At 44.1% G+C, this 116199-nt stretch overlaps 1 protein-coding gene and 1 pseudogene across 7 annotated transcripts; both read left to right on the top strand.

Moving 5' to 3' along the window:
• The first annotated feature begins 26750 nt into the window (after positions 1 to 26750).
• USP28 (ubiquitin specific peptidase 28) lies at positions 26751 to 100886 on the top strand. Of its 7 annotated transcripts, none has more exons than XM_062197033.1 (26): positions 26751 to 26845; positions 51155 to 51232; positions 53611 to 53743; positions 58135 to 58240; positions 59376 to 59535; positions 64969 to 65055; positions 65683 to 65820; positions 66870 to 66943; positions 67925 to 68001; positions 69810 to 69958; positions 71690 to 71817; positions 75228 to 75323; positions 82167 to 82346; positions 84318 to 84532; positions 85590 to 85660; positions 87148 to 87376; positions 91142 to 91336; positions 91907 to 92046; positions 92205 to 92390; positions 93760 to 93855; positions 94459 to 94637; positions 94750 to 94828; positions 95607 to 95686; positions 96208 to 96331; positions 98636 to 98831; positions 99672 to 100886. In XM_062197033.1, exons 1-26 carry the CDS (start codon positions 26789 to 26791, stop codon positions 99845 to 99847), a joined length of 3429 nt encoding a protein of 1142 aa, XP_062053017.1. In that variant the 5' UTR covers positions 26751 to 26788; the 3' UTR covers positions 99848 to 100886. The 7 variants fall into 7 exon arrangements, with proteins under 7 accessions (XP_062053017.1, XP_062053019.1, XP_062053016.1 ...); XM_062197035.1 differs by having other exon boundaries at positions 67922 to 68001; positions 92205 to 92318; XM_062197032.1 differs by having other exon boundaries at positions 67922 to 68001.
• On the top strand, positions 44369 to 44421 carry LOC133764987 (small nucleolar RNA SNORD77; annotated as a pseudogene).
• Positions 100887 to 116199: the final 15313 nt, after the last annotated feature.

Genomic DNA, 116199 nt, shown 5'->3' with positions numbered 1-116199 from the left:
GGTTAAGCCGCCACACGTGATGCCAGCATCCCATGTGAGTTCCAATTTGGGTCCCAGCTGCTCCACTTCTGACCTAGCTCCTGTTAATGAACCTGGGAAAGCAGTGGATGATGGCCCAAATTCTTGGCCCCTGCCACCGATGTGGGAGAGCCAGATGGAGTTCTCGTCTCCTGGCTATAGCCTGATTGCAGGCGTTTGAGGAGTGAACCAATAGATGGAAGATCGCTCTGTGTGTGTGTCTGTCTGTCTGTCTCTCTCTCTGCCTCTCTCTGTGTGTGTCTTTCAAGTAAATAAATCTTTCAAAAAATATGATGACTATTGAAGTTAAACATTATTCACTTTTAAATACCCACTATTAAGGAAAAGGATACATAATTCTACATAATAACTCTATCATTGGTAGATTTCCCCTAAAATGTCTAGAAACAAAGCCATGTTTTATACCATTTCCAACATCTGCACTCTTTTATTATAAATGATATTGTAGAGACACAGGTTTGAGATAAATTTTCACAGAGCAAAATCAGGGAGAAGTACCTGTTTATTTCCTGTTCTAATTTTTCTGTCTCTTTGTTTAGAATCCATGAACTTATTCACCTGATTTTCATCTACCAATAAAATGTAGCCTGATTTGCTTCTGCTGTAGGCGAAGGGCTATACAAATGTGGAAGGGAAAGCTAGGATGAACCCTGTGGTGTTGAGTTGGTTTGGGAGGTATAGTTGTGAACTCATGGTTCTCAGTACATACAGCTAAGTATAGAAATAAATACAAATGTGGGGCCAGTGCTATGGCAGAGTGGGTAAAGCCGCCGCCTGCCGTGCCAGCATCCCATATAGGTGCCGGTTTGAGACCTGGCTGCTCCACTTCCAATTCAGCTCTCTGCTGTGTCCTAGGAAAGCAGTAGAAGATGGCCCAAATGCTTGGGCCCCTGCACCCACATGGGAAGCTCCTGGCTCCTGGCTTTGGATCAGCCCAGCTCTGGCTGTTTTGGCCATGTGGGGCATGAACCAGCAGACAGAAGACCTCTCTCTCTTTCTCTCTCTCTCTCTCTCTGCCTCTGCCTCTCTGTTAACTTTGCCTTTCAAATAATAAATAGCTAAATCTTTTTTTAAAAGAAATAAATATAAATGTAAACTTGTGTGTACACATATTTATGTACTTATATTCCCTAGCTCTAGCTATTAGAGGACCTGGTAGCAGTGACACCCCAAAAGTAATGAGCACACATGGCATCCAGATCTTAGTTTCTAAATATGATGCTCACCTAAAAGGAAGAAATGGAGAAAAGATTGATGCCATAGCTGAGGCAGGGAAAGTATAAGAAGAGCCTAGAATATCTTGTACTAGAAAGCAAAGAAGTACTAAAAATAAAAATAATGAAGACATGATAAAAGGACATAGGAATCAGCTTGAAGACGCTGTTACTGACCAAATCTGGGACAGTTCGAGATCAAAATCAATAATGATGTAACAAATTATAACCCACTAAATAAAATAAGCCATAAGTTCATACTGATTTAAATAAGTAAATAGGAAGAAGAAAGAGCTTTTCCTCCAATTAGAATGTCAACTAATAAATGTAGAAGGAATAGGGGAATCTTCATAATGATCATTAATTCATCCAAGAAACATCCATGGATACTAAAACTAGTTTGTGAAAGTTTGATGAGGATCAGGGCATTTATGTAAAACACTTGCTAATTACAAAGATTAAAAAAAAACTTTTCAGTGGAGAAAGCTGGCAGACAGCATCTTAATCAAATGATGAAAATTAGCATCACCAGCAATGGGAGCTGCATGCCACGAGATGGGCTCAATTGAGAAGACTCAGGGGCTCATCTGTTATAGTCCTGCCAAAACAGCTAACATGAATCTATTCAGAAGGAAATACCAGACAACTCTTTTACTGTGGGGTATTCTACAAAAAATTAAGCATGTCATCTTCAAAAGGTCAAGGTTCTGAAAGTTAAAGGCTAACAAGCTGTACCAATCTGAACAAGACAGAAGAGACGTCACAACGGGAGAGCACTGTGATTCTGAACTGGATCTTCTGTCATTAGTAACATTTCAGTGAGAACTGGGAAACCCGAGTAGGGTATGTGGATTAGATGGGAGTGATGTAGCAATGGGATTTATTGGTTTTGTTGTCTTGAGATCACGTGAAAGAACGTCATTTTCTGTGAGAATAACATTGTAAGTATGTGGGTAACTTGCTCTCAAATGGTTGTGTGGGGAGGTACTAGTTTCCCAGGTTTGCTATACATTTGAGAATATTTCAGAAGAAAAAGACATGTAAGTGTAACCTGGTTGAGGAAAGTTTATGTGAGGAATATTCTTTGGGGGAGACGGGCAGCTGAATGGGGCTTCATCAAGAGATGAGCTCTCAAAGGATTGGTCTGGTCTCCAAGGCCCGGCACTTTGCATCAGTTCTCAGAATCACCAGCTTCTGCTTATGAGATGAACTGTGACAAGAGAAGAGCAAGCTACAGGCAGCATGGCTACACAGGTTTCCTGGGAAGGGAACACAGAAGCCTCCCTTTATGTAAAGACTTAATTGAGATGATGATTGACATTGTGTATTGGCCACACAACTTAGTAAACCATGACTCTAAGTCAGACCTTCTGGGACATGCCTCCCTTCCCCCACCCTCTCTCATATGCCCATCTGTTCCTGGAAGGCCATTGCTAATGATGTGTAATGCAGGTACATTATGACCTTCATTAGCTAATTTAACAACAGTCTGGTGATCCTGCCCATTATAGCTCCTTACTGGCTGATGACTCCTGCCAAGATGAGAACGGCTTTGTGTGAGCAACTCATCTTCCGAGTCATTTGTGGAACAGGTGCTTCCTGCTCTCTCCTCGATGGCCCTGCTCTGTCCTGTGGGCTGGCTCTGGTCTTTCTTTTTCTCAATTCACCATCCTGTCTGGGTTTAATTTATTCACTCAGTACCTCTAGATTTGGTATCACTTGTTACTCAAATTTTTTTTTTGACAGGCAGAGTGGACAGTGAGAGAGAGAGACAGAGAGAAAGGTCTTCCTTTTCCGTTGGTTCACCCCCCAAGTGGCTGTTACGGCCGGCGCGCTGCGGCCAGCTCTGCGCCGATCCGAAGCCAGGAGCCAGGTGCTTCTCCTGGTCTGCCATGCGGGTGCAGGGCCCAAGGACCTGGCCATCCTCCATTGCACTCCTGGGCCACAGCAAAGAGCTGGACTGGAAGAGGAGCAACTGGGACAGAATCCGGTGCCCCAACCAGAACTCGGGGTGCTGGCGCCGCAGGTGGAGGATTAGCCTAGTGAGCCACAGCGCTGGCCTCGTTACTCAAATTTTAATTTTTTGTTTAAAGAAAAAAAAAAAAAAGCTCTTCTCACTCTCCTTAAATACAGCCCTTTGCAGCCAGGGAAAGCTTTTTTAGTTACAATTTCTGATGACCTCCCTTAGCTTCTTACAAAGGCTAAGAAGAGACATGGATGTCTTTCAGGCCTTTCAAGCAGGTCAGTATACTTAAGTCAAAAACTTGGGAGTCACGAGAGGCCAGGCATTCAGGTTCCTTCAGTATCATCACTTGGGTAAAAGAAACAAAGACTTCATCTGAATTTGCCATTCTTGATATCGGTTGAGGTCAGGACTGTCATTAAGACAGTAGCTAGAAATATATTTCCTTGAGAAGCCCCTCTCCACATCCCCCCGAGCCTTGCACAACATTTCCCCATTATTTCCCAGGAAGAAGTGGCACCTCTCAGATGGACCAGTATCTTTTGGAAGAAGCAGGGGGAGAGGGTTTATTATGCAAACATAATAAGAAAGTGTTTATTATGCAAACAGCAACTGAGTTATGTGTCCTTTAAGACTACTAAATAGTTTTTAATTACTGCTATATCAGTAAATCCCATAAATATGCAAATGCAATTAGTTCACAAAATAGGCCTTAAATATCTTTATTCCTCTCCAACAAAGTTCTTTGAAGTTAATCGCTAACTCTCTTTGTTCACTCCCTTGGCAGTCGTGCTGAAATTGACAGGAATTTTGACAGATGTACATATTCTGGGGGAACCGAATTTCCGAGCACATCTGGTCAGGCTGGAGGAGAAAAGCAGAACTGGACACTCCAGCCAAACACAAGCGTTTAATGAGTAGTCCCGGACGGAATTTGTTACTCTACAGAGTTGTCTACTGAAATGAATATCAAGGTAACCACTGAGGCGGCACTTCCAAGCCCAAATCCACACTCAACATTTGATTTCTCTCTAGTTTGGAATTGTGTTTTAATAATAATGCACATTTTCTGGTGCCCAGAGAAAGAAACAGAATCCCTCTTGGTTCTGATCCTTCACAGTTCATAGGTCATGGTTTTCTATGGGAAGATACAGAGCACAGTTGCGAGGGTATCAGGCCTTGGAGTCAATCACACCTCTTTGCCTGCCAGCTCCACCACTTGCTAGATGCCCCTAGCCTTGCCAAAACTGTTTTTCCTGAGCCTTAGCTTTCACATCTGTTAAAAGGGTTTAATCTGCACTGGGTTACTTTTCTATGGTTACATAGCATATTCCCACACACGTGGCAGCTTCAAACACATCTCATGTATTAGCTCATGGTTCTGCAGATCAGAAGTCCACACACAAGCCAGGACGGATTCTCTGCTCGGGGTTTTACAAGGCCAAAATCGTGGTGGTGTGCAGAAGCTGGCTCTTCCAGTGTCCAAAGAGCCAATCATGTGTGTTCCTTCCCAATTCTGTATTCACTGACTTCAAGTTGGGGTCTTGAGTCAGCCATGATGGGAGAATTTGCTGGATGGAAATCAGCAAACAGTACAAGCCAGGATGCTCCCCACCAACTGGTTACTGAATGTCCAGAAACACACCATGGCCACTCCCCAAGAGGCCCTCATGTATATATGTCTGTTACTGACTTTTGCAAATGTATTATGAGTATTTCTTCATTCTTTTATATCTTCCAGAATTCTGTGGATTCCTTGAAGGAAGAACACTGTTGTCTTACTTATCTCAGTATCCCCATCACAGAGGTTGGCACACAGTGAGTGCTCATTAAATGTTTCAGAAAGCTAGAAGGAAAAGAGGGTAGGAAGAACTAACACATGGACAGAATAGAATTTTGTCTATTGCAAAGAAATATGACACCAAAAGGGGAGCAACTTTCTCACAACCATAACCGATGTGGTATCCTTTCACCACCCACCTCACAAAGGGTGGGTCAGAAGCATCTTGGTTCCAAGCAAGCTTTGCTTTTGTTTGCTTTGCTCCAGAACCAGCATGCAAGCATTGTCAAGGATAAAAACGAGACACCTGTGTAGGCAGATCGTGCCTCCACGTCATTCTCTCAGAGTGTCCCAAGTTCAGGAGCTTGCAGTCCCTGGGAGTCCCTCCAAAGCCGGAGGAAGACAGAACACAGAAGGAACTTGGAGGAACACAGAGGCTTCTTGCTTCTGCGTTTATGCTCCCAATCACTTCAGTTTCAAGAAACTGCTTAGACTGTGATGTACAGCAGAAAATCTTAGTAACATTACTCAGTAAGCCGTGTTGCACAGGCCTTCCACACAGATGTGGGTCTTGAAGTCTTGCTCTTCCTGCATCAATCTGTGGCTCGTGACAGGGCTCCAGACTTCATCATTTAGGCCTATTTGGGAGTTTTCTGTGGGGAAGTCTAGATATGGTCAAACACAGCAACCAGTAAGATACTTATTTGGATTTCAATTTCTCGATATTTTCATCTCTTCTTTGAACTCAAGATGCTGCAAAGCCTTTGATCATTTAGCGCTTGTTTTATTCATGCATGTATCCATGCACTATGTAGGGAACTGTGGTAGACACTGGGTCTATAATATAGATAACAAAACTCAAGGGATTTGGGTTGGGGGTGACAGAAAAGAAGCACTAAGAAAGCAACGAGAGGGGGCCTGCACTGTGGCGTAGTGGGCTAAGCTTCCACCTGCAGCACTGGCATCCCACATGAGCACTCATTCACGCCCCAGTTGCTCCTCTTCCAATCCAGCTCTCTGCCTAAGGTCTGGGTAAGCAATAGACGATGGTCCAAGTGCTTGGGCCCCTGAACCAGTGTGGGAGATCCAGAAAAACCTCCTGGTTCCTGGTTCCTGAGATCAGCCCAGCTCCAGCCTTTGCAGCCCTTTGGGGAATCTCCCTGTCTTTGTTTGTAACTCTACCTCTCAAATAAATAAATGAAATCTTAAAAAAAAAAAAAAAATAAGAAAGCAACGAGAAATGCTAAGTATGCGCAGACTAGATGAGATGGAGGTGAGTAAAGGAGCCCAGACTTGGGGGCAGGGTCGGGGTCACTCTTCACAAATGTCATTCTTGGTGACTGCAGAGTCAGCTGGGGAAGGAGGAGGGGAATGGAGCTCCCAGCAGGAGGGTTAGCAGGATGGTGAGATGAAAAGAGCCTGCTGCCTTCGTGGGGGCCATCAGCCACACTTTGTAAAATCTGGGTGGGTGGGGGGAATTCCAAACTCGAGCAAGTTGAATGGATTCACAAGTTCAGGAGACAGAGTGCTGAGGGGGGTTAAAAATAGGAGAGTGAAATATTGTCTGCGTCTGTAAGAGTGCTGTTATTACAAAGCTGTCTCCAAATGGCCTGGAGCAATTATTCTGAAATGCACAACAGCTGCATTTGTCCCCTTTCTGCTGTCGCTGAAATTTACACTGTCATTGCTCCAGGAGGAAGGCTTGGCACTAATAACAGGCTGGCTGACTATGGCTGGAGTGTGACAGACCTCTAGTTAGAGCCCTTGAAGACCAGGCGCTGAGGAGCCGGGAACTGCAACGCTCCCAGACAGCCGGTTGTGGCCGTGAGTGCACAGCACCACCTTGTGGCGGCCGGCACCCCTGCCTCAACCAATTCTTCAATGCCCCAGAAAACTACACACAACGGATTTTTAGACATCATGCAGCACACTTTCAGGTGATTTGACAGTCGAGTCACACCTCTATTCATGTCACCACTCTTTTTTTTTTTTTTGCTCTTATTTTCCTCTTTGGGTTCCCCAATACCAACCCGCACCAACCGGTCCAATCTATTTCCATTCAGCTTACAACTGCTGATAGGTTCCTGTCTATTCATCTCCTCACTCTTCCTTATTTTCCTGCTCCTTAGGAGCTCCCAAGTTTCTAAGGAAATTGAGCCAGTGACTTCTTAAAGGGTAAGTTCCTGCTCTTCTTGAAGTCTTGGTTCTCCACCTCTGAAAAATTGTAAATAGTATTATTAAAAGCCATATCCAATTTTAATATTGGTAGAAGGGATAAAATTCCATAAAACTGAATGCCTTAGACTGTGTTTCCCTGAAGTGTTTCTGAGATAAGAATTTGTATACAAGTGATTTAGAAGTTCTCCCGATAGCAATCAGAAAGCGAAAGGGCTGGTTTTACCCTAACCCCACAGGGACACTGACAGTGAAAGCTACACAAGGGAGCCCGGCTTGCTCACACTCTCATTCAACCTGTCAGTCCTGGACTGAGGGCTGGGGCGAGGAGAGGGAGCACAGAGCCTGATCTCCCTGGTATTTCCTGCTCTTTTCCTAGGCAGGCAACACTTTAGTAGCCCAGGAGGAGTCTCCAATGAAAGTCCTAGTTGTGGGCCTTGGAGGCTAAGGCAAAGAGAAGCTAAGAGAGGGGAGCACAGCAACAGTGCTGGGGATCTGCAAAGCTCTGTGGCAACAGCTAAACGTTTCCATTCCAGAGACAGCGAGGGTGCGTGGGAGATGATAAATGTCTTATTCCTCCAGAAGACAAGTAAATTCCAAAGATCCTGATGATCAATGTCTTCAGAGCCCAAACATGCATAAGTAGTTTAACTATTTCCAAATAATACTAACACTCTTGGAAGAAACTCCCCTCTTTGCAAAATACTTGACATTATTCTGCCATAAATTTTAGCAGAGGTACGTGGTCTCTAACTGGATCACGTTTTTATTTTTAAGAAAAAAGTTGAAATCATGATATCCGAAGTCTAAGTTATGCCAGAGTGGCAGCTACACAAGTAATTTGCAACCCTGGAAGTACATTAGGATCATTTGAAAACTTTTAGAAAATGACCTCAACAGATTCTGTTTTGAGGTGGGGACCAGGCCCTGGCATCTATTAGAAATTCTAAAGGTGATGACTGAAAGCCACAAATTTAAACCAAAACAAATAGACTCACTTGTATATGGGCAGAGTAAATATCCCTTCATTCTATTAGTATGCAATTCCATCTTCATGCATGTAAAAGGAAACTATTTGGGGCAAGCATTTGGCCTTTGATTAAAGTGGCAGTTGAGATGCTCGTATCCTATAGCAGAGTGCCTGAATTCAAGTCCTGGTTCCATTCCTGATTTTAGCTCCCTGTTATTACAGGCAGCAGTGATGAAGTAATTGGTGTTCATTTTAGGATTTTAAGGTTTGAAGAAGGCGGCAAGGAGGAAGCCAGTTAAAGCAGAAAAGACATTCACTGAAGACAGGAGAGCATGGTAGGAAGAAAGTAAAGTTGAAGCCTGCCCAGACAGCCGGTAGAGGGTCTGAGAAGATATTCAGCCCACCAGCAGTGGTCGACTGCCTATTTATGCTGTTTGCTGGGAAGGGGGCATGCATGTAGAGACCCAATTCCACTGTGATAAGGTCCATTTGAATGGGCAGAAGCCCCCCACAGGTATTTGTCAAAGACAGCAACTTAACAATGTATGCTATTATCAGCTTGGGATGTCCTGGGCAAGCTGCAGTTGTAAGAGCCAGAGCAGCAGAATCTTAGGCCATAAAATTCCATCATGACAGCCTCATGTTCAGTTTGCCAGGTGTGAAGTTAACTATATATGTCCCAACAGCCTTGTACAGCCAACAACTGGGTCCCTGTCAACCATGTAGGAGACCTGACTCCCAGCTTTGGCCTGACCCTGCTCCGGCCATTGTAGGCATTTGGAGAGTGAACCATTTATGCATGTTTGGGCTCTGAAGACATTGATCATCAGGAACTCTCTGTAACGTGGTATAGTGAATGTTCAGGAAATAACTGCTGGCCTCAACTCTTGGGCTTATGTAGTGGAATATGTACCTATTGGTTTGTTAAGACTGCCATGACAAAATGCCACAGACTAGGTGGCTTCAACAGAAGTCATAGTTCTGGAGGTTGGAAATTCAAGATCACTGTTAGCAGAGGAAGTTTCTCCTGTGGCCTCTCTCTCTCCCTGGCTTGCAGATGGCTGTCCTCTCACTGTGTCCTTGTCCTTCAGTCTGTGTCTTGATCTCTTCTGAAGGCACCAGTTGTGTTGGGTTAGGACCACCCCCCCCCCCCCATAGCCCCATTTTAACTTAACTACTTCCTTAATTGTCCCTATCTCCAAATGAATCACATTCTGAGGTCCAGGCTTTGACTATGAGTTGTGGAGAGACAAAATTCAGCCCTTAGAAATGTGTGAATGCAGTGATGACAGAGGACACGGCCTCTGAAGACCCAGAGGAAGTGCCACTTGAGCTGAGTTGAGAAAGATGGCGAAAGCTGAGAGGAAGACAAGGGAATCTCGGCACTCAGTCAGAAGGCTGGTTACCATCTGGTAAGCTCAGATCCCAGTTTGCCTGGGCAAACCCTGTGTATCTCTACTTTCCCATCAACTCTTCCTTCCTTAAACTTCCAAGTTTGGATGATTTAACAGTTTCATCTTAAATGTGAGCAGTGATCCTAGAAAATTATCATAGTGTTTCCCAAAGCTTTACAAGTGCAGCTGAAATATGAATCTGGAGCCAAGTCTGATGTTTGCCTGGTTAACAAGCACTGGTTGATCTGTTTTCAAAGAACACAGCAGAGGGGAATGAGAGGGCAACCCACTGAGAATGGTGGAGGTATTTCTGGTAGTCTCATTCTCCTAAGAGACTGAAGCCTTTTCACTATTGTGAAGGAATGGGGCCTGTTGACCATTTGTATGTCTTCCTTTGAGAAATGTCTGATTAGGTAAATTGCCCATTTTAAAATGATTATTTGTTATTGAGTTGTTTGAGTTCCTTATATATTCTTTTTATTAATCCCTTGCCATCTGTTTAACTTGCAAATATTCCTTTCATTCTGGGGATAATGTCTTTACTAAGTTGACTTGACTTTTTGTGCAAAAGCTCTTTATTTGATGAAGTCCCATTTGTCTATTTTCGCTTTTGTTTCCTGTACTTTGGGTTTTGATTAAAAAAACTTCATGCCCATTCCAATGTCCTGACATATTTCCCCTATGTTTTCTTCTAGTAGTTGCAAAGTTTCAGGTCATATATAGTTCTAATCCATTCTGGGTTGATTTTTGTTCCTGGGTGAGAGATGGAGGTCTAATTTCATTCTTCTGCATTGGATTGCCAGTTTCCCCAGCACCATTCATTGAAAAGTCCCTTTTCCAATGCATGTTCTTTGCACCTTTGACAAAGATCAGTTGGTTGTAGATGCATGGATTTATGTTTAGGGTCTCTTATTCTGTCCCATTAGTCTAATACTAATGGAACAGTATTTCCATTACTAACACAATTATAATCATACAATTCTTTATTTATTGTAACTTTGTGATAATATTGCAAAATCAGCTAGTGTAGTGCCTTCTGCTTTGTTCTTTTTGCTCAAGATTGCTTTGCCTACGCAAGATGTTTTGTGGCTTCATACTTATATTAATGTTCTTTTTCTAGTTCTGTGAAAAATGTCATTGGCATTTTCATAAGGATTGCATTGATTCAGCAAACTGTTTATGGTAGTATTGATTCTTTTTATCTACCAACATGTTATGTCTTTCTCTTTCTTTGTATCCTTTCAATGTCTTTCATCAATGATTTATAGTTTTCTTTGGAGACATGCATTTCGTGCAGAGGTTAAGACACTGCATGGGATGCCTGCATCCCATATTAGAGTGCCTGGGTTTAAGTTTTTTTTGTTTGTTTGTTTTTTGTTTTTTTGACAGGCAGAGTGGACAGTGAGAGAGAGAGAGACAGAGAGAAAGGTCATCCTTTTGCTGTTGGTTCACCCTCCAATGGCCGCTGCGGCCGGTGCACCGCGCTGATCCGAAGCCAGGAGCCAGGTGTTTATCTTGGTCTCCCATAGGGTGCAGGGCCCAAGCACTTGGGCCATCCTCCACTGCACTCCCGGGCCACAGCAGAGAGCTGGCCTGGAAGAGGGGCAACCGGGACAGAATCCAGTGCCCGACCAGGACTAGAACCCTGTGTGCCGGCGCCGCAAAGCGGAGGATTAGCCTGTTGAGCTGCAGCACCGGCCTGGGTTTAAGTTCTAACTCCACTTCTGATTCCAGCTTCCTGCTAATGTACATCCTGGAAAGCACTAGGTGACAGCTCAAGCAGTTGGGCTCCTCCCATCCGCATGGGAGTTCTGGGCTCCTGGTTTCAGCCTGACACAACCTCAGCTGTTGTGAGCTTTTGGGGAGTGAACCAGTGAATGAAAGATCTCTGTTTCTCTTTCAAATAAAAACACGTTTTTATTGAAGAGATCTGTCACTTCTTTGATTAAATACTTTTCTTGGCCTGTGGGTGTTTTTTGTTGTTGTTGTTGTTGTTTTTTGTAGCTATTGTAAATGGAACTGCTTTCTTGATTTCTTTTTTAGATAACTCGCTATTGGGATATAACAAAATACTGATTTTTGCACATTGACTTTCTGTCCTGCAGCTCTGCTCAATTTGTTTATTAGCTCTACCAGTTTTTGGTGGAGTCTTTGGGAAGTATTTCTATAACAAGAACATGTCATCTGTACATAGTGACAGTCTGACTTTCTCCTTTCCAGTTTGGATGCATTTCTCTCTCCTAATTGTTCTAGCTAGGACTTCCAGAACTATGTTGAACATACATAGTGAAAGTGAGCATACTTGTCTTGTTCAAACAGAGCCAAAGTCTTCAACTTTTCCCTATTAAGTATGATGTTAGTGGTTGGTTTATTATATGGCCTTTATTATGTTGAAGTACGTTGCTTCATTGCTTCTATACTTGATTTTTAAATTTTGTTCATTTTTATTTGCTTGAAAGGCAGTGAGAGAGAGATCTTCCATCCATCATCCACTGGTTCACTCTCCAAGACCCCACAATAGCCAGAACTGGGCCAGAATGAAAGCAGGGGACAGGAACTCCATCTAGCTATCCTATGTGGGTGGCAGGACTCAGTAGTTGGGCCATAATCTGCTGCTTACCAGACATATTAGCAGGGAATTGGATTGGAAGAGAGGTGGGGGTGAGACTCCATCCCAAGCACACTGCTGTGGGATGCACACATGCCAAGTACCACCTTAAGCTGCTTCACCACCTCACCCATATCTGTTCATAGTTTTTAACATAAAAGGATGCTGAATTTTACCAAATGCAGTTTCTGTATCATGTGATTATTGTTATACATTCTGATAATGGGATGTGCCACATTTATTGATTTATGTATATCCAACCATTCTTGCATCCATGAGATGAATCCCACTTGGTTATGATTAGATAGTCACTAGTTGTGATATCTAATATCTAGTTGTGATAGTTGTGATATCTAGGCTGGCACCGTGGCTTAACAGGCTAATCCTCTGCCTTGCGGTGCCAGCACACCGGGTTCTAGTCCAGGTTGGGGCGCCGGATTCTATCCCGGTTGCCCCTCTTCCAGGCCAGCTCTCTGCTATGGCCCGGGAAGGCAGTGGAGGATGGCCCAAGTCCTTGGGCCCTGCACCCTATGGGAGACCAGGAGAAGCACCTGGCTCCTGGCTTCGGATCAGCACGGTGCACAGGCCGCAGCGGCCATTGGAGGGTGAACCAACGGCAAAAAGGAAGACCTTTCTCTCTGTCTCTCTCTCTCACTATCCACTCTGCCTGTCAAAAAAAAAAAAAAAGATAGTTGTGATATCTAATATCTAGTTGTGATAGTCACTAGTTGTGACTATCTAATCTTTTTTTTAAAGATTTTTTTTAAGATTTATTTCATTTATTTAAAAGACAGAGCTACAGAGAGAGGGAGGGAGAGGGAAGGAGGGAGGGAGAGAGGGAGAGAGGTCTTCCATCCATTGGTTCACTCCCCAAATGGCTACAATGGCTGGAACTGAGCCAATCCAAAATCAGGAGCCAAGTGCTTCTTCCAGGTCTCCCATATGGGTGCAGGGGCCCGAGGACTTGGGTTATCCTCTGCTGCTTTCTGAGGCACATCAGCAGGGAGCTGGATTGGACATGGAGCACCCAGGACTCAAACCAGCACCCATATGGGATGCTGGTGCTGCAGGCCAGGGCTTTAACCTGTTGTACCACAGCACTGGTCCCAATGAATAGTATTTTTAATGTGCTGATGTGTTGGCTTTGCTAGTATTTTGTTGAGGATTTTTGCATCTATGTTCATCAAGCATATTGACCTGTAGCTTTATTTATGTTGTTTTTTTGTGTGTTGTTTTTGTTTTTTTTTGTTTGTTTTTTGCTGTTGTGTCCTTGTCTGGTTTGGGAATCAAGACAATGCTGGCCTCGTAGAATGAGTTTGCAAGAATCCCCTCCTTTCCTATTTTTTTTTGAAATAATATAAGGACTAGTGCTAAGTTTACCTTAAATGTTGGGCAGAATTAAGCTGTGGAGCCATCTGGTCCTGGATTTTCTTTTATGGGAGACCTTTTATACTTAAAAAAAAGTTTATATTTATTTTTTGAAAGGCAGAGAGAGAGAGAATGAATGAATCCTTCAGTCTCTGGTTCATTTCCCAGATGGGCACGGAGCTAGGGCTAGGCCAAGCTGAATCCAGGAGCCTAGAACTCATTTTGGGTCTCCCATGTGGGTGACAGGGACCCAAATACTTGAGCCTACTGCCTAAGAGGGTGCACATGATGAGGAAGCTAGATCAGAAGCAGAGCTGGGACTTGAACCTAGGGACTCTGATATGGGATCCAGGAGTTCCAAGTGGCATCTTAACCATTGTACCAAAAGGTCACCTTTTTTTATTGCATCAATCTCACTACTCATTATTGTCTGTTCAATTATTCTATTTCTTTATGATTCAATCTTTGTAGAGTTTATGTGTCCAGGAATCTGTCCATTTCTTCCAGGCTATCAAATCTGTTGCCATAGTGATCTCTAACAATCCTTTGTCCTTCTGTGTTGTCAGTTGTGAAGTCTCTGTCTTTGTCTCTAATTTTACGTATTTGAATCTTCTTTGTTCCTTAGTCTAGCTAATGGTTTGCTAATTTCGTGATTTCAAAGAACCAGCTCTTCGTTTGATTTTTATATTCCTTTTTTTTTTGTTTCTACATAACTTATTTGTGTTCTAAATTTTATTCTTTCCTTCTAATAATTTTGGACTTGATTTTGTTTCCTGTTTATCTAGTTCCTTGAGGTTCAGCAATAAGTCCTTTATATGAAACCTGCCTTTTTGATGCAGGCAGTGATTGCTATTACTTTCCTCTCAGCACTGATTTTGCTGTATCCCATAGGTTTTGGTGTGTTACGTTTCCATTTTCCTTCATTTCAATAAATTTTAAAATTTGCTTCTAATTTCTTCCGTGATTCATTGATTGTTCAGGAGTAAATCAATTTCCATGTATTTATGTGTTTCTTGTTATTGTCAAAGTGTTTCTTGTTATTGATTTCTGGCTTTATTGCATTATGGTCAGAAAAGATTTTTATTTTTTAAAATTTGTTAACACTTGTTTTGTGACCCACCATATGGTCTGTCCTGGAGAATGTTCCATGTGTTGTTGAGAAGAATGTGTATTCTGCAGCTGTTGGATGGAATGTTCTGTAAATGTCTGTCAGATCCAACTGATTGAGGGTGTGATATAACTCTAGTGCTTCTTCGGTGATTTTCTGTCTGGATGATCTGTCCATTTCTGAAAGTGGGTGTTAACCACTACTATTATTATATTGGACTCTCTCTACCTCTTTAATACTATTAGTATTTGCTTTATGTGTTTAGGTGCTCTCATATTGGGTGCATATGAAGGAAATTAGACAGGTTTAAAGAAAGAAATTAGGCAGCCTGGGTTTAAAATGGAGTCGCTTGGCTAACTGCATATTGTTCTGCTTTTGTACAAAATAGCTGGGCTTGCAAAATGCCTTCATGTGCTAGTTGAACTTTAGTTAAATTTGTAGCATGTGATGATTGTGCTAATGCTTTTATGAGATAATTGAGCATATGATTATTATTTTAGGAGCTATGTTAAGTTTTTGGTCATGATGACCCCGTGTTTATGCTTGCTTAAGGTCTTTTGTACCCTCACCCTGGATCTTATGATGGTTTGTCATGCTGCGGTTTATCTTGTGATTCTTTGTGTCATGCTATGGAGATATGCTAATGTTGTGGTTTTCAATCTTAAATACGCTGTGCGGTTGATGATCAGTGCCTCTCTTCTTGCACAGAGATGGCCCATCTGCGCAGATGTAATAAACTTCCTCATGCACTTGCAGCGATTGGATTGGAATCGTGTTTCTGGGGTCGGTAAAAGTGTGAGACACCTGTCGGGGGTCTTACATTCTTGGAGGTCCCACCGAGACTCGAGACCCCAGACCCACGCTCCATTTTCCAATCGGAGGTAAGTTTTTGCTGTTTTAAGTGTTTTTTTGTGTTCTGTTGATTTTGTTGATTTTTTATTTTTTTCCCGGGGCGCTTGACGTACCGGAGGTTCATGTTTTACTGAGATTGTGCCTGCAGGACCTGTATCTGTATTGAGCCAGTAGTAGGAAGGACAGACGTGTCAAGACCCCTGGCTCAGGCCCTTGGAGGACGCTCCATTGGCGGTATTCTGGGGGGGCCTGGCGGGTGGCAGCCGCTTCGCTCCCATCACTAAGCTTACCTGGGGGGCGTGGCGGGTGGCAGCCGCTTCGCTCTCATCGGAAGCTCTGGTTAGGATTCAGTAGGGTTTTTTCCCCGGGAGAAGAGCTGGTGGCAGCAGCCACTCCCGTTTTGGTTTCAGTTTTGTTGCGCGCAGGTCTCGTCTCATTAGGGCGCGCAGGTCTCGTTCCAGTGTTGTGCGCAGTGTCTTTGTAAAGTCTTGTGATTTGTGAGTCTTGTGGTTGTTTTCTGCGTTTTAATATACTTTCCTTATTTGCCTTTCCCCTTCAATATGGGACAGGAATTAACTATATCTTTGAGTCTTACTTTATGAGTCTTAATTGGGAAAACTGCAACGCGAAGTTGTTTATGTTGTTTATCTGTTTTCAGTGTTTGAGTGATTACCCAATTGATTAGAAGTGTACTAATTGTTGGCCAAACTGCTTGACTCTGACAGCTTAAATTCTAAACTGAGTCTTCCAACTTTGGGCTTCCAGTCGGATCCCTGGAACTCTCAAAGGATGAGACTCTAAAATTTGTTAAAGTAACCGCTGCTTGAGTCAATTTAGATTATGTAAAATATATTAAAATGTTATAAATGGTGTCAGACCTATGCTGTCTTTTCAAAGTTGTGCCCATGTTTGCTGTTCAGGAGGAGTTATTCTTATGTTACTTAAAAGCATGGAAATGTAATTTTGACTTTTAATTCAGAACTCAGTGTCTTAAGCCATCTAGGCATCAATGCTAAGCAAAATGTAAAAAAAAAAAAAATGTATTGTACTTTTCACATCTTAAATTCGATAGGAGAGACTGTTTGAGTTTGTTAACATGTATTTTCATAGATTGTCTATACATAACAATTTAAGACTATGTAAAAGTAACTACAGGTATAAAGTTTCAGAAAATGTAAGCAAGTCATAAAAAGTTTTAAAGGGTTTGCAACTTTGGAATTGTTTACAGAGTTTTCTTTGGGTTAAGTGCTAATGCCAAAATTACATTGACCTAAAGTTAAAGTCTAATCTTCTGTTACAACAAAATACCTAAAAATGGTTTAAGTTTTAAAATCTGTTTTTGCAAAAATTGTAATGTCTATTTTAACAGTGTCTGCTGAATCAGTTACTTTGCCATTTTTAGAGTTAGGTCCTATGAGCTCTTTTTGGCTCTGTTAAGTAGTTCTAAATTATGTAAACCCTTATGTTCAAGGTTTTTATTTCTGGTTTACTTAACAACAGACATAAAATTCATGTTTTACCAAGGTGATCTATTGTGTACTCTACTGTTTCTGTTAAGTTTAAATTAATAAGAAGCATTGTTAAGTATTATGATCAAATCTGGTTTAAAAGTGTAAAAATTACCCTGACTAATAAATGGCTACTATTTCAGGATGTTAAGGAATTCTGTTTTGACCAGATACTCTAAGTTCTCTTGGCACCTTTAACAGACTTTCTAAAAATCCAAGTTCTAAATTATCCGAACTTTTGGCACCCCCAGAGGGCCCCTGGAGATGTCAAAAAGAGATCTCTCATCCTGATCGGCTGTTTAAATTAAAAGTGGTGCCAAGATGTAAAATGATGCTAAACTTCAGCTATAGACATGTTTCTTTCTAGCTGCTCCAGTCTCTGGCTCAGAAGCCAGATCCTTTAAAAGGGACCGATGAAGTCTCCGTCCAGCTAACGCTAAACAACCAGGCGTTGCTAGTTTAAATGTATTGCTAGTTCAAATGTGGATCAAACGGGAGGTCTAGCCAAAAGGGAAACAAATAGTTAAGATTGTACAAACCTACAAAAATGTAACAGTTAGAATGAAGCAGAGGAGGGAGGACCCCCGGCCCGTTCTAACTGGCCGTCCTCCTCCTCCACATAACTGGGAAGACAAGCCCTGACAGGACTTGCAGGGCCTGTTTTATTAACATTAATTTTACTACACTTAAATGGAATTTTGTAAAAGATTCAGTCTCTACTGCCAGACTCCCCTGAGGAGTTTAGCTGAAGGGGTTAAAGTTTTTTAGTTAAAAAAGGGGAAGTTTAAAATGGGCTAAGAAAAAGGAACTAACTAGGATCCTGACCACCACAGTTAACAGGAAGCAGAGTAAGGGAGAATCAGGGTAAGCAGGGACCCCCGGAGACTGGCAAAAGCACAGAAAAGTGCCCAAAAGGACAAGTCTGCCTAAGGTCCGGCTAACAACGGGAATCCAGTGGTGCACGTCTGCCACACGGGACTGAACTGACCGAAAACGGCCCCTGCAAGACGACAAGAGAAAAGATGACAGCAGCGGAGTGGTGAGACTGGGCGACAGCGGCCCCTCGTCCCCTCCCTCATTGGGACACGTCTGGGTTTCCACCTTCAACCCCCCGAGGACTCTGCTCGGCAGGCAGGGCTGATCGCTATGGACCATGCACTCCGTGCAGCTAAGAAAAAGGAGCGGGTGGCAATGCACAAGAACAGCAGGTACGCTCTCGCCACTACCTACGGGGAACTCAAAATGGACAGAGGCTTTATCAACCAGGAAGAAGAATTGCGCCAATGTTTCCCTGATTTGGACTACCAAAGGTACTGGGGTCAGACACCGGGCCGGCTTTCGTCTCCAGGGTAAGTCAGATGGTGGCACAGGTGTTGGAAATAGAAAGTTACATTGTGTTTATAGGGTAAGTCAGATGGTGGTAGCGGTGGCCAGGGTACTGGGGACATAGTTAGGTAAAACGTATAATTAATGGTGGAGGCTGGCACTGGAGACTGGGTCAAATTGCTGCTACACATTTTTATAATGCTACATATTTTTTATATGCTGCTACACTTTTGCAACTTCCCTATTTTGCCAGGCTTTGCTTAAATGTTTGCCTTTTAGGGCTTTCTTTAAAGGCTTCCTGAAGAAGCAGTCCTTGGCTCTGCTCTCCGAGCAGCGGAAGATGAGCGACTGCGAGTTTGCCTATGTACATATGCTGGCTTAGGACTATTTGCTGTATATCCTGAAGATGCCGCAGCCTGGACAGGGATTGAGCAAGACGTCCAGGGTGCTGCAGAACGTCACCTTTTCCATCCAGCAAGAAGTGGAAGAGGCTCTGCTTTATATATAATTCTGGTTAAAAGATTTTTCTGGAAGTTACCAAATAGATCTGTGTGATACTGTTATTGCTAAAGAAGAAGTATTGCTGACCCTGCATAATAAATAGGCTTCTTTAGTTTATTAAAAGTAGAAGTGTTTATCACCCATACCTTGGTCCTGACCCAGCAGTGCCAAAGTTTAAAAATGAAGGACATAAAAGAAAAGAGTATTGTTGGTGAAAAGGGCTAAAGAAAAAAAAGAGCTTTTTATATAAGAAAAGGACATGGTTTGTAAAAATGATCCGGATGGCTAGTTTACTCTAGACTGAAATGGAAATGGTAAAATGTTTAAAGTAAGTCGAAGAGGGTGTGTGAAAGTCACAGAAAGTATTTGGGTCAATTCAGCTGAACAGGCACCAGGTATTAATCCAAATTTGTATGACTTCTTTGGGAATGTGTTTTCTGTTTTTTTGTCTCTGTTGTATTTTCTGTTTTTGAATTTTGATGCCTTTTTGTAACTTTGTATTCTGCGGGGCCTACTTCCCCTACCCTGCAGACTTGCTTCTGTGCTTATAAGATTGGCTGTATTGTTTTACCCCGGTGATGGGCAGCCCACATATCCCAATAAAGATCACGTGGGAGGTAATATCTGGTACCGCTGAGGTTGTGTGGCCCGCGTGGCCCCTTCTGGGATATGGTGGCCCTCCTTGCACCTGTTTTCTGATCAGGCTCCCCTATGAAACAAAGGAATTGTTACCAATGTGGGACAAAATTTAAAGAAGTAATCCCTTAAATTTTAAGATTAAAATTTGACGAAAAGAAAAGGGGGGAATGAAGGAAATTAGACAGGTTTAAAGAAAGAAATTAGGCAGCCTGGGTTTAAAATGGAGTCGCTTGGCTAACTGCATATTGTTCTGCTTTTGTACAAAATAGCTGGGCTTGCAAAATGCCTTCATGTGCTAGTTGAACTTTAGTTAAATTTGTAGCATGTGATGATTGTGCTAATGCTTTTATGAGATAATTGAGCATATGATTATTATTTTAGGAGCTATGTTAAGTTTTTGGTCATGATGACCCCGTGTTTATGCTTGCTTAAGGTCTTTTGTACCCTCACCCTGGATCTTATGATGGTTTGTCATGCTGCGGTTTATCTTGTGATTCTTTGTGTCATGCTATGGAGATATGCTAATGTTGTGGTTTTCAATCTTAAATACGCTGTGCGGTTGATGATCAGTGCCTCTCTTCTTGCACAGAGATGGCCCATCTGCGCAGATGTAATAAACTTCCTCATGCACTTGCAGCGATTGGATTGGAATCGTGTTTCTGGGGTCGGTAAAAGTGTGAGACACCTGTCGGGGGTCTTACACATATATATTTACAATTGTCACTTCCTTTGCGGGATTGAATGCCTTATCATTATATAATAACCTACCTTGTCTCTTTTTACTACTTATGACTTAAAATTTATTTTATCCAATATAAGTATGCCTATTCTGCTTTCTTTTGGGTTCTATTTATGTGGAGTACCTTATTCCATCCTTTCATTTTCAGTCTGCATGTGTCCTTAGAAATGACGTGAGTTCCTTGTATGCAGCATATACGTGGGCCTTTTATTTTCTCCCATCCAAGTACTAACCAGGCCCGACCCTGCTTAGCTTCCGAGATCAGACGAGATCGGGCGCGTTCAGGGTGGTATGGCCGTAGACGGGCCTTTTATTTTCTAACCACTCTTAATCTTTTAATTGGAGAATTTAATAAGTTGACATTTAGGGGTCAGTATGGCATAGTGGGTAAAGCCACTGCCTGCAGTGCCAACATCCCATATGGGCACCGATTTGAGTTCCAACTGCTCCACTTCCAATCCAGCTCTCTGCTATGGCCTGGGAAAGCAGTAGAAGATGGCCCAAGTCCTTGGGCCCCTGTATCCATGTGGGAGACCCAGAAGAAGCTCCTGGCTTCTGGCTTCGGATCGGCACAGCTCCAGCCATTGCATCCATCTGGGGAGTGAACCAGCAGATAGAAGACCTCTCTCTGTCTCCATCTTTCTCTCTCTCTGCCTCTCTGTAACTCTCTTTCAAATAAATCTTTAAAAAAAGAAAAAAAAAAAAAAAGCAGACAGACTGTAAGCTCTTTGAGGGCAGAAACCAGTTATGTTTGTTTAAAAAAAAAGTTGACATTTAAGGTTACTATCATACGTAAGGCCCTACCACTGCCACTTAATACTTGTTTTCTAGTTTTATTACAGTTACTATCTTTCTCCCACTCTTATAATCTTCACTTGTGATTAAGTGATTTTCTCTAGTAGTATACTTTGACTCGTTGCTTGTTGTTTTTGGTAAGGCTGTTATAGATCTTTTGTTTAGTGATTACTGTGAGGCATACAAGTTATTTTGCAATGATAGCAACTTAACATTGATTATAAAGATAGAGAAACAAATAAAAAGAGTTAAGAAATATTAATGGAGAACTCTGCTTGCATGGCTTTCATTCCTCTCCATATTTTGAATTTTTTTTTTTAAGATTTCTTTAATTGAATACAGAATTACAGAGAGAGGGACAAACACACACACAGAGGCATGAAATGGTATGTTTTTGTGTTTTACGTCCAATGAGTTTGCTATCTGGTTACGAATGAGCTGAGCATCTTCATATGATTGGGCTTCCTCTTCTGTAGAGTGCTGCTGAAACTCTTGGCCTTTTTTTATTTCGTTTCCTTTGAATTTGTTTTTCCCATACTTTCAATCAGTAGTTCTCAATGGAAGAATCTGCATCTTAAAAAACACTTGGCAATGTCTCAAGCCATTTTAAATGGTCACAACTAGTGACTATCTAATCTAGTAGGTAGATGCTAGGGACACTACACAACAGACAACTCCCAACAACAAAGAATCACCTGATCCAATACGTTTATAGTGCAAAAGCAGGGAAACTTTTTCTTCTAGATAATACCATCAGTTTTATGCATTACAAATAGTTTCAGGGCCAGAGCTGTGGTGCAGCAGGTTAACGCCCTGGCCTAAAGCGCTGACATCCATATGGGCGCCAGTTTGAGTCCCAGCTGCTCCACTTCTGATTCAGCTCTCTGCTGTGGCCTGGGAAAGCAGTAGAAGATGGCCCAAGTCCATGGGCCCCTGTCCCCGTGTGGGAGACCTGGAAGAAGCTCCTGGCTCCTGGCTTCGGATTGGTGCAGCTCTGGCCATTGTGGCCAACTGGGGAGTGAACCATCAGATGGAAGACCTCTTTCTCTCTCTGCCTCTCCTCTCTCTGTGTAACTCTATAAAATAAATAAATAAATAAATCTTTTAAAAAATATTTTCTTCTATTTTGTGGATATTTTCATTTTCTTCATGGTACTTTGGAAAATTCTTAATTTCAGTATAATCAAATGTATTCATCATTCTTGGATGGTGCTTTTTGTGTCTAATTTAAGAAACCCTCTCTATCCCCCAAATATATTCTTTTTTAAAAAATATTTTTAATTTATTTTCCTTCAAAGTCAGAGTTACACACAGAGAAGGAGGGGCAGAGAGAGAGAGAGAGAGAGAGAGAGAGGTCTTCCATCCAATGGTTCACTCCCCAGATGGCCGCAATGGCCAGAGCTGTGCCGATCCGCAGCCAGGAGCCAGGAGCTTCTTCCAGGTCTCCCATGTGGGTGCAGGGGTCCAAAGACTTCAGCCATCTTTTACTGCTTTCCCAGGCCATAGCAGAGAGCTGGATTGGAAATGGAGCAGCCGGGACATGAACCTGCACCCATAAGGGATGCCGGCACTGCAGGCGTTGGCTTTACCCGCTACACCACAGCGTTGACCTCATAAATTTTGTTTTTACATTTGTCTATAATCCACCTAAAATTGGTATGATATGAAGTAGGAGTCTAAAATCAATTTTATATGAATAATTAACTCCCTGAGCATCATTTATTAAAAGCTTATCATATCTCTCCTTGTCTTCAATTCTGGCCTGTCATAATTCAAATTTGTAGAAATCTATGTCCTCATTTATAGTCCCCTATTTTATCATCTCTTTTGAAGCTATTGTTCATTGCCTTCTTATAAAAGAAAAATTGGGGGCCAGCACTGTGGCATAGTGGGTAAAGCCACTGCCTATAGTGCTGGCATCCCATATGGGCAAGAGTTCATGTCCTAGCTGCTCTACTTCCAATCCAGCTCTCTGCTAATGACCATGGGAAAGCACTGGAAGATGGCCCAGGTCCTTGGAACCCTGCCACCCACATGGGAGATCTGGATGAATCTCCTGTCTCCTGGCTTTGGCCTGGCCCAGCCCCAGCCGTAGTGGTCATTTGGAGAGTGAACCAGAGGATGTAAGATCTTGCTCTCTGCCTCTGCCTCTCCTGCTCTGTAACTGCCTTTGAAATACATAAACACATCTTTTAAAAAATTTTTTATGGCTAGCACCATGGCTCAATAGGTTAATCCTCCGCCTTGCGGCGCCGGCACACCAGATTCTAGTCCTGGTCGGGGCGCCAGATTCTGATCCCGTTGCCCCTCTTCCAGGCCAGCTCTCTGCTGTGGCCAGGGAGTGCAGTGGAGGATGGCCCAAGTGCTCGGGCCCTGCACCCACATGGGAGACCAGGTGAAGCACCTGGCTCCTGGTTTCGGATCAGTGCGATGCGCCAGCCGCAGTGTGCTGGCCACGGTGGCCATTGGAGGGTGAACCAACGGCAAAGGAAGACCTTTCTCTCTGTCTCTCTCTCTCTCTCACTGTCTGCCTGTCAAAAAAAAAATTTTTTTTTTAAATAGGAAAATTAGATTCCAAGAATTTCATGAAAATAGTGGCAGATATTTGATGCAGTGGTTTTAAGACACTTGCTTGGGACACCTGAATCCTTTATCAGGATGCCTTGGTTCAAGTCCACATTCTGCTTCCAACCCAACTTCCTGCTGGAGTGCAACCTGGAAGAAAGCAGATGATGGCTCAAGTATGTGGTTTCCTGCCACACACATGGGAGACCTGGATGGAGTTCTGGGCCCCTGGCTTTAGCCAGGCCCAGCCTAGCTGCTGCAAGCATTTGGGGAGTAAACCAGCAGATCAAAGATATCTATGTCTCTCATTCTCATTGCCTTTTAAATAAACAAAAAAGGTTTAAAAAGAATGAAACAGATTTTAAGAACTTTTAATGTTTCTCTGCTTTTTTAAAAGAAATATAAAGAGGATATCAAGTTATTTTGAATACCAAAGCAAAATACTTCTAAAATGAACTCATTAACCTTACTAGAAATTAGTTCAGTTCTCCACAAATTACCCTGTCTGTAATACATGTTTCAGCAAGGTTGGAAATTCACCATTTTCCTAGCTGTTGAGGAAACTGTACCTAAGGACGTTTCTGACTAGATCATTCCTAGAAAGGAATCCATAGGTCAAAGACCAGTCACACCTGTCAATCAGCTGCAGCCTTTAGCTTTAAAATCCAGTTGCTCAGAGGCAAAAACGTTTTACAAAATAAAGTGCAGACCAAACCTAAGTACACATTTCTTTTTTTTTTTTAAAGATTTATTTATTTACTTAAAAGTCAGAGAGTTACACAGAGAGAGAGGGAGAGGCAGAGAGGTCTTCCATCTGCTGGTTCACTCCTCAGTTAGCTGCAATGGCCGGAGCTGCACCTATCTGAATCCAGGAGCCAGCAACTTCTTCTGGGTCTCCCATGTGGGTGCAGGGGCCCAAGGACTTGGGCCATCTTCCACTGCTTTCTCAAGCCACAGCAGAGAGCTGGATTGGAAGTGGAGCAGCCAGGACTCGAACCGGCACCCATATGGGATGCCAGCACTGCAGGTGGCGGCTTTACCCACTAGGCCACAGCACTTACCCCTCTAAGTATATGTTTCTTGCTTTTTCCTAATGTTTTCTCAAGTTATCCTCTTACGCCACAAAAGCATTCAGTAACAATGAAATGCGATCATTTTATTATAATGCAAACTATGGGGTTTGAGATAAATCTGTAGGAGAGAAATTCAGTGACCCTGAAAAACCACTTAGTATTGGGACAAAAATTTCTTCAGGAAAGGGGAAAATAATTTCTCTGGGAACACTCTGGAAATGATTCCTTTTTAAAAACATGCCTATTATTTACTATTGCTCCTTATTGATATTTCATTTTCCCCAGAATACTATCAAAATGATTATTGACTAACAACTAATTACTCTGGCACTGTCATATATGGGCCCTTACGAGGACTGAGAAAGGCTCTTCTGTGGTGACAGCACATGTTCCATGATACTCACTTTTGATATTTGATCACTGTGCAGCTTGCCAGCTGGTGGCTAAGCAGTTATGTGGACTCTCTCACCAAATACTATGGTTGAACAGAGTGTCTCTTGCTCAGCACTACGTTAAAAGAGGCGAAGAGGATTTATCAGATCCACAGCCCTAGAATCAATTACATCGATTTTTTTTTTTTTTTTTTGCTCTGAACCCTGTTTAGAAACACACCTCAGAAAAGGGGCTTAATTAAACCTCAGCGTCTCTACTTACCAAATGGTCTGTTCCTATCGCTACCTGTACATACCTCTTTCAGAAATGTGTACAGAAGGTTTCTGGCAGTCTTTTAAGCTTTCATGAATACAGAGTTAATAGGTTTTGAAACACTAACACACATTAAAAAAGCAACTTCCTAAAATAAATGTGCGACCGCAAACAAGGGTTGCTCCTGAGACACACAAAAATAGAGCTTTCTAGTAGTACGGAAATAGGCAATGCTGCAAATAAGCAAGACTCAGAAATCAACTTGTTCTGCAAGGACACCCAGGTTGAAGCCAAGAACACAACTTCCGATTACACATGAGAAAAGAGAACAGCCACAACATAAAGTCCTATCACCATCAGGCATACACCAGAGTCCGCCTGCTGAGTGTGAAGATTCTAGGGCAGTATCCCTGCAACAATGGGAAAAGGGGACCCAGGCATCCCCCCAGGGGATGGAAGTGGCCCCAGCCCTAGCCTAGGTCCCTGACAGTAATCAGACCTCGCACGGCCACTGCACCTGCTCCTTACGCCACACACGCTGTGTCCACCATTATCCCAAGAGCACAGGACACGTCCACATAAAGAGCCTCCCGAGGGCCAGGGCGGGGCTATGGCACATGCAGTACTGTCAACCCCGTGTCCTGGAACGCTCGGCAGACAGGAGACAACCACGGGCGCCAAGTGCACTGTCTCTGTGACACACTTCCATCTGAAAGCAGAATATGGTTTAGAAGTCGGAGTTTCCACCAAGCGGCTGAAAAGTCAATTGCAGCACCTGGGCTTTTAACACATCAGAAACACCTAGCTCAAACCTAGTAACCCAAACAGGACAGCACTGAGGCTTGAAAACCGGAAACGGGAAAACTCGGGGTCACCGCGCCTGGCACCCGTTTGTTAGCAGTGGACAAACCGCCCCCTGAGCCTCCGCCTCTCCTTTTCCTAAACACGGCGACAACTTTTCGTGCCCCTAGATTTGGAAATGGCTCCCTGGCCGGGAGGTAAAGACTATTATTCGTTCCTAGGCAGTTTCCCACAGCCGGAAGCAGCTTTAACTCGTCAGTGGGAAAACTGGAGCTGGGGGGGGGGGGGTCGGTCCCAAGAAATGAGGGGGGTTTGAGGGCAGAGGGCGGAGACGGAGACTCCGGAACGCAGCGTTCGCCCTCCTCAAACCTACTTCCTGGGCACCAACCGTCAGGACCGAAGCCGCCCGGGGCGGTGCCGCTGACCGTTAGCCGGGGGCGGGGCCGAGATCACGTGGCCGGCGCCGGGTCAGAGCACGGCGTGCGCGGGAGCACGCAGAGCGCTCGAGTCTCGGCCGCGCGCGTTGCGTGCGCGCGCGCAGGCCGGGGGCGGGACGTGTGGGCTGGGCCTTCGGCGCGCGCTGCAGGCGGGGGCGGGACCGGGCCGAGCCGAGTGGAGGGCGGGGGCGAGGGCGGAGCCTAGTCCCGAGGGCTGGACGGCTGTGGTGGCGGCGGCGGCGGCGGCGGCGGCGGGAGGCCGGTGACCCGCGGAGGGGTTCCTCGGCCATGACTGCTGAGCTGCAGCAGGACGAAGCGGCCGGAGCAGCGGACGGCCACGGCTCGGTGGGCGCGGGGCGCAGGCGGGAGCGGAGGGGGCGGGCTCCAGGGCCCGGGGGGGCCGGGTGTGGGGCCCGGGCGCGGGGCGCGGGGCGCGGGCCTGCGGGGCTGTGGGCTCCGGGAGGCTGGGGGCTGCGCAGGGAGGGCGCGGGCGGGGCCGGGGGAGGATGGGGGCCGCGGGAGGAGGCTGAAGTCCTCCCTGGGCGCGGGGCGGCGTCGTGAGGACTTTATCTGTGGGTCGGGGGGGCCGGGCTGAAGTTGGAGGGGGATTGGGGATCCCAGATATAAAGGGCTGCACGTGGGGTTGTGGGATCCGGGAACACCGAGGAGAGAGCTCCTGGGCTCCGACCCGGGGAGAGAAACTTCCTTTAGGGGCACAGCTTTGTCTGTTTTTGTTTTGCTTTGGCTTTTAAATCCGTTTTATGGCGGTGTTGTTTTAAAGCGTCTGAAGCAGACCAGGGTGATCTGCCTCAAAAACCGGGGTTTAGCACCAAATTGCGAGAGTCCGGGAGCCCTGGTTGTCTCCTTTTTTTTTTTTTTTTTTAACACCCCCCCCCTCCCCGCCTCCTCAGAGAGTGCGTTCATCACTCGCGCTGGCTCCTCAGGAAGGAGGAACCGCGTGATGCCTCGCAGGTACCCTGATAGTGCCCTCCTGTTCCTCGTAGCCCAAAATCCGTACGAGGATTTCTGGGCTGAGCGCTGGTTTGTGGGGGAGAGGAGGAATCCCAAGGCTGAAGTCCGTGTGCCGACGCCAGGGAAGCGAGCTAGGCGAGCACTTCTTCTAAAGTTACTTTGGAATGTTAGAACTTAACACCACCTCCTCGCCCCCTCGGCTGCTGAAGAGAACGGGAAACCTCGGCCCAGCGTTCCAAAACGCGATGGGTCACGAGCGATTTCACATTCAGAACACGAAGCTGTCAGCTCCCTGTGAGAATGCTTCCCTGCTTCTTCTTTTGATGTACTCGGGAGACCAGCGGTGTGCAGCATGGACACACTTAAAACTCGTGTACTAAAAGGGACCTCCGGGTCCAGGCCCCAAAATGGAACTCTGTGGATGGTGTTTCTTGGGCGGATTTCCGACCGACGGGAAGGGGTGCTGTGAGGTGCTCACAAGTGCCTTTTGGAATGTGAGTCAGGGTTTTTGTCTGTCTCTTTTGAGAGATCATTTGTTTTTAGCCCAGTGAGTTAAAACAGGTGGGAAAATTTTAGGTTGGAGGCCATCTTACTGATTTAGAGAAGTGACTGTCTGAAGGGCAGCAGGTCATATTTAAATTTGCTGGGGTGCTGTCACTTTAGACCACATGCTTATTAATCAGAGACATCTTCCTTCACCCCTGCCACAGGTTGAGGAGTGACCCCCTTTTCAGCACGCCAGTGGAGTTTGCATGGGAGGTGTTTGATGGGCATTTGTATATAAGTCATAGCTATTTTGGGAAGGCTTGGCACTGCAATGGCCCAGCTGGCTGGAGTCCCCTGATTCCTGGCCACCTGCAGAGTGATGACATTTACTGTTCTTCCCAGTGATTTGCCCTGCACTGACAGATGATAAGCTTGGAATGCTGGATAATGTTTGCCCTTTTTAGTTTTGCTAATGTAAAATGCTTCAAGTTAGCAGGCCAGGTGGAAGGAACTTATATGGGGAAAGGACCTTGGCCATCTTAGCAGAGAGATTTTAATAACTTCTTTGGTCATCTTTATATGGCTCATGTTAGAATGCACTCTTCTATTTTGAATTCTCTGAGGTGTTCCACCTTCCCTTTAGAAGAAAATTAATTGCCCTTGTTGAAAGAACTGTCTACTCCCCCATCACACACACACACACACACACGCACAGAACCTATTTAAAACCTAGAATACATCCTTTCCCTTATTGGTCAGTTGTATACAGAGCACACCCTTTATAGCCTTACAAGAATTTTAGTGAGAGAAAAATATAGTACTCAGGAAACATGCTGTCAGGATGTGCTGGTATCTAAAAGTGGATACTTTGTGATATCACTAAATCCTCCAGACTGTAGACTGATATTTGCATATTTAAAGCAATTACCTAGTGACAGGTTCCTGTTTTCTTTTATTTATTTATTTATTTGACAGGCAGAGTTAGACAGTGAGAGAGAGAGAGAGAGAAAGGTCTTCCTTCTGTTGGTTCACCCCCCAAATGTCCGCTACGGCCGGAGCTATGCCGATCTGAAGCCAGGAGCCAGATGCTTCCTCCTGGTCTCCTATGCAGGTATAGGGGCCCAAGCACTTGGACCATCCTCCACTGCCTTCCCGGGCCACAGCAGAAAGCTGGACTGGAAGAGGAGCAACCGGGACTAGAACCTGGCACCCATATGGGATGCCAGCGCCGCAGGCAGAGGATTAACAAAGTGAGCCATGGTGCTGGCCCAGGTTCCTGTTTTCTGATCAACTTTTGACTTAGATAAAAACCAGGAGCAAAGTTTACTGTTACTGCTAGATAAACAACTTGAAGTCAGTTTACTTCTTGTACACCTAAGATTCTTGACTAAGGATTAGCATCATAATTTTTTTTTTAAGATTTACTTATTTATTTATTTATTTGAAAGGCAGTGTTAGAGAGAGAGAGAGAGGGAGAGACAGAGAGAGACATCATCTGTCTGCTGATTCCCTCTCCAGATGGCTGACATGGTAGGAGCTGGGCCAATACAAAGCCAGGAGCCAGGAGTTTCTTCTGGGTCTCCCATGTGGGTGTAGGGGCCCAAGGACTTGGGCCATCCTTTACTGCTTTCCCAGGCACATTAGCAGAGAGCTGGATCAGAAGTGGAGCAGTCAGGATATGAACTGTTGCCCATATGGGATGCTGGTGCTGTGGGTGGCCTGTAGCAGCTTTATCTACTACGCCACAGCAGTGGTCCCAGTAATTTTTTAAAAATGTATTTCTTTCATTCATTTGAAAGGCAGAAAGACACAGAGAGCTCTTTCATCCACTAATTCACTCCCCAGTTGTCCACAACAACCAAGGTTGGGCCAGGCCCGAACCAGGAACTCGGAACCCAATCTAGTCTACCCATGTAGGCAGCAGGGACCCAAGTGCTTGAGCTGCATCCACGGTATATATTAGCAGGAAACCAGAATTGGGAGTGGAGGTGGGCCTTGAACCCAGGGACTCCATATATGGGATGCAAGTGTCCTACACTGTGGATGGCATCTTGCACTGTGCATTCTTTATGCCAGTCCTATGAAGCTTGCCAGTAGCCGTGAAAATTTAATGCCCTTTTTGCTTTCTCTTGATGTATTGACTCTTACTTCCTTGTACCTTGTCTCATTAATTGTAAGCCTGCAAACGTAAATCAGTGGTTGGCTTCTGCAACTCTCCCACTTCTGAGCTGTAAACAGTTGTACTCACACAGCGAGTACAAAGACCTCAGTAGACAAATAGCATCTCACCAGGCAAGATCCTTCCACGTGTTCTGTTTCACCAAAGAAAGTTAAGCCAATAGCACAGTGAAGCAAATACTTCACAAGGAAGGCAATGGTGCTGATAATAATTACAGGCAACACTGACAAAGCAGGCGCTGTACACCAGACCATGTGCTCAGAACTTAGCACATTTCGTCCCAGTAGTCTATGACAGCTCCGTGAAGTGTCTGTGAGAAGGATTATGCCTGTTAACTAATTTGTCCAGCGTCACTCAGCTGGGGAATGGTACAGCCAGAACTGAACATAGGCAATTCTGACTTGGGGAACCCAAGGCATTGCTGGTCCTGTGCTTCACTGCTGGGCTAGTGTCCCAGCTCAGACCCTTCCTGTTACTTTCCTAATGCCTTCTGTAGAACTCTTGTCCTGGTGGTTTTTTGTTTTGTTTTGTTTTGTTTTTTTTAAGATTTGTTTTATTTATTTGAAAAAGAGAGAGAGGTCTTCCATCTGCTCCCCAAATGGCTGCAATGGTCAGAGCTGAGCTGATCTGAAGCCGGGAGCCAGGAGCTTCTTCCTGGTCTCCCATGTGGGTGCAGGGGCCCAAGCACTTGGGACATCTTTTAGTGCTTCTCCAGGCACATCAGCAGGGAGCTGGATTGGAAGTGGAACAGCTGGAACTCAAAACTGGCACCCATACGGGATGCCGGCGCCACAGGCGGAGGCGTCACCTGCTGTACCACAGTGCTGGCCCCTCATCCCCGGAGTTTTAACTTGTAAAGCTCCTACACTTTTTCTAAGGAGACAACCTTTTCAACAACCCCACCCCCTTTTTAAAAAAAGATATATTTTATTTATTTGAAAGGCAGAGTTAGAGAGAGAGAGAGAGCTTCCTTCCGCCAGGTCTTCCATGTGGCTGCAGGGGCCCAAGCTCTTGGACCGTCCTCTGTTGCTTTTCCAGGTACAATTAACAGGGAGCTGGATTGGAAGTGAAGCAGCCAGGACTCAAACCAGTGCTCATACAGGATGCTGGTGCTCGCTCATGTGGGATACTACCTAACCTGCTATACTGTGATGCCAGCCTCTTTTTCACCTTTCTTAACTGAGCTCATTGATGTCTAAAGAAAACTTCCTGTCTCATGTTTTATCCTCACTCCAGCATCTCATCTCTTTTATTTTAGTGGAAGATAGGCTTCTCCTCTTCCCCCTTTATTTCTTAGAGATAACTCTAAATGAGGGCCATGGGTGGCCTATAGCAGCTTTATTTACTATGTCACAGCATTGGTCCCAGTCAGTTTTTAAAAATTTATTTCTTTTCATTCATTTGAAAGGCAGAAAGATACAGAGAGCTCTTTCATCCACTAATTCACTCCCCAATTGCCTTACTGGGGAGAGACTGAAAATCTCTGGAGGTTTTTTTTTTTTTTTTTTTTTTTAATGATGTGTTAATTTATGTGAAAAGAGTTACAAAGAGAGGGAGAGAGACGTATCAGTCTACTGGTTCACTCCCCAAATGGCTGCAACAGCCATAGCTAGGCCAAATCAGAGTCAGGAGCCAGGAACACTAGGGCTGTCTTCTGCTGCCTTCCCAAGCCCATTAGCAGAGAGCTGGACTGGAAGTGGGACAACTGGGACTTGAACTGGCGCTGAAACGGGATGCTGGTGTTGCAGGCAGGGTTTAATCCACTGCACCACAATGCTGGCCCTGGTCCCATCTGGAGGCCTTTTTGAATGACTGTTGTGGGAGGATGTCACTATCCTCTAGTAGGTACAAGTCAGGAATGCTGCTAAACACCGTACTGTGTCCTGGATGATCCTCCAAAACCCAAATTATGTGGACCAGAGTGTAACTTGTGCTGGGCCTGAGAAACTCTGATCCAGATGATGTCTCTCTTCACTCTTATGTCACTGCCCCTTTATCAGCTAGCCTAATCCTCAGACTCCTTCACTGTCTTTTTCTCTCTCTGTGTGTGTATGTGTGTTTTGTTTAAGATCTGTATGATTTATTTATTTGAAGGGCAGAGTGATGGGGGGGGAGGGAGAGACAGAGAGGAGGAGAGAGAGAGAGATCTTGTGTCTGCTGGTTCCCTCAAATGGTGCAGGAGCCAAAGCTGGGCCTGGCCAAAGCCACATGGGTGACAGGGACATAAGCACCTGCATCACTGGCTGCTTTCCCAGGCACATTAGCAGGAAGCTGGATTGGAAGCAGAGCAACCAGGACTCATACCAGCAGTCTGATATGAGAGACTGGCCCCATCTTCACTGTCTTCTAGTCCCTTGCTACTCAAACTGGTTCATGGACAAGCAGCAGCCATATCACCTAGGATTAGAAATGCAGAAACTGAGTTTGCTGGAGCCACTTTGTACTGCTGTCCAAGAAACTATGTACATCTCTTCCAGCTCTGTCTTCTGTGACCCCATGTTGGTAGGCTGAATTCGCCAAGGTAGGAGGCAAAGCAAGGAAAAACACACCTACTACAAATCAGCCCACCACTGCTCGGACCTCCACCCAGTGCTGTTGCTTCCAATTCTGCCTTTTGACAAGATTTCTTGGGTGATTCATTTACACATTAAACTTTGAGAAACTTATAGTTAGGATTCCCATTTTCCATTCTGCTGAGCCCATGTGTCCTCAGTCCCTAGACAGAGCAACAGGAAAATCCTCTGCTACCCTGTCCAGCTGTTGTCTTGTCCACCACCTTCCTTTCATGTTGTTTGCTTTTGGAACAAAAGTTTTTACTACACTTGATCTTAGCCAAAAGGCTGAGAAGCGATGGAACAAAGTTTTTAAAGCTCCTGTTTCTTTTCCAAAACATTTTTCCAATGACAGTATAATTCAAACTCAATGTAAAATACAGACCTGAGCAAGATAACTCCCAGCTGATTGGAGTGTGAGACAGGTTGGTTCCCAGATCTCAGCACAAAGCTTCAGGTGACAGCAGCAGCATCTGCAACAGTCCAGTTATGAGATGGCCATGGGTGCTGTGTGGTTCTGTCTGGGCTCCAGTAGGGAGGGGACTGGTTGCCCAGAGGCCTGTGGAGAGGCCAACCAGGCAGCGGCAGGCTAGGTTATAGTACAGAAAGTAAGTGGTTTTATGTCATCAGCATCTGCCAGGCTGCCTACCTGTGAACCTTGCCAGAGTGTGCCTTTAAAAAAAATGCAAAAGATTTATTTATTTAAAAGGCAAAGTTAGAGAGAGAGAGAATCTCTTCCAACTGCTAGTTCACTCCCTCAGATGGCCACAACCACTGGGTTTGGTTTAGTTTGAAGCAAGGATCCAGGAACTCCATCTGGGTCTTCCATGTGGGTAGCAGGGACCCAAACACTCGAAGCTTTCTTAGGCACATTAGCAGGGCACTGGATCAGAAGTGAAGCAGGGGCCAGCACTGTGGTGTAGCAGGTAGGGCTGCTGCTTGCAGTATGGGCGCTGGTTCAAGACTCAGCTGCTCCACTTCAGATCCAGCTCTGTCCTATGGCCTGGGAAAGCAGTAGAAGATGACCCAAGTACTTGGGCCCCTGCACCCACGTGGGAGACCTGGAAGAAGCTCCTGGCTTTGGATTGGCATAGCTCCAGCCATTGCAGCCAGTTGGGGGAGTGAACCAGCCGATGGAAGACCGACCCCCTCCACCCTTCCCCCCGCCCCCCGCCTTTCCTTTTCTCTCTGTATAACTTTGACTTACAAATACATAAATAACTCTTTAAAAAAAAAAAAACGGAGCAGCCAGGACTTGACTCACTGTTGCTGGTTTGCGCCACAGTGACAGCTGAGAGTGGGCTTTTAGTAAGTCTTTATTACTATAGACTGAAACAGATATGATGGAAGTGACTAGTGACTGATCACCATTCAGTCAAATCAGTGCCCTGTCAGTAGTAATTTTTTTCCTTTCACTGTATTCCCTTTATTGTTGCACCTTCTCAACTCATATTCGCATGCTTTTATTATTACTAAGGCATTTATGATCCTTCAGTATTACTTTTTTATTGATATTTATTTTGGAGTTTGATTTTATTGTTATTTCTTACTAACTACTATGCTTTTTCCTAAAAACATCAGGGTATATTTTTTAATCATTGGCTATAGTATCATCACAGAAGTGTCACAGTATACCCTCAGTTCTTAATGAGCTATATCTTTTTTTTTAATATTTTGTTGTTGTTGTTTATTTGAAAGGCAGAGTTACAGAGAGAAGGGAAGAGAGAGAGGTCTTCCATCCACTGGTTCACTACCCAAATGGCCACAACGGCCAAAGGTGGGCCAACCCAAAGCCAGGAGCTTCTTGGGCTTCCACATGGGCGCAGGAGTCCAAGCACTTGGACCATCTTCTGCTGCTTTCCAGGGCCATTAGTAGAGAGCCGGATCAGAAGCGGAGCAGCTAGGACTTGAACTAGTTCCCGTATGGTCAATTCATATGCCAATGCCACAAGGCTGGCCCCGGCTATATCATTGTATAGTGTTCTTATGACTCTAAGCCCTGGTACATAGCCATTTAAGGAGTGTGTGTGTGTGTGTGTGTGTGTATATATATATATATATATATTTTTTTTTTTTTTTTTTGGGCAGAGTTAGTGAGAGAGACAGAGAGAAAGGTCTTCCTTCCATTGGTTTACCCTCCAGATGGCCACTATGGCCGGCGCACTGTGTCGATCCAAAGCCGGGAGCCAGGTGCTTCCTCCTGGTCTCCCATGCGGGTGCAGGGCCCAAGCACTTGAGCCATCCTCCACTGCCCTCCCGGGCCACAGCAGAGAGCTGGACTGGAAGAGGAGCAACCAGGACAGAATCTGGCGCCCCAGTCAGGACTAGAACCCAGTGTGCCGCCTCCGCAGGTGGAGGATTAGCCTGGTGAGCCGCAGTGCCAGCTAAGAAGAGTGTGTATTCTTAATCACATCTCTGCCTACAGCTCAGTGTCCTGTTGGTGCCTGCACTGCCGCAGCTCACTTCCTGGCTTCTGTTCCCTTGTATTTTTGGGTCCTGCATTACTCTTGTTCTTCTATTTTTGTTTTTCTTCCATCCTACAGATTAACCATTTGCATTCTTGGCTTCCGAAGCCTTTTTTTTTTTTTTTTAAGCTATATTTATTTATTTTGAAAGTCAGAGATACAGAGAGGGGAAAGTGAGATCTTCCACCTGTTGGTTGACTCCCCAAAAGACCGCAATAGCTGGCACTGGGCCAGGCTGAATCCAGGCGCTTCGTCTGGGTCTTCCATGTGGGTGGCAGAGGCCTAGACACTTGGGCCATCTTCTTTGCTTTCCCAGGCACATTAGCAGGGAGCTGGATCAGAAGTGGAGCAGCTGAGACATGAACCGGCACCCATATGGGATGCCAGTGTTGCAGGCAGTGGCTTAACCTGCTGAGTCACACTTCTTGTCCCTCGTTACTTTTTTATTAACTGCTTCCAAATCTGCATTTCTCATCCTGAGTTGTAGATGACTTCCACCCTTTGTTCCGAAATGCTTTTTTAGCAGTCCTATTTGAATAGCAACCTCATAAAACATGTGCTGCGTGCTGATTGTCCAAGGAATGTTGTATTACCTTGCTACTGGAGAGGAAGCTGAGATGCAGCTAGTATCATAGCTTATAAGGGTCTGCTTTGAGATTTTAAACTGAAGTCTTTTTACTTCCATATTGCAGATGAAAAATGGGTCTACCTAAAATGAAATCCTAAACAGTAAGTTGCATCTTCAAGGCACTCTGACTTGAAACGTAACAGTTTACATACTGTAGTACAAGCCTTTCTGAAAACGAACTTTTTGAGTAACACTTGAGTGTGAAGCACTTTAACTTATATTTTCATTGAACCCTCACAGCATCCCAATGAAGTAAACTTAGGATAGCCAGTAAGTAGAATTTGCAAAGTTACACAGCCAATAAATGATAAAACTGAAACTATTAAGATAGCTATTTTTCTCCAGTGATGCCAACTTTTGCTACAAACTCCAGATGGTTTAGTTGGATAGGCAGGTCATACTTTGTTACATTTATTTATTTATCAATCAATCAACCAATCACTCTAATGACAATTCCTACATGCATTGCTTCATTTCAACATCACCAGTGCTGTCAAAGCTTATGAGATACTTATTTTCCAAATGTAGAAACTATTGCCAGGAAGCTAATGTGTGCTGGAATGTAGCTGCATTGTGTTATTTCCATATACGAAGGGTCCCATATCAAAAGGGAGGCAAAATACAGATGCCCAGGGTCGTGAGGAGGGGCCTACAGCATGCTGTGTGATACCTGGTGGCCACTGCCAACCTGCATCCTAATCACATGTCCTTTTTCCAATTTTTCAGCCCAAGTTAGTACTTTTTTTTTCCTGCCCCGCCTCTCTGCTTCCTTCCTTCCTTTTTGAAGTAGAATTTTATGTATACATCTTTCTACTGATTTTTTTAAATTAAGGTACTATCCAAAGGTAACTGCTTTAGAATATACAAAATCAGTGGCTTTTAATATAGTCACAATTTTGTGTAGTTATCACCTCTGCTTAATTCTAAAAATGTTTCCATAACCACAAAAGAAAACTCCATATCCATAAAGTAATCACTCCTATTCTGTTCTGTCCTCAGCCCCTGGCAATACTGATTTACTTTCTCTTTATAGGTTTACCTATTTTCATATGAATGGAATCAAACAATATGTGGCTTTTGTTATATGGTGAATTACTCAGTGTAACAGTTTTAAGGTTCATCCAAGTTGGTGTGGTCCAGCTGATTTAAACAACTCAGTTTTAATGACTGAGTAATATTCTACTGTGTGTTTATGCAGTTGGCCCTCTATCTGAAGGTTCTACACTTGCAGATTCAGCCAACCAGGAATCGAAAATATTCTGAAAGGAGAAATTGTATTTGTTGAATGTGTCAGCCCCCTCCTCTTTTTTTAAGCATTAAATTGTTTATTGAAAGGCAGTGTGATAGGGTGGGGGTGGGGCAGGAAAGGAGCTAGGTCTTCCATCTCCTGGTTTTCTTTCCAAATGCCCACAACAGCCAGGGTTGAGCCAGGCCAAAGCCAGGGGGAGCCAGGAACTTCATTTAATCTCCCGTGTGGGTGGCAGGAACCCAAGCACTTGGGTGATCCCCTGCTGCCTCCCATGCATTAGCAGGAGACTAGGTTGGAAGCATAGCTGCTGGGACTGACATGGGATGCGGGCGTCCCAAGAGGTGGCTTAACATGCTGCAGCACAGTGCCCTCTGCAGGCACACTGTATTAGATATTCTCAGTAAGAGGTGATTGAAAGTATATAGGAGGGTATACATAGGCTAAGTGTAAATACCGTGCCGTTTTATGTAAGGGGCTTGAGCACCTGAGGATTTTGGCATCCTTGGGAGTTTTGGAACTAACCCCCTATGGATGTGGAGGGACAGCTGTACCAGTGATGGACATTTGAATTACTTCCATCTTTTGGCTGTTGTAGATAGTTCTGCTATGAACGTTTGTGTACAACCTTTTGAATACCTGTTTTCCATTCCATTGGGATGTACCTAGGAATGGAATTGCTGAGTCACATAGTAATTCTGTGTTTAATTTTTGAGAAACTGCCAGCTGTTTTTCATAGCAGATGTACCTGTGTGCAATGTAGTTTCTCTACATCTTCACCAAACACTTAGTATTTTCCTGCTGTGTTTGATGATTACCAGTGCTCTTACTTGATTTGCATTTCCCTCATTGGCTAATGATATTAAGCATCTTTTCATAATATATCTTCTTTGGTCAAGTTCTTTGCCCATTTTTGAATTGGGTTACTTTGCTTGGTTGTTGAGAGCTCTTTATGTAATCTGGATGCTAGATCCTTCTCAGCTAGGTGATTTGAAAATATTTTCTCCCATTCTGTAGATTGTCATTTCATTTTTTTAATGATATTCTTGATGCACAAAGATGTTTAATTTTGATGATATCCAATTTATTATTTTTTTTCTTTTATTTGTTGCTTGTACTTTTGGTATCTTATATAAAAATTCATTGCCAAATCCAGGATCATGAAGATTTTCCTTTGTGTCTTTTAAGAATTTTCTAGTTTTAGCTCTTAGATTTAGGTTGTGGATCCATTTTGGGTTAATTTTTGTATAATGTGTAGGTTGGAGCTCAGTGTCATTGTTTTTTTGTTTGTGGTGTACAGTGTGCCAACTTTGTATAAGAGACTACACAGTATATCAGTTCATTTCCATTACTATAACAAAGTTCCCAAGGCTGGGTACTTAATATGAAAAGAGGTTTATTTAACTCACAGTTTTGAAGGCTGAAAGTCCAAGGTCAGGTGGCCCCCTCCATTTGACCTCTGGTGAGGGCTCCCTTGGCTGAGACACAGCGTGGCAGATGGCATCACTGCAGGAGCAGGTGCAAGAAGGCCAGATCACACGGAGAGTGGGGGAGGGTCCAGTCTTGCTCTTTTGTAGCTCCTCTCTCATGAGAACTAACCAGGGTCCCATGAGAACTACATTAATTCCTTCTGAGTGCGACACTAAATGACCTGATCATTTCCCACTAGTTTGTCCCACCACAGAGGTTCATGCATCTCCCAACACTGCGCCCTTAGGAACAGGCTCCCAACACATGGACCTATGGGGAACGCAGTCAGATCACGTCCAAAGCATAACAGATGGCATCCTTGCTGAAAGTTAATTGAACATAGAGTATGAGTTTATTTCTAGGCTCTCAGTTCTGTTCCATTGGTCTGCATATCTGTTTATGCCAGTTCTACAGTGTCATTATTACAGGAGCTTTGCAGTAAGTTTTGTAATTGGGAAGTGTGGGTCCTTTACCTTTGTTCTTTTCAATATTGTTTTGGCTTGTCAGGATCCCTTGAAATTCTGTACGAATTTGAGGATCAACTTTTCCATTTTTTGCAGAAATGGCCTTTGGAATTCTGATAGGGTTTTCATTGAATTTGTAGACCACTTTGAGTAGGATTGTCCTCTTAATCTTAAGTCTTTTTGATTAAATTTATACGCCAGGTTTTTGTTTTTGTTTTTTGAGAGATCTGTTTATTTATTTGAAAGAGCTACAGGCTGGGGGGGGGGGGGGGATGTCTTCCATCCCCTGGTTCACTACCCAGATGGCTGCAATAGCTAGGGCTGGGCCAGGCCAAAGCCAGGAGCCAGGAACTTCTTCCAGATCTCTCATGTGAGTGCAGGGGCCCAGGCACTTGGACCATCTTCTGCTGCTTTTCCCGGGCCATTAACAAGAAGCTGGATTAGAAGTGGAGCAGGTGAGAGAACCTGGCGCCCACATGAGATTCTGGCATCATAGGCGGCAGCTTTACCTGCTACCTCACAATGCTTGCCCCTTATGTGCCAGTTTGATTGGGCCACAGGATGTCAAGACATTTGGTCAACTACTATTCCAGGTGTGTCTGTGAGGATCTTCCTTCCTTCCTTCCTTCCTTCCTTCCTTCCTTCCTTCCTTCCTTCCTTCCTTCCTTTCTTTCTCTCTTTCTTTCTTTCTTTCTCTTTCTTTCTTTCTCTTTCTTTCTTTCTTTCTTTCTTTCTTTCTTTCTTTCTTTCTTTCTTTCTTTCTTTCTTCTTCCTGTTCTTTCTTTTTTCTTCCTTTTCTTTCTTTCTTTCTTTTTTATTTAAGATTGATTTATTTATTTGCAAGTCAGAGTTACACAGAGAGAAGAGGGGGGTGGGGAGAGGGAGGAGGGGGGTCTTGCATCCAGTGGTTCACTCCCCAATTGGCTGCAATGGCTGGAGCTGTGCCGATCTGAAGCCAGGAGCCAGGAGCTTCTTCCAGGTCTCCCACATGGGCGTAGGGGTCCAAAGACTTGGGCCATCTTCTACTGCTTTCCCAGGCCGAAGCAGAGAGCTGAATTGGAAGTGGAGCAGCCAGGACTCGAACCAGCACCTGTATGGGATGCTGGCACTTCAGGCCAGGGCGTTTACCCGCTGCACCACGGGGCCGGCCTTGAGGATGTTTCTGAATGAGGTTAATGTTGAAACAGTACACTGAGGCTGGCGCCGCCGCTCAATAGGCTAATCCTCCGCCTACGGCACCAACGCCCCTAGTGCCAGTTGGGGTGCCAGATTCTGTCCCGATTGCTCCTCTTCCAGGTCAGCTCTGTGCTGTGGCCCGGGAGGGCAGTGGAGGATGGCCCAAGTCCTTGGGCCCGGCATCCGCATGGGAGACTAGGAGAAGCACCTGGCTCCTGGCTTCAGATCAACGCGGTGTGCCGGCCACAGCGGCCACTTAGGGGGTGAACCAATGGGAAAGGAAGACCTTTTTCTCTCTCTCTCTCTCTCGCTGCCTGTCAAAAAATAAATAAATAAATAAATAAAAAGAAAAAGAAAGAAACAGTACACTGAGTAAAGCAAACTGGCCTTCCTAATGTGGGGAGCCTCATTCAGTCAGTTGTAGATTTGAATAGAACAGAAAGGCCAAGGAAGAGGGAATTTCACCTGCCTAACTACCTGAGCTGGGACAACAGTCTTTGCCTGCCCTTATACTGGAATTTATATCAAGGACTTTCCTGGTTTTGGGGCCTTAGACTTGGACTAGAACTCCACCACTTGGGCCAGTGTTGTGGCATAGCTGGCAAAGCCACTGCCTGCAATGCCTGTATCCAATATGGGTGCTGGTTCAAATGTTGGCTATTCCATTTCCAATCCAGCTCCCTGCTAATGTTCTTGAGAGACCAGCAGGAAGGGGCCCAGGTCTGTACCCATGTTTGAGACCTGGAAGCAGCTCATATCTTTGGCATGGAGCCTGGCCTGGCTTAATCTTAACTGTTGTGGCCATTTGGAGAGTGAACCAGCAGGTGGAAGATCTACCTCCTTCCCTCCCTCCTTTCTCGCTTGTTACAGAGAGGCAGAGGCAGAGAGAGAGAGGTCCTCCATCTGCTGGTTCACTTCCCAGATGGCCGCAACAGCCGGAGCTGTGCTGATTTGAAGCCAGGAGCCAGGAGCTTCTTCTGGGTCTCCCACACGGGTGCTAGGGCCCAAAGACTTGGGCCATCTTCCCCTGGAAGACCTCTCTTTCTGTCTCTCCCTCTTGCTCTCTGTAACTCTGCCTTTCAAATAAAGAAAATAAATCTTAAAAATCAAAACTCCACCACTCGTTTCCTGCATCTCCAGTTTGCTGACTGCAGATCTTGAGACTTCTCAACCTCCGTTGCTATGTGATCCAATTCTTTATTATAAATCCTTGTAATAAATCTCTGTTTATAAGTGGAGCATCCCTAATCCGAAACTCTGGAATCCAAAATGTTCTGAGGTCTGAAGCTTTCTGAGTGCCAGCATGATTTGGCTTATGGATTTGGGTTTTCAGATTAGGGATGCTTAACCAGTAGTCTGTGGGAACTATTCTGAACTCTGGGGAAAAAATCCAAAATCTGAAACACTTCTGGTCCCAGCATTGTGGATAAGGATGCTTAACGTCTATGTGACTGTACCTTGCATTGGTCTGTTTCTCTGAAGAACCATAACGCAGTCTTCTAATCCATGAACCTGAATGTCCTTCAGTTGTCAGATCTTCTCTCAAGTTAAAGAAGTTAAAGAAGCAACTATTTTGTAGCTGTCAGTATACAAATATTTCACCTCCCTGATTAAATTTATTCCCAGGCATTTTATTCTTTTGGGTGAAGTGTACATGGAATTTTCTTAATTTCCTGTTTGGGTTATTGCTGTATGGAAGCAACTGAATTTTGCATGTTCCTTGTACTTTAAAACTTTGCTAAGTTTGTTTATTAGCCCTAATAATGTCTCTGTAGATTCTTTGTGGTTTTGTGTATGTAGGATTATTATGTCATGTGTGAATAGTAATAATTTTACTTTTTCATTTCTAATTTGTATACATTTATTTCTTTCTCTTTCCTTCTTGCTTTGGCTAGAGTCTCCAGTACCTAACATGGCAATGGTGAAAGTGGGCATCTTTGTCACATCCTTAATTTTATTTGGGAAGTTTTCAGTCTTTCGGCATTTAACTCTCAGAGAATATTATCTGTGGTTTTTTTTCTAATAACAGCCCTTTCTCATGCTGAAGACGTTTCCTTTCTATTTCTAGTTTTTTGCTTGTTTTTATCATGTATGCAAGTTTTTCTGCATCAACCAAAGTGATCGTTCTCAGTGTGGTGTACTACAAGGTTTAGTTGTCAAGCTGCTTTTCTTTTTATGTTGTGGGCAGTAACATTCTCCTAGGCAGCCAGTTGCAAATATTTGACTAAGCTTTATCTCTTCAATCTTGGAGCTGCTTAGAGTATATCCTGCTTCCCATTTTTCCCTGCCAGCATCCTGCCTCTCATCATAACTGGTTTACTCAGTAGGCTTGTAACTCATAGTTAAGCTCTCCTCTCTTTCCCTTTGAACCAGTTGTTTACATGTGCTGGCTTCATCCTCTGAAGTCCCTTTTTCACCCTGAGGTATCTTCCCTACTGAGGCACCTGTAATGCAGATCCACTCATTGTTCATCAGATAAAGTCTGAACTCTTGGAACCCTTCAGCAGGGCTGGAATTTGGCCTTGCAGCTAAGAGACTGGTCACGTGGGATGCCTGTGTCTCACATCTTAGTGCCTAGATTCGAGCCCTAGCTCTGGCTTCTGATTGCAGCTTCCTGCTAATGCACACCCTGGGTGGCAGCAATGAGATGACTCAAGGAGTTGGATCCCTGCCACCCATGAGTAAAACCTGGATTGAATTCCTGGCTCTTTGCTTTGATTTTGGCTAGCCCAGGCCCAGCCATTGTGGGTATTTGGAGAATGAACAAGCAGATGGGGGTTCACATGCTCTGTCTGTCTGTATTTTTGTGCACCTTTCAAATAAGAATAAAAAAAAAGAGACATTCATAATCCAATCCCACTTTATCTTTCTGATCTCTGTTATTTATTAGAAATGGGAACTGCACACTGAGATCTGTGTAACAGTAACTTAAGATTTTACTATTGTTAGGATCCTAAAACTATAGGCTTATGAATTTAATTCTCATGTTTTCCCCAGTATTTTCCAAGCTTCTCAATTCACCTTTGCAATATATTGTTAAAAATGATATTTTCCTGGGGCAGGCACGATGGCACAGTGGTTTAAGCTGCTGTTTGGGAGGCTTGCATCCCACATCTGAGTGCCAGTTTGAGTCCCAGCTGCTGCAAATCCAGCTGCCTGTGTATGCAACTGGGAGGCAGTGGAAGATGGCTTAGGTGCTTGGATCCCTGCCACCCATGTGGGAGACCTTGTTGGAGTTCCTGATTCCTGGCTCAGCCTAGCCCAGCCCAGGCAGTTGCAGCCTTTTGGAGGTGTGTACCAGTAGATGTCATTCTTTTAAATAAATAAAATAATTCTTTGTGGCCGGCGCCGTGGCTTAACAGGCTAATCCTCTGCCTTGCGGCACCGGCACACTGGGTTCTAGTCCTGGTAGGGGCGCTGGATTCTGTCCCGGTTGCCCCTCTTCCAGGCCAGCTGTCTGCTATGGCCCGGGAAGGCAGTGGAGGATGGCCCAAGTGCTCGGGCCCTGCACCCGCATGGGAGACCAGGAGAAGCACCTGGCTCCTGGCTTCAGATCAGCGTGATGCGCCGGCCGCAGCGGCCATTGCAGGGTGAACCAACGGCAGAAGGGAAGACCTTTCTCTTTGTCTCTCTCTCTCACTATCCACTCTGCCTGTCAAAAAATAAATAAATAAAAATTAAAAAATAAAATTTATTAAAAAATAACTTTGAAAAAATTATATTTTCCCTAATTTTTGGAGATTCATTCTGTTGTATCTGTGGACAGATTCTTTGAGCCTTAGACAATGAATTGAATGAGACTCACACAGCAAGTGCAGGCAACAGATATTTATGATAGCGAGTAAAGTATACTTCACAAGGAGAGTAGAAGTGGGCCTCTGAGAAGAACTCAGCCAAGTCGAAGACAGCTCAGAACGTCCGCCCATGGCCACAAAGCAAAAGTACACACCATTAGACTGCAGGAGTGGGCCTCAGAGAGAGTTTAAGGCCCTGAATTTCATTTGCCTCGTTAATTTATAGCCAGATTTTTAAAGGGTAGAGAGAGTTGTTGCCAGGAATACTCTGGCCAAAAGCCCTGGATGGAGGGTTGCTGCCATCTCAAGCTGAAAGAGGGTTGTGGGGACTCAGGCCAGGTGTTCTGTGAAGCAGAGCTCATATTCCTCTCAAGATTAGCTTTAGGGGCTCTCTTCCTGGACTGGCGACTGGCCTGGGTTGTGTCTTTTTTTTAAGATAATATGATAGTTGCATAGTTCAGCAGATTGAATTTTTTTTTATATTTATTTATTTATTTGAAAGGCAGAGTTGCGGATAGGGAAAGACGGAGAGAGAGAGAGAAAGATCTTCTATCCACTGGTTTACTTGACAAATGGCCGCAATGGCCAGAGCTGGGCCAATCCAAAAGCAATAGACAGGAGCTTCTTCCAGTCTCCCATGTAGGTACAGAGACCCAAGCACTTGGGCTGTCTTGTGCTACTTTCCTAGGCACACTAGCAGAGAGCTGGATCAGAAGTGGAGCAGTTGGGACTTGAACCGCAGCCATATGGGAATGCCAGCTCTGCAGGTGGTGTTTTTACCTACTATTGCCATGGTGCTGGCCTTGGCCTGGGTTGCTCTTTATCTCTTGCACATGGGTAGACTGGCTTTGAGCTTTCTAAATTCGCACTTAGCATTTTAAAGCACATAAGACAGCTTTAACTTTCTCTGAAATTTTTTTGAACTCTTCTCCTTGCCCCTCTCTCTGGGCCCTAGCTATCTCCTGCCCGAGTACCATACAACAGTATAGAGGCTTCCCAGTCTTACTTCTCATATTTAGCTAAGCCATGCATTCAAAGAAATGAAAGAAAGTGTTATAAACTGATAAAAGCAAGATGCTAGATATTAGGTACAGGATGAAAAAATACTGTATATGACAGTTTCTAGAAAGGTATCTTAGAAACTATTAATAGTAGTCATCCTTGGGAAATGGAATGGTCGCAGGAAGAAGAGATTTCCTTTCTACTTAATATCCTTTTATGCTGTTGGAATTTCTTACTCAGTGCATATGAAAAATCTGAAAAAGTACATGATTTGTTCTTTTTCTTTCTTGATTTTAAGTTTCAGTTCAAACCTGTACACCATATAAGAGCATCTAAATTTTAAAAGTTTTTAATGCCTTTTAAAAAATTTAAGCCAGTTTATAAACTAAAACAGACATACTCATGTACCAAACTTTTCCATCATTCACGTAGATTCACATGTAACCCTTTACTGGGGGATTTAGTTGTATCCACAAAAAACTACTATTTATTGCTTTTAGAGTTATATCCTTGTGGCTCTTTAAGTTTCTACTCCATGAATAAATTGGACCAACATGAAGTTACTGCTGGAAGAAGCACTGAAAAAAAATACCAGGTCTTTTGTGGATCCTTCCTTGTTTTGTGGAGGTTGACAAGGTTAGCAATGGTATCAGAGTGTAATTATTAAGACACTGTTAGCCAGACTGTTTCTGGAATGATGCCATATATTTCCTTTAACTCTTCCTAAGATTTTGTTTGTTTCCCTTGAGTACTTAAGTTGTTTTTCAAATGGGAAAGCCAGATCTTTAGCTTTGGAGGGGATTGTCGTAGGCACACATTAGTAGTTTTTTTGTATAAAGGAACATTTCATAGTTGTTTAATGTTAAATACAGAAATGTCTCTGAAAGACCAGACAGTTTAGATCAGAAAAATGTTCATCGGAATGATGAAAATAGCATTCCTGTTTGAAGAGATGAAATAATTTAGGAAGTTGAACACAATGCTTAGTTAGATGCTCTAAAAATTAGTAATTAGTAGTTTTGCTTTATTTGATCAGAGAGTTTTAACTTAGTTGCTGTAGGATTAGGCCAGTTGTTGTTTGTTACAAAAACTTGATAGCTTAATATTTTTATTGCCTGAGTAATCCTTTTCATTGCATATTGTGAGGTAAGTTTCTGTCTTTGCTTAAAGAAGGTATCAGCTGTGAGAGTTGGCCTGGACTGCACCTAAGCCACGGAGTAGCTGAGGCTGAGGCTGGAGAGCTTGAGCTCTCTCCTTCAGAGTTGTGTGTGCGCCTGTCTTTCTTCACTGCCTCTGGGTAGGAAAAGAGAGTACTTTTTGTTTCATGAAAACGCTATGAATTTAGCTGCGGAAGTACAAACCTGCTAGCTCTTGCTAGTTATTTGACTTCCGTGGGACAGGAGCACAGCCTTTGTCTTGTCTCTAGTTGGGCTGTGTACTTTATACACAGCGGTGTCGTTGACAGTGGAGCTAATAATTAAATCCACTTTCTGTGATGTTCAGGAAAAACAGTGAATTAATCATGTAGTAGGATTCTGATTGCTTAGTTTGTTACTATAAAATTGTTGTTTAATACCTAGTACTTATTAGGATTTTGAATATGGGTACTGCTGAGAACATAGGTTTAACTAAATATTTATAAAACTGAGGCATGTCATAGAATTTGTATCTGTACATCCATAGTATAGCTTAATACTTGTGAACTTTGCTACCCAAATTCTTTTTTTTTTTCTTTTTTTTTTTTTTTTGACAGGCAGAGTTGGACAGTGAGAAAGAGACAGAGAGAAAGGTCTTCCTTTGCCGTTGGTTCACCCTCCAATGGCTACTGCGGCCGCGCATCACGCTGATCCGAAGCCAGGAGCCAGGTGCTTCTCCTGGTCTCCCATGGGGTGCAGGGCCCAAGCACTTGGGTTATCCTCCACTGCACTCCCGGGCCACAGCAGAGAGCTGGCCTGGAAGAGGGGCAACCGGGACAGAATCCAGCGCCCCTACCGGGACTAGAACCCGGTGTGCTGGCGCCGCTAGGCGGAGGATTTGCCTATTGAGCCGCAGCGCCAGCCTACCCAAATTCTTAGTAACTGCCTTTGATTTATCTTTTAAGATATTAGATGATAAATGGGTTTTGTAAACCTTAACTTCCTGATTTGCCTGATGGCTGCCTATAAAAGGTTGTCATAAGGACCACAGGTACTTGCATATAAGACACGTGTTTACTGACATGAGGTGAGTGTTCAATCAATGCCAGTTAGAATTTTTACCAGTACTGTCCTATGAATGAGTCAAGTTAGACTGTTACTGTATGACTGTTGCATTAAAGGAGGCAAAGAAAATCATATTTAAAACAATTAAGAGAGCCACATGTTGAGAAGTACCAGGTAAAGATACAAGTTCATTCATTCACAGGCTCTTTTCATTCCTTCAACATGGGAAGTTAGAAAGGGAGACACTAGTGTGGACCAACATTCTTGGACACACTGTGTGGAGGAGGTAAGATGAATGTATCCCTTGCCTGGAGGTTGGCATTCGTAGTTTAACAAGGTAGGAGGTGATTCTAGCATAACAGGGGCAACACTCCCAGGCGTGAGAGAAGGTGGCAGGAGTTGAGCTGGCTAATGTTGGAATCAAGGAATGGTCTTTGAATGCCAAGATGAGGTGATTTGGATTTAAATGATCATGTAGAACATTGTTCTTGGAGCTGTAAAAATAGTTTTATATAGTATTTTTGAACATCTCTTCCCAATAGCTTTCTTTTTTTAAAGATTTATTTATTTATTTAAAAGTCAGAGTTACACAGAGAGATGCAGAGTGAGAGAGAGAGAGAGAGAGAGAGAGGGATCTTCCATCTGCTGGTTCACTCCCCAACTGGCTGCAACGACTGGAGCCAGGAGCCAGGAGCTTCCTCCAGGTCTCCCATGCGGGTGCAGGGGTCGAAGGACCTGGGCCATCTTCTACTACTTTCCCAGGCCGTAGCAGAGAGCTGGATCGGAAGTGGAGCAGCTGGGACTTGAACCGGTGCCCATATGAGATGGTGGCACTGCAGGCAGCAGCTATACCCGTTATGCCACAGCGCCAGTCCCCCCCCCCATAGGTTTTAAAAATGGAAAACTGAAGAATTTTTTTGCTTTCCTGAGTATATTATCGTAGATAATATACTGTTACTGTCAACTGCTACCTATTACAGAGTGGACAAAGAGAGTGAGAGTATTAGAGTGTAACTGACTTTCAGTAAAATAGTTAATATCTGAAAACCAGTTTTCATTGATTCACATTTATTTGAATCTCAAGTTCTCTGAAATTGGAATGTTACTTTACATGTACTGTCCTCCAAGTAGTAGATATAATTGTCATCGTCTGCACATGTCTGCTCTTGTTCATAGCTGATCCTGCTGTTGTGATGACAGTCAAGTTATCAGCACTGTTAGTACCACCCAGTTTACTTGTCATTTAAAGTGTCTTTTATGGGGCTGGCGCGGTGGTGCACTTAGTTAATCCTCCTCCTGCAGCGCCAGCATCCCATATGGGTGCTGGGTTCTAGCCCCAGATGCTCCTCTTCCAGTCCAGCTCTCTGCTGTGGCCTGGGAAGGCAGTGAAAAACAGCCCAAGTGCTAGGGTGCCTGCACCTGCGTGGGAGGCCAGGAAAGAAGCTCCTGGCCCCTGGCTTCGGATCGGTGTAGCTCTGGCTGTGGTGGCCATGTGGGGAGTGAACCAATGGAAGGAAGGCCTTTCTCTCTGTCTCTCTGTCTCTCTCTCTTACTGTCTGTAACTCCACCTATCAAATAAATAAATAAATAAATAAAAAATTTTAAAATGTCTTTTAGAAAATTTCTCTGCGCTTCAGCATCGAAATGGAAAAAAAAAAAAAAACAAAACAAACAAAAAAAAACTGTCCATGAAGAAAAGCTTGGAAACCGAAGGATATAAGTTGATTTTATATGAAGCAAAATACTTATCATTGGAGAAATGAATACAGTTTTCTATTTTCTTGCAAAGCTACAATCAAATGTTTTCCTAGAAAAGAAGATTCCATAGGTATATTGAGCTGTGTTAAGTTTTGTTGCTGAGAAACACGCAAAAGAATTGCTAATCACATACTGGGCAGTGCACCTGGAAGCAGGGGAAATTGCTGTAGTCCTCAGTATGGATGAGAGAATTCAGAGCTACAAGAAGCAGGTGTGACTGATTCATGTGTCAAGAATGTCAGTAGGGCACTGTGTCATAGTTTTTCTTTCTTAGTTTATAACCAGTGACACTTCCAATTTAGTCAAATGTGGTATTTATCTCTCTGCTTCCTCATGATAGCTTGTTTGGAACAGATTATGCTACTAAGTAATCAAACTTGTGATTATAAAAATGCAAGCAAAATTTTAAAAAGGAGGGGGGAACTTTTTAAGATGCAAAGATCAAGGTCAAAATATAAGACTAAAATACTTGCATTGTTTTCTGTTAGCTGGGTCTTGCCTGTGTCCTTGTCTTCAGATCCAGCCTGGCATATTGGTTAGGGTGCAGACTCTGGAGTCATGCAGCCTGGATGCAAACTCCAGCCCACTCTGTACTGGCAGTAACCTGTGTAAATTACCTAACATCTCTGTGTCAGTGTTCTGTCAAATGAGCATAATACCTATAATACCTATCTCATACATTTGTTAGAAGAGTCAAATGAGGTAAATTAGTTACTACATGCAAAGTGTTTAGAATAGCAGCTGGCTAAAAGTAAACAGTGCATGTTACCTGTTGTTTTTTACTGGGATTGTTTCTTGTGAATCGGAAGTGTTAATTACTATACGGAGTGATTCCAAATGGAGATGTGATTATCCATCTCATCGCCATCTTCTTGGTCCCAGTTTGGGGTATATTGATTTTGTTTGCGTGTTTAGAAAATTGCAGTGTGTGATTGAACTATAGAGATCCACTCATTTTCTCAGAGTAAGATCAAGTGGGACTAGAATTAGTTTGGAAAAGTTTTTAATACTTTTTCTCCAAGTCATATGCCATGTTTTCAGCTTTTGCCAAGACTAAATCCCAACACCTCTTAGTCTAGTGTTCAGTCTCCCAGTGCAAAGGCAGGGATTGGCTTTGACAAGGCTCTGAGCCTCCGGGGCTGCTGGTCTCAGCAGAGCAGGGCTCCATTTCTGGCCTGTGACTCCAGCTTGTGCCTAGAACAGCAGGCCACTGGTGCTTTTCTGATGGCTCTGGAGGGCTGTTTCAGCTAGTTATTTCTAGTCGTATGATGTTGTGTTGCCTTGGGCCCTCAGCTGTTGAAGAACGCAGGATACTGTTTCTGTCACAGGTGGCCGAGAACGTGGACTCCTCTCTGAGACGTAGTATGAACTGGAGGATAGTTAATGGTGAAACATCGGGTACTGAATCGGAACCTAACTCTGGCATAGCCCTAGGAGTGATATAAATTCAATTTTTTTCTCACTATGTTTTTAGTGTTCATCTAAAAAAATTCCTAGGTTTCAGGTTGGGCCAGCCAGTTGTTTAAAATGGAACTGCACTTGTAAAGAAATGTTTCGTGTTAACTCGGTGCAGGATAGAAGGAAATAGTAGGGTGACAGCTTCAGGCTGAAAAAGGGTTGTAAACTCATCTTGTGCTAGTTGGAAGTTAACCAATTGAGTTTTTCCTTGATGAAGAGGAAATATTCCATAGTTCATTCCCCAGAGAAATATTGCATAGTTCATTTTATTTAATAGCTCAGAAATTCTACCTTTGATTATATTTCCCTTTCAGCCATCAAATCTAAAGTTTTAAATATGACGGTGGTACTGATCATTTGTTATTTATACGATTGGGAACTTACTGTCAGTGAAAAATGACACACAAAGGGCATGTGCAGTGAAGCTTAAAATAGTATGTCTTCACATCCATGCGAACTCCCTGGCCTGCCTCTGGCCTGCATATGCACTGCTCACAGAAAGAAGACCCTGAGGCGCTATAATCAGTCAGTGAGGCAAGACTGGTAGGTTGAAATGTTTCTGTATTTGTAGTTGTACTATTTACTCATATTTCTTTCATGTGTGCCAAAGTATTTTCTGTGATGAAACTTCTGAATGAGTAACGAATTTGGCATTTCAGAATGTGTCCGACCATCAGTGTCTTGTTGCTCGGAGGGTGTCAGTTCTTCAGAGGAGAAAATACAACTCTCATGCCTGTTGATCCAAGATGCTTTTCTTCTTCTCTGACATATGTCTATGATTTTATTTTGTTTCTCAAATGTAGAGCTGCCAAATGCTGCTAAATCAACTGAGAGAAATCACAGGCATTCAGGACCCTTCCTTTCTTCATGAAGCACTAAAGGTTGGTTTCCAGACTCCTGTTAGCCAAAGCCTTTAAAACAGTAGCCCATATCGTAGTTGTGGCAGTTTAAGATGCTTTTAGACCCAAAGGAAAGCAACATAGGGACAGAAGATCCACAGGTCAGATGACCCTGTACCTTCAACCTATAAATTATCAGGGCGTAGGAGAGTCTTGAACAGATGTATTAGTCAGCTCTTTATTACTCTTTAAACATTTTTAAAATTTGATTTATTTATTTACAAGCACAGAGACGGAGAGATCTTCCATTTGTTGGATTATTGCCCAAATGCCTGCAAGAGCCAAGAGGAGCCCAGAACTCAGTCTGAGTCTCCCACATGGGTAGCAGGGATCCAAGTACTTGCACCATCACCTGCTGTCTACCAGGGTGGCCATTAGCAGGAAGCTGCATCACAAGCGGAGCTGGGACTTGAACCCAGGTACTCCAAATGTGGCATGCAGGCATCCCAAGTGGCATCTTAACCATTGCACCAAACCCACCAGAGCTCATCATTGACTATAGTATGTGAGATGCGCTTCTTGGGAAGGAAAAGTTTTGTTTTGGCTTACACTTTGAGATTCACCATTCAAGATTGGGTGACCCCATTAGCCTAGCGTCTGGTGAAGGCTGGCAGTGGCAGAACATGTGCTGAGGACAATTGCATGGTGAGCCAGGAAGCAGAGAGTGATGTTAGGCCAAACTTGGCTTAACTAATTAGCCCTTTTGCTAGAGCTACCACCCAAGGGCAAGCCTCCAGTGACTTAAGGACCACCCGCTGGCCCTACCTTCCAGGGGCCATAATTAGGTCAAGTCTCCACCCTCATCCAGACTCATCAGCGTTTAGCATTAATCCATTTTACCATTAACATAAGACTTAGGGGTTTAAACATCTGCATGAGTTTGGGGACCGAAGTCCACTTCAGTCCATAACAGGTGGGAGACCCCATAGAGCAAAGATTTGTGTTATATAGAGACCTTAGATGCATCCTGATCCAGACCAACAAACTGGGAACTGTTTGAGTCACAGAAGTCTGAAGTGGTTATTTGATCCTGAAAAGCTGCTGTTACCTTTGAAGTATGACAGTAGTAAAGGCTATATTTTTAAAAAGGTATATTCTGAAATATTGACCAGTTGAAATGAGATGTTTAGCATTTGCTTCAAACTCTGAGAAGATAGGCAGTAGAGGTGAAACAAGATTAACTGTGACTTGATAATTGTTGAAACTAAGTGATGGCTACATGGGGTTTAATTATTCACTGTGCTTTTGTAAATGTTAGAAATTACTCCCAATGAGAGGTTAAAAACAAATATGGTCACCTCTACAAAATATGATAACTATTGTCACTTTTATTATAGAGGCTGACTTCATTTAGAATTTGTTATGTTGGGGCTGGCGCTGTAGCATAGCAGGTAAGGCTGCCACCTGCTGCACTGTCATCCCATATGGGCAGCTATTAGAGTCCCAGCTGCTTCACTTCCAGTCCAGATCCCTGTAATGTTCCTGGAAAAGCAGCTGAAGATGGCCCAAGTCCTTGGACCCTTGTACCCGCATGAGAGACCCAGAAGAAGCTCCTGGCTTCAAATTGGCCCAGCTCCAACTGTTAGCAGCCCTTTGGAGAGTGAACCACTGGACAGAAGATCTCATTCTCTCTTTCTTTCTTTCTTTCTTTCTTTCTTTCTTTCTTTCTTTCTTTCTTTCTTTCACTGGACAGAAGATCTCATTCTCTCTTTCTTTCTTTCTTTCTTTCTTTCTTTCTCTCTCTTTCTCTTTCTCTTTCTCTTTCTCTTTCTCTTCTTTGTAATTGTGCCTTTCAAATAAATAAATATATTTTTTAAAAAATTGATTTATTTGAAAGGCAGAACTACAGAGAGGTGGGGGGGGGGAGGGAGAGAGAGAAAAAAGAGAGAGAGAGAAAGTGAGAAAGTGAGAGAAAGAAAGTCCTCCATCTGCTGGTTCACTTCCCAAATGGCTGCAACAGTCAGACCACATCTCTGTCTGAGTCTCCCATATTGGGGACAGGGACCCAAGTGCTTGAGCCATCATCTGCCTCCCAGTTTGCACATTAGCTGGAAGCTGGATCAGAAGCAGAGCCAGGACTTGATCACAGATGCTCCAGTACGGATGCAGGCATCCAAAGCAGCGCCCTAACCACTATACCAAACGTTTGCCTGAATTAGATGTTTAGTATATGCTTTAAGCATATTAGACCTGTTCTTGACTGTTACTGTCATTTTCTGCCTTCTACCCTAGAATTATGCCTGGACTCACTTAGCGTGTTACCATGGCAGACAGGAGCTATAACCAGAAAACGGATTTGCTATTTTAGATTCTGTGATGCATTCCTTTTGAAATTTCTATTGTTTTTTTCCTCCCTTTAGGCCAGTAATGGTGACATCACGCAGGCAGTCAGCCTTCTCACTGATGAAAGAGTGAAGGAGCCCAGTCAAGACACTGTTGCCACAGAGCCATCTGAGGTGGAGGGGAGTGCTGCCAACAAAGAAGTGCTAGCAAGTGAGTATATCCTGTGCTGCTCATTCTCTGAGTTGGCAGAATAAGAAATCAGTTCTGTGTGTTTCCTGTTCATCACGTCACCTCTTTGGAAGTAACAGTAGAGATAGTGACTTGTCAAGCCCTTATACTCTGCCAGCCACAGCTCCAAGCACTTAAATGCTTTCATTCATTCATTCATTATTTAGCATGTGTTTTATTTATTTTTTTTCTTTTTCCTTTTTTTTAAAAATTTTTTTATTTTTTATTTTTTTTTATCTTTTATTTAATGAATATAAATTTCCAAAATACAGCTTATGGATTACAATGGCTTTCCCCCCCATAACTTCCCTCCCACCTGCAATCCTCCCCTTTCCCGCTTGCTCTCCCCTTCCATTCACATCAAGATTCATTTTCAATTCTCTTTATATACAGAAAATCAGTTTAGTATATATAAAGATTTCAACAGTTTGCCCTCACATAGCAACACAAAGTGAAAAAATACTGTTGGAGTACTAGTTATAGCATTAAATAATAGTGTACAGCACATTAATGACAGAGATCCTACATAATATTTTTTTTAAAAATTGATTAATTTTCTATGTAATTTCCAATTTAACACCAAGGTTTTTTTGTGTTTTTTTTTTTTTTCATTTTCAATTATCTTTATATACAGAAGATCAATTCAGTATAAACTAAGTAAAGATTTCATCAGTTTGCACCCACACAAAAACACAGAGTGTAAAAATACTGTTTTAGTACTAGCTATATCATTACTTCACATTGGACAACCCATTAAGGACAAATCCCACATGGGACATAAGTACACAGTGACTCTTGATGTTGATTTAACAATTTAACACTCTTGTTTATGGCATCAGTAATCTCCCTAGGCTCTAGTCATGAGTTGCCAAGGCTATGGAAGCCTTTAAGGTTCGCCGACTTCGATCTTATTCCGACAGGGTCATAGTCAAAGTGGAAGTTCTCTCCTCCCTTCAGAGAAAGGTACCTCCTACCTTGATGGCCCCGTTCTTTCCATTGGGATCACACTCGCTGAGATCCTTCATTTAGGTCGTCGTCTTCTTCTTCTTCTTCTTTTTTTTCCAGAGTGTCTTGGCTTTCCATGCCTAAAATACTCTCATAGGCTCTTCAGCCAGATCCAAATGCCTTAAGGGCTGATTCTGAGGCCAGAGTGCTATTTAGGACATCTGCCATTCTATGAGTCTGCTGTGTCTCCCCCTTCCCATGTTGGATCCTTCTCTCCCTTTTTTGGTTTTATCAGTTAGTATTAGCAGACATTAGTCTTGTTTGTGTGATCCCTTTGACTCTTAGATCTATCAGTGTGATCAATTGTGAACTGAAATTGATCACTTGGACTAGTGAGATGGCATTGGTACGTGCCACCTTGATGGGATTGTATTGAAATCCCCTGGCATCATTTGGGGCAAGTCCGATTGAGCATGTCCCCAATTGTACATCTCCTCCCTCTCTTTTTCTCATTCTTATATTTAACCGGGATCACTTTTCAGTTAAGATTTAAACACCTAAGAATAATTATGTGTTAATTACAGAGTTCAACCACTAGTACTAGAACAAAAAAATACTAAAATGGATAAAGTTTTACATTGTACATCAACAGTCAGCACAAGAGCTGATCAAGTCACTGTTTCTCATAGTGTCCATTTCACTTCCACAGGTTTCCCCTTTGGTGCTCAGTTAGTTGTCACCAATCAGGGAAAACAAATGATATTTGTCTCTTTGGGACTGGCTCAATTCACTCAGCATGATGTTTTCCAGATTGCTCCATCTTGTTGCAAATGACCGGGTTTCATTGTTTTTGACTGCTGTATAGTATTCTATAGAGTACATGTCCCATAATTTCTTTATCCAGTCTACTGTTGATGGGCATTTGGGTTGGTTCCAGATCTTAGCTATTATGAATTGAGCTTAGCATGTGTTTTAATGAGTGCCAAAGACATTTCAAGCATCTTGAACTCCTGCCTTCATGTAGCTTATTTTTTAGTAGGAGATCAACAAGTAAACAATAAATTTTGTAGTACATTCCAGCATGATAAGCACGATGGAGAAAAGTAAAGGACAGAATGAAAGAAATGAAAACAAAAGTGCTGGGACTGGATGTCAAATAGGATGGGTCTTTTGAGAGGTTCAGGTAAGAGGAGACTGTAAGTCATGCCAGGCCTGAAGATGGGACTATACCTGGGCTTGCTTCAGGAGCCCCACGGGGGGCCCACGCTGAGGCTTGGTGGGTGAGGAAGGCAAGAAGAGATGAGACCTGGGAGAACAGGCATCAGATCGTACAGAGCTTACCAATAGACCAGCTTTGCTCTGACATAATAAAAACAAAATTCCAAAGTGTATAAACTGAAAACATATGCTTAATAATCAGTGTTTAAGTGCTTTAACTTATTTAGACACTGAAAAAGCTAGCTAGCCATTGTCTCATGTTATTTCCCTGTTAACCATTTTCACAGCAAGTGGATGGCAGGCTGTTGTCACCTGAGCAAGAACTCAAGAGTTAAATACATGGGTGCTGAATTTAATGTAACATGACTTTCAGATTCATTATACCAGCAACATTAAACTAGTTTAATTTGCTGGAGATTCTCCAAAGAAACATAAAACTTGCAAGTGCTTCTTTATTTTAGAGTCTACTTGGTACTATGTAGACAGTACACAAATATATAGATACAGGCAAACATGTAGATACAACATAAAGTATACATTTGTACACAAACATATAGCCATAAAAATAGAAACAAAAATCTTACAACTTTCATTTAAAAATCTTTATTTTCTAGCTTGTAAATAGGTTTTTTATTTTTCCCTCCATAGACTGCTATCAACCTTTTGATTATTTGTTCTGCCCCCTTGCACGATGTTATCTAGGCAACCTAGGTGGTATGGGCAGGGGCTTAGAATTTGGTGATCCCTAGAAGGCTGCCACTCATCATAGTAGTGAGCCCTAACACTTCATGAGGCTGTTAGTTGCTTAAAACACCTCAAAAATATTGAAAAGAGCAATGCCTTTTCTCTTTGGAGAGAGGGCATTCATAGAGTCATCTATCTTGGTGTTCAAGCAATGCCTTAAGTCTAATTGTAAAATTCAAAATAAGCATAGGACATCCCCATGAGCTCAGTTATGTTAGACTTATGAGTGCTTACTAAAACAGAACCGAAACCTGGCGTCTTTGCCTGATGTCCAGGACCAGGACAGAACGCAAACTTTTAACCGCAGTCTCTTGCCTAGCATCAGAGACAAAATCTAAACTAAAAACTCAGTCTTTTGCTTAATGGCAGGAAGTGAAATTCTCCACAAAGGACAGGAATATCAACAATGAGAAGTACAAAATAAAAGTTTCAGACTGCAACCAAAATTCATTTGGAAGTTGGAATCCAGGAGAACTTACTCTGTATCCGGCATGCCCAGGGATGGAGAGACAGCAGTGATTGTGGGCCTGTACCTGGCAGAAGTCCAAAGGGAGTTCTGGGACACCAAGGAAGATTGCCCAGGATCCTGCTGGCTCCCCATGCATGTCAGCTGAGAATCAGATCAACCTAATTGAGAACAAAGAAAAGTGTATTTTTGGGGTGCTAATTAGGATTGTAATTCAGTCAGCCTTGAAAATGTGCTCCAAGGTATTTACCACTTGGTGGCTGCATTTAAAGCTTAAAATTGCAGGGGGGGTGGTGGTTACTTCATTTAATTAATAGAAATTGTGATGGGTACTCATAGGAGTCAAACTGTCTTTAAGAAAGGGACTGGGTATTGTCTCAATCTCTTGGTTATTGAGGGGAAGTCGGGGTTGGGTTACAAATGGTTAATAAGAGCTGGTGAATTGCAGTTTGGTGCAGTTCAAAGATCAGCATGCATGTGTGTGCACGTATGTGGGTAGCTGAGATCAAAGGTTCAGCTGGGACCTGAAATGATTGACATGGCCTCCTGACTCTAGTCCCCTGAAACAGTGCTCTTCCATTTTTATTTTCTTTCTTGATATCTTGAGGGTATGATCCATACTGAGTTGATTTTTGTGTGTGGTGTTCGACTTCATTCTTTTGCATGTGGATACACAATTTCCCCGTACCATTTGTTGAAAAGGCATTCTTTCTCTGTTGAGTTGTGTTGGTACCTGTGTTGAAAATCAATTGACTATAAATGTGAGGGTTTATCTGTGGACTGTGAAGTTCAGTTCTATTGGTCTATGTGGCTAACCTTATGCCAGCAGCACACAGTCTTGATGACTGCAGTTGATTACTGCAGTATCTCTTACACAGATAGGCCATTGTAGTGAAGTATTTTCTGGTTTTGTGAATCTCTTCACCTTTTTTCTTTGACCACAGACCGAAGGGCAGTGTTTCTTGCATGTAGATTAATTAAATTTCTGTTTGTCTTACAGAAGTGATAGACCTTACTCATGATAACAAAGATGATCTTCAGGCTGCCATTGCTTTGAGCCTATTGGAGTCTCCCAAAATTCAGTCTGATGGAAGAGATCTTAACAGGTTATTGATTTATTATCTTTGTTCCTCACATTCATATGTAGATCAGAATGCCACTCAGGAATAATTCTGCCAAGCTCCTATTTTTTAAAAATGTATTTATTTTCATTTTATTTGAGAGGCAGAGAGGCAGACAGTTATAGAGAGATCTTCTGTCTGCTGGTTAACTCCCTAGATGCCCACAACAGCCAGGGCTGGGCCAGGCCAAAGCCAGTACCCTGAAACTTCATTCAGGTCTGCCACGTGGGTGGCAGGGACTCAAGTACTTGAGCCATCATCTGCTGCCTCCAAGGGTGCACAGTAGCAGCAAGCTGAATCAGAAGCAGATTAGCTGGGGCTTGAAGCAGGCACTCAACAGGGCATCCTAGCAGGGTCTTAACCACTGTGCCAAATGCCTGCCCCCAAGTTCTTTTAATGGTCCCTGAATGAAATTTCTCTTGTAAGAAAACTTTGAAATAACACTGGCTAACTTATGGCTCACTTTTGGGGAAAAAAAAAAAAATAAGAAGAGTCTTATTGTAGTATGTAGTCTTTGAACAGAATTCTGCAAAGTTTTGTTGTTTGCATGGCCACTGAACTAAAACCAACATCCTAATCCAAGATACCTGATAGATACATATTCCCTTTGTGAACTGTGAGGCTTGTGCTATTGGGTATTTTTAAATATTCCAGAAGTGACCAGGGGCATATATATTTTGAACTGGTAATTACTTGGTTGTCTGATGCTACTACTTACAGACTTCCACTCCCACTTTTGGCCTGTCAGTTTCTGGACATGTTTATTTCCTCACAGGGACACAGGGCTGGGCAGGTTGGAGTCTCTTACCCCTTTCATTGCCAAGGTATTGGATAAGTGCTGTTGTTGAAATCTAAAACTTTGAATCTGGTAGCCTTAAATATCCTTAATTCTCAACTCTGCTTTGATGTGAGCCTTACTAGTAATAATCTCTGTTAGAAAAAAATGAAAATGTCTGCATTGCTATTGCGTTATATCTTGTAGTTACTAAATAGCCAGTGGTTACCCAATGAATAGTTTTTCTGGGGCTCCTGATTATGACAGGTTTCCAACATCTTCCATCGAGTGTATTTTTCTTAACTCTTTTCTTCTTTTGATGTGTGGCACGTTGACACCATATAGGATGCATGAGGCAACCTCTGCGGAAACGAAACGCTCAAAGAGAAAACGCTGTGAAGTCTGGGGAGAAAACCCCAACCCCAATGACTGGAGGAGAGTTGATGGGTGGCCAGTTGGTCTGAAAAATGTGGGCAATACGTGTTGGTTTAGTGCTGTTATTCAGGTATGATATTTTGAAGAAACAACTGTGTCTTCTAGAAATAATCCTGTAATTTATTAAACTGAAATGTGAAAAGCATAGCGTTGAAAAATTAAAACATAAAATGGGGAATTTTCCCAATAGCATTGTTTTTTGGGTTGCTTTCTTGTGTTTGCATTACATGCACTGAAGTCCAGGCTGGGCAGAGCCAGTACACAGCCTTCTGTGGTTGTAAATGCATTGAGTAGGTTTTCCGGTGAGCATGTCGTGAATTCTGTATTCCAGCAAAGCAAGAGTAAGTAAGCCGAAATCAGGCTGGGAGCTGTCGTAGACATCCAGGCAGGAGACAGGGGCAGCCTGCAGTAGAGAGAGCTTGGAAGTCATGGAAGGAGAGAATGAAAGCATTTCAAGTACCAAGGAGATCAAGTCTATGGGATTTGGTGAGTGACTGGATATAGGATTTATGCAGCAAAGAGTTGAGAAGAAAGACTCCAAGGTTTCCAGCGGAGTAATTAGGTGAATGATAGTGACATTGACACTGGAGGAGGAATAATTTAGTGCATTAAGAAAGGAGTTTAGTTCAGTATTAGACATGCTGAATTTGAAGTGTCTGTGTAAGACAACCATAGGGAGATATACTATGTAGCGGTTATTGAAGGGGGGCTGCACTTCAGAGAAAAGGTCTAGGCTGCAGAGATAATTCTGGGAGTCAGTGCCATACAGAAGGAGTACAGCCCAGGAAGTGGATGAGTTCACTTAGAGTGTAGTGGATCGGAAGTGTCTCTTGGACATCTCAACCTGACATGGCCACAATGCATCACTTGATCCCTGCCCTGCAGTTGTCTCCATCAGGGTTCATGGCAGCTGTTGAGCTGCTCAGGTCACAAATGGAATCGTCCCAGGTTACACTCACAGTGCATGCAGCCTGCTATGAACCTGGCACTATTTTAGGCACTGGGGAAATAGTGAATAAGGCAGAGCCCCTACTCTCATGGAGTTTACTTTGAAAAGAGTGGGACATAGACTGTAAATGGAACACAGATCAGATGATGATCAGCACTGCAAAGACTGATGAATGGAGCTAGAGGGGGTTCTGCCAGAGAGCAGAACTGTCTACATAGGCTGCTCAGGGATGGCCTTTTGATAAGGTGGGCGTTTGAGCAGAGCCCTGAAGGTGGCAAGGAATAAATCATATAATTACAGAGAACATTTGAGGCAAAGGGAACAGCAGGTGAAATGACCTAGGATCAGGAACTTGCTTTGTAATGCTTGAGAAATAGCAAGGGAGCCAGAACTGTATGAGCCAGAACCGAGAGCAGTGGGGTCAAAAAGGGGTGGGGTGGGGGTGAAGTTTGGGATCATGATGAGGACTTGGGAATTATATATGAGATGGGAAAATACTTGAAGGTTTAGAACAAAGCACTGATAGGATCCGGCTGCCATTTTAAAAGGATCAATGACTGGCATCTGTGTTGAGAATAGCATATAGGAAGGTATGGGGCCAGCGCTGTGGCACAGTAGATTAAGCCTTCTGTGGCACCGGCGTCCCATATGGATGCCGATTCCATCTACTTTGCTCCACTTCTGATCCAGCTCTCTGCTAATGTGCCTGGAAAAGTAGTTGAAGATGGCCCAAGTGCTTGGGCCCCTGCACCCATGTGGGAGACCCAGAAGAAGCTCCTGGTTCCTGGCTTCAGATCGGCCCAGCCCTGGCGCTGCAGCCATTTGGGGAATGAACCAACAGATGGAAGACCTCTCTCTCTGTCTCTCCCTCTGTCCTCTCTCTGTAACTCTGCATCTCAAATAAATAAATAAAAAATCTTTTTAAAAAATATGTAGGAAGGTAATGTGGAATTAGGAACATCAGTCACCTCTATCCTGAGACAGAGCAAGTTAGCACAAGTGCACATTCTAACACTGTTAAGTAAAGAATTCCATCCATTGAGGCTGGAGGATTTGCTGGGCGTGTGACAAATAGAGCAAAGGGCAGTCTGAGAATGTAATGACAGGAAGTTAAAGACTTGGAAGGTACGTGGCAGGATAAAGACAGAAAGGAAGGAACTGATGGTTGAGGAGCAAGGAAAGAGGTCAATTTGCTTGGGTCCCTGGTAGAAGTAAAGAAGAGTTGTCCTGTGGGTAACTGGACAAGTAAGCCAGAAGACAGATCATGGTCTGAGAGGGTGAACTGAGAATTGGCACCTTTTCAGATGCTGCCATCTCTGGATGTGGTGTTGAGATGAGTGGAGGAGTCTTGTCATGGGAGCCAGGAGGACTCTGTGCTGGGTGGATGCGTACGAGTCCCTCGGGAAATACACACCTGCTGTGTGCCTAGCCCTGTCCTAGGTCTTTGAGATACAGGAGAGAAAAAACAAGAAAGCTGTGCTTTCATGGAATTTAAATTCTTACAAGGTAAGATAGATGACGAACAGTAAAGTAAAAACTTAATGATTAGCTGGCTAAATGTGTGTATACAATATGTTTGAACATAGTTGGTCAACAGAAGAGTTGGATGAGGGAGATTGGGATTGCTGCAGGAGAGGTGGGAGCAGGTCACAGTGTTAACTGTGGGGTTAGCTTGGGCCTCGCTGAGAGGATGAGACCGGAGCAAATGCCACATACATGGGAGGCAGTGAGCTGCACAGCTCTGTGGAAAGGGCCATTCCAGGTAGCGGAACCCCAGAGCAATGGCCCTGAGGTGGGAATCAGTTTTGGGTGTTCTAGGAGCATCCAGAAGTCCAGAGTGGCCAGAGGTATGAAGCCGAGGGGAGGGGCGAGTCACTATGTTGAGGTTCTGAGTGAGATGGAGAATACTGAGTGGAAGAGCTGTGAACAGGTGGCTCTCCCTGGCACTGTGGGGAGAGCAGAATGCAGGGGCAAGGCTGTGAGGGGAGAGCACTCCTGTAGTGGTTCACATGGGAGGGAGGGCAGGTAGTCATGGAAGTAGAGAAGTGGTTGGATTCTTGATACATGCTGAAGGCAGAGCAGACAGTATGCTCCCTGGATTAGCTGTTGACCAAAGTCGAGGATGAGGAGGGCAGGCCACAGGGTAGTGAGAATCGTTGGCAGTTGGTAGTCTTCATTGAATTAGGAGCTTGCCTCTGATCATGTTAGAGAGGTAGTTAGAAGAACCCATATGGCAGATCTGCTGCTGAAGGCTCAGCAATCCAGGTGCACCATGGTGGGAGTTCTGTTAGAGCATATGTAGGGGGCCCATGGGAAGGAGGTTAGGTAAACAGCACAGAGTCAGGGGCCTTGTGACTTACTGGGTGTGAATGGTTAACTGGAGGAAAGATTGTTGTTTTTAAGATTTACCCTAAAATTTATTTGAAAGACACAGAGAGAGGTGGGAAGTGAAAGAAAGAAGAGAGAGAGAGAGAGAGAGAGAGAGAGAGAGAGAGAGAGATCTCATCTGCTGGTTCACTCCCCCAGATGGCTGCAACAGCTGGAACTGGGCCAGACTGAAGCCAGGAACCTGGGTCTCCCATCTGGGCCTCCCACATGGGTGGCAGGAGCCCAAGCAGTTGGGCCATCTGCTGTTTTCCCAGGTGCATTAGCAGGGAAATCAGAAGTGGAGCAGCCATGATTCAAACAGGTGCTTGCTTGGGGTGCTGACATCACAGGCTTAACCCACTGCACCACACCGCCAGTTCTGACATTCTAACTCCAGGTGAGGCAGGAGGTAATTAAGTGATGCAGAGAATACAAGCAGGGGTAGGAGGAAAACTCACGTTGATAATGGATTGAGAAATCCGAGTTTTTAGGATACCAAGAAGGTATTTTAATCATTTCTGTTATCGATGTTTTTGCTTGTTTCCACCCTGGATGCTGCTTCCAGAGCTCCAGTAGGCAGGTTTGAGGGGTTCTTTGTTGGGGGAGGATGTTGGATGTTGGAATAGGGAATTACATCCATACAAGTAGTTGTTTTTTTTTTTTAATAATTAGCTTGCTAATGATATTCATAGTAGAAAAAATGTATGATTTTACAAATTATAGACATCCTAGTCCCCATTTCTGCCTGCCAGAGAGATGTCTACTTTCAAACTTGTAGAAAATGCAGTATTATTTAAAAAAAAAAAAAAAAAGATTTATTTATTTGAAGGGCAGGGTTACAGAGAGGCAGAGGCAGAAGGAGAGAAAGAGTCTTCCATCCACTGGTTCACTCCCCAATTGGCCGCAATGGTCGGAGCCGTGCTGATCCAAAGGCAGGAACCAGGAGCGTCTTCCGGGTCTCCCATGCAGGTGCATAGGCCCAAGGACTTGGGCCATCTTCTGCTTTCCCAGGCCATAGCAGACAGCTGGATCAGAAGTGGAGCAGTCAGGACTCGAACCTGTGGCCATATGGGATGCCAACACTGCAGACTGGGGCTTTAACCCATTGCACTGGCCCCCATAGATTTTCATAATACATTTTCTACAAACTTTTTGAAGACTCTGCCTTGAAAGTATAGATTTCTTTCTTTCTTTCTTTTTTTAAAGATTTTATTTATTTACTTAAGAGGCAGAGTTACAAAGAGAGGGAGAGACAGAGAGAAAGGTTTTCCATCTGCTAGTTCACTCTCCAAGTGGCCACAATGGCCAGAGCTGGGCTGATTCAAAGCCAGGAGCTTCTTCTGGGTCTCCCACGTGGATGCAGGGGCCCAAGCACATGGGCCATCTTCCACTCTTCTCCCAGGCCATAGCAGAGAGCTGAATCAGACGAAAAGCATCCGGGACATGAACTGGAACCCATATGGGATGCCAGCAGCGCAGGTGGCAGCTTAAACTACTGCACCACAGCACTGGCCCCGAAAGTGTAGATTTCAAAATTGTCTTACACCATAATAAGCATCCTTTGATTCCATCTTCCACAAACTCTTTTATTTTTTTTTTTTTCGACAGAGTTAGAGAGAGAGAGAGAGAGAGAGAAAGGTCTTCCTTTTCTGTTGGTTCACCCCCCCCTCCCCCAAATGGCTGCTGCGGTCAGTGCGTTGCGGCTGGCACGCTGCGCCAATCCAAAGCCAGGAGGCAGTGCTTCTCCTGGTCTCCCATGGGGTGCAGGACCCAAGCACTTGGGCCATCCTCCACTGCCTTCCTGGGCCATAGCAGAGAGCTGGACTGGAAGAGGGGCAACTGGGATAGAATCCAGTGCCCCAACCAGGACTAGAACCCGGGGTGCTGGCGCTGCAGGCGGAGGATTAGCCTAGTGAGCCATGCCGGCTCTCCACAAACTCTTTGAAGTCCTCTCGTAGTTTATTTAATGTAATTCCTCTTGTTAGGCATTAGATTGTTTCTATTTTTTACCTAAAAGAATTGGCATTCTTTCAGCTGCACTTTTATGCAGAACATTATTATTTCCCTAGAAATAATATAGGAGGAATTGCCGAGTTGACAGTTATGATTTAAAGTGCAAGAATTGGCTTTTTTTGTTGCAGTTATTTTTGAAAAGAAGGTATGAATCCATTTTTTGCCTTTTTCCAGTCTCTCTTTCAGTTGCCTGAATTTCGAAGACTTGTTCTCAGCTATAATCTGCCCCAGAACATACTAGAAAATTGTCGAAGTCACACGGTAAGTTGGTGTTGCAGGTGTTTCCTCATTGTTAACCTTTCATCCCAAAGGCTTCTAAATTTTTGACTCAACTTGATATCCGTGATGCTCGATGGCTTGTTTTCATTTCTCAATGATTCTCTTTCCCTTTTTATGACAAGAAATAAGCGTTTGCAAAACTAATATAATTAGGTATGAGATTAGAAAATGGCTCAAGAAAGCTAAGGGAGCCACCTCTGGGAGGCAACACAGAACACCTGCCCTCTTTGGGCTGTGTGCCCCTGCCAGTGACGCCTCAGCCTGGCCCTTTCCAGAAGACACTGTGGTCTGTTCTTGTGGGCCGTCATGGCCTCCCCAGTGAGCTCATCCTTTCCGAGGTTGCACCTTGGGTGTTTTCCTAATTGGAGGGAGGCAGCAGCTTCAGGAGTTGGAGTTGTCTGTTTTTGCAGCAGCAAACAGCAGCTTTCCGGCGTCTACACAGTATCCATAAGTCCCCCATCTGGGGTCCTAGTTAGAGTCCCTGTGACGTGGTTTGAGGCCTGATCCAGATAAATGTAAACTAGGAAGTGGATTATTAACAACTGTTCTCTTTCGATGTTCCGATTTTCCAAATAAAATGTATGAGTACATGTGCTGTGTTTTCTACAGGAAAAGAGAAATATCGTATTTATGCAAGAGCTGCAGTATTTGTTTGCTCTGATGATGGGATCAAATCGAAAATTTGTAGACCCTTCAGCAGCCCTGGATCTGTTAAAGGGAGCATTCCGATCATCTGAGGAGCAGCAGGTACAAAAGAACCCTTGTTCTCTTGTTTTTCCTGGGACTCTCCAATTTCAAGTCATTCCTCATGAAGAGTCCTGGGATCCTGCATCATTTCAACAATGTAGCAAGCTGTGAACATGACTAAGCAAGGCAGTAGAGGCCTGTGTTTGCTCTTTATTTTGCCTGGAAAACAGGTGATGAGAGAGCATACGTGCATAAGAGAAAGAGTGTGTGTGTGACAGAGAGAGAGACACACACACACAGGGCTGGCAGTCCTGGGGAAGCAGAAATGTAGAAATAATACACCGGCCGCAGCGCGCTGGCCGCGGCGGCCATTGGAGGGTGAACCAATGGCAAAAGGAAGACCTTCCTCTCTGTCTCTCTCACTGTCCACTCTGCCTGTCAAAAAAAAAAAAAAAGAATAATAGAATTATACAGGGGCTAAGAGAATAGAGAGGGTCTCACTGAGTGATAGAAGGGCTCACCGAGGAAAGGAAAGCCCTTTTGTATCTTTGTTTCTGGATGGTCCAGATAGAAGTGATATTTTTAAAATTATCTAAACCTGAGTTGCAGCTTTCTGAGCAATTTTTCTCTTGTAGACATTAATGCTTTCCCTATCTCTTATTAAAACACTGAGCTGTTTAGATTAACATCTTTGTTATATAAACTTTGACATTTTTTTCTTTAACATCCTACAAAATTCTCAAAACAGTTCATAAAAATTATCTTTCTTCATATTGTTCTAGAGTACTCTAGTCTGTTCTTTGGGGCTTTTTCTTTGAAAAGGTGAAACTGAAAGATTTGGGTTTTTGCTTTTTGCCTCATCACAGATGTGGCTGGAACTGGTAGAGCTCCAGATTCCTCTGGCCACAACTTGGTCAGAATTTGCCCAAGGCACCTTCCATGTCCCCTGGAGTGGCTGGGTTCCAGTGTCCCATAGCATCATGGTGTGTGGCCCTCCTGCGTGGTCATAGTAGCAGAATCTTAGTTCGTTGGTGGGATGAGGGCAGATCTTCCTTTCCATAAGTACAGTGCTGCATCTAACGCTTGTGCAATTTGTGCCTCTCTTATAGCAAGATGTGAGTGAATTCACACACAAGCTCCTGGATTGGCTAGAGGACGCATTCCAGCTAGCTGTTAATGTTAAGTGAGTGTTGAGGGTTTGTTTGTGCATCCTTCTGACTCACAGTGGGCCAGGGAGAATTATGGTGTGGGGAGAAGTTACTCTTCTCAAGGAGAAATTGCTGGTTTTTCCCAAACCTCATGGGGTAATCCTTGGGCTTGTCCTCATTGTGAGTCCCCTTGCCTTTGCCTTTAGCTCTCTCAGACACGGGTCATCTGAACCTGCAGAGTTTTTACCAAAAGGGCTGTACCAGCGACTTTGTTAAAGTCATAGCCTGGGCTATAAAATGCATTTGTTGGAAGGTCAGCTCAGCTTCAGATGTGAACAGAGTGGTATTATGTGGATGCATACAGTTTAATCTTGCTCACTTTTGAAGTTTACTAGGAAGGTATCAAGAGTCACTTTTAACTATTTCAATCAAAATAGAAGTAAAATTCGGGGCCAAGAATACATGTAATCACCTAATAGACATGCTGAGAAGTCTGCTAAAGAGTTATAATTCTGAGTATAAAAATTGTACATCATAAAGCAACCTTGTAAATACTGATTTATATAGTTAATAATTTAAGATGGATTTGTAGGGAAAAACCATTTCAGTTCCATTTCTGTTGTGCCACCGAGAAAACTTTTTTGTGTTTGTAAAAGCGCACAGTGGAGTTCATTCGTACCTCTGCTCTACGTCTCTGCCTTTATACACTTGGCACTGGACACAGGTGTATATAGGGAATGCATACAGATGTATGTGTTTGCCTGTGTGACTCCTCTGTGGGACTTTGAGCTCCTTAAGACCAGGGATCATGGCTTGTCTTTGTGTCTTCAGAAGTTAAATCAGTGACAGGCACATGCCTATTCAGTGAATGTTTAAACTGACCTAATGCTTACTATTTTAGACCATACCTGGCTCTTTGGGGATTGATGGAAATGCACTGTTTTTGCTTTGGATGGAAGCTTGGGTTTTGTGAAGCACAAATCTCATACATAGTTGTCTCCCTTTGTTAAAAGCAGCAGTCCCAGGAATAAATCTGAAAACCCAATGGTGCAGCTATTCTATGGTACTTTCCTGACGGAAGGCGTTCGTGAAGGTAAATTCTGTGTGCTGAGTGTTAACTCGAGTCCTTGAGCATGTCTTTATCACTGTATCTCCTTGGGGAGGCACTGTGAACATGAAGAGTCACACAAACCTGATCTGAGTATCGCTTCTATCCCTTGGTCTGTGTCATCATGGACAAACTCTCTGAGTTCCCGGGTCCTGTCCATCTGTGAAATGGGCTTAGTCCTTGCCTCAGGGTTGTTCTGTTGTATGATATTTGCCCAGCACAAATCTCACATTAGTATCGGACACACAGTGATGTTACCAGTTTTCTCTGTGGTGGATTTTCTGATGTAATGTGTGTAAGGTGCACGCTGGCCACAGAATCCTTTCAACTAGAGACTTCTGAGCACATTGAGATTGAGCAGTATCAAAACTCCCGTGAACCCAGTCACCGTCGGCTCACAGCCAGCTACCCCTCGCCTGCTCTTACCCATCGGGCTGTGCTCTTTAAAGCATAACATAGCACCACTACCACTCTAGACAACAGCGTTTTGAATACCAAGCATCTAGATGGTGTTCACATTCCCTGTTTATTCACATAGTTTTAGAGAATCAAGTATATTTTTGACATTTGCTTTAGTTGGCATCCAATGTGATTCATTTGTGACAGGCTGATCTTTAAGTCTCTTCTCCGTGTCTGGCACCCCCCGCCTCCCCGCTCCCTATTTTCTCCTTGATGTGTTTTCTGGAGCAACTGGGTTGTTTGTTCTGCAGTCCTTCCCGTGGTCTGACGTTTTGCTGCCTATGTTCCCATGATACATACTTAGCATACTCTCACATATTCCTCTTCTCTTCTTGCTGTGAATTGGTGGTTGGGTCTAGAAGTTTGACCAGATTCAGGTAAGGTTTTATTTGGCGAGACGCATTTGCAGGTGGTGGGAAAGTCCTTGATGAGGGGGTGGGAAGCACATGTGTCTGGTGTCTTTCTTCCTGCAGTGTTTAGCAGGCATTGGAATTTATCTGGCTCATTGGAAGTTGCCAGACTGGCTTCCATGCATTTCTAACCAGTTCTTAGGAGGCTACAAGAACATAAGAAGATGTTGCCTCTGTGGAGCCAGAACACAGACTTAGAGAGCTGTGAGGATGTGTTTAAAAATCAGTCTCTTGGGGCCAGTGCTGTGGCATAGTGAGTTAATACTCTGCCTGCTGCACTGGCATCCTAATATGGGCACCAGTTGGAGTCCCAGCTGCTCCATTTCCAATCCAGCTCCCTGCTAATGTGCCTGGGAAATCAGTGGAAGATGGCCCAGGTTCTTGGATTCCTGCACCCACGTGGGAGACCTGGAAGAAGCTTCTGGCTCTTGGCTTTGGACTGGCCGAGCTCCAGTCATCGTGGCCATTTGGGGAGTGAACCAGCAGATGGAAGACTTCTCTCTCTCTCTCTCTCTCTCTCTCTCTCTCTGCCTTCCCTCTCTGTAACTCTGCCTCTCAAGAAAAAAAAAAATTGGGTCCTGCGCTGTGGTGCAGTAGTTTAATCCTCTGCCTATGGTGCCTGCATCCCATATGGGTGCCAGTTCTGGTCCCAGCTGCTCCTCTTCCAGTCCAACTCCCTGCTGTGGCCTGGGAAAGCAGTAGAAGATGGCCCAAGTCCTTGGGCCCTGCACCTGCTTGGGAGACTTGGAGGAAGCTCCTGGCTCCTGGCTTTGGATCAGCTCAACTATGCCATTGCAGCCATTTGGGGAGTGAACCAGCGTATGGAAGATCTTTCTCTCTGTCTCTCTCGCTCACTGTCTGTAACTTTGTCTCTCAAATAAATAAAATATTTTAAAAAAAATCACTCTTTCTCTCTCTGCCTAGGAAAGCCTTTCTGTAACAATGAGACCTTTGGCCAGTATCCCCTTCAGGTAAATGGTTATCACAACTTAGACGAGTGTTTGGAAGGGGCCATGGTGGAAGGAGACGTTGAGCTGCTTCCTTCCGATCATTCGGTGAAGTATGGACAAGAGGTAAGTTGAACGTTTTTATTTGCTGTGCCAATGACAAAGCCAGTTAAGTTGGACTGTGCTTTTGGGCAAATTGATTTCCCTCATATATTAAATAACTTTGTACTTAACAGAACTTGCATTTGTCTTGTCTCATCGGTTGATATGAGTCAGAAAGTATGGGTGCTTTGATAAATTAATTCTTTACTGAAGTTCTGAATTTGAGTTATTCATGTGAAGGTTGTGTGCTGCTTCTGATGTTTTAAGTATGATCAAGTTTCTCTCTTTCTGTTGAAGCCTACCTGTACCTGAGTAGGGAGAACCCACTGCCTCCATATTTTCGGAGGGTAAAAGTACAGTGATTAACTCCTATGGTATGCCATTCAGAATATTTTCCCTATTATAGTGTTTACTGTTCTCAATTGTAAATTCTGCCTTTGCTTTTTAAAATTTTTTGAAATTTCATTTTCATTTATTTATTTTTTGTTGGGGGAGGATTGGAAGGAAATGGGGCAAATTGAAGGGAGAGCAAGGCTAATTAACACTTCAGAATTCCCATTGGGTTAAGAATTAGTAGCATTTATGGCATAATTTCAACACTGCCCAATTCGTATTATTCTCCTTTCATTAGACATTTAGGTGCAAAACTGTGACTTTTTAAGAGTGTAACTCAGTAGTTACAATAGAAAAAATGAGCTTTCTTGAATTAAAATGGGGAGCCTGGCATGAGTCCTGTGGAAGTACATTCACTTTCAAGGAGAAAGCTGGTCCCCACTGGAAGGCCTGTAAGGGGTATCCTTGTGCCGACCTGGTACACACAGAAGAAGGGGTGTCTCCCAGCTGCTTAGACCAGTGTAGTCAAGGATGGGACCTGTTTCTAAAAAGAAAACCAAACACAATCTTATGCTTGCTTAGCTTTAGCCCTGAAGTCATCAAACAGGCCGTCTGAATTCTCTTCGTTGTACCGACAGGGGGCCCGAAGGGAACGCTGTTTGCACTTTTGGTAAAGGGCACTCCACAGCTGTTCACTGGGATCTGGCGCACAGGTGCCTTTCTTGGCTTAGTGTTTCCTCACCTATGGATAGTGGCAGTTCGAAATCTTTTTTGATAAGTCATGGTACCATTGTAGGTTGATTTGATTGCTTCCTTACAGGACATCTGTAAATTCTTAGAATTCTAAGATTTTTTTTCTCCAAAACTTGAGGAATCATAAACCCATTGGCTATTTTAAGTTTCCTTTTCACATATAAAGGGGATTCCAGCTATGCTGCATAGACTAAACAAATGGTACAGAATATATGCCCTCATTAGTGCTTTTGACTGATTCATAGAGACAGTTGTCTCCTTGCTGACGTGCTGTTACGATCATAATTTCTGTCTGTGGTTGGGCTGGCTGTTGTCCTCGGGTTCCGAAGCTCCGTTGAATGTTGATGACACACTGAATCAGTTGTGTAGATGCCTGGTGCAGCTCCCACATTTAGGGGTGGTTATTTCTAAGGATAAAGTTGGAGTAAATAATGCTTTGACACACTAGTAAATTTGGAGCCTTGAGGAATGTTTAATCATATTCTTTAAGTGTGAGTTTAAGTGTTCGTGTCCTTTAGTATTTGGGATAAAAATGTGTTCTAGTGTGAGTTTGATCTGAATATAAATTCCATACCAAAAGAAGAGTTTAATGAGGGGTATCTTAAATGTAGCCATTCTCATATCCTAAAATTAATTTTTCTTTCTCCCATATTTATACTCTTGACATAGCGCTGGTTTACAAAGTTACCTCCAGTATTGACCTTTGAACTCTCAAGATTTGAGTTCAATCAGTCTCTTGGGCAACCCGAAAAAATTCACAATAAGCTGGAATTCCCTCAGATTATTTATATGGACAGGTGAGTTCATGGTTGATTGTCTTGACTGTTGCAGCAGTAGAAGCAAGCGTGTACCAAGTGTCCTGGACCCAGCAATCACCTGGAGGTGATTTGGATTCAGTGAATATTGGGCTGTGAGTTTGCATTTCTGAGAAGCTCCCAGGGGGCTGCTGAAGACCCCTCTTCTTTCTGGACTGCTTTTGAGTAGCAGGGCTTTGGGGGAAAGCTGGTATTTTAGGAGTAAGAAAGAATATATGGAGTAGCGAGGGTGTAACTTCTTTCTAGTCTAAATAATTTGTGTATCCCTGAGGGAGGAAAAAAATCATGACAGACTTAGATTGTACTTGTAAAGTGTGATTCACTGAGGTATAGCTTACATACCAAAAATGTCCCTATTGGGCACATAACCAACGAGTTTTGACAGATTATACAGTCAAATAACTTTCACCAATCACAGTCAAAGTGATACCATTTCCATTGCCCAAAAGGTCTTCTTTATATTTAGTCTTCATCTCCCACTCTTGGGCTCTAGCAACCACTTTTTTCCTGACCCATCAGTTTTGCCATTTCATATTAGTGACATTAGTGGTATGTACGTGATTGTGACTGTATTCTTTATCTTAGGATGATGTTTTTTGGGATGCAGCCATGTTGCTGCATAAACTTTTTTATTGTTAAGTAGTATTCTCTTGTATGTAGGTGACAATAATTTTTCCCTTCATGGATTGATAGGTTTTTCAGATTATCCAGTTTTTATTATAAAACAAACTATTACCATGAGCATTCACAGATGAACTCTGGTGTAGTTTTCAGGTTAAAATACTAGGCGTATGGTTGCTGGTTTGTATGAAAGGTGTATGAACTGTTTCCTAAAGCGATTGTACAGTTTTGCATTACCACCACCACTATACTATAGCTTCATTCTTGCCTGTGCTTGGAATTGCAAGTCTTTTTAATTTTAGTCATTCTAGTGGGTATGTAGGAATATCTTATTTTGATTTATAGTTCTCTGATGACTAATGATATTGAGTATCTTTTCATGTACTTGATTAGTAGTTGTTCGTATGTTTTCTCTGATGAAGTGTCTATTCAGATCCCATTTGCTTTTTCGTTAGGTTGCTTGTCTTAGCACTGAGTTGTAAGGGTTCTTTGTATATTTTAGATACAAAGCCAAAGATATTTTCTGTGATTGACTCTCATTTTCTCCTCAGTGTCTTCAGATCAGACATTTTTAGTTTTGATGAAGTGTAGTGTTAGTTTCTCTTACAGCTTGTATTGTTTTTGTTCTATCAAATAATTTGCTAACCTAAGATCACCAAGATTTTATTTTTTTTTCCTAGAAATTTTGTGGCATTAGGTCTGTGACTCATTTAGAGTTTGTATATTGAATGAGATAAGGATTTTGGGGGGAGCAGAGGTGGCAACATGGCTATCATTGTTAACGCACCGTTTGTTGAAGGGACTCTCCCTATTGAGTTACCTTGGCAAGTTAATTGAGCACATTGCTGTGAATTAATTTCTAGGGTCTATTCCGTCATCTAATCTTATATCAGTGCTATATTCTCTTGATTACTGTGGCTTTATTGTAAACTTTGTAAATCTCTACTTTTGTTGTCCTTCTTTTTCAAAATTATTTTGCCTATTCTGGTTCTTTGCATTCCTATATAGGTTTTATCAGCTTGTCGGTTTCTACTGAATGGCTAGTGGAATTTGTGTTGTGATTGAGTTGAATTTACAGATCAATTTGGGGATATATTAGTCATTTTCTGTTGCTTTAATAATACCTGCAACTGGTTACTTCACAAAGGAGAGTTTATTTTGCTCACGGTTTTGGAATCTGAAAGTGCAAGATCAGCCTTATCTGACTTCTGGTGAGGGCCTTACGGTGAAATGCAGGTGGGAGGGCTCATGCTGCTAGATAACAGGGCGGGGTCAGTCTTGCTGTTTCATAACAGCTCTCATAAAAACCAAAAGGGTCCCATGAGAACTACTTTAGTCCCTTCTGAGGGCAGGACCCTCAGTGACCCACTCCTTCTGTTTTTTTTTTTTTTTTTTTTTTTTTTTAAGATCTATTTATTTACTTGAAAGTCAGAGTTAGAAGGGGAGGCTGTGAGAGAGAGAGAGAAAGAGAGAGAGAGAGGTGTCTTCTATCAGCTGGTTCACTCCACAGATGGCCACAATGGCTGAAGCTGTGCTGATCCAAAGCCAGGAGCCAGGAGCCTCCTCTGGGTCTCCCATGTGAGTGCAGGGGCCCAAGGACCTGGACCATCTTCCACTGCTTTCCCAGGCCACAGCAGAGAGCTGGATCAGAAGTGGAGCTGCTGGGACTCGAACTGGCACCCATAGGAGATGCTGGCGGCTTTACCCACTACGCCATAGCACCAACCCTGTGACCCACTCCCCCTTGCTAGACTGCCTCTTAAAGATTTCACCGCCTGCCAACATTGCCACACAGTCACCCAAACTCCCAATACATGAACCTTTGAGACACACTCAAATCATGTGCAATAATTGTGAGAGAACTGATATTTTAATAATATTGAGTCTTCAATTTGTCAGTATAATGTACTACTCTTATTAAGTCTTCATTAATTTTTCTCAGTTGTGTTTTGTAATTTTTAGTGCACAATTCTGCATACAACTGATTAAATTTATCTCTAAAGATTTCATGCTTTTTATAGCACTGCAGGTGGTGGCTTTACCCATGCCTGCTCCTGCATTTGATTTTTTTAACAAATTGACTTTGTATCCTTTGATCTTGGTAAGCTCACTTACTAGTTCTGATGTACTTTTGCAGATAATGATGTCATCTAACTGAAAAGCAGCTTTACTTCCTGATTTACTCCCTGCGTGCCATTTATTTTTCTTACCTTATTGCGCTGGGTGTACCTTCAGTAAAACATTAGGAATGTTGGAAAGAGGGTCTAGTGTTGTGGTGTGGCAGGTTAAGCTGCTGGTTGCGATGCTGGCATCCCATATGACTCCCAGCTGCTCGACTTCTAATCCAGCTCCCTGCCAATGCACCTGGGAAAGCAGTGGAAGATGGCTCATAGTCCTTGGGCCCCTATGCTCACATGGAAAACCCAGATGATGCTCCTGGCTCCTAGATTTGGCCTGGCTCAGCCCTGGCCATTGTGGCTGTTTGAGTGAACCAGCAGGTAGAAGATATCTATCTCTTCCTTTCTCTCTTTGTCACTCTGCCTTTAAAGTAAATAAAATAAATCTTTTTTTTTAATGGCAGAAACAGAACATCCTTATCTTATTCTTCATTTGGGGGCAGTGCTCAGTCTTCCATTACTAAGTGTGATATATTTCATGGATACCCTTTATCTGATTGAGGAAGTTTCCTTGTATCCCTAGTTTGCTGTGACTTGTGACTGTGACGTTGATTTTTTTAATGTAAATTGTTTGCGGGATTATCATTTGCTTAGGTACATGTACAGGAGCAAGGAGCTAATTCGCAGTAAGAGGGAATGTATTCGAAAGTTGAAGGAAGAAATAAAAGTTCTTCAGCAAAAACTGGAAAGGTGAGTTGTGCTTAGAAATGTAAAAGATATATTTCAAAAATGCTAGAAGATAGTATATTGGGTATTTTCACCACAAAAATGGTAAATGAGGAGATGGATAAATTTACCCTGTTTTGAACATTAAACAATGTGTATGTGTTTTGAAAAATTACCTGGTACCCCGTAAATATGCACAGTTTTTGTGTTAAAGAAATAAAGTATGGTGCAGTGGCTTAAGCTGCCATGTGCAGCACCAACATCCCCTATGGGCACCAGTTTGAATACTGGCTGTTCCACTTCCCACCCTGCCCCCTGCTAATGTGCCTGGGAAAGCAGCAAAAGATGGCCCAAATTATGGGTCCCTGCACCACGTGGGAGACCCAGAAGAAGCTCCTGGCTCCTGGCTCAACCTGGCCCCGCCATGGTTACTTCAGCCATTTGGGGAGTGAACCAGCAGATGGAGGATCTCTCTTGCTCTCATTCATTTACTCTTGCTCTTGCTCCACCTCACCCCTCTGTAATTCTAAGTTATAAATAAATCTCTTAAAAAAAGAAAAATATTCAAAAGCAATACATAAGCCTGTGATTCAGAGTAAATTAAAAATATATTATTGCATAAACTGAAAAAAAGGGAGAGAGGGAGGTAAGTATTTTGTTATTAGAACTTTATCTATGAGGCCGGCGCCGTGGCTCAACAGGCTAATCCTCCGCCTAGCGGCACTGGCACACCGAGTTCTAGTCCTGGTCGGGGCGCCGGATTCTGTCCCAGTTGCCCCTCTTCCAGGCCAGCTCTCTGCTATGGCCTGGGAGTGCAGTGGAGGATGGCCCAAGTGCTTGGGCCCTGCACCCCATGGGAAACCAGGAGAAGCACCTGGCTCCTGCCTTCGGATCAGCGCGGTGCGCCGGCCTCGCCGGCCGTTGGAGGGTGAACCAACGGCAAAGGAAGACCTTTCTCTCTGTCTCTCTCTCTCTTTCTCTCTCTCTCACTGTCCACTCTGCCTGTCAAAAATTTAAAAATAAAAATAAATAAAAATTCTTAAAAAAAAAACTTTATGAACTTTATAAAATCTGTTCTTTATATTAATAAAAATACAAAAAAGCAGTATAGAAGATGAGTAGAAGGCCGGCGCCGTGGCTCAACAGGCTAATCCTCCGCCTTGCAGTGCCGGCACACCGGGTTCTAGTCCCGGTCAGGGCACCGATCCTGTCCCGGTTGCCCCTCTTCCAGGCCAGCTCTCTGCTGTGGCCAGGGAGTGCAGTGGAGGATGGCCCAAGTGCTTGGGCTCTGCACCCCATGGGAGACCAGGAGAAGCACCTGGCTCCTGCCATCGGATCAGCGCGGTGCGCCGGCCGCAGCGCGCTACCGCGGCGGCCATTGGAGGGTGAACCAACGGCAAAAGGAAGACCTTTCTCTCTGTCTCTCTCTCACTGTCCACTCTGCCTGTCAAAAATAAAAAAAAAAAAAAAAGAAGATGAGTAGAATATTAAAATAAGACAATTTGTTTATATTAAAAATTATTTCTAGTATAAAACTACAGTATTTTATAAAATAGCCAAGAAAAGAATTCTAAAGCAGGAAGCAGCTTTTAAGATCAGTTAATGAGGGCCTGGCGCCATGGCACAGTGGGTTGATCCTCCGCCTGCGGCGCCAGATCCCATATGGGTGCTGATTTTAGTCCCGGCTGCCCCTCTTCCAGTCCAGCTCTCTGCTATAGCTTGGGAAAGCAGGAGAAGATGGCCCACGTCCTTGGGCCCCTGCACCCATGTGAGAGACTAGGAAGAAGCTCCTGGCTCCTGGCTTCGGATTGGCGCAGCTCCGGCCGTGGCAGCCATTTGGGGAGTGAACCAACGGAAGGAAGACTTTTCTCTCTGTCTCTCCCTCTCACTGTCTGTAATTCTAACTCTCAAATAAATAAATAAATAAAATCTTTTTTAAAAAAAATCAGCTAATGAGGGCCAGTGCTATGGCACAGTGCATTAAGCCACTATCTGCAGTGCCAGCATCCCATGTGGGTGCTGGTTTGAGTACCAGCTGCTCTGCTTCCAATCGAGCTCCCTGCTAATGTGCCTGGGGAAGCAGTGGAGGATGGCCTAAGTTCTTGGGACCCTGTACCCACGTGGGAGATCTGGAAGAACCCCTAGCTCCTAGCTTTAGCCTGGCCTATCCCAGCCCTTGCTGTTGTGGCCATTTGGGAAGTGAACCAACGGATGGAGAATCAATCTCTCTCTCCCTCTCCCTCTTTTTCTCTGCAACTCTGAGTTTCAAATAAATAAATAAATCTTTAAAAAAAAAAAAAAACAGCTAATGGTATTTATGGGAAGACAGCAGTCAGGTTAAACAGTGCCAGGTCACGTGGTTAGTTATTGGCTAGTGTACTGAGGAGAACCTAAATTCTGATTCTGTCGCCTGTTAGTTTTTGTTTTTTCTGCTGCCCTTGCCATCATTGTCACAGACATGGGAGAGAGCTGTCGCAATGCTCCAGTCCACTTGCTTTTGAAAGGCACTTTCTTTTTTTTTTTTTTTTTATAGGCAGAGTGGATAGTGAGAGAGTGAGACAAAGAGAAAGGTCTTCCTTTTTGCCGTTGGTTCACCCTCCAATGGCCGCTGCGGCCAGCGCACCGCACTGATCCGAAGCCAGAAGCCAGGTGCTTCTCCTGGTCTCCCATGCGGGTGCAGGGCCCAAGCACTTGGGCCATCCTCCACGGCACTCCCGGGCCATAGCAGTGAGCTGGCCTGGAAGAGGGGCAACTGGTATAGAATCCGGTGCCCCAACCGGGACTAGAACCCGGTGTGCCGGCGCCGCAAGGCAGAGGATTAGCCTGTTAAGCCACGGCGCTGGCCCGAAAGGCACTTTCTGAAGTGTCCAGGGAAGCTAACAATATTGATGCTCTCCCTAGAGTAGTGATCACTGATTACAAGGACCAATATTTGTGACAATAGAATCCTTCATCTTAGAGAAGAATCTTTGCTTTGTTCATTTTGCACTTGACTATTTCTTGATTTCCTTAGGAGGAGTCAGTGTAATTTCTTACTCACCCAGGTAGATTGCATTGATTTAGCATTTAGATAGCATTTCCCCCTTTATCTACTTAATTATTTCTGTCCTGTCACCACCCCACCTCCACCCACTGCATTGTGAGGTCATCCATTTCCCTGAGGGGTAGCACTTTCCGTACCAGGCCCCAGATGGGCCAGGCACTCTCGCTGTCTTCGCCCACTCGGGAAGGACTTACCCAAGATGTGAGCAGTCCCCTGTCTGTCTGAATAGAGACTTGAGCTGAAGGCTGACTCAGATCCTGTCGCAGAAGTGATTCACAGGGTTCTAAAGTATGGCGGAGTTTTACTTTAAAAGCTTCAGTGAAGCTGGGAAATCCATTATTTTTATGTAGCAAAATATATCAGATACTTTATAACTCAAAAGTAATCAGTAACCAACCAGACATTTTGACTTACTTAGGTTTCAAAATAGAGTATAGGGGCATTTTCTTTAATATACTATTACTTTTGTTTTTAAAATAAAATGACTTTAAATTTCAGATACTTTTATTTGTTTACTTATTATTAAGTAATATTTACTTATGACACACCCCTGGGAAGATAAATAAGAAATTTTAATGAGTATCATTAAATAGTAGAAATGAGATACGGGGATAGGTGACATTATGAACTGACTTAAACCTTTCTTGTGTTTACATTTTCTTTTTAAAGATTTTATTTATTTATTTGAGAGGTAGAGTTACAGACATGAGAGGGAGAGACAGAGAGAAAAGTCTTCCTTCCGTTGGTTCACTCCCCAGATGGCTGCAACAGCCAGAGCTGCATGGATCCGAAGCCAGGAGCCAGGCACTTCTTCCTGGTCTCCCATGCGGGTACAGGGGCCCAAACACTTGGGCCATCTTCTCCTGCTTTCCCAGGCCATAGCAGAGAGCTGGATTGGAAGAGGAGCAGCCAGGACTAGAACCAGCACCCATATGGGATGCCGGTGCTGCAGGTGGAGGATCAACCTACTGCGCCACAGTGCTGGCCCCTTACAAACATTTTCATACAAAGTCTGTGCATTACTTTTATCTTTTAGAAATAAAAATGTTCCCTATTTCTGCTCTAAGATAATCTTAAGATAACATTGAAAAATAAGATTTCTTGTATGCAGTATAGACAACTGTTTTGAAACCATCTTTGCTCTGATTCTGCTAACCAGAACAGGTGTTATACTGCATGAAGTAGTTGATCCTAAAAGTTTTCTGAAGGAATTCAACAGAAGATCATAAAATGGTTATGTTATAAAATTGAAGATGAGTTTCTTAGAGAAAGAATTTCCTTGGAATGTCACATAAATATCATATTAAAACAAAACAAGCTTGAAGGGGTACAGATGTACAGTGATGACTTAAATCCCGTGACAGTACCAATGCTGCAGTGCATACGAAGTTTGAAAGATAGAGTTTAGATAAGCTGATAATAGCAGAAATAAAAGCAACAAAATACATTTAAGGAAGAGAATAGTACTCTTAAGTTTCTTCTACCTTTACATGTTTGAGATCCTTTTAAATGAGAGCCATAACTCTGACATACAGATTCTAATTCTGTTTCTCCTTTGCTGTGTACCCTTGCTCATGGGCTTGACATTGAATGGCATTGTGCTTTATTTTCCACTGACATTTTCAAGTTATAATATCCTTTTGATGCAGAAACAAATGGTTTTCTTTCTTCTGAGTTTTTTTCCTGTTTTTTTCTTTGACTTTTATTCAGAGAAGAAAAACGTGAAGGTCCTGTGTCACTTGGTAATTGGAATCCAGGAATTATGTGTTTACCTATGCCAGCCATTTAAGCTCTGCCTACTTTGGTGAACTCTAGTTCACTGAACTAAATCCCTTTATTGAGTATAAAGTAATGTTCTAGTTATGGTAGGCTATTGAATATTATTAAAACATGTGGGGTTTTTTGTTCATACTTGAGATATTTATTATTTATTCATCCTAAAGAAATCTATAATTTACATGTGGTCTATGCCATTGAGTGGTTGCATGAATAATAGGGTATTTATATCCCTGAAGAAGAAAGATTTGCTAGTTGCCTTAAGCTCTGGCACGTATTGCTTCCTACAGTTTCCCATTTCCAGCTTTGTTTCTCTAATTTTGCTCTGTTGTAAAGTAGTTGGCTACAGGGTAGCAAAAACAGATGATGCTCAAGTTCTTGAGTTCCTGCCACCCAGATGGGAGATTCTGATGGAATTCTGGGCTCCTGGCTTCAGCCTGGCCTAGCCCTGACTGTTGCAAACATTTGGGGATTGAACCAGCAGATGGAGAATCTCTGTCTTTGTTTTTCTACCCTTGAAATAAAAATAAAGGGTACCAAAGAAAGAAACCCTTTGGCACTAATTCATCAGAATTTATTTTCAGATTTGAATACTAGTAATCTATCTATTTACCTTTTTTTTTTTTTTTTTTTTTTTTTTTTTTGAGAAATGCATAGGAGAGTGAGGGCCCTATTGAAAAGAGAGAAGGAAATCTGGATTCATACCAAGTATCAGGAGCCAGCCACGTGGAGAAGCATGTAAGCCAGGAAGCTTGGGGCAGATGGCCCGAAGGCTATGCGCCCTGGAGGCGCAGGGAGCACAGGCCCACACTGGCAAAGGCCAAAAAAACAAAGCACTGGGCCCACCAGGTCGCCGGCCTTTAATCCACTTTCAAAGGGGAGTGGTTAATTAACCTGATTGGCCAGTGGGCACACAGGTGTGATCAGGTAGGAGCATGAGGTCACACAGGGGTGTGGTGTAGGCGTGGTCTTCCAGCTCACAAACCTGATCGATTTTATCCTGTGTGCCTGCCTGCATCATTCCCCCCTCAGAGACTTCATTCCCTTAATCCTAAGAGAATTTGAAGGGCATAGAATCATCTATCTTCTGTGGCTTAGTGGGCTAAGCCTCCACCTGCAGTGCCAGCATCCCATATGGACTGTACCTCTTCCAATCTGCTCTCTGCTATGGCCTGGGAAAGCAGGAGAAGATGGCCCAAGTGCTTGGGCACCTGTACCCACGTGGGAGACTTAGAAGAAGCTCTTAGCTTCAGATTGGCTCAGCTCCAGCAGTTGTGGCCATTTGGGGAGTGAATTGGCAGATGGAAGACCTTTCTCTCTTTCTCTCCTTCTCTGTAACTCTACCTCTCAAATAAATAAATAAAATCTTTTTTTAACTTTTTTTAAAGATTTATTTGTTTATTTGAAAGTCAGAGTTACACAGAGAGAGGAGAGGCAGAGAGAGAGAGAGAGAGAGAGAAAGGTCTTCCATCCGCTGGTTGACTCCCGAGATGGTCACAATGGCCAGAGCTGTGCTGATCAGAAGCCAGGAGCCTGGAGCTTCTTCTAGGTCTCCCACTTGGGTGCAGGGTCCCAAGGACTTGGGCCATCTTCTTTGCTTTCCCAGGCCACAGCAGAGAGCTGGATCGGAAGTGGAGCAGCTGGGTCTCGAACCGGCACCCATATGGGATGCCGGTGCTTCAGGCCAGGGTGTTAACCCGCTGCACCACAGTGCTGACCCCATAAATAAAATCTTTTAAAAAACAGACAAACCCAGAAACAGCTTATTTTTCTGACCAGAGCCTAAATGTGATATGACATTGAAAAAAAAGTAGAAGTGGCTGGCCTTTGCTTATTAGTAGCCTGCTTGTAATGTTTCCTGCCAGATAAAAAAACTTTCGTGTTAATAACTTTTGCTTTTGTAGGTAGAGAATTTTTTCCCCATAGATTGTGTGTGTGACTTGGTAATCGTTGCCTCAACTTCACAAATGAGCCCATCCATCTACTCTGCGTGCCGTAAGCTGAACTGTTTCAGCAAATGGTCAGGTACCACTGTCTTTGCCTCTCAGGTATGTGAAGTACGGCTCAGGCCCCGCCCGGTTCCCGCTGCCAGACATGTTGAAATACGTTATCGAATTTGCCAGTACGAAACCGGCCTCAGAAAGCTGTGCATCTCAGAGTGACACATGTGTGGCTTTGCCACTTTCTCCAGCGCACTGTGCAGTTTCTGACCTGACCGCCAAGGAAAGGTAATGCAGACAACTGTTTTCAGTGGCATCCATTTTTTTCCTTGGTTTCATTTGCACTGTGCACTGTCTTTCCATCTAGCTGTCCCTCAGTGCCTAAGAGCGCCAGGAGCTATGGGCTCGTCTTGCTGGTGCGACTTTGCCAGCTGGGCGTGGTGCAGGGTCATCATTCCCTCCAGTGCACTGGGCCTGCCCACAGGGTGCTTGGGTTGGTCTCAGCCGCCTTGTGCTGTCTGGGGTAGTGTTCCTGCTGTACTGGGGCTATCTTGTGCTGAGCTACAATCACACTGCTGCTCAGGGCCTTTTTTGGAGGGAGATTCAGGCCTGTCCTTCCCAAACATTTCACACCCATCTGCTATGAAGTATGTATGACTAAGTAAGCATCCAGGAGACTTATTCATGAACAGAAAATTAAAACATGAAAAAGAACTGGCTAGAAATTGAACAGGACACCCTGTGTTGTGAAGAAGTAAGGCGGCCAGCTCATGTGAGCCCTCTGATTCTAGTCCAGCTCAGCCACGTGCCATCTGTATAACCCAGACCAACCACTGGGGTCAGCTTAGGTCACATTTGGTGCATGTATGTCCTGGCTAATAAAGATACTGGTACCCATTTTTTAAAAAATGAGGTTTTTGTGTAAAAAACCCGACCGTTCTGTCTAATATCATCCTACCTCCCCACACAGTATTGATATTTATATTGTTAGATTTTTAAAGTTGCTGTGTGTACCTGTGGGTGTGATGGGAGATTGCAATATCTAATCTCTTGTGCTTATTTTTCCTTATCTGTGGGTCCCTAAAGAAAAGAGGTTTCCTCCATTATTTTGTATGTGTGAGAATGTGGGAGCAGGGAGTGAGGGTTTCTTTTAAATCAAAGTTAATGGGAATGTATGTGCTTTAGTTTTGGTATGAAACAGAAAGCTAAGTATAACTAGAAGCTGACATTCGTGCTGGTTTGTATGTGTGCAGTTCTCTGTTTAGTGAAGGTTGACTAGTAGCTAGGTTAGTTTCTGCCTTCTGTACCTTATTCTCTGTTAGTGTACAGCAGTCATGTCAAGAAGTTAATATTGGGGCTGGCGCTGTGGCTTAGTGTAAAGCTGCCACCTGCAACACTGGCATCCCATATGGGCACTGGTTTAAGTCCTGGCTGCTCCACTTCCAATCCAGCTCTGCTGTGGCCTGGAAAGGAGTAGAAGATGGCCCAAGTCCTTGGGTCCTTACACCCAAGTGGGAGACCTGGAAGAAGCTCCTGGCTTCGCATCAGCGCTGCTCTGACAGTTGCGGCCATCTGGGGAGTAAACCAGCGGATGGAAGATCTATTTCTCTCTCTCTCCCTCCACCTCTCTGTAACTTTGCCTTTCAAGCAAAATACATAGATCTTTTAAAAAGAAGTTAATATTTATGCTTTGTAGATGAGATATTAGATTACTTTCCTGAAGCTAATCCCCCTTCCTTGGGTGCTTAGCTCTAGAGTGATGGAGCTGACCTCTGCCAAGGTGTCGCCGTGTGCGTCCTCGTGAGCTGGGTGTCCAGCCTTGCTCCTTTCCTGTAAGGAGAGTCTCATGCCAGTCAGTTACATCTTGGAAACTGTAGTTAATCTCTTGATTTCCAGGCCCAGCCCTCTATCTTCCCTGTCTTTATGAGAAGGCTTCATCCTTGATGACTAGAGATCATGAACCCTAGAACTGGGTTTAGATTCTTGTCTGTCACCTACTGTTCGGGCGAACTTTGTTAAATCACTTAATTTCTTTACACTTAGGTTGGTAATTGATAAAATGGAGATAGTAGTAGTGTCTGCCTCAGAAGCAAGTTGTGTTATGTAATATTCATATGAAGTTTGGCTCAATAGTTTACAGACTTAACACTCACTAAGTAATAGCTGTTCTTTGAATTTTACTTAGGGCAGCTTGCCAAGGTGTTTTTGGAAATTATCATATGAGTATTTTTGGTTTTTTGGTTTTTTGTCTCCCTTCAGTGCAAGTTCAGAGAGCTCTTCTCAGGAGGCTGACAGTCCGTTTTCTCCTGAGGATGGTCCACACAAGTCTAAGATAATGAGTAAGCCACATACACCTCGGTCTTCCACGGAAATGCCCGAGCACCCTGCTCCTCGCACGGTCACGGACGAGGAGATCAACTTTGTTAAGACCTGTCTTCAGAGGTGGAGGAGTGAGATTGAACAAGATATACAAGGTTGGCTCTTTTAACATTTGTCAGTTAACTCCTGGCCTTTGCTGTTGGTCGGGCTAGTTGGGGGTCAGGCAGCGTGGCTGCACTGGCTGCTGTTGCTGGATGTGCTGTTGAACTTGGGCCTGGTAATCATGGCTGCTTTTGTACTTGCTGGTGCCCTGTATGGTTGGTTAATACCCCCATCACACAGCAGGCGGAAGAGCCCTCTTGTATTCCCCCCTCAGTATTTTTGGAAATTCCTAGAAGTTTAGACACTCAGGATCACTTTGCTGGGATTTGTCTGAATCTGCTAATCTCTGTTCCTGTAGTTTCCATGAACTTTGACCCAGACTTAAAATTTAGCTCACCTGGATTTCCACTTTTTAAAGTCTTTCTGTGTAAAGCATGCTTTACTGAGAGTCTTTGAACAGTTCACACATTGGACAATTGAATTATGCGGCATTCTGCTCTGAATAGGCCTTTGGCCTCCTTGCCAAAATGTGTGGACCATGCCTGAGGCTTTCCTCTCGCCTTTTGTCTGGGGAGCAAAAAGACAAGTGAAACTCCAGATTCTTCCCAGTTCTTACTCAGCAACAGTTAGCTCTGCCCTTTGTTCTGCTTTCTTATTTCAGATCCTGTTGCTGGGACGTAAGGAGGGGTCTTCAGAAAGTTCAGAGAAAATGCATAACATGAAAAACTGTGTGACTTTCAAAGTTTTTTGCACCAAAATAAGCAATCTCTTAATTCCATTTTCAACAAATTGCATTTTAAAGTACCCTCACATATTTTACAACTAAGTGACCAATTAAAGATCTTTTCCTAAATAGAGATGATTTCCTCTTTCAGAAATTTTGGTGCCAATTATAAATGATAATTTTTTAAATTTTTAATGTGATTGTATTGAACTATAGCCTTCCTAATCTGAAGGACTAGTTCCTTTAAAACTAGTTATTACTTTGTGGCTTAAAGAGAGATGTTGAAGTCAGTCAAACTGTACAGAGAAGCAGCATCGTTTACTTAGTGGAAGCAGGCTTTGTGACATGGAGCAAGGTGATCTTAACAAGGTTTTCTTTTTTAACAGATTTAAAGAATTGTATTGCAAGTACCACACAGACTATTGAGCAGATGTACTGCGATCCTCTCCTTCGCCAGGTAGAGTAGAAATTGATGGGGAAATGGGCAAGGCATGTGCTAATGGTAGATAAAAAAAAAAAGTGAACCTCATAGTTTTCTTTGAAAAAGAGTGAGAATCTCCCCCATATCAGAATGGACTTAAAATACAAATTGGTAATAGTCTGTTTCTTCATTTTAGGCTAAAGGAAGCAATATAGCTTTTTACCAGCAACAGAATTGAAGCATTATTTTGTTTCTGCCACATTATATTTTTATATAACGGAAAGAATGACTGTCAGATATTAATAAAAATTTCTCATAAATGGTAATTTAAGTAGTGTGGTGGGGAAGCTGAACTTGGCATTGGTTATCCATCTTTTCAAAGGTACCCTGGTCCTTTGTGATCCTTTGTTTACCAGCATTCTTTCAAACTTTTTTCTAATCACTTGTAACTGTGAAAGGGAGTTAGGCAGGACAGATGTTCCTTTTTTCAAACAAAACTTCGAAGTATTTTATTTTACTTATTTGAGAAGCAGAGAGATTTTCCGTCCAGTGATTCATTTCCCAAATGCCTGTAACAGCTGGAATTAAGCCAGGCTGAAGCCAAGAGTGAGGAGCCCAATGTGAGTTTTCTGCAAGGGTGGCGGGGACCCAAATACTTGAGCCACCACCTGCTGCCTCCCAGGGTGAGCATTAGCAGAAAGCTGGAATTGGAAATGGAGCCAGGACTTGGAACCCAGACATTCTGGTATGGGATATGGGCATCTCAAACTGTGTCTTACTGCTAGGCTAAATGCCTGCCCCAGAAATTCTTACTGTCCTCATAAATCTTTGTTTATATTGGCATTGTGGGCCTGGAGGAGATAAGAGCCTCTGGTCACGGCATGTTCTTGCTATGCCTTTTGTGTGAGTAGACAAAATGGTCAGCATGGCTGTGAGAAGAGAGGTGTTTTTAGAATGGCACTGAAGCACAGTTCTGTTGCATGATAAGAGTGCACTGTGTAAATCAGGGGGTTCCCCGTTCTCCCTTTTGTGTTATTTCAAACATCTCCACTGCCAGTAACAACATGTCAGGGTAGTGGAAGTTTGATTTGATTCTGTCGCTGGCTTTCTTTCATGCATACTTACTTAACAGGTAAGCATTGCTCTGTTTTCTCACATTGGAAAATACACACCCTTTCCAGTTATTTAGACAAGCTGGGTTTTGAATTGGAAGGATAAATAGGTCTGGGCTATCTTTGGTTTAGATTTGTAATTGTAGTTTAGGGCTAACAAAATCTTCAGACAGATCATCTAGTTCTGTTGTCTGTTTTTAAAAATTGAGGTACTGAAACATAATTGGTAGACTCTTAGGCTATATTTTTGTTCTTCTTGAATTAACAAGGTGTTTTGATGTGAACCCCATTTGGAACACATTTGAATAATCATTTTTTCTCTGATAGTTGAAAATTATTTTGAATTTTAATAAAATGAATTTTATCAGATGACTTGTTCAACCTAACAGGAATGTCCTGTCTGATTTGCAGGTGCCTTATCGTTTGCATGCAGTTCTTGTTCACGAAGGTCAAGCAAATGCTGGACACTACTGGGCCTATATCTATAATCAGCCCCGACAGATCTGGCTCAAGTACAATGACATCTCTGTTACTGAATCTTCCTGGGAAGAACTTGAAAGAGATTCCTATGGGGGCCTGAGAAATGTTAGTGCTTACTGTCTGATGTATATTAATGACAAGCTACCTCACTTCAATGCAGGTAAAAGTATCTTAGCAGAACCAGAGATTAGGGAAAATCTCTACTACTTCTTTAAAAATTTAAACTACAACTTACTATTATATAATAATGCATTTAAAATATAAATATTATAAAAGGGAGTAAAAAGAAAAAATAAGCTTGCTTTCCTGTGTCACTAATCCTACTCCCCCAGTAAGTATACACTGTGAGGTTTCCTAGGTAGTCTTCAAGAAATAATCTGAGCATGCGCTAGCTTTTATCTATATCTCCCCCTCCCATTTTTTTCCCCAAATGCTATGTTTTTCCATTCAATTCTATACCTTTTTAATTCATTTAACATTTAGCCATCTCTGTTTTCATTAATAGAGGCTACTCATTCTGGTTAGCAATTGTATAACAGTTCTATAACCAGCCTCCCACTGATGGGCTTTTCTAGTTTTTTTTTTTTTTTCCTTTTTTAGTGCATCCTTGTGCACACACTTTTGCACCATTAGAAGGATAGCTACATTTTAAAAATGGATTTTCCTTAACAGTTTCATCCTTGTTATTATAACTGATGCTAAAACCAATAATGATAATTTGTATTGGTACTTTACTCATGCTTTTCCTTTTTTAAGATTTGTTCATTTTCCTGCGCCACGGCTCAATAGGCTAATCCTCCGCCTAGCGGCGCCGGCACACCAGGTTCTAGTCCCGGTCGGGGCACCGATCCTGTCCCGGTTGCCCCTCTTCCAGGCCAGCTCTCTGCTGTGGCCAGGGAGTGCATTGGAGGATGGCCCAAGTCCTTGGGCCCTGCACCTGCATGGGAGACCAGGATAAGCACCTGGCTCCTGCCTTCGGATCAGCGCGGTGCGCTGGCCACAGCATGCCGGCTGCGGCGGCCATTGGAGGGTGAACCAACGGCAAAGGAAGACCTTTCTCTCTGTCTCTCTCTCTCACTGTCCACTCTGCCTGTCCAAAAAAAAAAAAAAAAGATTTGTTTATTTTGTTTGAAAGTCAGAGTTGCAGAAAGAGGGAAAAGGAGAAGGGGAAAAGAGAGAGAGAACTGTCATCCGCTGGTTTACTCTGCAAATGGATGCAACAGCTAGAGCTGGGCCAGTCCAAAGCCATGAGCCAGGAGCTTCTTCCAGGTTTCCCACGTGGGTGTAGGGCACTCTGCTGCTTTCCCTGGTGCATTACCGTGGAGCTGGATCAGAAGTGGAGTAGCCAGGACTCAAACCAGTGCCCATATGGGATGCCAGTGCCACAGGCAGAGGTCCAACTCGCTCTGCCGCAGTGCCGGCCATGGTGCTTTACTCCTTATTGCATGCTTTCAAACTTTATTTCTCTAATAATTTTTGACAGAGAGGTAGGCAGGGTGTAAATTCTTATTACCCTCATTTTCCAGTAGAGTAACAGGTTCCACGAGGTTCTATAGCTGACTGGTCACGCAGGCAGGAAATGCATGGCAGGGCCAAGATTCAGATCCAGTTCTGATTAAATTCTGTGCTGTTCAAGTTTACATTATTCTCTCCTTCCTGTCCCATCTTCTGTGAGAGGTCTTAAGACCAGCGTTTCACATGTGAGGAAACAGAAGGCTTTTTCCTTGAGTATCCGGTCTTTACTGTGTTGCCACGTAAGAAAACGCATAGGCATTCTGCCCAGGCAGCACGTTATGCTTCTAAGGTGCCAGTTTGGTTGGGGAGAAGAGGATGGAGAGAATGATTGCTTAAAAATAACTGATCTACAGGATCACTTGTCTGCATTGTGAAGGCACGAACATCTGCCTGTAGGAGTTACTATACAAATGACTGTGCTAGCTGTGGACAGTTCATAGGAACCTTATTACTGCAAGCATGATTCATTATTAGGTTACAGAAACAAGTGGAACAGGGGCTGGCAGTTGAGGTGCAGGGAGTTAAGATGCCACCTGCAACACCAGTATCCCATATGAGTGATGGTTTGAGGCCCAGCTGCTCTACTTCTTTTTTCTTTTTTAAAGATTTACTTATTTATTTGAAAGTCAGAGTTACACAGAGAGAAAAAGGGAGTAGGGGAAGGGAGGGAGGGGGCTTCCATCCACTAGTTCACTCCCCAGTTGGCCACAACGGCCGGAGCTGCGCTGATCCGAAGCCAGGAGCCAGAAGCTTCTTCCGGGTCTCCCACTTGGGTGCAGGGGCCCAAGGACTTGAGCCGTCTTCTGCTTTCCCAGGCCATAGCAGAGAGCTGGATGGGAAGTGTGCTCCACTTCTGATTCAGCTCCCTGCTAATGCCTGGGAAAGAAGCAAAAAATGGCCCAAGTGCTTGAGTCCCTGCACCCACATGGGACCTGGATGGAGTTCCAGGTTCTTGACTTCAGCCTGGCCCAGCCCTGTCTTTTGGAAAGTGAACCAGTAGACGGAAGAACTCTCTCTCTCTCTTTCTCTGTAATTCTGCCTTTCAAATAAATAAATAAATCTTTTAAGAAAAGAAAGAAAAAAAGAAGCAGCAACTGACATTTGCCTTGTGAAAAGTCTGGTTGATGACAACCATAAGTGAATGTGGTGTTCTGCTACAGGTTTTTAGTCACAGGGTGAGAAATTTGCTATGCCCTTGTATCCTTGCCATTTTTCATCATTGACCATCTAATCATTGCTTCATAGTGCTTTCTGATAGTACTTATTGTCTGAAACTTGAGGAAGTATAAATGGCCTCAAATTTCTCTCTAACCCTCTTGAGGTGAATGGGCATTCTTTTTTTTTTTTTTTTTTAAATTTCACAGGCAGAGTTAGTGAGAGAGAGAGACAGGAGACAGATAGAAAGGTCTTCCTTCCGTTGGTTCACCCCCGTAAATGGCCGCTACGGCTGGCGCTGTGCCATTCCGAAGCCAGGAGCCAGGTGCTTATCCTGGTCTCCCATGGGGTGCAGGGCCCAAGGACTTGGGCCATCCTCCACTGCACTCCCTGGCCACAGCAGAGAGCTGGACTGGAAGAGGAGCAGCCAGCACTAGAACCCGGCGCCCATACGGGATGCCGGTGCTGCAGAAAGAGGATTAACTAAGTGAGCCACGGTGCCGGCCCCAAATGGGCATTCTTAATAATGGGTGCAGTGGTTAAACTGATAATATTTAGCTTGAAATTTCCATTAGATCTATTGATTTTCTAAATTTCTGAGACATACTAGGGGGCTGGCGCTGTGGCAAAATGGGTAAAGCTGCCATCTGCAGTGCCAGCATTCCACATGAATGCTGGTTTGAGTCCCAGCTGCTCCATTTCTGATCCAGCTCTCTATTGGGAAAGCAGTAGAAGATGACCTGATTCCTTGGGCCCTGCACCCGCATGGGAGACTGGAAGAAGCTCCTGGCTCCTGGCTTCGGATCAGTGCAGCTCTGATGGTTGTGGCCAATTAGAGAGTGAACCAGCAGATGGAAGACCTCTCTTTCTCTCTTCTCTATCTGCCTCTCCTTCTCTCTCTGTGTAACTCTGACTTTCAAATAAATAAACAAATCTTAACAACAACAAAAAAGACATTAGGTACATCTAGTAGTTGACCAGTCTCTTCCAAATCCTTACTCTGTCATCCATTCATTTGTTCATTTAACAGACATTTAATGCCTATCTCCAGCATGCCAGGCCCTGTTACTGATGTGCTGTGGTTGTTGGCGTTTTAGTGTGAGGATTTTCTGTATGTATGTATGTATTGTTAGTTGGCGATAAGACAAAAGATGAGATGTCATGTTCTCTTCCTTTTCAGAAAGGTCTTTTTGGCTGCTGCTGGCCTGTTTTGCTGGATAGTGCTGCATTTCACCCCATCTTTGTTTCCCTTCAGAGGCAGCCCCGAATGAGTCTGATCAGATGTTAGGAGAGGTGGAAGCACTGTCTGTGGAACTGAAGCATTACATTCAGGAAGATAACTGGCGATTTGAGCAGGAAGTAGAGGAGTGGGAAGAAGAGCAGTCTTGCAAAATCCCTCAGATGGAATCATCCGCCAGCTCCACATCACAGGATTTCTCTGCGTCACCAGGTGTCTGAGAAGGACCTTATCCATGATTTAGTGACATTCACACTGCACTCCACTGGCCAGTCCTGTGCGCTTCTCCTAAGTGTGCCACAGTCTTCACGACACAGGTCCTATAGAGTTGGTGTTACTCATCTGATGGACCTAATAGTGGCTGTAGATTGTGGCTTCTGATGAGCGGAAGTAATATCTGAAGGACTAGCTACTTGTACTTTCACTACCGTGTAGTTTTGCTTATTTCCCAGCAATGGAGAAACTATGATGGGGCTAGTAGGTAGACTTTGTGAAAACTGTTCTCCAAAGGTTGTCTTCCTCAACACAGATGGCTGTGGCCATAAACAAAGACAACAAAGTTGGATGCACATTAAATTTTACAGAAGCGTCAGCGGGGTTCTTACTGAAGCTGCCATTTCTTGTAGTCATTCATTTCTAGGGGATATTTGCGAAGACTTTTTCAAAAGTGTGTTAGAAGGGTTGTATGTTAGAAGGGTTGTATATCCAGCTGTGTTCATCCTGCTTGCCTTTTATGATGTTGACGTCATCAGATGCTAATACCATTGTACGATTTGTTGTCAGAGCCTTCGGTAGCCTCTTCTCATGGGGTTCGCTGCCTGTCTTCTGAGCATGCTGTCATTGTAAAGGAACAGACTGCCCAGGCGATCGCAAACACAGCACATGCCTATGAGAAGAGTGGTGTCGAGGCAGCGCTGAGTGAGGTGAGAGTGGCAGGGAACCCCAAATTCAAGACCGTTGGGTCTGCAGCAGTAATTTCCAGCATTCTCATGTTTCTGGTACTCTGTGTCTCTGCTGCGTTTAACCAACTCCTCTTTATTTCTCCTGTTTCTCTTACTCTCTCCCCATTGTGCTGCCACAGCTTGAGGAAGCTGAACCTAAGAAGCCCATGCCCCAGGAAACAAACCTTGCAGAGCAGTCAGAACAGCCCCCAAAAGCTCCTGATGCAGAGTCTGCTGCCCAACCTAATTCTGAGGTCTCTGAAGTGGAGATTCCCAGTGTGGGAAGGATTCTGGTTAGATCTGATGCAGATGGATATGATGAGGAGGTACAGAGAAGAGTGCAGGAAGTAGCTGTCTGTTGTCAGTCTTGTATTTCCCTCTCATGTGACTGAATATACTTTTTAAGTGTCTGGTATTTTCTCACTGATGGAGTTAAATGACAAGCAGGCCTGTCTGGCTTTGACCTTGTTACTGTTGTTTAAGGGGTAGTCATGTTCCTCCTGCACAGTGTATGTTTCCACCCAGGCTTGTACTTACGGAGGCCAGTGCAGAAGCCAGAGGCTCAGGAAGCTAGAAATTAATCCCTTTTTGGTATTAAAGAATCAAAAATTGCCTTCTAGGTTTAAGTAGGGAATCTTTGTGTTTTATATTAGTCAGTTGTTTCCCTTCTATATACAAGCATTTCATTTGTACAGTGAGCAAAACACATATGGATTAAAGTCATTCACGTTTTTAATTCTAAAACTTTGGAAAGAGGCTGAAGAATCCCAAGTTATTTGTGGCCTATTTCCTTCTCAGGTGCACTGCACTGAATCACAAATCCTGTTCTTTCCCGTAAAAAAAAAAAAAATTTTTTTTTTTTTTAAATTTTTGACAGGCAGAGTGGACAGTAGAGGGAGACAGAGAGAAAGGTCTGTCTTTTTGCCGTTGGTTCACCCTCCAATGGCCGCCGCGGTAGGCGCGCTGCAGCCGGTGCACCGCGCTGTTCCGATGGCAGGAGCCAGGTGCTTCTCCTGGTCTCCCATGGGGTGCAGGGCCCAAGAACTTGGGCCATCCTCCACTGCACTCCCTGGCCACAGCAGAGAGCTGGCCTGGAAGAGGGGCAACCGGGACAGGATCGGTGCCCCAACTGGGACTAGAACCCTGTGTGCCAGCGCCGCAAGGCGGAGGATTAGCCTACTGAGCCACGGCGCCGGCCGAAATATTTTTTTTTAAATCTTTGAAAAGTTTTCCTCTTACAGAGTCACATTTATGTAGCCCTTAGTTTCCAGATTATTTTAAATTTACTGTTCATCCTTCTAGAACTCTGAAATACTTCTGTATTGGAAATATACACCTAAAGTACAAAACTAAATTGAAATCCTGACCTCAGATGCATCCCCTCTGAGAGCCATCAGCTAACGTAATTCCTCAGCAGTGCCATGTTGGAGGTAGTTTTGGACATACAGCTTTCTTCACTCGTACTAGAGTAGAACCTCCAGTGTAGGACTAGTGTGTCTTGCTGAGATGTTGACCTTGGGTCGGCGGCTGTGCATGCCATAGGGGAAGGTGTGTGGAATGTGGCTTGCAGTGGGTGCTGGCCAAGAAGCACCCTGCTCTGCTTCCCTTTAGCGCTCTGTTCACCTTGCTTTCTCACAGCTGTCTTTTGAACCTCTTCTCTCCCTTTTCTCTCTGTTCTGTGCCCTCTTGTGGTAGGTGATGCTGAGCCCTGCCATGCAAGGGGTCATCCTGGCCATAGCCAAAGCCCGCCAGACCTTTGACCGAGATGGGTCTGAAGCAGGGCTTATCAAGGTATCGCTCTTTAAAACTCTCCTCCTTACAACCCAGCCATCGTCATATCCAGGCGGTAACTCTGTAAGATGGGAAAAGGTGGGATTAAAGCTGTCTTTTGTTGAAGTGAAACAGGAGACGCCCTTTCCTGTCCAGCTCTCTAGCAAGCGGTGCCGTTTGCTCCCCTTAGTTGGCAGTGCCACTCTATGTTGCACCTGCCCCAGAGGGCTGTGTGTTGTTATTGGGATATCTGTTAATAAAGCCCCAAGATTGTACCTCTAACTTGAGAGCCTTAATATAAGAAAACAGGCCTTACTTTTGAAGGTATTTGAATATACTTGCACTTGAATGGATTTTTGCAATTCAGTTCACTGGAACTTAAGAATATGCTTAAAATGATTACAACTAACTACAGGCTTTTCTGAGAACTTAAAGGGAAAAATGGGTTCTGTTGGTGCTAGAATGCTAGAGGAGTTTCATCCCTTGTGAGATGTGAGCAACACATATAGATTCTGTAGTTGCCCATGTCATTTCTCAGTGCAAAGAGCCTTCGGCCCTTGGGGACGGATTTCTGTGCAGAGGCCCAGCACGTCCCTTTTCTGATGTCCCTTCTGTGTGTGACAGGCATTCCATGAAGAATACTCCAGGCTCTATCAGCTCGCCAAGGAGACTCCCACCTCTCACAGCGACCCTCGGCTTCAGCATGTTCTGGTTTACTTTTTCCAAAACGAAGCTCCCAAAAGGGTCGTCGAGCGGACTCTTCTGGAACAGTTTGCCGATAAAAATCTTAGCTATGATGAAAGGTGAGACAGGAACACCCAAGTGACTCCCCTTCCATCTGGCTTTGGCCACTCCTCTGAAGGGGAGGTTGTGCCTAGTGCTCCTTCAGTGTGTTCTGAACTTTGTCCTGTACAGATCAATCAGCATCATGAAGGTGGCACAAGCCAAACTGAAGGAGATTGGTCCAGATGACATGAATATGGAAGAGTACAAGGTGAAATCTTTTCTTTAATTCTCCTAGTGAATCATTCATTCTTGAGGCAGAACTCACCAGGCTGTGTTTTCCCAGCTGTCTTGTTCTGTTCCCTACACTTCTAAAAAACCTGGGAAAGAGTGGATACAGGATTTTGTTCTTACCTCAGAATAGCAGGTCTCTTTATTTCCATTCTTTTATTAGAGTGAATCCACCCTTCACTTCCCTCTAATACTATCCATTTAAGCCTTGTCCCAGGCAGTACAATTCTTGAAAGCGTGTTTTTGATTTGTTTTAAATGCTACTGTTTCCAGAAGGCATTGAAATACAAATACGGCTACAAATTTTCCAAGAACTCTTTGCATTCTCTATAAAGCTGTGTTACATGCAACCTCAGGAGTGCCCCCACTCTTACCGGGCCTGGTTGTTGATTGGCCTGACTTGGAACAGCTTTGTCCTTCCGTCCCCCTGTGTCTGGATAGTCTTGTCAGGACTTGAGAGGTCGGTCATTCAAGCCAGAGCCAAATGATCATGATGTTGGTGTGAGGAATTAAGCTAATAAATTCCAAAGTTTATGTGAAATAAGTATTTCTGTTCTTCAGCAAAGGAACAGAACATTGAAAATTAAGGTCAGTGGTAGATTATTATTCTAAATGTCGAATAGTTTTTATCTGAGAGTTTGTGCTTGCTGTTCTTGTGCCTGGCCAGATGTAGTCAAGAAAAGCTAGTCCTGAATTTGCAGTTTCTAGGTGGTGGAAAGTATAGCGTGGTTTACTGTGATCATCTCGTTCCTTTTCAGAAGTGGCATGAAGACTACAGTTTGTTCCGAAAGGTGTCTGTGTATCTCCTGACAGGCCTGGAACTCTATCAAAAAGGAAAGTATGTTGGCCTTTCATTTCACACAGAGTATTGGTCAGCACGCTCGCTCTCTCGGGGGCCTGCCTGTGATGCAGCGGGAGTCCCAGCCAGGCACCACACAGAGCCCCATGTACCTCTGCTCTTCCCAGGACTGCACATTTGCTCTGAACACCACGCACGTTCTTTTCAGCCTTTGCCTGGTAGATTTATTAGTCAAGAGACACACTGTGGCTGGAGTTTCTGACACACAAAGATGAACCCAGAAAATGACCGTTGAGCTGGCATCCCTTGTGAACAGCTTGATGGGGAGCTGAGGAAGGCCGAGGCCGGGGGAGTTTTATGATTTGCCTAGGGTCTCTCGGCCAGTTTGTGGAAGCACCAAGATTGGCGGCAGTTGTTGCCCTCAGGCTCTTCCCAGGACACTCTGCCCACCGTGTCTCTAAGACTTTGCCAGAATCGTAGCCCGACAGTCTCATGTTAGGTATAGGCCATAGGTTGTGGCCAGAGAGAACTGAGCTGCTGTGTGCCTCCCATTTCCTAAGGTACCAAGAGGCACTGTCCTACCTGGTGTACGCCTACCAGAGCAACGCTGCCCTGCTGACCAAGGGGCCTCGCCGCGGTGTGAAGGAGTCTGTGATCGCCCTGTACCGAAGGAAGTGCCTGCTGGTTTGTACTGCTTGGAAAGCCTTGAGCTTGTGGGAGGAGTGGGTGGGATGTGTGTGGGGGGTGTGTGTGTGAGAGAGACAGAGAGAAGGAGGGAGGGAGACCTCTGCTCCCTGGAGCCAGGATAAGCTAAAACAGGATAATTGTCCCCGTTAAGTTTTAAGGTTGTCCCATGTTCTGTTGAGTAGTTTTACACTGCAGCAGGTTTTTCTAAGTTTTGCTGAGTCAAGAGTTGAGATCCTTTCTCCTACCAAGGGCCATTTGTGTGCTTATAGCACTAATCACGGGCCACTCAAAACTGTCAACCTCAGAATCCGCCTGCTGTAGCTTTATTGGATTTGGAGTTACACCTGTGGTTGCTTTGGCAAAGGGCTGACCAAGTGACTTCTCAGGCTTTATGCAGCCCACGGCCCGCAGGCTGGATGTTCCCCACCCTTGCTAAGTGAGTTTCATGCTGCTTCCACCTGACAGGCTGCGAGCCCGTCAGTCCTGTCTGAGGTGCCCCCATCCGTGCCTCCATTCCCGCTTTCGTCACCTCTCCCCTGCTGCCTTCGGAGCTCCTTAAGTACAGGTCCTTCTCTCTCTCTCTCTTTTTAAGATTCATTTATGTATTTGAAAAGTAGAGTTAACAGATGGAGAGAGAGAGCATCCATCCTCTGATTCACCCCCAAATGGCTGCAATGACCAGAGCTCAGATGATTTGGAGCCAGGAGCTTCCTGTGGGTCTCCCACGTGAATGCAGGAGCCCAAGCACTTGGGCTTTCCCAGGTCATGATCAGGGAGCTGGATTGGAAGTGGAGTTAACTGGGACCTGAACTGGCACCTGTATGGGATGCCAGCACTGCAGGCTGTGGCCCCTCAGGTCCTTCTCTTGTTCAGCTGTTTTGCTTTACCTGTCAGGAAGGAAGCATGAGTGTTGAAGGGAGGCCATACTTTGTCTTACTGTTCCCTACTAAGCTGTTAGGTTAGTTTTAGTGACTTCTAAGTGACTCTAGTTTTTGAAACAAGGTGTGAGCCTTAGGAATTGGTCCTACTGTTCTGTTAGCATCAATGCCATACTCTGGTGAGGTCAAATCCTATCCTGGCCGAGTTTGCATTTGGCAGTCATATGGAAAGGCAAGCCTGCATCCCTATGCAGCTTACCTGAGGACTTAAACCATGCTTGTTCTTCAGAGGACTAGAATGGGGCCATGCGGGTACCAGCACATGCTTGATACCCAACAGATTTGCCTTTCCCAGGAGAGATCAGACCATCATTTGTACCACTGCCTTGGTCTTGTTAAAAGCCATGGAGGAGATTACCTCATGATAGAGATTCATCCTAAGAGCTCTGTTTTCTGGTCTATACTTTGGATTTGGTGTCAGTTACATATGGGGCAGGGCAACTTTGAGGAAAAAGGCTCCATAGATTTGATGGATCTGAATTTTTATTAGAGCCATGCTCTTATGTTTTAAATCATCAAATACAGGTTGACATTTTGAATATCCCACTCAGCATCTACAGTAATGCAGTAGGAGGGATTTAGAGTCTTTGCATCACTAGCTGTCAACCCCTAGTTTGTACCTGGGGTGGTGGGGAGCCTTCAAACAGTAGTGATTGTCAGGCCCTCCCAAGACCGTTAAATTGGGATATCTGGGGAGGGGCCTAGGGGGCGGTGGGTGCAGGTGGTTCTGGTGCTCGTGGAGATTGAGAGCCATTGAGTGGGTCTTTTTGGTAGAAACAAGTGCTAAATATGACATTGACTTATAAGTTTAGGCTAGTTGATCACAAACTTTGCTGCATTAGAATCAGTTTGGGGGGCTGGCGCTGTGGCGCAGCAGGTTAAAGCCCTGGCCTGAAGCACCAGCGTCCCATATGGGTGCCAGTTCTAGTCCCGGCTGCTCCTCTTCCGATCCAGCTTTCTGCTATGGCCTGGGAAAGCAGTGGAAGATGGCCCAAGTCCTTGGATCCCTGCACCCACGTGGACGATCTGAAAGAAGCTCCTGAGCTCCTGGGTTCGGATTGGCACAGCTCTGGCCGTCGCGGCCATCTGGGGAGTGAACCAGTGGGTGGAAGACTTCTCTCGCTCCCTGTCTCTACCTCTCTCTGTAACTCTGTCTTTCAAATAAATTAAATAAATCTTAAAAATCAGTTTGGGAGCAGTTATGAAATCTCAGTGCCTAGGCCACCCATGTGCTGAGTGAATTCAGCACACCTAGGGTTGGGACCCAACATCAGTAGTTTGTAAAGATCCCCAGATGAGTCCAGTATGCGATGATTTGGTCTTTTTCAGACTTTTTCCCCTCTACCCTGCCTTTTATCTGTAGGAGCTGAATGCTAAAGCAGCTTCTCTCTTTGAAACAAATGATGATCACTCGGTAACGGAGGGCATTAATGTGATGAATGAGCTGATCATTCCCTGCATTCACCTGATCATTAACAACGACATCTCCAAGGATGACCTGGATGCCATTGAGGTCATGAGAAACCACTGGTGCTCTTACCTTGGGCAAGATATTGCAGGTGTGTTGTTGGATAATTTCTAAGATTTTATAAATTGTAGAGATTATAGTGGTCTTACTGGTTGTCAGAACTTTTAAGTTTTAACCCCCCCATGCAAGTACAAAATGTAAGTGAGTTAAAAGTAGATTTGCTCTACTGAACTCCCCTTACCTCCTCCATGGCTGCTGAAGCTCCTCTGTGGGCAGTGGACAAGCACTGTAGGCATGTCAGACTTCTCCTGTCTGCCCAATTCTGAACTCTTACAATTCAAAAATCATAATCTGTTCACGCAGAGTGTGATTGCTTGATGGTTTTCCTGTGGCGTAAAGCTGTAAGACATAAGATTATTAACTCTGAAAATTTCAAGATGAGTGAATTCCTTAGCACATGGAATTTCCTTGCTTGTCCAGAGCATCATGAGGAGGCACCCTGAAGCCAGTTATCTTTAGATGAGTGCAGTGGATGAGGAAGTTTGATGTGTGTGCTGTATAGCTTTACTTAATGCAAACACTACTGTGTTTTAATCATTTGAAAAAATACCACCATTATATATTTGTAGTACAGAGTATCATATCCACTTTGTCAATTTTAAAAGGATGATTGATTAGCAGGTCTGTCCATGGGAAGTGAATGCATAGTGTCAACCTGTCAACATCAGGGGGTATGAAGTATTTGGCAAGCGGGTCTTGGTTCTGATTTGGCCTGAAGAAATAATTTGTTGTTAGTTGGCCAGCATAATGCTTTGATTGTTAGGGTTGAGTAATGATCTTTTTGAATGACTTTCCATAGAGTTGCAGGTGTATTGCTTTTGCCCAGAGAAGTATTTAGCTGTACATATAACCATCCACTTTCCCTCCACAGAAAATCTGCAGCTGTGCTTAGGGGAGTTTCTACCCAGACTTCTAGATCCTTCTGCAGAAATCATTGTCTTGAAGGAGCCTCCAACTATTCGACCCAATTCCCCCTATGACCTTTGCAGCCGATTTGCAGCTGTCATGGAGTCAATTCAAGGTGTTTCAACTGTGACAGTGAATTAAGCCCCCACATGTTCCTTGGTCTCTGGTTGCCTGCCTGTTGCACAGAGGTGTGTTGGTGTTCACCTGGGGAAGGCGATTAGCTGGACAAGTGAGATTCAGATCCAGGCCCCAACCATGCTGCGTGTTTATAAGGAAAGATTAAAACTAAAATTGCACTTTCGGGTACAGAATCATAATAGCTGTTTCCTTAGAAAAGGCAGGAGCCAGTGTATAGCAGTATTGAATTATGCTAGAAGACCTAAAATGCCTTTGAACCCACAGTGAGGCTTGGGCTTTTATCAGTCTCTCCTCCAGGCATAAATGTTTTTGACAGCAGAATAGAAGAGTGACTCATCAGAACCTTCACCAGATGAACAGCCAATAGTTATTTTATCAAACAGGTGACATTTGGAAATTGTTAGCTACGAGAGATGGAAGCGTGACCTTGCTGGCTCCTGACAGCAGATGTCAGAGTGGGTGCCAAGGAGCTAGTGCCCTTTTACAGGTGGGTGGAGCCCAAGGTTGCATGGCAGGAAGGTACTGAAAAGTCAGGAGCTAGCTGCCTCTCCTTTCTCTCTCTTCTGTTTTTTATATTTTTTAAATAAATAAACCAGAAAACCTCACAGTCAGTCCTCAGTGAATGAAAGGAAAACATTAAGGATTTTAGACACAATAGCATCATGAAACTTGACTAAAGATAGTGTTTTTATAGTTGTTAACCATTTAGGCAAAATTTTCTAGTTTCTGAAGATTATCAAAGACAGGTGTCTAAAGCTACTGCTGGCCCAAAAGAACATTTTGGTCCCCCTCCCCCTTTTTCTAAAAAATTAAAAAAAAAAAAAAAAAAAGATGTGGATTTGTAAAAAGAAAAAAATGTCTATATATATATATATGTATGTATATGTAGAGAGAAAAATATCCCCCTTTGACCATTTTTAAAAGGCTTCTAATTGGGAATTGTGTTTGAACCAAATTTTAAAGATTAATGGAGAAATCGTGGGAGGGAAGAACAATACAACTATGCAGATTTTATAAATGTGCAATAAAGATATTTGTTTTACCTCTGGTGTGCAGTATGGACTTTATTTATGTTTATCACTTTGGAACTGTGTGGACTCAAGATTAATGAGTTGAGAAACTTGATGGGAATGGAAGGGTCAGCATTTGAACTAAGAGCAGGCACAGTTGATTCTTGAGCAGCACCTAGTGGTGACTGATTTCATCTCGTTTGCAATTTGCATTGCATGTAAGTATATCCATTTTGTAATTTGCAAACTTTTTTTTTATAAAAGCTCATTTAGGCTGGGGGATACTTTGTCATTTTATTTATTTATTTAGGCAGAGAGACAGACAAGACTTCTTCCATCTGCTGGTTCACTGTCCACATGCCTGCAACACCTGGGGCTGGGCCAGGCTGCAGCCAGCATATGAGAACTCCATCTGGGTCTCTCACCCAGGTGACAGGGCCCCACGTCCAGGAGCCATCACCTGCTGCTCCCAGCATGTGCATGAGCAGGAAGCTGGAATTGGGAGCAGAGCCAGGACTTGAGCCCAGGCACTCTGATATGGGTCTACCACGTGGATGGCAGGTACCCAAGTTCTTTGGAAGTACAATCAATCCTGGGTACTCCAATGTGGCATGCAAGGCATCTCAGGCTGCAGCCTAACTGGCTGTGCTATGACACCTTCCTCCCACAGGCTTTTTTTTTTTTTTTTTAAGATTTATTTTACTTGGCCGGCACCGTGGCTTAACAGGCTAATCCTCCACCTTGCACACCGGGTTCTAGTCCTGGTTGGGGCACCGGATTCTATCCCAGTTGCCCCTCTTCCAGGTCAGCTCTCTGCTATGGCCCGGGAAGGCAGTGGAGGATGGCCCAAGTGCTTGGGCCCTGCACCCACATGGGAGACCAGGAGAAGCACCTGGCTCCTGGCTTCGGATCAGCGCGGTGCGCTGGCCGCGGCAGCCATTGGAGGGTGAAGCAACAGCAAAAAGGAAGACCTTTCTCTCTGTCTCTCTCTCACTGTCCACTCTGCCTGTCAAAAAAAAAAAAATTTTTTTTTTATTTAATTGAAAAGGAGAGTGTCGGCCGGCGCCGCGGCTCACTAGGCTAATCCTCCGCCTTGCGGCGCCGGCACACCGGGTTCTAGTCCCAGTCGGGGCACCGATCCTGTCCCGGTTGCCCCTCTTCCAGGCCAGCTCTCTGCTGTGGCCAGGGAGTGCAGTGGAGGATGGCTCAAATGCTTGGGCCCTGCACCCCATGGGAGACCAGGAAAAGCACCTGGCTCCTGCCATCGGATCAGCGCGGTGCGCCGGCCACAGCGCGCTACCGCGGCGGCCATTGGAGGGTGAACCAACGGCAAAAGGAAGACCTTTCTCTCTGTCTCTCTCTCACTGTCCACTCTGCCTGTCAAAAATTTAAAAAAAAATAATTAAAAAAAAAAAAAAGAAAAGGAGAGTGTCAGTGATAGAGAAAGGGATCTCCCATCTCTGGTTCACTCCCCAAATGCCTGCAGAAGCTGGGTGTGGGCCGGGCTGAAGCCAGGTGCCAGGAACTCCATCCTCATCTCCCATGTGGGTGGCATACTGCTCAACTGCTCAACTGTCAGTAAATTTTATAAAATATTTTTCTTTGTACCTTCTCCACTAATTCTTTCCTGATCAGCCACAGGAATCTACACATGGCCAGGAAGGGAACAGATGATACCCATTGAGTGCAGAGTCTGGTGGACTGCAGTGCCAAGATCCACTCACACCACCGGAGGGAGTGCTGAGAACCGTTTCTGCTGCCCATGTTCTTCCTTATTGAGCTGCTCAAACTAAACCCTGTTGTTTCTTTGTCTTGTAGCTCTTACAGCTTTCAGGCTAAGAATGATTTTTACACTTTTTTTTAAAGGTTGGGAAAAAAGATCAGGGGACAAAGGTGGGAAGAGGAAGAAGTCTATGTGACCCTTACCTAAACTGGATCAAGATTGAGCTGGATATTTCATCTCCATGTAAATCCTCTTGTGACTGGGTTTAGACTTTCCCAGGGTTACCTGGAATTGCAATCCTCTCTTCTTTAGATTCCTTAGCTCCTTTAAAAAGTAGGCGGCATGTAAACTCGACCCTATGTACCTCAAGAAAGAAGTGTAAGGTAGGTAACGTGTAGCATAGCAACTCTAATACAGTGAACAAGAATCAAGGATTGAATGGAGAGCCAGGATGTGGCAGAGATGGGATAAAAGAGGGAGGGACCATGCAGATTTGACGTGGCTGTGGTTTACTCACTCCATTGCTTGGTTCACTATATGACTGTATCTCATAATTTGTTCTACAAATTGTCACTTGAGTTGTTTTCAGTTTTTTGTTATGCATAATACTACCAGGAATACATATACATGTTTATGTTGGGATATAATTAGTTAAAATAATGGGTTGGTTATAGGGATTTATGGATATAGATACCTTTATTAGGTACTGATGGTTTTCTAAGGTGGTTACACTAATTTAAGTTCCTACCAATAGTTTGTAAGCAGTCCAGTTCTGTATCCTTCTTAGCATATGGTTTTGTCAGTATTTTTTTAATTTGAGCCATTCTGGTACTTGTCTGTTTATCTCATGGGGTTTTTATTAAAAAAAATTATTTGCTTATTTGAAAAGCAGAGAGTGACAGATTTTCCATTCACTGGTTCACTCCCCAAATGCCAGCAACAGCCAGGTCTGGGTCAAGCTGAAGTCAGGGGTTAGGGACTCTTTCTTGGTCTCCCACATGAATAGCAGGGACCCAAATACTTGGGTCATCTGCTGCTGCCTTCCCAGGCACATTAGCAGGAAGCTGGATCAGAAGTGGAGCAGCCAGTTCCTGAACCAGCCCTCTGATACAAGATGCTAATGTTGCAAGCAGAAGCTGAACCTCCTGTACCACATCACCAGTCCTGTCTTTGAACTATTCTTTTTTTTTTTTTTTTTTTACAGGCAGAGTGGACAGTGAGAGAGAGACAGAGAGAAAGGTCTTCCTTTTCTGTTGGTTCACCCTCCAATGGCCGCTGTAGCTGGCGTGCTGCGGCCGGCACACCGTGCTGATCCAAAGCCAGGAGCCAGGTGCTTCTCCTGGTCTCCCATGGGGTGCAGGGCCCAAGCACTTAGGCCATCCTTCCACTGCACTTCCGGGCCATAGCAGAGAGCTGGACAGGAAGAGGAGCGACCGGGAAGAATCCGGCACCCCGACCGGAACTAGAACCTGGTGTGCCGGCACCACAGGCAGAGGATTAGCCTATTGAGCCACGGTGTTGGCCTGAGCTATTATTTTTTAAAGATTTATTTTATTTATTTGAAAGACATAGTCACAGAGAGGTAGAGGCAGAGAGAGGTCTTTCATCTGCTGGTCTACTCCCCAGATGGCTGCTACTGCCAGAGCTGAGCCAATTCGAAGCCAGGAGCCAGGAACTTCTTCCGGGTCTCCCACACAAGTGTAGGGGGCCAAAGACTTGGGCCATCTTCCACTGTTTTCCCAGGACATAGCAGAGAGCTGTGTTGGAAGTAGAGCAGCCGGGGCTCGAACTGGCATCCGCGTGGGATGCCAGCACTGCAGGCGGTGGCTTTAAAGCAGGTTTTTACCTGCTGCGCCACAGTGCCAGCCCCTGAACTATTCTTAATCTATTGCATTTCCATATAAATTTTATGATCAGTTTGTCAATTTCACACCTGCACACACAAATCTCCGGAGATTTGGGTTAGATTTACAGCGGCAATTGATAACTTGGGGAGAATTGACAACTGTTGGGTATCTGCATGGTGTATCTTACTTACTTAGGTTTTTCAGATTTCTATGTAAAGATCATTCACATCTTCCAAAAGATTTATTCTGTTTCTTGAGGTTTTTCAAGGTATTGTAAACATCATTTTGAAAAGTACTTGTTTAATTCCCTGCTGGTCTGGAGCAGCAAGATGGCGGAATAGGAAGGGAGCACATTGATAGTTCAGCAAGACACACAGGTTAATAAAAGTGGAGATACTGCAGAGTCAAGGAAGAGTAGGGGATGAAACAGCAGAGGAAACTCTTCCGGAACTAGTGATTCACAGTGGACCTGCGTGGAGAGCGTGGGAGCCCAAGTTCGGGACACCAGCGGCGGACTCAACGCACCAGCGCTGGAACGCGAGGTGAGCCAAACCTCAATAGCCCAAGACACCAGCGGGCAAGCTGAAAGAGGAGACTAGAGGGAACGAGGCTTGAAACTCCGTGGGGAAAAATTCACCAGGCTAACTAGAAGAGAGAGAGGAAAAAAATAAAAAAAGTGAACGATACGGACACGAGTTTCTCTCTCTCCGCTCACCCCTCCAAGGCGAGCAAGACAAAGAGCAGGCGCCATTTTGGACATACGTCATAAGCAGGGCGACCTCAGGTCTGCGCCGGCCCTGAGCCGAGCAGAAAAACCTGACTCTGTGGGGAGGGGTGAAATAACAGGAGATTAGCATCTAACTTGGCAACCCAGTGGGAGACTGCAGGAGAATTGGAGCCCACACTGAGGGCAGCAGAGATTCCCTGTGTGGTCCTTGGGAAAGAGCTTCTGATCTCTGGCTCCTGTGGGTATATCATTTGCCTGCTAACTACCTCCAATTACGTTCAGCTGTGCGGAATTACTTCCCTTTTGAATCAAAAAAAAAAAAAAAAAAAAAAAAGAGAGAGAGATTTACCACACCTAACCTGGGAGTGTCATCTTTGACACACCCTCAACCCTGAGGAACCAAACACAGCTCTCAGTCCACTTATCTCAAGCCTCTAAGGCTCCACCAAAAGCAGACAGTCCACTTAATATAGAGCCATAGTGTAACAAGAAAAAACACCACAGTGAAGAAACCAAATATCTCCAACATGCCAAACAACAAACGCAAAAACCAAGCTAACAAGAACAAGGAAGACACTATGACGCCCCCAAATGAAAAAGACACCCCAATTCAAGATTATGAAGATGATGAGATAGAAGAAATCCAAGAAGCAGATCTCAAAAATTTGATAAGAACATTAAGCAGTTCTCAAAAACAAATTCTTGAACTACAGAAATCCTTAAAGGACAAGATAGAAAATCTCTCTCATGAAAATGAAATATTAAGGAGGAATCAAAATGAAATGAAACAACTAGTAGAACATGAAACTTTGATAGTGACGAGAAATCATAATGAAATGAAGAGTTCAATAGATCAAATGACAAACACATTAGAGAGCCTTGAAAACAGAATAGGCAAAGCAGAAGAGAGAATATCAGACTTAGAAGACAGAGAACAGGAAAGGAAACAGGCAAACCAAAGAAAAGAAGAAGAAATTAGAAATCTAAAAAATATTGTCGGGAATCCACAGGATACTATTAAAAAACCTAATATTCGGGTTCTAGGAGTTCCTGAAGGCATGGAGAGGAAGAAAGGATTAGAAGGCATTTTCAGTGAGATACTAGCAGAAAATTTCCCAGGTTTGGAGAAGGACAGAGGCATCTTAGTACAGGAAGCTTATAGAACCCCTAATAAACATGACCAAAAGAGATCCTCACCACGACACATTGTAATCAAACTCACCACAGTGAAACATAAAGAAAAGATTCTAAAATGTGCAAGAGAGAAACGTCAGATTACTCTTAGAGGATCTCCAATTAGACTCACAGCAGACTTCTCATCAGAAACCCTACAAGCTAGAAGGGAATGGCGAGACATAGCCCAGGTACTAAGAGAGAAAAACTGCCAGCCCAGAATATTATATCCTGCAAAGCTCTCATTTGTGAATGAAGGTGAAATTAAGACTTTTCATATCAAACAGAAACTGAAAGAATTTGTTGCCACTCATCCTGCCCTGCAAAAGATGCTTAAAGATGTGTTACACACAGAAACACAGAAACATGGTCACCAATATGAAAGAAGGTAAAGGAAGGAAACCTCACAGCAAAAGATCACAGGAAGCTCAATTTCTCTTTGACATAGAATTAAACTCTGATGCTCTGTTAAAGCAATGTGTTAAAGTAATCTAAAAACAAAAAGCAATTCAAATCAATTGGCAATCTACAAAAAGAGTTAAAGATTTTAAAAGCTATTATTAAAATTGCTATATTGGTCTATTATGCTATGTTATATGTGTGTACATATTGTATGTCCACATAGGAAATTTTATTAAGAGTTTTATTTTAAATGGCTTATAGATAAGATTGTCCATAAATTTAAGCTGCTAAAATCAATCAAAGATACATTTTAATTTGTGTGACCTGAATCTGTGTATCATATGTTTTAAACTTGTTGGTAGAAAGAAACTAAAAACATTTTATATGGTTGTGCTTCAGTTTACTGGTTAAACAAACTACACCATGTTAGATATTTAAGAGGTGTTTTCAAATACATGATTCTTAAAATTTATAGAAGGCATTGGACCTTCTGGTAAATGTTTTCTTAAGTTGTTATCTAATGGTTGAAATGGTTTGCTAAGTATTCATGTAATATTGCTATTGTCAGCAAGCGATCTAGGACTTGCTCCCTCATTTCTCTATTCTAAGCCCAACTTATTCTTTCATTTCTCTATTCTCTTCAAGCTAGGAAACTAATTCTATTATGAAGGAATCTGTAGGACGCACAATTTAATCTTTAGACCTTATAAAAGAGATGGCTAACATTTTTCTGTAATAGCATAGCCAAAATAAGAACTTAAATAATAATCTCATAGCTAGATTCACTTCGCCATCAGCGAAGTATACAGTAAGTAGAAAAAACCTCCCTTTCAGACCAAAGGGAAAGAAAGTTTTAAAGTGAGAATATAATTTTCCTCATGGGCATTGTCTACCTTAGAAAAACTACTACAGAACATGCCTATGACTATAGACTTGTAGTTCAGGTCACCGAAGATTAGAGATGGGACTTGGGCACTCGCTAGACTTGCATCCTCTGGTCTGCTTTAACACAAACCAGGAGGAAAAGAAAGCTCGGCATCAGAAGCAATGGGTGGCAGGCCTATTAATGGCTGATCTGTACAGTGATCTGCCCTCAAGGAGACCCAACAGGCCAGTCCACTGCAGTGGCTTTCAGTGTGGTAAGCCTGGGCTTCAGCAGAAGTCAGCTTGTGAAGAGCCCTGGCAGCTCTGCCAAGAGTTGGATCACTGGAAATGGACCTGCCCTGGAGTCGAAGGATGCCCAGGTCAGAGCCACAGATCTTATTGGCTCTAAGCTGAAAAGCCCTTCACTCAGCCCAACTTCCAAAGTGACCACTGCAGCTGAGGGGACGGCCAAGTAGGGTCAGCAACATTGCAGGCAGAACTGTAAATTTCTTGTTAGAGATGCCCCCTGCCTTTACCTGGCCAGCTCTCCTCCCAGGCCAGCTAAGTAATGAAAGTCAACAGAGTGCCTTCCCCTAGGAGGTTCACACCTCCCTTAGGATATACCCCATGGGAAGAGATAGATAGGTCTGGGCCTCTTAACTTACAAGGCCTAAAGCCCACCAGATTATTATCAAGCCCCTTCTATCAGGTTCTATTTGCCTCTCAATCAGAAAACTTAATTGTAGCTTAGACAACACCTTTCTTAGCTCCTCTAATAATGACTCTGTCCTTTCTTCTAGACCCTGTCTAGCGTACTTGGGCCTCATTCCTTTGTAATCATAACCTCTACTCTACCACCAATGGCTCTATTCCCAACCTGTGTATACAGATGGTCCTCTTCCCCACTTAATGCTGTATAATTGTTCAAACCTGGTAAATGCCACTCTTAGGATCATTGGTTACTATCCTCACTCTGTCTTTTATGACCTTGTCTAAATATGATCAGAGTCGGCAAACTTGGAAGGCTTCCATAACCTTGGCAACTCATGACAAGAGCCTAGGATGGTTACTGGCGCCATAAACTAGAGTGTCAATTTGTTGGGTCAACAACAAGAGCCACTGTGCGCTTGCTCCTGATGTGGGATCTCTGTCCTTAATGTGCTGTACATTTTGACTTAATGCTATAACTAGTACTCAAACAGTATGTTTCACTTTGTGTTTCTATGTGGGTGCAAACTGTTGAAATCTTTATACTGAATTGATCTTCTGTATATAAAGAGAATTGAAAATGAATCTTGATGTGAATGGAAAGGGAAAGGGAGCGGGAGAGGGGAGGGTTGTGGGTGGGAGGGAAGTTATGGGAGGGGGAAGCCATTGTATTCCATAAGCTGTACACTGGAAATTTATATTCATTAAATAAAAGTTAAAAAAAAAAATTCCCTGCTGGTATCTAAAAGTAAATTGATGGGTTTTTTGAAAGATTTATTTTATTTATTTGAAAGGCAGAGTTACAGAGACAGAGGGAGAGACAGAAATCTTCCACTGGCTAGTTTACTCCCCAAATGGCCACAATGGCCAAGCCAAAGCCAGGAGCTTCTTCTGGGTCTCCCACGTGGGTGCAGGGGCCCAAGCACTCAAGTCATCTTCTATTGCTCTCCCAGACCATAGCAGAGAGCTGGTTCAAGAACAGCCAGGGCTCGAACCCATGCCCATTAAGAGATGCCAGCGCCACAGGCCAAGGCTTAGCTCACTATGCCACAATGACAGCCCCTTTAAAAAATATGTTTTAAAGGTGATACCAAGGGGCTGGCATTGTGGCGTAGCTGGTAAAGCTGCTGCCTGTGACACTGGCATCCCAGACAGATGACAGTTCATGTCTCAGCTGTTCCACTTCCCAGCCAGTTCCCTGCTAATGACCTGGGAAAGCAGCAGCAGATGGCCCAAATGTTTGCACCCACCCCTACACCCATATGGGAAACCCGGAAGAAGATTCTGGCTTCAGCCTGGTCCTGGCCTGGCTGTTGAAGTCATCTGGGGAGTGAGCCAGCAGCTGGAAGACCTCTCTCTCTCTCTCTCCCTCTCTCCCCCTCTTTCACTCTTTTTTTTTTTTTTTTAATATTTATTTATTTAAAAGAGTTACACATTGAGAAGGAGAGGCAGAGAGATAGAGAGAGGTCTTCCATCCACTCGTCCACTCCCCAATTGGCCGCAACAGCCGGAGCTGTGCCGATCCAAAGCCAGGAGCCAGGTGCTTCCTCCAGGTCTCCCACGTGGGTGCAGGGGCCCAAGGACCTGGGCCACCTTCCATTGCATTCCAGTTCTGGAAGTGGAGCAGCCAGGACTCGAACCAGCACTCATATGGGATGCGGGCACTGCAGGCAGCGGCTTTGCCTGCTATGCCACAGCGCTGGCTCCTCTCCTTCACTTTTAACTCTTTCAGATAAATAAATATTTTTTAAAATGATACCAAGCCTAAAAAAATAGATTTTAATATCAAGATTATCCTGACCTTTTTGAATAGCTGGGAAATGACCTCTCATTTTCTATTCTCTGGAAGAGCTTGGATAAAAGAAATGTCAGTATATTACTTTCTCCATAACGTTGGGAAGAATTCATCATTGAAGCCACCTGAAGCTGGAGTTGTTACTGTTTTTGTGTGGTTTGTGGGAATGTTTTAATTGTAGATTCAGTTCCTTTCATACATAGAGTTTTCAGATATTGTTCTAATTCTATTAATTTTTGGAAAATATTTGAAGTTTTTTCCATTTCACCTAAAATTTAAAGTTTGCCAGGAAGTTCATAATAGCACCTTGTGAATTTTTTTTAATTACTCTAGAATCTGTAGTGACAGCCTCCTTTCCATACTTACAGTGGATGACTTATGTATCCTTGGTTTTCTTTTTTGGTTAGTATTTTCAGGGGGCTATTAATTTGTCTTTTGAAGGATGCATCTTTTGTTTTATTTTGCTCTTGTAAGTTTCTTTGCTCCTTTAAGTCCGAGCTCTCCCGCAGTGGTTCTCAGCCGTGGCTGCCAATACAGAGTCAGCTGTGTCACTTTAAAAAACACAGCTGCCGAAGCCTCAGCCCTACAAACATTTGTTAAATTGGGGCCTGGCTTGCCGCTGTTATGTTTAAAGAACACGCAGCTGCTGGTCATGGTCAGTCACAGCCACGAGCCACTGCTTCCTAGAACTCCTCTGCCTACTGACCAATGGCTTTTGTGTTGTTGCCAACACTGAATTTTAGGGTTTAGTAGGAGTCTGAGACCCTTCAGCGATTGTGTACAGATTTCAGACTTTATAGATAAGTGTATTTTATCGTCTGCACATTCTTTGTGTAAACCTAACTTTGTTGGGGTTATGGAAAAATATACAGTTTTCCATATAATTGGCTTTTAATGACCATGAATGAACACACCAGTTTCCTAGGGCTTGCTCACAAGTTCAACTTCTGTGATATTCAGCCAGTGTGTTAATTTTTCCTGAGCCTTAAAAAGAAAATTCCATGCATTCTTTTCTAAGTTGTTGAATAATGAACTGACAGATTAATCAGTCAGAGTGGATCTGGTTCGCAGGTGCTAGAAGGACATTGCCGTCTCTTCCTTTCAGCACCCTTGGTTGCTCCACTCGTGTGGACCCCTCAGCCTCCTTGTGTTGGCCGATTGGTTGTTTTTAGGCAGGAGAATAGAATCTGTTCAAGCAATGGATCCCACATAGCAGAGACCTTGTCTCTGCTTTTCAAAGTAAGATAAGCCTGGGCTGCCCCTCCTCTACCAGCAGGACTAGAAATTCTGACAATAGAAATCAATAGGAATGTTAGCTCTGAGTACAAGTAGGGGCTAGAACCTGCGGAAAGAGTTTAGATTACATAGAAGTGGTGAGTTGCCACAAAAGTAGTACCAAGGAAGTGCCAGCGGTGAACACTGAAAATTAGTATGCTGGCTCTGGTGTTACAGGACTCATGGTGGCTGGTCAGTTGTGTGCTGGCTCTGGTGTTACAGGACTCATGGTGGCTGGTCAGTTGTGTGCTGGCTCTGGTGTTACAGGACTCATGGTGGCTGGTCAGTTGTGTGCTGGCTCTGGTGTTACAGGACTTGTGGCTGGTCAGTTGTGTGCTGGCTCTGGTGTTACAGGACTTGTGGCTGGTCAGTTGTGTGCTGGCTCTGGTGTTACAGGACTTGTGGCTGGTCAGTTGTATGCTGGCTCTGGTGTTACAGGACTTGTGGCTGGTCAGTTGTGTGCTGGCTCTGGTGTTACAGGACTTGTGGCTGGTCAGTTGTGTGCTGACTCTGTGTTACAGGACTTGTGGCTGGTCAGTTGCGTGCTGGCTCTGGTGTTACAGGACTCATGGTGGCTGGTCAGTTGTGTGCTGGCTCTGTGTTACAGGACTCACGGTGGCTGGTCAGTTGTGTGCTGGCTCTGGTGTTACAGGACTTGTGGCTGGTCAGTTTTCTCTCTGAGGTGAGATGGAGCTACTACTCCATGCTGAAGGTGATCTCCCAAATGAGCAGTTTTAACAGCTGGGAGAGAGTCTTCAGTGATGACCTCCAGTACAGTAATTCACAGTCTTCTTGACTCTACTGCTTAAGGAATATCTGGAGCTCATTCAAGAGTTAACGCAGTTCTGCAGCGGACTGATTTATAAAGCACTATTTAATCAGTATGTATCTTAAAAGGTGTGTTTCAGGGGCCGGCACTGTGGTGTAGCCCATTAGGTTGCTGCCTGCAGTGCCAGCATTCCAGATGGGAGCTGGTTCAAGTCTCTGCTGTTCCACTTCTGATCCAGCTCTCTGTTATGCCCTGAGAAAGCAGTAGAAGATGGCCCAAGTCGTTGGGCCTCCGCACCCATGTGGAAGACCCAGAAGAAGCTCTGGGCTCCTAGATTCAGATCTGCCCAGCTCTAGCCGATTGTGGCCATTTGGAGAGTAAACCAGTGGATGTCTCTGCCTCTCTGCAACTTTGCCTTTCAAATAAATAAATACATCTTAAAAAACAAAACAGGATGTGCTTCAGTGGCAGGTGTTTGGCATAGCTGGTAAGATGCTGCTTGAGATGCCTGCATCCCATATTGGAGTGCCTGGTTCAAGTCCTGCTCCTCCGCTTCTGATCTAGCTTCCTGCTATGGCCCACTCTGCAAGGCAGCAAATGATGTCTCTGGGGCCGCCACCTGCCACGTGTGCATCCCATAGGGGCGCCAGTTCATGTTGCAACTGCTCCATTTCTGATCCAACTCCCTGCTACCGGCCTGGGAAAAGCAGTGGAAGATGACCCAAGTGTTTGGGCCCCTGCCACTCATGTGGGAGACTCAGATAATATTCCTGGCTCCTGGGTTTGGCCTGGGCTAGCCCTGGCAGTTGGGGCCATCTGGGGAGTGAACCAGTGGATGGGAGAGCTCTCCCTCTCTCTCTGCAACTCTGACTTTCAAATAAATTAATCAATTTTAAAAAATGGATCTCTGGGCTCCTGTTTTCAGCCGGGCCCAACTCCAGTTGTTACAGGCGTTTGGCAGGTGAACCAGCAGATGGAAGATCTCTCTGTGTCTCTCTGCCTTACAAATAAAATGGAAAAAAAAAAATGTGACTCATGGACAGAACATTGACACTGGAATCCGACACATCTAAGTTCAAATACTGGCTGGACCTGTTTTCGTGGTCTACAATATAGGAAAATACTTAACCTTGTAGTTGTGTTTAAAGGAGAGAGTAGCAATGACTCAGGGTAAAGTGGACTTCAAGACGCAGTTCTCACAAGGAGTTCATCACAGGGCAGGAATTGGAAGGGTTGTCCTGACTGTGCGGGACCCACAGCCGGCTTCTAAGTAATTGGCACATAAAGTGGGTACATGGGGTTATGGACCTCTTGGTACACAGCTATGTTCATATTTGCCAGTCTGAAGGGAAGACAGTGCTACTGAAGGGATCGTGGCTTATACTGGGTATAAACATTACAGGATCCCCTAATTGTTTCCCTGTTTAGATGTATTTGTCTTTAATAGTGTTATTGAATGGCCTGACCTTGGTAGAGTATCATAAGTGATTAGCTTTCTCTTCTTTTTTTTTTTTTTTTTTTATGACCCAGACTTCAGGGTATTTTATTTATTTATTTATTTGACAGGTAGAGTTGTAGACAGACAGAGAGAGAGAGAGAGAGAGAGAGAGAAAGGTCTTCCTTCCATTGGTTCACTCCCCAAATGGCCACTACGGCCGGCTCTGCACCGATCCGAAGCCAGGAGCCCGGTGTTTCTTCCTGGTCTCCCATGCAGGTGCAGGGACCCAAGCACTTGAGCCATCCTCCACTGCCTGCCTTTGCCACAGCAGAGAGTTGGACTGAAAGAGGAGCAATCAGGACTAGAACCTGGCGCCCATATAGGATGCCAGTGCCGCAGGCAGAGAATTAACCAAGTGAGCCACGTGCCGGTCCCTGCTTTATATTCTTTAACTGTAATTTTACTTTCTAAAACTTATTTCAAAGACAATGGAGAGAGATTTTTCATGCATGAGTTTACTCCCCAAATCCCTGCAAGAGCCAGAGCTGGGCCAGGCTGAAGCCAGGAACCATTAACTCAATCCAATTCTTCCCTGTGGGTGGCAGGGACCTGAGTGCTTGAGCCACCACCTGCTGCCTCCTGGGCTGTGCATTAGCAGGAAGCTGGAATCGGAAGCAGAGCTGGAACTCACACTCAGGTGCTCTGATGGGGGATGCGGGCATCCCGAGTAACATCTTAACCACTGCATGAAACACCCACCCCCAAAACTTTAGTTTTGGTTGCATTGTGACTTCAGTATGAGCTTTTGAATCCGTTTCTCTGCCACTTGACAGCATCTCAAGAAGATCTCGTGGCTTTATTGTCACGAGTGAATATAAAACCAGAATTGCAGAGTTCAGAGCAGTTTGTAGCCAGCGTTCCCTTTCACACACTTGTTTGGATGCTTCTCCCCTGCCCTTAGTCCAGGCCTCACCCTGAAGTTCAGACACAGCAGTTAGCAAGGGGCCATAGGCTTTCTTCCTCTCTTCCATTCCCTCTGTTCTTTATATTTTTTTTTTTTAAGATTTATTTATTTATTTAAAAGGCAGAGTTACAGAGAGGCAGAGGCAGAGTGGACGGCGTGGGTGTGGGGGGGTGTCATCCATCCTCTGGTTCACTCTTAAAATGGCTGTAAAAACTGGAGCTGAGCCTGTCCGAAGCCAGGAGCTTCTTCTGGGTCTCCCATACAGATGCAGGGGCCCAAGGACTTGGGCCATCTCCTACTGCTTTCCCAGGACACAGCAGAGAGCTGGATCGGAAGTGGAGCAGCCTGGACTCGAACCAGCGCCCAAATGGGATGCCAGCACTGCAGGCAGTGGCTCTACCAACTACAACACAACGCCAGCCCCCATTCCTTCTTATCAACCCCAACTTGTTTCCTCTAGAGAGGAAAGTTTATGGGAGAAGCAGACAAAGAACATTTTCACTTAAAAAAAACAAACAAACAAACTTGTAGTATTCTCTGGAGTCACTGTTTTCTGTTAGAGCGGGAATCTAATCATTAGCTTTTAGAGGGTATTTTATAGGCTTTTTAGAGAACCCTGTAGGAAAGCTCCATGTTTCATTCCCTGATGGTTTCTGGGTTTTTGGCTGACCCCTCCCCATCCCTGTCAGCTCCTGCCCTCCTCATTCCCTCTATCTTCCCGCGCTCTGGGACACTGTCACCAGAACAGCCTTCCCCAGCGTCCACTGGGCTGCAAGGCTCACTGCCTTGCCCCAGTATTTAAAGGCAGAGGTGAGGTACAGGCCTGCCACTGTCCTGCCTGCAGGCTGCTCCAGCAGCAGCGGCCACCCATCTCTAGACTTCCACAAGTGGATCAGGCCTTCCCAAGGGCTTCCTCGGGCTCCACGCTGGTGACAGCATGCGTGGGCCCTGGACATTTCTGTAGCTCAGCAGGGGTAAGAGAGGATATACCTCAGGTACCAGTCTTTCCTCCTGGGAACAACTGACCTGTGAATGGAGGTCCATCTGTCCGTCCCTCACAGGGGACACAGGTAGAGAACATCACACAGCCTTCCGGGGTGCTCACCTAATCAATCTGGAAGCTTCTCTGCTCGGGGCTATGGAGTGTAAAGGTTGACACCTTGGCAGCAGGGTGTTCAGCCTTGCCCTGCAGAACGTGAGGCCCATGTCACCCATGGAACATGGCTCTGAGACTTCAGAATTCCCTGTCTTATAAACACAGATAGGGTCACGAGAATAATGACTGGCTTGAAAAACCCACGGATCGAGTGGAAAGGGAGCTCCAGCTTCCTTCAGGTTCCTGTTAGAGCCAGCTGCTGGAAGCAAACATTTAACTGTTTCTTACTGCCCAAGCCCTGATGGGAAAGGCAGAGCTCCTGGCCACAAGCCCATAAAATCGTTTTTGCCTTTCCTCCTATCCCAGATGAATCCAACCCACCACAGGTTCCCCTAGGACTTCTTCCCTGGGGCCACTCTCGAGGTTCAGAAGAGTCACAGAGCAGTGTTTAGCAGTGACCTTCCTGATGGTGAAATCTTCAGACCCAAACACGGGCTGCCTGGTGGAGAAGGGAGCACTGAGTTGCATCCGGTTCTCACTGCGTCAGCTTTGGTGAGTCCCTCA

Source organism: Lepus europaeus, chromosome 7 (genome assembly GCF_033115175.1).
Source record: "Lepus europaeus isolate LE1 chromosome 7, mLepTim1.pri, whole genome shotgun sequence".
Lineage (NCBI taxonomy): Eukaryota > Metazoa > Chordata > Mammalia > Lagomorpha > Leporidae > Lepus > Lepus europaeus.
Note: the sequence above shows the minus strand (reverse complement) of the source record. Positions and strands in the feature narration are given on the sequence as shown.

Excerpts from the sequence above, each read along its gene's own strand:
- USP28 (XM_062197032.1), top strand. The coding sequence starts at position 26,789 with ATGACTGCTGAGCTGCAGCAGGACGAAGCGGCCGGAGCAGCGGACGGC. Across the intron at positions 58,241-59,375 it reads GATGGAAGAGATCTTAACAG|GATGCATGAGGCAACCTCTG; the intron begins GTTATTGATTTA and ends GACACCATATAG. Across the intron at positions 69,959-71,689 it reads CGGTGAAGTATGGACAAGAG|CGCTGGTTTACAAAGTTACC; the intron begins GTAAGTTGAACG and ends CTCTTGACATAG.